This window comes from Neodiprion pinetum, chromosome 4 (genome assembly GCF_021155775.2).
Source record: "Neodiprion pinetum isolate iyNeoPine1 chromosome 4, iyNeoPine1.2, whole genome shotgun sequence".
NCBI lineage: Eukaryota > Metazoa > Arthropoda > Insecta > Hymenoptera > Diprionidae > Neodiprion > Neodiprion pinetum.
In genome coordinates, this window is record NC_060235.2 from 3,389,762 (window position 1) to 3,502,009 (window position 112,248).

General features: G+C 38.8%; 3 protein-coding genes and 1 long non-coding RNA gene across 5 annotated transcripts in view; all 4 read right to left on the bottom strand.

The window, feature by feature from the left end:
- Nucleotides 1-10,133, bottom strand: part of LOC124216703 (uncharacterized) — a 15,781-nt gene extending 5,648 nt beyond the window's left edge. Inside the window, exons 1-6 of the mRNA XM_069135009.1 lie at nucleotides 10,129-10,133; nucleotides 9,294-9,594; nucleotides 8,656-8,750; nucleotides 765-871; nucleotides 261-550; nucleotides 1-163 (exon numbers count right to left, since the gene is read on the bottom strand). The exon at nucleotides 1-163 is cut by the window's left edge and continues 15 nt beyond it. Of these exons, the coding sequence (XP_068991110.1) occupies nucleotides 1-163; nucleotides 261-550; nucleotides 765-871; nucleotides 8,656-8,750; nucleotides 9,294-9,594; nucleotides 10,129-10,133 (961 nt within the window). The remainder of the gene's footprint in view (nucleotides 164-260; nucleotides 551-764; nucleotides 872-8,655; nucleotides 8,751-9,293; nucleotides 9,595-10,128) is intronic.
- Nucleotides 10,134-39,093: 28,960 nt separating this feature from the next.
- On the bottom strand, nucleotides 39,094-41,548 carry TTLL12 (Tubulin tyrosine ligase-like 12). The gene has a single exon (XM_046620607.2). It carries the CDS (start codon nucleotides 41,211-41,213, stop codon nucleotides 39,363-39,365), a length of 1,851 nt encoding a protein of 616 aa, XP_046476563.1. The 5' UTR covers nucleotides 41,214-41,548; the 3' UTR covers nucleotides 39,094-39,362.
- Nucleotides 41,549-41,580: 32 nt separating this feature from the next.
- LOC124216280 (serine-rich adhesin for platelets) lies at nucleotides 41,581-49,294 on the bottom strand. Of its 2 annotated transcripts, XM_046620606.2 has the most exons (8): nucleotides 49,123-49,294; nucleotides 48,720-48,916; nucleotides 48,461-48,652; nucleotides 48,114-48,374; nucleotides 47,836-47,889; nucleotides 42,227-47,751; nucleotides 42,012-42,134; nucleotides 41,581-41,931 (listed from the first exon to the last, which is right to left on the bottom strand). In XM_046620606.2, the coding sequence occupies exons 1-8, from the start codon at nucleotides 49,140-49,142 to the stop codon at nucleotides 41,866-41,868; spliced, it is 6,438 nt and encodes a 2,145-aa protein (XP_046476562.1). In that variant the 5' UTR covers nucleotides 49,143-49,294; the 3' UTR covers nucleotides 41,581-41,865. The 2 variants fall into 2 exon arrangements, with proteins under 2 accessions (XP_046476562.1, XP_068991287.1); XM_069135186.1 differs by lacking the exons at nucleotides 48,114-48,374; nucleotides 48,461-48,652; nucleotides 48,720-48,916; nucleotides 49,123-49,294 and having other exon boundaries at nucleotides 42,227-47,748; nucleotides 47,832-47,866.
- An 8,190-nt stretch (nucleotides 49,295-57,484) lies between these two features.
- Nucleotides 57,485-105,383, bottom strand: LOC124216528 (uncharacterized). Its single transcript, XR_006882625.1, has 2 exons — nucleotides 104,514-105,383; nucleotides 57,485-58,511 (listed from the first exon to the last, which is right to left on the bottom strand). It is a non-coding gene; the product is annotated as an uncharacterized lncRNA (long non-coding RNA).
- Between the last annotated feature and the right edge of the window lie 6,865 nt (nucleotides 105,384-112,248).

The window sequence follows — 112,248 nt, forward strand, 5'->3', positions numbered from 1 at the left end:
TCGTAGCATTGCCACCGAGAGCATCCTTGAGGAGCCAGGTAAGCGCGGAGTCCCTGTAGGGTATGAACCTCCGTCCAGGACCACTTCTGGTGGCGCCCCTCTCCGCGAGTGCTGATATCACATTCCCCAAGGCCACGAGACTCTTGTTGATATTCGCACCCTCCTGAAATGCGGATCTCTTTTATTTTCGTGGAAATTTACTCGCGCTTGGACGGGTAAACGGGGCAATTGGACGCCTTTATACTAGTTTATGGACTAGCCTTGAGCCGATGGAGACCGTAATTACTATTTCCGGCCCTCTCACTACCGGCCAGATCCACCAAGTGAAGTCGAGCCCCTCGACCGCTGTGCTGCCTCTTTTCTAGGCCACTGCTGGTTCCCGCAGTAGAGTTGCTATTCTCGGACCTAGACGTCAAAGACACCGTCAGTAACGCGTGGCTTCTGCTGCTCGTCGCGTTCTGTGTCGTTGACGCAGTCTTTCTCGCTCTTGTGCCCTCCTCTACCCATGACATCAACGAACCCAGCGTTGACACCGTCTGACGAGTTAGTCCTGCGAAAACCACCCGCATCCTTCACCCTGTTCCAACTACTTCGTCAATCTAACACTAATACCTTATGACGAATTTCCGAATTGACCACTTAAATTGTTCTACAGTATTTTATCTCATCGCCACCATATTTTAAAGTGTACAGGCTGCTTCAGCTGCAAAAGCACTCACCGCGACGAGGGGAAACAAATCGTGGAAAGTATGGACTATTGTTACCTTGAACGTAGGGTCCCAGCCTAGGGTGTTCGCGAACTCTGAGCCCACTGGAGTTCGTTGATGGTTTCAACAGATCCCTCACCCTCTCGTTGTAGATCTCGAGATAGCTGCAGGCGGAAGGTTATACAAGTAATTATTAACCACCTACTGTGACTTCAATCACCTTATCGAGCTAAATTATAATCTACAGTATCTCCGCACGTCTTGCGTCTAGTGATGAGAAATTAATAACAAATGTCGCGTCCTCGACTCCCAAATTATAAGCCAACGTTCGAGGAACGGTTGCATTGTTTCCAGTCGATTCACCGTTACAAATTGTTTTGGCCCCAGGAATAGATTAATTAAAGAATACCAGATACGTGCATCGTCGAGGAGGCACAACCGCAAAAAACAGTTTCAGCATCTGAATCGATGAATGACAGTCAGAAACTCTTTGACACCCGGTAACCACGAGGAAGCATCCGAGAAATTGCTACGATGAGCGAATTCCTTCGGCAGTACTTCCTTCCGTCAATCGATCGCCATTCGCAAGTTTAACCCTTCTTTAACACATTTACTTCTGGCCAAGATTTTGACACCCCAGGTCAATTTAACCCGGATGGTGTTTCATCTACCTGCCATTAACAACCCTTTGGTCGAATATGAATTTAAAAATTCAGGTATATATTCTAAACATTCCTTAATACATCTGCAGAAATTGAAGTTTTGAATATATAAAAGTAATTGTTTAAAAAAATTATTGAAAATCTTCAATTATGGAAAAGTGAGCATTCAATGAAAAATTCGCCCAGATCAAAATGACCCGGGGTGTCAACGAAGGGTTAATCGGAACGACAATTAACGATTATATTTGCTCCTGCAAATCGAGCGGTAATCACGCGAATCAAAAGAACGCACTCGCATCGATTCACGCGACTGAGAACCTGGTGAAAATGAGATTTGATGCACCAAGGGTCGGAGTCAGGGGAGGAAGAACTCTGGAGATCAGCTTCGTGCCACGTGGTACTTTCCCACGCGGCCCTGATACAACGCGTTAACGTAGCTCGACCCGTGTTCCTAACATTTCACAGGATTCTAAGCCGGCGCTTACGACGACGTGCTTTAGAACGCTCGCGTGATGCACCGCGTACCTGCGACTTACACTTTCCATATATTTCCACCAGCAACTCTACGCGTGTAATGCGCCACTTTGCCAGAAAATTGGATAACGTGGTAGCCAAGGTCACCAGCTCCCATTCCCGACAGTGTGAAAATTTCAGACCAGACACAATTTGGAGTAGTAAATATTTCACGAAGAGACTCGATTTTTCAGGCCAGAAAAAAATACGCCCAGGGCTCTGACCTTCTGATACACAAATGATCGGTTCCTTGATGAACAAGTTCACATTGTTCAATCGCTTAGCAATATGCTTTGTACACCAGTATCAATATTCATTCCTTTGGATTCTTTGTATAGGTATACGAGACCAACCCTGAAATTGATTCTTGAACGGTTTCATTCGAGAATCAGTTAATACTTCCAAAATACTTAGCTGACAGTGAGTAAACAAACGAGAAATCATACATTCAGCTCCCAGGTAACTTTTTCACATCGGGTAACATAACTATGTGTATATTTAGGGTGGTCCTTATTTATGTTGTTGATGAATTTTTGCCGCCCCACCCCCTAAATCAACAATGCGGACCGTCTTAGAGTTGAGGTAAGAATCTTAAAACATTGGGTAATTATTTCTGAATTATTTGAAGTTGATTCGGGGGGTGGGACGGCAAAAATTTGATAACACTCTAAATAAGGATCACCCTAACGTATATATAAATCCCTACCAAGTATTAACGATCATGTATTTTGTGGAAGAGTAGAGAGAAGAGGGGGGAAGGTGGGGGGGCGGGACGCTCTCTGAAAAGCTGATCGGTGAAACTTTTCAAGTGGCTTTCGACCGTCTCTGTTCAACGATATCGATGCTTGAAAATCGGGAAGTCGAAAGCCCGGCTTCAACTCGGAGGGTGGTGGGTCTTCACCCTTATTCGCCGGCTCCCAGGTGAGGCATAACGCCAGACGACTGACACCCCGGGGCTTCGTGTCTGTCGGGTATTACGCCGGTCTCGGGAATAAGAATCGATCCCACGGCGGTGGGAGCTGGATGGAGATTTTTCAACACGGGAGGCAGAAACTGCATCGTACCAGGGATTATAAAACTACTTGCCAATGCCGCCGAGGCGCATGCACGGCACGGCGCAAAAGACGAGGGGGGGAAGGGGGGCGGAAAAAAAAAGAAGAAAAACAAGAAAATAAAAGAGAAACAAACTTTCGACCGAAGTTAAACTCGGTACGGAAACTTCTATACATAGCCCTCTAGCCCGCCGGGTTAACTGACCCACCCCAACTAATTCTGACCGACTACCCTGAGGTCTTACACCTTCTGATTGCACGGCCCGCTGGTTGAAGAGCATCAAGAGGATAGTCGACGATGATGTTCAGAATTCAGCAGAATATATACCTACAATTTTTGCATCAAGGCATTGCGCTTATACGCTTAACGTGAGGCGAGTGAATACGCTGAGAAACGAATTTATTTACTTTCAATTGACCAAATAAATGTTTCGTTATTAATATGAAACTTTAGTCGAGCCAAATGATGATTTTTTTTAACTATTAACAAATTTCTATCGATCATTATTTAGCTCAATTAAAATTTAAATATAATAACAAAACATTTATTTTGTTAGGTTTTGTTAACGGTAAATAAACTTTCTGCTCAGTGTATTGAACGTCGTTTTGAACCATTGATGAAATGCGATCTTGACTATGAACCCGGCCGCATTACTTATGGTTGATTGATCGATAGAGCTGCTATAGGTTTAATTTTACCTTAATGCACAGTTTCGATCGATCAATCCACCGGCCGATTCTCTGTAATCGCTGAATTACACCGAATTACAAAACGGATTAAATTCACTCTGGAATTATACGTTTGCAATCGCCCCACGGATTATAAATGAGGTTGCAAAATTTTGCAAACCTAATTTCAAGGCGTTATTATTTATCCACAAATCTCGGATTTCCTGCTACCGGCTCATTTTCACATAGTTAACGAATCCTCGGTACACAGAAGCGTTATTGTATATACCTCACGCAGCCTCATTCGTTTATATTCAGACTTCCTGCCAGCTGAAACACGCTTCGCCCCAACAACCGCGTTGCATATGCACAGGTGGTTTTCACTGCAGAATGAGATGCCGTTCACTGGGTCATTAGAAAAGCTCAAAAAAATACCAGGTATCACTTTCACGATATAAAAATTCAACATGCATACAAATCATTTATACCACAAAGAACCATGGTTCTAGTTTGTGTTAGACAGTGGTACTTGCTTTCGAATCAGGATTCCGAGGAGTGAAAACCGAATACCGCAATATGTAAGCCCTATACGTACACTTGGCGTCAGTGGTTATGAAAGGGCTAATTTTTTCGACCAGTCGGTTACGTTGGCAATGCAGAATCAGCTAGCAGCGCCACCATCGGTCTGTCGCGAAACAGGCCCAATCTGTGTATACGTAACATAACCCATGACCGTCGAATTTTGTGTTTTTGGGGTTAGATTTGACGGTCACGAGTTATGTTATGTTTACAAAGATCATCACCGTAGAATTTTGTAATTTTAGGTTAGATTTGATAGTCACGAGTTACGTAATGCTCACAAATATTCAGACCGTCGAAGTTCGTATTTTTAGGTTATCTTTGACAGTGATGGGTTGCGTTACGTTTATAAAAGATGGCAGTGGCGCTGCGATCGGATGCTCCATTGCCAACATAACTAACGGGTCCAAAAATGACCCGTCTCAGAATCACTGAAGCCAAGTGTACGTTATATAAGGGAGCCGCGGGAGTGGATTGCAAACATGAATTTATCGGACGGCGTTATTTCTGCGGTTGTCAGTCGATCCGTTCGAAATCGATGATTTAAAACTGAAATGTCGCGTCATTGAGATTACAGCTTCATATCTCTCGCGCTCCCGGCGATCCGATTGGTGTAATGCAATTTGACATACCCGGCAGTCCGCGGTTCGAAACCCCCTTTGTTTGACCGTCTATCGTTGCCGTCGGGATTGTTTGTCGATATTTCGAATGGAGCGCGGTATTTCGCATTGTGTATAGGCCGGTACACGTCCGCAGTATCCGGCCGTTCAACCAAATGTTTAATAATACTATTTCATTCCATCCATCCACAATATTGCCCGGATAAATATATTACAATCCATCAGAGTGCCGCACGCGTCGCTGGCTCCGATTTCTGCAGTGCACGGTCGAATGAATGTCCGCCGCACGCCTCCCTTTCCCAAATCCAAAGCCACGACGTGAGGGAGTGCGGTACGATATTCGTTCATTCGGTATTAATAGACTGTGATAAAAGCCTGATTAACACTATCCATTAGCATTTATAAATTCTCGTCCAAATGCGCACCCTCGTCATCGGCGAGGGGGAAATTGGTGGAACGATATCGAACCTCCTCTACTGCACCGAGACAAATCAACCCCACCTCAACTATTGGCCAGGTATGTATATTCACTGTTCAATGGTACCGCAATTTTGCGGTAGATACTATCTGCAGTGCAATCATTCTCAGAATTCCAATTATTATTTAGAGTTGCATTCCTCCACGAACCGTTATTCCGCACATGCATCCAGAAAATAAGTTTGAATACAAAGTTATATTGAAAACTTTTTTTTTTTTTCATCAAAACGAAAATCAATTCAACTGTAGTAATATTTTTTTTGGGCCAAGGCCATGCGTAAGGTACCAAAATTATATATTTATATTCAAATAAAATATATTCGCATCAAACAAATCCATGAAACAAAAATTTTCAAGGTGCGTTTCAACCGAACTAAAAATCCGTGATATTCAAATTGACAACAAATTAATTTAGAATTGGGGGTGCATAATTACGTGTGAAATAATTTCGCTTCGGACTAATATTCACCTGTGAAATAAACGAGGCACCGTTTTTTCGCGGATATTTTATTACTTGTACAGCCACCTCACCCCCAATAAGGGTATGCGTCCGTCTAGGATTGCGAGCCGCGAGGTACTAAGCCTTTAGAAACATTCTCGGTCTCCAATTCCCCGCCACCTTGCCGCTCCTTTCACCGAGTTCACGCCTCGCCCCGGTATCTTTACAGCCCGAGGATCATTGCTCGCATTATGTGGTCTTTAAGGAAAATCACCAATATCCAGGCACGAAACTCCGCCGAATCGGATCTAACTCTCGTTAGAATATCTCTCTATATCTGTACTCGCATGCACGGTCGCAAAATGCTCTGCAAAAATTGTCGGAATTACGTACAGAATGGTGAATTTTCAGAGTGATTGAAGAGGAAAAAAAATTGGAGTCTTCTTCGGAATACGAGTAAACGTTTTTGAAAAACTATTATTATTTCGCCTTGGATACATTAGTTGAATTTTTCATTTATTGATTTCGATAAGTGCAAGTACCCGTGCAATAAAATTGATCGGAGGGGGGGGATTCCGATACGCTCTACTGGGTAGGGGTAAAAAAACTAGATTTACAGACTCATAGGAGAACCAGAATATCAAATTTAGATAGACGCGAAAATTTCAATCGTAGAATATAAAAATGAGAAAGGATCAAGTACAGAAAATAGAAACCATAGTCAGTAGAAATACAGAATGGCAAAGTATAGAAAGGTCGAATCATGGAACATGAAAATCCAGAATCTGTATTCGATTCTATATTATCATTGTATGTTCTGACTCTCATAATCTTTTACTTCTCCACACTTCGACTTTCAACATTTTTAAATTCTATATATAAGGTTTTCGCTTTTTTAAAAATTCGATATCGTGGCCCTCTGATTTTTTTCATCTTTCTATATTTGTTCCCTCAGCCGCTTTACGTGAACTTGGACACAATCGTTGGAAGCGTCCTGAGCTTTTGAGTAGCACTGACGATAATAGGACGAATTAATTGCAATCGTGACAGCTCGACGCGGGGACCTTGACCGAAAGCGTAAAGCTGGGAAGCGGCAAAACGAGGTTGGAATTACAGAGCTGCACGTCTATTACGCGACGAAGGCTGTTTCGCATCGTTCGCAACTGCAGGTAACCCGAGAAGTTGCAGAGGAACGTAGCGTGAGCCCTGAAAGCGTCGAGCTTTATTATCGGGAATCTCCGATATTCCGCGTCGTAATTTACGCAGCAGACGGGATTTGCGTGTGCTGCACACGTGTCTGAACTTCGCTCATTTTTGCACGCTTCATTATCACGAGTTGGAAATTTTAATGAGCGAGGGAGCACGTATTTTTCAGTGTGATAACACAGGTCTGGAACGGAATCCTGTTTCGAAAAATAAAACCAAATTATATCACACGTACGAAGGTTTCAATATACCGAATCTACATCTGCTCTCCATTTTTTTCTGTCACGTATATATTACATGATATGATTTTTTCTTCTTCTTTTATTGTTAAAAATTCTGAATTTGTTTTGTTTTTGTATTTACACTACTTCAATCTATTTAATTACTAAATCCAGGATATATTGGACATAAAGAAATGATAAAGCGGAAAATGGTCAGAAGGAATGCTTCCAGATTTTTGTTGGTCGATTCGCAGCGAAACTCCAATCTATGATATGAAAAAAAAAAGAAAACTACAAAACAACTAGAATTATCCTAGTAGATGGATTTTCTGACGATTTTGATGCCTAAACTTTTTAACTTTATAACTTTTTTTCTATAAATATTGTTGCTATGATTAATGTCTAATTATAATTTATAAGTAAAGATAACATTTTATTTAAAAAAACAAAAAAACATTAAATGACAAGTATACGTGGTATATATTTTTTAAAATTATATTTCGAATCAAGAGCATCAAATCTATCATAATTACACATAATAATAAGAAAAAAAAAAAGTTTTTTTTTGCAATATTGGCGATACGGAATCGTGACTGACGTTTTATAACAACCGAGTCGACAACTTGAACTGAAAGTTTGGGAGCCTGGAATGCATTTCTTCACTTATTAATGCAGTAAATTTCTCGGAACGAGATAACATCAAGTGCACGTTGCAACCGATTTCCACTCGCTTTGCTCTCCCGAGTCCCTGTATTATTGCGAAAGTTTGACGGGTGTACCAAAGTTCGACACGTTCGAGCTGCGTGGTTAGAGTTACACCTACACACGTGCATCCACACTGCATCGTAAATGACAAATTTTGCGTTCAACTTTTCTGCAAAGTGGTATATTCGGATTAATTGTACCATTAATCCGGTAAGCGAGATAATATCGGGAACACGTTTCAACGAATCCTGATTTTCACGCGATAGGTGTTACACGTTACACACTGAGTTTCTCGAATTTCGTTGCTCTGGAGTAAAGTTAGCCTCCATAGAGAACAAACTTTTCCGTACGATGAAAATTTATATTAATTTTAATACTGGTTTATTAATTCTCTAGATAGCGAAATTCCACTCTCAGCGTAGCGGTGTTTGCCCGGTTATTTTTCCTAGTTAACTTTCTGCAACAACCTCCCTAATTTTTTAATTTTATCTCATTCGACTACCTTTCAGCCACATTAATTACAAGATCTGTGTATAACGTAAAGCCAAGAAAAGTAAACCCTCGTGATTCACGTCTCTTTGACGGTAATCAAATTTGCAGAAATTGAACGGTAAGCCTGAACTGAAAAGTTTCTCCTCAATATCTCCGAGTTCTCTCTGAATCTACGAGTCGGAGAAACTCGCGAGCTTAAAACTAGTTTAAAAATAGGGGAGCCGACGGTGCAGGTTGATTGACGACCTGGAACCCTTCCGAATCGTCGTAATGACGGAGGAAAAAGTTCTAAAAAGTTGTACAGCCGACTCACCTGACCGCGGTATCGTAGTAATTTCCCTTCTGCTGCTCCTCGAATATCCGGAAAAAAAGGCCCTCACAGAGCCTGGGCGTGAGACCAGGGTCGTTCTGTTGAAAATAATTCGACAAGCCGTTATTTATGCATTTTTCCATCAGCGCCCTACGCTCGGCGTGCGAGCCAGCTAATTCAACTTTTAATCAACCGACCGCGTCGTTTACTCCGCGCTCCATCGATCCGCTGATCGTACCAATTATCCTTTTTATCACATTTCGAATTAAACGGGTAAATCATACAACGCTTTTGCAGCTTGTGCAAACTGGGCGACGGTATGACCATCATTTTATAAGGGGGGAGACCTGTGTGATTCGCTAAAATGAAGGTGATTTTTAGGATTTTCTTTTTTTTAAAGGAACCATTCAATCGATCATTTCCAAATTTTCAGGGTTATCTTATTTGCAAGTTTAAGCGAAGAAGCTCAAATTTTCTTTTGTATCAGAGAAAGGTTATCACAGTAATTATAGATTGATTAATTTGGGGCGATGATTTGGCGTGCACGATAACTTGAAAACTACTAATCTTATTGACTTTTCCTTTTCCACGTGCCCCCCCCCCCCCCCCCCCCCCGATAGCGATCCGCCAAATTCGCTCACCTTGGGACCCATCATTGTGTACGTTTTGCCAGACGCGCTTTGTCCGTAGGCGACCAGACAGGCGTTGAACCCGGAAAATAGCGCGTCCAGAGCCGAAGTGCCGAGGCTCTCGTAGACCTTCTCCTGGGTCGCGTGTCCTTCGGAGTCCAGGGTGGCGGAGTTGAAGCAGTAGTCAAAACCGTAGCGTCTCGTCCGCTTTCGACTGTCGCCAGCCTTGCTCGCCGAGACTTTCAGGTTCGTCAGTGATACCTCGTTCCCGTCGGTGTGAACCACTATCTCTGATCCGGTTAGGCTCATCTCCCTATGGATTGGAGAATGCACACTTTTTAAGATTTCGGAATATAGAGATAATGGAGCGGATTTTTTTTTATGATAGGCTTTATGTTGCAGGTAGGAACGGGAATCCCGGTGGGAAAGAAGATCGACATTTCACCTTTGGATCCGAGAAATTATCGAAATTCCGGGCTACTTGAGTACCATGGAATCTGTGGCAATCTCGATTTGTGAACAAGTTTCTAAAGAGGTATAATTTATTGTGAGAAGTAATTGCGATAGCGAATAGAGTCAGTGTCGTGGGATAAAGAAGAGAGTGTTGAGTGTAATCACAAGTGAGAATGTTCTTTAGGGAATGTTCTTGGGGGCCAAAACTTGGATGGATCAATATTTGGAATGACCGATATATCGATATTTCAAACATGCGAAAGTAAAATAATGGAAGATGAATTGTTCGAAGTCTTGATTTTCGAAAATATCACTGATTAGAAACATTCTAATACAAAGTCTTTCGAAATATGTTTATGGAATGTAAATGGTTAAACTCAATAAAAAGATATACCTCATGACCGTCTGCAATTTATTCATCCTATCTCCAATTTTAATGAAGCATAGTTAAGGAATCATCTGCAAATAATATATTAGTAGTTTTTTCTTATGAACATGCCAATTTTTACTCAATTACAGATAATTTATGACAAACATTGACTCTCAGATTAGGGTTTGTATGTCTTTTTCTACTTATGAGATCCTCAGGAATTTGCGAAACAACGTCGAAAATATCATCATCTGGTGAAGAGCTGGGAGAATACGACAAAAGTTTTCCAATTTTCGATCTTCCTGGCTTTACCAAATACTATGTATGCTACGTAGAAAGTAGAAATGGCTAATATTGCCTGAAATTAAATTTCCTTTCTAGGCGCACGTTAAGGCGCCTGCATATGCAGATTGGGAGCAGACAGAACAGTTGCCAGTGATAAGGCGAAATAATTTACATTTCGTTGCCTACGATAAGGCGCTTGTATTATAAAATTACATAAATTTATTCGCGATGAGGCGTTTGAATTGTACACTGTGACGAAAAATGCACATTTGAGTAGAAAATTGTGAGATAAGTTGTTGAATATGGAGAAATGTGTCAAATTTATACGTCTCCTCGACCGCGATTGTACAACAGAATCAGACGATGTCGAATTCCAGATTTACGCTGCAAACTCGTTTGAACGTCACCCGAGATATTTGCTTACATAAATCATACTTTGGATTGGAATGATAGCACCGATTTACAGTACGATGTGCGTAAGATTATTTGGATATTGTATCGTTATGACAGAAATAGTAACTAGGCGGACAAGGACTATTTTGAATTGTTACGTCCTCCGCAATTACGTTGGTATGACATATATACGTCAGACGATTGAACTTAGCCTGGAGCATGCAAGATGTAATGAATTTTTGTTGCAAGAACGATAACGGAGTGGGCGGACGTAGTTCCTTTTTTCGGATTCCAAGGCTCGGAAACTCATTTTTCTGGGAATCAATAGGGAAAACACATATATCAATCACTAAAGCCTCGTCGATTAAATGAGATATTCAGAACGTCGTGGATTTTGCGGCTGTAAAGATACCTTCAGATTAATTTGAGATTGAGCTTAAGGTCTGCAGATGTGGGATAGGACGACTACAGACTATGCACGATCGGTATATGTAGCAAAATGTTATCGATTAAGAGTCGAGTGGAAATATGACTTTATGCTTCACGATTCTACTGAATATTAGTCACACAATATTAAAAAAGGTTGACTTGCATATTGATTACATGAGGATACGTTCAGTTTTTTGGCTGTAACTCTTCATACGTTGATCGCAGCGTATTGGGACTGCGCCCAATCGATTTCTCTCGTAAAATTACGTCGGAATAGTGCCACAATTAATTTATTCCAGCACTTTTGAAAATCGCGGAAATTTTCGCCAAAAATACAAAGGGGTTAACCTTCCTTTGTTTTGACCAAAAAATTTTTCGTCTCAGAATTGATTCGTATGACTCTTTCCCGACCAATTGGACCCCAAGGAACTCAGAAAACGCAGCAGAAGGAGCGTGGGATCAACGGGAGAGAAGATACGAGGAAAAAAGCACCTGCTGAAAAATGTCGAAAATTCAGGTTCTCGTTTTTTGGCTGTAACTTTCGATGCGTTGATCGCAGCGTATTGGGACTGCGCCCTATCGATTTCTCTCGCAAAATTACGTCGGAATAGTGCCACAAGTAATTTATTCCAGCACTTTTGAAAATCGCGAAAATTTTCGCCAAAAATACAAAGGGGTTAACCTTCCTTTTTTTTTGACCAAAAAATTTTTCGTCTCAGAATTGATTCGTATGACTCTTTCCCGACCAATTGGACCCCAAGGAACTCAGAAAACGCAGCAAAAGGAGCGTGGGATCAACGGGAGAGCAGATACGAGGAAAAGAGCACCTGCTGAAAAATGTCGAAAATTCAGGTTTTCGTTTTTTGGCTGTAACTTTCGATGCGTTGATCGCAGCGTATTGGGACTGCGCCCAATCGATTTCTCTCGCAAAATTACGTCGGAATGGTGCCACAATTAATTTATTCCAGCACTTTTGAAAATCGCGGAAATTTTCGCCAAAAATACAAAGGGGTTAACCTTCCTTTGTTTTGACCAAAAAATTTTTCGTCTCAGAATTGATTCGTATGACTCTTTCCCGACCAATTGGACCCCAAGGAACTCAGAAAACGCAGCAAAAGGAGCGTGGGATCAACGGGAGAGCAGATACGAGGAAAAAAGCACCTGCTGAAAAATGTCGAAAATTCAGGTTTTCGTTTTTTGGCTGTAACTTTCAATGCGTTGATCGCAGCGTATTGGGACTGCGCCCAATCGATTTCTCTCGCAAAATTACGTCGGAATAGTGCCACAATTGATTTATTCCAGCACTTTTGAAAATCGCGAAAATTTTCGCCAAAAATACAAAGGGGTTAACCTTCCTTTTTTTTTGACCAAAAAATTTTTCGTCTCAGAATTGATTCGTATGACTCTTTCCCGACCAATTGGACCCCCAGGAACTCAGAAAACGCAGCAAAAGGAGCGTGGGATCAACGGGAGAGAAGATACGAGGAAAAGAGCACCTGCTGAAAAATGTCGAAAATTCAGGTTCTCGTTTTTTGGCTGTAACTTTCGATGCGTTGATCGCAGCGTATTGGGACTGCGCCCAATCGATTTCTCTCGCAAAATTACGTCGGAATAGTGCCACATTTAATTTATTCCAGCACTTTTGAAAATCGCGAAAATTTTCGCCAGAAATACAAAGGGGTTAACCTTCCTTTTTCTTTGACCAAAAAATTTTTCGTCTCAGAATTGATTTGTATGACTCTTTCCCGACCGATTGGACCCCCAGGAACTCAGAAAACGCAGCAAAAGGAGCGCGGGATCAACGGGAGAGAAGATACGAGGAAAAGAGCTCCTGCTGAAAAATGTCGAAAATTCAGGTTTTCGTTTTTTGGCTGTAACTTTCAATGCGTTGATCGCAGCGTATTGGGACTGCGCCCAATCGATTTCTCTCGCAAAATTACGTCGGAATAGTGCCACAATTGATTTATTCCAGCACTTTTGAAAATCGCGAAAATTTTCGCCAAAAATACAAAGGGGTTAACCTTCCTTTTTTTTTGACCAAAAAATTTTTCGTCTCAGAATTGATTCGTATGACTCTTTCCCGACCAATTGGACCCCAAGGAACTCAGAAAATGCAGCAGAAGGAGCGTGGGATCAACGGGAGAGAAGATACGAGGAAAAGAGCACCTGCTGAAAAATGTCGAAAATTCAGGTTTTCGTTTTTTGGCTGTAACTTTCGATGCGTTGATCGCAGCGTATTGGGACTGCGCCCAATCGATTTCTCTCGCAAAATTACGTCGGAATAGTGCCACAATTAATTTATTCCAGCACTTTCAAAAATCGCGAAAATTTTCGCCAAAAATACAAAGGGGTTAACCTTTCTTTTTTTTTGACCAAAAAATTTTTCGTCTCAGAATTGATTCGTATGACTCTTTCCCGACCAATTGGACCCCACGGAACTCAGAAAACGCAGCAAAAGGAGCGTGGGATCAACGGGAGAGAAGATACGAGAAAAAGAGCACCTGCTGAAAAATGTCGAAAATTCAGGTTCTCGTTTTTTGGCTGTAACTTTCGATGCGTTGATCGCAGCGTATTGGGACTGCGCCCAATCGATTTCTCTCGCAAAATTACGTCGGAATAGTGCCACAATTAATTTATTCCAGCACTTTTGAAAATCGCGAAAATTTTCGCCAAAAATACAAAGGGGTTAACCTTCCTTTTTTTTTGACCAAAAAATTTTTCGTCTCAGAATTGATTTGTATGACTCTTTCCCGACCAATTGGACCCCCGGGAACTCAGAAAACGCAGCAAAAGGAGCGCGGGATCAACGGGAGAGAAGATACGAGGAAAAAAGCACCTGCTGAAAAATGTCGGAAATTCAGGTTTTCGTTTTTTGGCTGTAACTTTCGATGCGTTGATCGCAGCGTATTGGGACTGCGCCCAATCGATTTCTCTCGCAAAATTACGTCGGAATAGTGCCACATTTAATTTATTCCAGCACTATTGAAAATCGCGAAAATTTTCGCCAAAAATACAAAGGGATTAACCTTCCTTTTTTTTTGACCAAAAAATTTTTCGTCTCGGAATTGATTCGTATGACTCTTTCCGGACCAATTGGACCCCCAGGAACTCAGAGAACGCAGCACAAGGAGCGTGGTATCAACGGGAGAGAAGATACGAGGAAAAAAGCACCTGCTGAAAAATGTCGAAAATTCAGGTTTCCGTTTTTTGGCTGTAACTTTCGATTTGTTGATCGCAGCGTATCGGGACTGCGCCCAATCGATTTCTCTCCCAAAATTACGTCGGAATAGTGCCACAATTAATTTATTCCAGCACTTTTGGAAATCGCGAAAATTTTCGCCAAAAATACAAAGGGGTTAACCTTCCTTTTTTTTTGACCAAAAAATTTTTCGTCTTAGAATTGATTCGTATGACTCTTTCCCGACCAATTAGACCCCCAGGAACTCAGAAAACGCAGCAGAAGGAGCGTGGGATCAACGGGAGAGAAGATACGAGGAAAAGAGCACCTGCTGAAAAATGTCGAAAATTCAAGTTTTCGTTTTTTGTCTGTAACTTTCGATGCGTTGATCGCAGCGTATTGAGACTGCGCCCAATCGATTTCTCTCGCAAAATTACGTCGAAATAGTGCCACATTTAATTTATTCCAGCACTTTTGAAAATCGCGAAAATTTTCGCCAAAAATACAAAGGGGTTAACCTTCCTTTTTTTTTGACCAAAAAATTTTTCGTCTCAGAATTGATTCGTATGTCTCTTTCCCGACCAATTGGACCATAAGGAACTAAGAAAATGCAGCGAAAGGAGCGTGGGATCAACGGGAGAGAAGATACGAGGAAAAAAGCACCTGCTGAAAAATGTCGAAAATTCAGGTTTTCGTTTTTTGGCAGTAACTTTCGATGCGTTGATCGCGGCGTATTGGGACTGCGCCCAATCGATTTCTCTCGCAAAATTACGTCGGAATAGTGCCACAATTAATTTATTCCAGCACTTTTGAAAATCGCGAAAATTTTCGCCAAAAATACAAAGGGGTTAACCTTCCTTTTTTTTTGACCAAAAAATTTTTCGTTTCAGAATTGATTCGTATGACTCTTTTCCGACCAATTGGACCCCAAGGAACTCAGAAAACGCAGCAAAAGGAGCGTGGGATCAACGGGAGAGAAGATACGAGGAAAAAAGCACCTGCTGAAAAATGTCGAAAATTCAGGTTTTCGTTTTTTGGCTGTAACTTTCGATGCGTTGATCGCAGCGTATTGGGACTGCGCCAAATCGATTTCTCTCGCAAAATTACGTCCGAATAGTGCCACAATTAATTTATTCCAGCACTTTTGAAAATCGCGAAAATTTTCGCCAAAAATACAAAGGGGTTAACCTTCCTTTTTTTTTGACCAAAAAATTTTTCGTCTCAGAATTGATTCGTATGTCTCTTTCCCGACCAATTGGACCATAAGGAACTAAGAAAATGCAGCGAAAGGAGCGTGGGATCAACGGGAGAGAAGATACGAGGAAAAAAGCACCTGCTGAAAAATGTCGAAAATTCAGGTTTTCGTTTTTTGGCAGTAACTTTCGATGCGTTGATCGCAGCGTATTGGGACTGCGCCCAATCGATTTCTCTCGCAAAATTACGTCGGAATAGTGCCACAATTAATTTATTCCAGCACTTTTGAAAATCGCGAAAATTTCCGCCAAAAATACAAAGGGGTTAACCTTCCTTTTTTTTTGACCAAAAAATTTTTAGTCTCAGAATTGATTCGTATGACTTTTTCGCGACCAATTGGACCCCAAGGAACTCAGAAAACGCAGCAAAAGGAGCGTGGTATCAACGGGAGAGAAGATACGAGGAAAAAAGCACCTGCTGAGAAATGTCGAAAATTCAGGTTTTCGTTTTTCGGCTGTAACATCCGATGCGTTGATCGCAGCGTATTGGGACTGCGCCCAATCGATTTCTCTCGCAAAATTACGTCCGAATAGTGCCACAATTAATTTATTCCAGCACTTTTGAAAATCGCGAAAATTTTCGCCAAAAATACAAAGGGGTTACCCTTCCTTTTTTTTTGACCAAAAAATTTTTCGTCTCAGAATTGATTCGTATGACTCTTTCCCGACCAATTGGACCCCAAGGAACTCAGAAAACGCAGCAAAAGGAGCGTGGTATCAACGGGAGAGAAGATACGAGGAAAAAAGCACCTGCTGAAAAATGTCGAAAATTCAGGTTTTCGTTTCTTGGCTTCAACTTTCGATGCGTTGATCGCAGCGTATTGGGACTGCGCCCAATCGATTCCTCTCGCAAAATTGCGTCGGAATAGTGCCACAATTAATTTATTTCAGCACTTTTGAACATCGCGAAAATTTTCGCCAAAAATACAAAGGGGTTAACCTTCCTTTTTTTTTGACCAAAAAATTTTTAGTCTCAGAATTGATTCGTATGACTTTTTCGCGACCAATTGGACCCCAAGGAACTCAGAAAACTCAGCAAAAGGAGCGTGGGATCAACGGGAGAGAAGATACGAGGAAAAAAGGACCTGCTGAAAAATGTCGAAAATTCAGGTTTTCGTTTTTTGGCTGTAACTTTCGATGCGTTGATCGCAGCGTATTGGGACTGCGCCCAATCGATTTCTCTCGCAAAATTACGTCGGAATAGTGCCACAATTAATTTATTCCAGCACTTTTGAAAATCGCGAAAATTTTCGCCAAAAATACAAAGGGGTTAACCTTCCTTTTTTTTTGACCAAAAAATTTTTAGTCTCAGAATTGATTCGTATGACTCTTTCCCGACCAATTGGACCCCCAGGAACTCAGAAAACGCGGCAAAAGGAGCGCGGGATCAACGGGAGAGAAGATACGAGGAAAAGAGCACCTGCTGAAAAATGTCGAAAATTCAGGTTTTCGTTTTTTGGCTGTAACTTTCGATGCGTTGATCGCAGCGTATTGGGACTGCGCCCAATCGATTTCTCTCGCAAAATCACGTCGGAATAGTGCCACAATTAATTTATTCCAGCACTTTTGAAAATCGCGAAAATTTTCGCCAAAAATACAAAGGGGTTAACCTTCCTTTTTTTTTGACCAAAAAATTTTTAGTCTCAGAATTGATTCGTATGACTCTTTCCCGACCAATTGGACCCCCAGGAACTCAGAAAATGCAGCAAAAGGAGCGTGGTATCAACGGGAGAGAAGATACGAGGAAAAAAGCACCTGCTGAAAAATGTCGAAAATTCAGGTTTTCGTTTTTTGGCTTTAACTTTCGATGCGTTGATCGCAGCGTATTGGGACTGCACCCAATCGATTTCTCTCGCAAAATTACGTCGGAATAGTGCCACAATTAATTTATTCCAGCACTTTTGAAAATCGCGAAAATTTTCGCCAAAAATACAAAGGGATTAACCTTCCTTTTTTTTTGACCAAAAAATTTTTCGTCTCGGAATTGATTCGTATGACTCTTTCCGGACCAATTGGACCCCCAGGAACTCAGAGAACGCAGCACAAGGAGCGTGGTATCAACGGGAGAGAAGATACGAGGAAAAAAGCACCTGCTGAAAAATGTCGAAAATTCAGGTTTCCGTTTTTTGGCTGTAACTTTCGATTTGTTGATCGCAGCGTATCGGGACTGCGCCCAATCGATTTCTCTCCCAAAATTACGTCGGAATAGTGCCACAATTAATTTATTCCAGCACTTTTGGAAATCGCGAAAATTTTCGCCAAAAATACAAAGGGGTTAACCTTCCTTTTTTTTTGACCAAAAAATTTTTCGTCTTAGAATTGATTCGTATGACTCTTTCCCGACCAATTAGACCCCCAGGAACTCAGAAAACGCAGCAGAAGGAGCGTGGGATCAACGGGAGAGAAGATACGAGGAAAAGAGCACCTGCTGAAAAATGTCGAAAATTCAAGTTTTCGTTTTTTGTCTGTAACTTTCGATGCGTTGATCGCAGCGTATTGAGACTGCGCCCAATCGATTTCTCTCGCAAAATTACGTCGAAATAGTGCCACATTTAATTTATTCCAGCACTTTTGAAAATCGCGAAAATTTTCGCCAAAAATACAAAGGGGTTAACCTTCCTTTTTTTTTGACCAAAAAATTTTTCGTCTCAGAATTGATTCGTATGTCTCTTTCCCGACCAATTGGACCATAAGGAACTAAGAAAATGCAGCGAAAGGAGCGTGGGATCAACGGGAGAGAAGATACGAGGAAAAAAGCACCTGCTGAAAAATGTCGAAAATTCAGGTTTTCGTTTTTTGGCAGTAACTTTCGATGCGTTGATCGCAGCGTATTGGGACTGCGCCCAATCGATTTCTCTCGCAAAATTACGTCGGAATAGTGCCACAATTAATTTATTCCAGCACTTTTGAAAATCGCGAAAATTTTCGCCAAAAATACAAAGGGGTTAACCTTCCTTTTTTTTTGACCAAAAAATTTTTCGTTTCAGAATTGATTCGTATGACTCTTTTCCGACCAATTGGACCCCAAGGAACTCAGAAAACGCAGCAAAAGGAGCGTGGGATCAACGGGAGAGAAGATACGAGGAAAAAAGCACCTGCTGAAAAATGTCGAAAATTCAGGTTTTCGTTTTTTGGCTGTAACTTTCGATGCGTTGATCGCAGCGTATTGGGACTGCGCCCAATCGATTTCTCTCGCAAAATTACGTCCGAATAGTGCCACAATTAATTTATTCCAGCACTTTCGAAAATCGCGAAAATTTTCGCCAAAAAAACAAAGGGGTTAACCTTCCTTTTTTTTTGACCATAAAATTTTTCGTCTCAGAATTGATTCGTATGTCTCTTTCCCGACCAATTGGACCATAAGGAACTAAGAAAATGCAGCGAAAGGAGCGTGGGATCAACGGGAGAGAAGATACGAGGAAAAAAGCACCTGCTGAAAAATGTCGAAAATTCAGGTTTTCGTTTTTTGGCAGTAACTTTCGATGCGTTGATCGCAGCGTATTGGGACTGCGCCCAATCGATTTCTCTCGCAAAATTACGTCGGAATAGTGCCACAATTAATTTATTCCAGCACTTTTGAAAATCGCGAAAATTTCCGCCAAAAATACAAAGGGGTTAACCTTCCTTTTTTTTTGACCAAAAAATTTTTAGTCTCAGAATTGATTCGTATGACTTTTTCGCGACCAATTGGACCCCAAGGAACTCAGAAAACGCAGCAAAAGGAGCGTGGTATCAACGGGAGAGAAGATACGAGGAAAAAAGCACCTGCTGAGAAATGTCGAAAATTCAGGTTTTCGTTTTTCGGCTGTAACATCCGATGCGTTGATCGCAGCGTATTGGGACTGCGCCCAATCGATTTCTCTCGCAAAATTACGTCCGAATAGTGCCACAATTAATTTATTCCAGCACTTTTGAAAATCGCGAAAATTTTCGCCAAAAATACAAAGGGGTTACCCTTCCTTTTTTTTTGACCAAAAAATTTTTCGTCTCAGAATTGATTCGTATGACTCTTTCCCGACCAATTGGACCCCAAGGAACTCAGAAAACGCAGCAGAAGGAGCGTGGGATCAACGGTAGAGAAGATACGAGGAAAAAAGCACCTGCTGAAAAATGTCGAAAATTCAGGTTTTCGTTTTTTGGCTGTAACTTTCGATGCGTTGATCGCAGCGTATTGGGACTGCGCCCAATCGATTTCTCTCGCAAAATTACGTCGGAATAGTGCCACAATTAATTTATTCCAGCACTTTTGAACATCGCGAAAATTTTCGCCAAAAATACAAAGGGGTTAACCTTCCTTTTTTTTTGACCAAAAAATTTTTAGTCTCAGAATTGATTTGTATGACTTTTTCGCGACCAATTGGACCCCAAGGAACTCAGAAAACGCAGCAAAAGGAGCGTGGGATCAACGGGAGAGAAGATACGAGGAAAAAAGGACCTGCTGAAAAATGTCGAAAATTCAGGTTTTCGTTTTTTGGCTGTAACTTCCGATGCGTTGATCGCAGCGTATTGGGACTGCGCCCAATCGATTTCTCTCGCAAAATTACGTCGGAATAGTGCCACAATTAATTTATTCCAGCACTTTTGAAAATCGCGAAAATTTTCGCCAAAAATACAAAGGGGTTAACCTTCCTTTTTTTTTGACCAAAAAATTTTTCGTTTCAGAGTGGATTCGTATGACTCTTTCCCGACCAATTGGACCCCAAGGAACTCAGAAAACGCAGCAAAAGGAGCGTGGGATCAACGGGAGAGAAGATACGAGGAAAAAAGCACCTGCTGAAAAATGTCGAAAATTCAGGTTTTCGTTTTTCGGCTGTAACTTTCGATGCGTTGATCGCAGCGCATTGGGACTGCGCCCAATCGATTTCTCTCGCAAAATTACGTCGGAATAGTGCCACAATCAATTTATTCCGGCACTTTTGAAAATCGCGAAAATTTTCGCCAAAAATACAAAGGGGTTGACCTTCCTTTTTTTTTGACCAAAAAATTTTTAGTCTCAGAATTGATTCGTATGACTCTTTCCCGACCAATTGGACCCCCAGGAACTCAGAAAACGCAGCAAAAGGAGCGTGGTATCAACGGGAGAGAAGATACGAGGAAAAAAGCACCTGCTGAAAAATGTCGAAAATTCAGGTTTTCGTTTCTTGGCTTCAACTTTCGATGCGTTGATCGCAGCGTATTGGGACTGCGCCCAATCGATTCCTCTCGCAAAATTGCGTCGGAATAGTGCCACAATTAATTTATTTCAGCACTTTTGAAAATCGCGAAAATTTTCGCCAAAAATACAAAGGGGTTAACCTTCCTTTTTTTTTGACCAAAAAATTTTTCGTCTCAGAATTGATTCGTATGACTCTTTCCCGACCAATTGGACCCGTAGGAACTCAGAAAACGTAGCAAAAGGAGCGTGGGATCAACGGGAGAGAAGATACGAGGAAAAAAGGACCTGCTGAAAAATGTCGAAAATTCAGGTTTTCGTTTTCTGGCTGTAACTTCCGATGCGTTGATCGCAGCGTATTGGGACTGCGCCCAATCGATTTCTCTCGCAAAATTACGTCGGAATAGTGCCACAATTAATTTATTCCAGCACTTTTGAGAATCGCGAAAATTTTCGCCAAAAATACAAAGGGGTTAACCTTCCTTTTTTTTTGACCAAAAAATTTTTAGTCTCAGAATTGATTCGTATGACTTTTTCGCGACCAATTGGACCCCAAGGAACTCAGAAAACGCAGCAAAAGGAGCGTGGGATTAACGGGAGAGAAGATACAAGGAAAAAAGCACCTGCTGAAAAATGTCGAAAATTCAGGTTTTCGTTTTTTGGCTGTAACTTTCGATGCGTTGATCGCAGCGTATTGGGACTGCGCCCAATCGATTTCTCTCGCAAAATTACGTCGGAATAGTGCCACAATTAATTTATTCCAGCACTTTTGAACATCGCGAAAATTTTCGCCAAAAATACAAAGGGGTTAACCTTCCTTTTTTTTTGACCAAAAAATTTTTAGTCTCAGAATTGATTCGTATGACTTTTTCGCGACCAATTGGACCCCAAGGAACTCAGAAAACTCAGCAAAAGGAGCGTGGGATCAACGGGAGAGAAGATACGAGGAAAAAAGGACCTGCTGAAAAATGTCGAAAATTCAGGTTTTCGTTTTTTGGCTGTAACTTTCGATGCGTTGATCGCAGCGTATTGGGACTGCGCCCAATCGATTTCACTCGCAAAATTACGTCGGAATAGTGCCACAATTAATCTATTCCAGCACTTTTGAACATCGCGAAAATTTTCGCCAAAAATACAAAGGGGTTAACCTTCCTTTTTTTTTGACCAAAAAATTTTTAGTCTCAGAATTGATTCGTATGACTTTTTCGCGACCAATTGGACCCCAAGGAACTCAGAAAACTCAGCAAAAGGAGCGTGGGATCAGCGGGAGAGAAGATACGAGGAAAAAAGGACCTGCTGAAAAATGTCGAAAATTCAGGTTTTCGTTTTTTGGCTGTAACTTTCGATGCGTTGATCGCAGCGTATTGGGACTGCGCCCAATCGATTTCTCTCGCAAAATTACGTCGGAATAGTGCCACAATTAATTTATTCCAGCACTTTTGAACATCGCGAAAATTTTCGCCAAAAATACAAAGGGGTTAACCTTCCTTTTTTTTTGACCAAAAAATTTTTAGTCTCAGAATTGATTCGTATGACTTTTTCGCGACCAATTGGACCCCAAGGAACTCAGAAAACTCAGCAAAAGGAGCGTGGGATCAGCGGGAGAGAAGATACGAGGAAAAAAGGACCTGCTGAAAAATGTCGAAAATTCAGGTTTTCGTTTTTTGGCTGTAACTTCCGATGCGTTGATCGCAGCGTATTGGGACTGCGCCCAATCGATTTCTCTCGCAAAATTACGTCGGAATAGTGCCACAATTAATTTATTCCAGCACTTTTGAAAATCGCGAAAATTTTCGCCAAAAATACAAAGGGGTTAACCTTCCTTTTTTTTTGACCAAAAAATTTTTCGTCTCAGAATTGATTCGTATGACTCTTTCCCGACCAATTGGACCCTAAGGAACTCAGAAGACGCAGCAGAAGGAGCGTGGGATCAACGGGAGAGAAGATACGAGGAAAAAAGCACCTGCTGAAAAATGTCGAAAATTCAGGTTTTCGTTTTTCGGCTGTAACTTTCGATGCGTTGATCGCAGCGTATTGGGACTGCGCCCAATCGATTTCTCTCGCAAAATTACGTCGGAATAGTGCCACAATTAATTTATTCCAGCACTTTTGAAAATCGCGAAAATTTTCGCCAAAAATACAAAGGGGTTAACCTTCCTTTTTTTTTGACCAAAAAATTTTTAGTCTCAGAATTGATTCGTATGACTCTTTCCCGACCAATTGGACCCCCAGGAATTCAGAAAACGCAGCAAAAGGAGCGTGGTATCAACGGGAGAGAAGATACGAGGAACAAAGCACCTGCTGAAAAATGTCGAAAATTCAGGTTTTCGTTTTTTAGCTTTAACTTTCGATGCGTTGATCGCAGCGTATTGGGACTGCGCCTAATCGATTTCTCTCGCAAAATTACGTCGGAATAGTGCCACAATTAATTTATTTCAGCACTTTTGAAAATCGCGAAAATTTTTGCCAAAAATACAAAGGGGTTAACCTTCCTTTTTTTTTGACCAAAAAATTTTTTGTCTCAGAATTGATTCGTATGACTCTTTCCCGACCAATTGGACCCGTAGGAACTCAGAAAACGTAGCAAAAGGAGCGTGGGATCAACGGGAGAGAAGATACGAGGAAAAAAGGACCTGCTGAAAAATGTCGAAAATTCAGGTTTTCGTTTTCTGGCTGTAACTTCCGATGCGTTGATCGCAGCGTATTGGGACTGCGCCCAATCGATTTCTCTCGCAAAATTACGTCGGAATAGTGCCACAATTCATTTATTCCAGCACTTTTGAAAATCGCGAAAATTTTCGCCAAAAATACAAAGGGGTTAACCTTCCTTTTTTTTTGACCAAAAAATTTTTAGTCTCAGAATTGATTCGTATGACTTTTTCGCGACCAATTGGACCCCAAGGAACTCAGAAAACGCAGCAAAAGGAGCGTGGGATCAACGGGAGAGAAGATACAAGGAAAAAAGCACCTGCTGAAAAATGTCGAAAATTCAGGTTTTCGTTTTCTGGCTGTAACTTCCGATGCGTTGATCGCAGCGTATTGGGACTGCGCCCAATCGATTTCTCTCACAAAATTACGTCGGAATAGTGCCACAATTAATTTATTCCAGCACTTTTGAAAATCGCGAAAATTTTCGCCAAAAATACAAAGGGGTTAACCTTCCTTTTTTTTTGACCAAAAAATTTTTCGTCTCAGAATTGATTTGTATGACTCTTTCCCGACCAATTGGACCCTAAGGAACTCAGAAGACGCAGCAAAAGGAGCGTGGGATCAACGGGAGAGAAGATACGAGGAAAAAAGCACCTGCTGAAAAATGTCGAAAATTCAGGTTTTCGTTTTTCGGCTGTAACTTTCGATGCGTTGATCGCAGCGTATTGGGACTGCGCCCAATCGATTTCTTTCACAAAATTACGTCGGAATAGTGCCACAATTAATTTATTCCAGCACTTTTGAAAATCGCGAAAATTTTCGCCAAAAATACAAAGGGGTTAACCTTCCTTTTTTTTTGACCAAAAAATTTTTAGTCTCAGAATTGATTCGTATGACTTTTTCGCGACCAATTGGACCCCAAGGAACTCAGAAAACGCAGCAAAAGGAGCGTGGGATCAACGGGAGAGAAGATACAAGGAAAAAAGCACCTGCTGAAAAATGTCGAAAATTCAGGTTTTCGTTTTCTGGCTGTAACTTCCGATGCGTTGATCGCAGCGTATTGGGACTGCGCCCAATCGATTTCTCTCGCAAAATTACGTCCGAATAGTGCCACAATTAATTTATTCCAGCACTTTTGAAAATCGCGAAAATTTTCGCCAAAAATACAAAGGGGTTGACCTTCCTTTTTTTTTGACCAAAAAATTTTTAGTCTCAGAATTGATTCGTATGACTCTTTCCCGACCAATTGGACCCCCAGGAACTCAGAAAACGCAGCAAAAGGAGCGTGGTATCAACGGGAGAGAAGATACGAGGAAAAAAGCACCTGCTGAAAAATGTCGAAAATTCAGGTTTTCGTTTCTTGGCTTCAACTTTCGATGCGTTGATCGCAGCGTATTGGGACTGCGCCCAATCGATTTCTCTCGCAAAATTACGTCGGAATAGTGCCACAATTAATTTATTCCAGCACTTTTGAAAATCGCGAAAATTTTCGCCAAAAATACAAAGGGGTTAACCTTCCTTTTTTTTTGACCAAAAAATTTTTAGTCTCAGAATTGATTCGTATGACTCTTTCCCGACCAATTGGACCCCCAGGAACTCAGAAAACGCGGCAAAAGGAGCGCGGGATCAACGGGAGAGAAGATACGAGGAAAAGAGCACCTGCTGAAAAATGTCGAAAATTCAGGTTTTCGTTTTTTGGCTGTAACTTTCGATGCGTTGATCGCAGCGTATTGGGACTGCGCCCAATCGATTTCTCTCGCAAAATCACGTCGGAATAGTGCCACAATTAATTTATTCCAGCACTTTTGAAAATCGCGAAAATTTTCGCCAAAAATACAAAGGGGTTAACCTTCCTTTTTTTTTGACCAAAAAATTTTTAGTCTCAGAATTGATTCGTATGACTCTTTCCCGACCAATTGGACCCCCAGGAACTCAGAAAATGCAGCAAAAGGAGCGTGGTATCAACGGGAGAGAAGATACGAGGAAAAAAGCACCTGCTGAAAAATGTCGAAAATTCAGGTTTTCGTTTTTTGGCTTTAACTTTCGATGCGTTGATCGCAGCGTATTGGGACTGCACCCAATCGATTTCTCTCGCAAAATTACGTCGGAATAGTGCCACAATTAATTTATTCCAGCACTTTTGAAAATCGCGAAAATTTTCGCCAAAAATACAAAGGGATTAACCTTCCTTTTTTTTTGACCAAAAAATTTTTCGTCTCGGAATTGATTCGTATGACTCTTTCCGGACCAATTGGACCCCCAGGAACTCAGAGAACGCAGCACAAGGAGCGTGGTATCAACGGGAGAGAAGATACGAGGAAAAAAGCACCTGCTGAAAAATGTCGAAAATTCAGGTTTCCGTTTTTTGGCTGTAACTTTCGATTTGTTGATCGCAGCGTATCGGGACTGCGCCCAATCGATTTCTCTCCCAAAATTACGTCGGAATAGTGCCACAATTAATTTATTCCAGCACTTTTGGAAATCGCGAAAATTTTCGCCAAAAATACAAAGGGGTTAACCTTCCTTTTTTTTTGACCAAAAAATTTTTCGTCTTAGAATTGATTCGTATGACTCTTTCCCGACCAATTAGACCCCCAGGAACTCAGAAAACGCAGCAGAAGGAGCGTGGGATCAACGGGAGAGAAGATACGAGGAAAAGAGCACCTGCTGAAAAATGTCGAAAATTCAAGTTTTCGTTTTTTGTCTGTAACTTTCGATGCGTTGATCGCAGCGTATTGAGACTGCGCCCAATCGATTTCTCTCGCAAAATTACGTCGAAATAGTGCCACATTTAATTTATTCCAGCACTTTTGAAAATCGCGAAAATTTTCGCCAAAAATACAAAGGGGTTAACCTTCCTTTTTTTTTGACCAAAAAATTTTTCGTCTCAGAATTGATTCGTATGTCTCTTTCCCGACCAATTGGACCATAAGGAACTAAGAAAATGCAGCGAAAGGAGCGTGGGATCAACGGGAGAGAAGATACGAGGAAAAAAGCACCTGCTGAAAAATGTCGAAAATTCAGGTTTTCGTTTTTTGGCAGTAACTTTCGATGCGTTGATCGCAGCGTATTGGGACTGCGCCCAATCGATTTCTCTCGCAAAATTACGTCGGAATAGTGCCACAATTAATTTATTCCAGCACTTTTGAAAATCGCGAAAATTTTCGCCAAAAATACAAAGGGGTTAACCTTCCTTTTTTTTTGACCAAAAAATTTTTCGTTTCAGAATTGATTCGTATGACTCTTTTCCGACCAATTGGACCCCAAGGAACTCAGAAAACGCAGCAAAAGGAGCGTGGGATCAACGGGAGAGAAGATACGAGGAAAAAAGCACCTGCTGAAAAATGTCGAAAATTCAGGTTTTCGTTTTTTGGCTGTAACTTTCGATGCGTTGATCGCAGCGTATTGGGACTGCGCCCAATCGATTTCTCTCGCAAAATTACGTCCGAATAGTGCCACAATTAATTTATTCCAGCACTTTTGAAAATCGCGAAAATTTTCGCCAAAAAAACAAAGGGGTTAACCTTCCTTTTTTTTTGACCATAAAATTTTTCGTCTCAGAATTGATTCGTATGTCTCTTTCCCGACCAATTGGACCATAAGGAACTAAGAAAATGCAGCGAAAGGAGCGTGGGATCAACGGGAGAGAAGATACGAGGAAAAAAGCACCTGCTGAAAAATGTCGAAAATTCAGGTTTTCGTTTTTTGGCAGTAACTTTCGATGCGTTGATCGCAGCGTATTGGGACTGCGCCCAATCGATTTCTCTCGCAAAATTACGTCGGAATAGTGCCACAATTAATTTATTCCAGCACTTTTGAAAATCGCGAAAATTTCCGCCAAAAATACAAAGGGGTTAACCTTCCTTTTTTTTTGACCAAAAAATTTTTAGTCTCAGAATTGATTCGTATGACTTTTTCGCGACCAATTGGACCCCAAGGAACTCAGAAAACGCAGCAAAAGGAGCGTGGTATCAACGGGAGAGAAGATACGAGGAAAAAAGCACCTGCTGAGAAATGTCGAAAATTCAGGTTTTCGTTTTTCGGCTGTAACATCCGATGCGTTGATCGCAGCGTATTGGGACTGCGCCCAATCGATTTCTCTCGCAAAATTACGTCCGAATAGTGCCACAATTAATTTATTCCAGCACTTTTGAAAATCGCGAAAATTTTCGCCAAAAATACAAAGGGGTTACCCTTCCTTTTTTTTTGACCAAAAAATTTTTCGTCTCAGAATTGATTCGTATGACTCTTTCCCGACCAATTGGACCCCAAGGAACTCAGAAAACGCAGCAGAAGGAGCGTGGGATCAACGGTAGAGAAGATACGAGGAAAAAAGCACCTGCTGAAAAATGTCGAAAATTCAGGTTTTCGTTTTTTGGCTGTAACTTTCGATGCGTTGATCGCAGCGCATTGGGACTGCGCCCAATCGATTTCTCTCGCAAAATTACGTCGGAATAGTGCCACAATTAATTTATTCCAGCACTTTTGAACATCGCGAAAATTTTCGCCAAAAATACAAAGGGGTTGACCTTCCTTTTTTTTTGACCAAAAAATTTTTAGTCTCAGAATTGATTCGTATGACTCTTTCCCGACCAATTGGACCCCCAGGAACTCAGAAAACGCAGCAAAAGGAGCGTGGTATCAACGGGAGAGAAGATACGAGGAAAAAAGCACCTGCTGAAAAATGTCGAAAATTCAGGTTTTCGTTTCTTGGCTTCAACTTTCGATGCGTTGATCGCAGCGTATTGGGACTGCGCCCAATCGATTCCTCTCGCAAAATTGCGTCGGAATAGTGCCACAATTAATTTATTTCAGCACTTTTGAAAATCGCGAAAATTTTCGCCAAAAATACAAAGGGGTTAACCTTCCTTTTTTTTTGACCAAAAAATTTTTCGTCTCAGAATTGATTCGTATGACTCTTTCCCGACCAATTGGACCCGTAGGAACTCAGAAAACGTAGCAAAAGGAGCGTGGGATCAACGGGAGAGAAGATACGAGGAAAAAAGGACCTGCTGAAAAATGTCGAAAATTCAGGTTTTCGTTTTCTGGCTGTAACTTCCGATGCGTTGATCGCAGCGTATTGGGACTGCGCCCAATCGATTTCTCTCGCAAAATTACGTCGGAATAGTGCCACAATTAATTTATTCCAGCACTTTTGAGAATCGCGAAAATTTTCGCCAAAAATACAAAGGGGTTAACCTTCCTTTTTTTTTGACCAAAAAATTTTTAGTCTCAGAATTGATTCGTATGACTTTTTCGCGACCAATTGGACCCCAAGGAACTCAGAAAACGCAGCAAAAGGAGCGTGGGATTAACGGGAGAGAAGATACAAGGAAAAAAGCACCTGCTGAAAAATGTCGAAAATTCAGGTTTTCGTTTTTTGGCTGTAACTTTCGATGCGTTGATCGCAGCGTATTGGGACTGCGCCCAATCGATTTCTCTCGCAAAATTACGTCGGAATAGTGCCACAATTAATTTATTCCAGCACTTTTGAACATCGCGAAAATTTTCGCCAAAAATACAAAGGGGTTAACCTTCCTTTTTTTTTGACCAAAAAATTTTTAGTCTCAGAATTGATTCGTATGACTTTTTCGCGACCAATTGGACCCCAAGGAACTCAGAAAACTCAGCAAAAGGAGCGTGGGATCAACGGGAGAGAAGATACGAGGAAAAAAGGACCTGCTGAAAAATGTCGAAAATTCAGGTTTTCGTTTTTTGGCTGTAACTTTCGATGCGTTGATCGCAGCGTATTGGGACTGCGCCCAATCGATTTCACTCGCAAAATTACGTCGGAATAGTGCCACAATTAATCTATTCCAGCACTTTTGAACATCGCGAAAATTTTCGCCAAAAATACAAAGGGGTTAACCTTCCTTTTTTTTTGACCAAAAAATTTTTAGTCTCAGAATTGATTCGTATGACTTTTTCGCGACCAATTGGACCCCAAGGAACTCAGAAAACTCAGCAAAAGGAGCGTGGGATCAGCGGGAGAGAAGATACGAGGAAAAAAGGACCTGCTGAAAAATGTCGAAAATTCAGGTTTTCGTTTTTTGGCTGTAACTTTCGATGCGTTGATCGCAGCGTATTGGGACTGCGCCCAATCGATTTCTCTCGCAAAATTACGTCGGAATAGTGCCACAATTAATTTATTCCAGCACTTTTGAACATCGCGAAAATTTTCGCCAAAAATACAAAGGGGTTAACCTTCCTTTTTTTTTGACCAAAAAATTTTTAGTCTCAGAATTGATTCGTATGACTTTTTCGCGACCAATTGGACCCCAAGGAACTCAGAAAACTCAGCAAAAGGAGCGTGGGATCAGCGGGAGAGAAGATACGAGGAAAAAAGGACCTGCTGAAAAATGTCGAAAATTCAGGTTTTCGTTTTTTGGCTGTAACTTCCGATGCGTTGATCGCAGCGTATTGGGACTGCGCCCAATCGATTTCTCTCGCAAAATTACGTCGGAATAGTGCCACAATTAATTTATTCCAGCACTTTTGAAAATCGCGAAAATTTTCGCCAAAAATACAAAGGGGTTAACCTTCCTTTTTTTTTGACCAAAAAATTTTTCGTCTCAGAATTGATTCGTATGACTCTTTCCCGACCAATTGGACCCTAAGGAACTCAGAAGACGCAGCAGAAGGAGCGTGGGATCAACGGGAGAGAAGATACGAGGAAAAAAGCACCTGCTGAAAAATGTCGAAAATTCAGGTTTTCGTTTTTCGGCTGTAACTTTCGATGCGTTGATCGCAGCGTATTGGGACTGCGCCCAATCGATTTCTCTCGCAAAATTACGTCGGAATAGTGCCACAATTAATTTATTCCAGCACTTTTGAAAATCGCGAAAATTTTCGCCAAAAATACAAAGGGGTTAACCTTCCTTTTTTTTTGACCAAAAAATTTTTAGTCTCAGAATTGATTCGTATGACTCTTTCCCGACCAATTGGACCCCCAGGAATTCAGAAAACGCAGCAAAAGGAGCGTGGTATCAACGGGAGAGAAGATACGAGGAACAAAGCACCTGCTGAAAAATGTCGAAAATTCAGGTTTTCGTTTTTTAGCTTTAACTTTCGATGCGTTGATCGCAGCGTATTGGGACTGCGCCTAATCGATTTCTCTCGCAAAATTACGTCGGAATAGTGCCACAATTAATTTATTTCAGCACTTTTGAAAATCGCGAAAATTTTTGCCAAAAATACAAAGGGGTTAACCTTCCTTTTTTTTTGACCAAAAAATTTTTTGTCTCAGAATTGATTCGTATGACTCTTTCCCGACCAATTGGACCCGTAGGAACTCAGAAAACGTAGCAAAAGGAGCGTGGGATCAACGGGAGAGAAGATACGAGGAAAAAAGGACCTGCTGAAAAATGTCGAAAATTCAGGTTTTCGTTTTCTGGCTGTAACTTCCGATGCGTTGATCGCAGCGTATTGGGACTGCGCCCAATCGATTTCTCTCGCAAAATTACGTCGGAATAGTGCCACAATTCATTTATTCCAGCACTTTTGAAAATCGCGAAAATTTTCGCCAAAAATACAAAGGGGTTAACCTTCCTTTTTTTTTGACCAAAAAATTTTTAGTCTCAGAATTGATTCGTATGACTTTTTCGCGACCAATTGGACCCCAAGGAACTCAGAAAACGCAGCAAAAGGAGCGTGGTATCAACGGGAGAGAAGATACGAGGAAAAAAGCACCTGCTGAAAAATGTCGAAAATTCAGGTTTTCGTTTTTTGGCTGTAACTTTCGATGCGTTGATCGCAGCGTATTGGGACTGCGCCCAATCGATTTCTCTCGCAAAATTACGTCGGAATAGTGCCACAATTAATTTATTCCAGCACTTTTGAAAATCGCGAAAATTTTCGCCAAAAATACAAAGGGGTTAACCTTCCTTTTTTTTTGACCAAAAAATTTTTCGTCTCAGAATTGATTCGTATGACTCTTTCCCGACCAATTGGACTTGTAGGAACTCAGAAAACGTAGCAAAAGGAGCGTGGGATCAACGGGAGAGAAGATACGAGGAAAAAAGGACCTGCTGAAAAATGTCGAAAATTCAGGTTTTCGTTTTCTGGCTGTAACTTCCGATGCGTTGATCGCAGCGTATTGGGACTGCGCCCAATCGATTTCTTTCACAAAATTACGTCGGAATAGTGCCACAATTAATTTATTCCAGCACTTTTGAAAATCGCGAAAATTTTCGCCAAAAATACAAAGGGGTTAACCTTCCTTTTTTTTTGACCAAAAAATTTTTAGTCTCAGAATTGATTCGTATGACTTTTTCGCGACCAATTGGACCCCAAGGAACTCAGAAAACGCAGCAAAAGGAGCGTGGGATCAACGGGAGAGAAGATACAAGGAAAAAAGCACCTGCTGAAAAATGTCGAAAATTCAGGTTTTCGTTTTCTGGCTGTAACTTCCGATGCGTTGATCGCAGCGTATTGGGACTGCGCCCAATCGATTTCTTTCACAAAATTACGTCGGAATAGTGCCACAATTAATTTATTCCAGCACTTTTGAAAATCGCGAAAATTTTCGCCAAAAATACAAAGGGGTTAACCTTCCTTTTTTTTTGACCAAAAAATTTTTAGTCTCAGAATTGATTCGTATGACTTTTTCGCGACCAATTGGACCCCAAGGAACTCAGAAAACGCAGCAAAAGGAGCGTGGGATCAACGGGAGAGAAGATACAAGGAAAAAAGCACCTGCTGAAAAATGTCGAAAATTCAGGTTTTCGTTTTCTGGCTGTAACTTCCGATGCGTTGATCGCAGCGTATTGGGACTGCGCCCAATCGATTTCTCTCACAAAATTACGTCGGAATAGTGCCACAATTAATTTATTCCAGCACTTTTGAAAATCGCGAAAATTTTCGCCAAAAATACAAAGGGGTTAACCTTCCTTTTTTTTTGACCAAAAAATTTTTCGTCTCAGAATTGATTTGTATGACTCTTTCCCGACCAATTGGACCCTAAGGAACTCAGAAGACGCAGCAAAAGGAGCGTGGGATCAACGGGAGAGAAGATACGAGGAAAAAAGCACCTGCTGAAAAATGTCGAAAATTCAGGTTTTCGTTTTTCGGCTGTAACTTTCGATGCGTTGATCGCAGCGTATTGGGACTGCGCCCAATCGATTTCTCTCGCAAAATTACGTCGGAATAGTGCCACAATTAATTTATTCCAGCACTTTTGAAAATCGCGAAAATTTTCGCCAAAAATACAAAGGGGTTAACCTTCCTTTTTTTTTGACCAAAAAATTTTTAGTCTCAGAATTGATTCGTATGACTCTTTCCCGACCAATTGGACCCCCAGGAACTCAGAAAACGCAGCAAAAGGAGCGTGGTATCAACGGGAGAGAAGATACGAGGAAAAAAGCACCTGCTGAAAAATGTCGAAAATTCAGGTTTTTGTTTTTTGGCTTTAACTTTCGATGCGTTGATCGCAGCGTATTGGGACTGCGCCCAATCGATTTTTCTCGCAAAATTACGTCGGAATAGTGCCACAATTAATTTATTCCAGCACTTTTGAAAATCGCGAAAATTTTCGCCAAAAATACAAAGGGGTTAACCTTCCTTTTTTTTTGACCAAAAAATTTTTCGTCTCAGAATTGATTCGTATGACTCTTTCCCGACCAATTGGACTTGTAGGAACTCAGAAAACGTAGCAAAAGGAGCGTGGGATCAACGGGAGAGAAGATACGAGGAAAAAAGGACCTGCTGAAAAATGTCGAAAATTCAGGTTTTCGTTTTCTGGCTGTAACTTCCGATGCGTTGATCGCAGCGTATTGGGACTGCGCCCAATCGATTTCTCTCACAAAATTACGTCGGAATAGTGCCACAATTAATTTATTCCAGCACTTTTGAAAATCGCGAAAATTTTCGCCAAAAATACAAAGGGGTTAACCTTCCTTTTTTTTTGACCAAAAAATTTTTAGTCTCAGAATTGATTCGTATGACTTTTTCGCGACCAATTGGACCCCAAGGAACTCAGAAAACGCAGCAAAAGGAGCGTGGGATTAACGGGAGAGAAGATACAAGGAAAAAAGCACCTGCTGAAAAATGTCGAAAATTCAGGTTTTCGTTTCTTGGCTGTAACTTTCGATGCGTTGATCGCAGCGTATTGGGACTGCGCCCAATCGATTTCTCTCGGAAAATTACGTCCGAATGGTGCATGAAACAATTTATTCCGGCACTTTTCGAAATCGCCCAATTTTTCGCAAAAAATGCAAAGGGGTAAGCCTCACGGATTATTTGAGCGAAAAACTTTTAGTCTCCGATTCGCTTTTCATAGCCACTTGCTGACTAATTGGACCCCCAGGAACTCAGAAAACGCAGCAAAAATAGCGTAGGACTAACAGCAGAGAAAGTACGATGGAAAAAGCACCAGCTGAAAAATGTCGAAAACTCAGGTTCTCGTTTTTCGGCTACAACTCTTCATACGTTGCTCGCAGCGTATTGGAACTGCGCTTAATCGTTCTTTTCCGCAAAATTACGTCGGAATAGTGCACGAAAGAATTTATTCCAGCACTTTTCAAAATCGCGAAAATTTCCGCCAAAAATGCAAAGGGGTTGCCTTACTTTTTCGCCAAATTTTTTACCGGAAATTTTTCGTCTCAGATTCGATTAGCATGACAATATTTTGACTTATCGCACCCCCAGGAACTCAGAAAACCCATCAAACTGCGTAGTTAACCAAGACTTCATACCAGGTGCAGTCAAAATCGTCAAAATTCGTGTTCAAATTTTGAAGGGTTTGAAACCTGAGTGTCTGCTGGTTCAGATCTTTAGGCTCTTCGGAGACGGAGGATTACAAGAACGACATGTAGTAGATTGCACGATCATCAGTTGAACAATCACGAAAGAAATTCAGAGATATTCAATAATTTTTTTATTCATTTATTGATTTCAGATGTCGTTACATAAAATAGTACAGGAGTCAATGCTATACATATCGCATATCGCAGAGCTGCATTGCACCTGTTTGCAGGTCGGAACTGAATCTTTACTCACAAACTACAATAATATCTACCTTATTTAAAATGTCGTATGTTTTATTTGAGTCAACGTATATTGCACTTCCCTATGTGGTACAATTGTCAGATATGCCATGTACTGTTGAATTATCTCTCCGCACTGCTAATCGTTTTCTAGTTAAATACTATCTTTCAACTTATGAAATTACTGTACACTGACATTTGAACAGTTGTATTGGAATTAAGGACTATTAAATAATCTAAAACTGTTCACTCGTAGCCAAAGTTTTGATTCTCCTCTCCCAGATCCACAAAAATCTGGTACGTATTTAATTCCTGTTGGTCGTTTCTTCTGTTTTGTTGACTGCAGTGAGGCGAGAGTTCCATTCTGTGCCTCCGGTTCCGCAATTCGCATTGCATACCATTTTCTTGTACCTTCAAATGTACTTTCACATCTCGCAATCACCTTACCCTAAAATTCATTTTACGTAAATCACTGAGCGAGTGTTCAGCCTTATCTTTATTCATACATTTCTTCCTAATCCAATCTTGCTGCATTCCCACATTACGCATGTTCAACCATTTATATACAAGAATTGTACATCAGCCGACGCGGTTACTTCAGGCTGTTGTCTTCATTACGAATAATACGTTTCGGAAAAACTCCAGCTCCATAAATTTAGTATCTTTGTCTACCACAGCGGGTTAGTCATTCCGTGATTACAACCGTCAGATATTGTTTCGTCACGTGAAATTAAGATTTTCTCAACCAGTAAAGCCTGCTTACCATAACACCATTATAAACTGCCTCACTTTGAACCCCGAGGTTAGAAGCGCCAGCGGTACAGTTATTTCGAGTACACGACACTTTCTGACTTTTCGTTTTATTCACGACAAAGCCAAGGTTTACGACTGTGGAAGTAATTCGCATGGTGTACTCAACTTTATATCTTCGGTCATACGTTTAACACAATTTTGGAAGTATAATTCGAATAACAATTACATTTCGTTGTTTTTATTTTCTGTAGACTGTGAGATTACGTCTTATCGTGAGAGTCAATGGACAAAGACTTTTTCTTTAATTAGATTAATTGATGCAGCTAGAACTATTATTTCCAATCAGGAATAATTACGAAATTGAGCATTCCTTGTTATGAACGGTATTGTTCCGCGCATTGTCGATGCCTCAGATTCCAATGTTTCACATAAAATTGCAACGATCAGCCAAGAATATAAATATTACGGTTACGAAACCGTATTTATAAAATATTCACTTCGAACACAGTCGCATAATCAAGATGGCCGCTTTCGCACTTTGCACCTGCGCCTGCAATTTTTTTTTAATTACAGTACAGCTTGCAGTATTTGCCTTTCAACGAGCATGATTACAAAATCAAGAAAATGATGGCAAGAATAGTTAAGCAATACTTTGCCTCCGATGAAAATTCGAAAAGCTAAAAATTTGGCGTGCAAAGTGTAACTCACGTGGTTGTAAATGTGTTGCCTATGATCAGGTACTTAAAGTTCCCTAAATTATACAATTCGGGACATTAATGAGTGGAATAAAGTTGAATGAGAGCCTTAAGCGCCACGATCAGCGTGTGCTGGATATATACTCACCCATGTATATTACAGGGCTTTGACTATAGGTTACGGGCGCTGTGGAGATTTGTATATTTGGACTTGGTCGTTTGTGTCTAGTCGGTGTCACGGTGACAGTCGCGTCGCTGAACTCTTAGGGACTAGGGCTGTTTTTCTAGAACGGATGTCGCTTGTCGTTCGTGTTGGAGTCGTTAAGCTGTCGAGTCGTGTGTCATCGCGGCTTCGCTATATGCCCTGGTCCCTTAAGGTACTCGCTGTGTACAAGACATTGCGCCACGCTAAGAAGCGTGACTTTTTCTCACCCAGTAAGTTTGCCTCCAACCCCTGGGACTTTCTACACGAGGAGAGAATTTATTCGATTACAAAGTATATAATCCTTTCAAACAAGAAATAGCGCGTCTTATTGTTACCTGGAAAGTAATTACTGGTAAAACTAAGGAAAACAACATTTCTATCGCTTTACACTAATTGTCAATTATAGTTAGTCTAAATCTCTCTCTCTCTCCAAATTACTACGCATGTTAATTATCATGCAACTGTTAATAACTCGCACAAAACAGTTCAACAATATATTCAACGATTATAATCACAGTTAGTATTCTCATGGATGTATTGCAATTTTTACGTAAAATTTTTAAGATTTCAAATCACAACTAACGATTACGTTAAATGATATGGAAGAAAAACTCCATCTGTGCCCAATATTCTTCATGGCTATTTGAATTTATTTCAATTCGAAACCTTCGAAAGATATTCAGATCAGTAGATGATGTCGTTTCTATTCATTCTAAAATTTGTTTCCATTACCTTTAACAGGTATGATAATTTCAATTCGAAAATACGAATTCTATCGCAGCTAGGAGAGTTAATTAATGTAATAAACGAAAACCTCTAAAGAGTACTGAAGAAAAACATGCGGGGGTTCCCCGCTACTCGACTAACTCCCGTTCCACGGCTGGAAAAACTCTTTCTTTTCTACCGGAGGTACTTCCGGTCCCCGTACTTCTTCCACGACCTCAACGCGGCTCTCGGCGCCAGGCGCATTTACCACATAGCAGCCGTTGCCTATATATAGGAACTGATCCGCGGCGTTCCTTCGGGGTTATACAGTCCGTCAACCTTGCGCAAATTGACCGAAAATAAGCCATAAGCTCCGCTGGTACGAACCAATAAAAAATCTAACGCTTTAACCAATAAACTCGGAAAAAGGAACGGAACCTACCTCTCGGAGATGGGCCGGATCCGAACGGCGACCTTGATGTTGGCCATGGTGATCGAGGGCTAGCGATCAACCTTGAAGTCGGACCAATGAGCCCTGAAGAATCTGAGACTTCGTCTCAGAGGCGGGAAGCCCGATGGAAGCAATTGCACCACGAGTAGTCATGTCACTTTAATTTCATCGGGAGGGGAAAAAACAGTTCGGAGAAAAACACGTAGCGCGATACCAGCATAAAGAAAGCAGCGAAACGACACTGGGACCAGAAAATTACGTCTGCGTCGACCGGGTACACGTGCGGCACTAAGGCGATGAAAATACTCACAACCCGTCTCCAGACCAGAACCAACCCAGGCTTGGCTTTCAGGCGAGATGCAGACGCTGATGCTGCACCACCCGGACCGGTAGAACGGATGCAAGAACCGCCAGTCACTCAGTTTGCAGGAATTAAGCTTATGCAAAGACGTGGTAAAAAAGTTACAACTAATTAGACCGACGCTGAACTCACGCATTTACCTGCGGCTCTCTGACCGAAATCTGGTCGGAAATATTTCCTAGGACCGTGTAGTTTGAACAATTTATAGTTCTTAGAGATGCTGAGAGAACACAAAACCAATGTTTGATTATAATCAGACTGCGGAAAAGTGCAATTTTTCGGTTCAATGATCGTGAATAAGTTGCATCGATGAAGATTCAAAGCTTCTGCAAGCTCGCTTTTAGTAATTCATGATATAGTTGAAGATTACAGAACTAGACGAATCGCAATTTTTCAGCAAAGAATTTTTACGAAAATTGGAACATTTCGTATTACTTCATCCAAAATTGTAGTTTTACATGCGTAGTTTTTCGCAAAGAATTGTCAATTTTTGTTAAAAATTCTAGTAGCTTGTAGATTATTTACTGAAAACATACAAATTTTCACGAGCAACTATGCGTATTTACAATTTTACGAAATGACCCAATTTCCCTAAACATACGTAGAAAATTGTATAAATCACATTCGCCAGGCAAGCTTAGTTAATTCTAATGAATTTCAATTAAGTAATCAAGATGTAACGCTACGTGGAAAGTAATCAGCACACGGAGCATGGGCTTGAAATGATAATAATTGATAAGAATAGGAGCGGCTGTCCGTACACGTGAACATTAACACGAGTCATAATGATGCTGGATAAACGCTGGCCACCCTGAAATCACAGTGAGCAGCTCAACTCCGTGCTTCTAATTGGGCCCCGTTACATTAGACAGCATAGAGCTTACCCGCGGTCCTTTGAAGTGCTTAGTTATTTTTAGTCTTTGGGGAGAGGTGCTTTATTCTTCGGTCCTTTTGTCCTTCGGATTACCGAGGGCAAGTGCACCGCGTACAGAAGGGTTCCCTGATTTATGCTTTTTTGTTGCGCTTAAAACCCTCAGGCCGGGTGCTCCGTGTGAATAAAAGCTTTAAAGAATCAAGAATATTAAGATGTGATTGAGATTTTTTGAAAAAAGAACTCTAGGCACTGTAAAAGTAGATAATACGTAATCATGATTGATCAAGAAGATATGAGAGCGAAATGAAACGCGATGCTGTGATCCAGCTGTCGATCCTTTGATCCGACCGAATGAACGAGTCGCTCGTATCTCTGCAGATATATCTTGATATTTCTCCGGATAACTGATACTGACAAGAGTGATAAATTTAAAATGATGGTGAAATTGAGCAGACAGCTACTGTTGAAAGCGTCGTATCTTTGTCTCTGTATCCCTTCCTGCCGGATTGTGGTTTACACAGGGATACGTTAGTGCATCTTAAAATTATTAATTGCAGGATAAAGTAGCATATTTTGATACAGGAGTTAAACTACACGTCTTCCATATCCATACGATTTATTAACGTAGGTACAGTTGTTATACTCGTGTACAAAATATAAATACACGTTTGATCGTTAGGCACGAAATGAATTAAAGCGTTAAAAAGTCATTCTTACAACATTTCTCAATTAATCCAAAACTGACAATTAATTATGACAAAAATGTCGCAAGGCAATTATATACAAAGTAAATTAATGACTGGAAAAATAGTAACGATATTAAATTTTCAGTACATTTGAACACTGAAGGTATCGAATATTGGTAATGAAAATAAGCGATACGACAATCAGGTTTACAGCTTGTGGAAAACAGTCGGGTTTTCAACGTCCAAGAATAGAAGTTTGAATATATCGTTGTAGAAATTTGGATAATAATCGCAAGCCCTTTTACAATCTGGCGTAAAATTAACTTCTAATAATACTGGGTTGATCTCTTTGTCCCTCCATTCCAACATTATGTCAGCAGCGTAAAGTGCCCTACTTTGCAAATTGTGGGCAATTCCGCGAGGTGGTTTTTCCGCAACCGCAGCCTGAAAGACCTTTTTCAACATTGAGAGGATCTTTTTCTCCACGTCGTTTCGCCAAGAAAATTTGGGATACTGTTTTTCCCATTCGTGAATAAAATCAGCACACTTTACATGATGCAGAGACGTATTGTCGTTGACGTAGTTCATTACTGTGAAGTGCTGCTCGTACTGATCAAAATTATTGAGGGCGAATTCTTTGTTCGCAAATCTGAGGAAGAAATTTGAATAAACGTACACGGTCAATGGTTGGACGTACTTCAATAATACTACGTATCTGACGTCGAATTTAACTCTTCCTATTTCAGGTCGGGAGTATAAAACTGGATCCGATATATACTTTTGGGCTATTTTTGGACCGGTGCTGGGAAGCCTCAATATCTGATACAAGTTATTCGTTATATGAGTGTCCAGACCCCTGGCCAAATTCCAAGGCTTACAGATCCAGTGATTGTCCAGTCCCTTGGCTTGCCTCCTTTCGAAGTAAGAAACGAACTTGACTAATTCAGTTCTCAAGTTATAAGTAGTCGGCAACCATAACGGATAAGTTTCAAGCGTATCAAAGTCGCACTTCTTGGCGTCTGCCTGTCTTCTGCAGACAACGCACAGCAGGTCCTTGATAGTAATAACATTTTCGAACGGAAATTGGTTAACAAATACATTAGGAGCATCGGTGCTAAGCTCGTTGTACTCTTTGAAGTGAGAAGTGAGCCATAAAATATTGGCGTCTTGCTCACTGTCCACTATCTCGAACAAAGGATTGGTCAGAAACTCTTTGACAAGATTGTACTGTGAAAAGACCCTGATTCTTTCTCCTGGGTTTAGCTGAGGCGCAGTATTGACCTCCGCCAGAGTCTCCCTGACATGTCCTTCGAGGAAATAATCATCGCCAGGTTCTATATGAGTGAAATCCTCGTCAACGAAGCTATCGTCCTTCCGCCACGGTAGAAGCAGGGCACGTTTAGCGATCGAATCGTTAGTCTGTCCCTCGACGAAGTCTCTGGTGACCTCTTCATCCGGTTCCACATCCCTAAGCGGATATAAAAGCGTGTAAGTAACACCTTCTGGAACGTGGAGAAATGGAACAGTGCGAAAATTGGGTTGATCAGAATGGTTGATGGCAGATCCAACCTCGTCCATGATGTACCAAACGGGTATGCGGTCTTCGACACTGGCTGCGTCTCGCAGAGCATAGGTTTGATTGTATCGCCACATCTCACGCAGGACGTATTCCGTCTTTTCTTCGTTATTGACAGACTCGTCTGCATCCAGGCCCATCAGAGTACACATTCGATCCAGCAAACCAGGAACTTGAAGCAAATTCTGTCTGGCTGAGTCGATACTATAAGTCCACGCATGATCGATCAGGTAAATGTTCTCCGGATTATTAGCCGAAACGGTGGTCTCCGAGGACACAAACAACTTCCAGACCGGCTCTGTCGGAGGTCGCTCAATTTCCTCGTAGTCGATTCTCGCCAGCTGAAATATCATCCCGGAGTCGAAGACCTGGCCTTTCAGCTTCTTGAACAATATTTCCCAGAATACTTCCGGTACTCCTGAAGATTGTAGCTGGGGTCGGTGGATCTGTAGAAATGTGTGATACAGACCAATGCCATCCATGACTTGGCTTTACCTTATTTTCTTTCCTTGATTAGGTTCTTTTTATTTTTAACGAAGTATGGATGGTGGTGGAACTCAGTGGTTAGGGTGTGTCTTCATTTAAGACTGTTTACACTCTTTACCCGGTTTGAAAAACACCTTAACTAGTTTCTATTTCTGCTGTATTTTTACCGGCCTCAAGCGCGCTAGGTAATGTAATGATAACACCCAGCTGCCGGCTGAAAATATCACGTGACTTCGCGTCGTCTGTTAAGCTCACGTGCTTTTAGATATACGAATAACACATACTAACAGTGGAGTAGAATCGTCCGTTTGCGAGACGCGCGCAATTTGAAAATGGATTTCCGTTGGTGAATTCAAACGTCGATTTATGGAACAGGAGAATTTAATTTTGAATTTGAAAACACGTTTTAAGCCTCAGGAGTATTTTTGTTATTGGTATAAAATAATAGACGTATTTTCGTTGTTGTTTAACACCGTTCGGGGTTCCGCTTTAACTCTTCTTTTCCAAATTATTATTCTTATATTCTAAGTTTATATAACATATAGATATATACATTTGTACAAAAGTAACAGGATTATTGCTTCTGTTAAAAATTAGTCCGCGTATTCACATTCCCAAGATCCATACGCACAATCAATTAATTACGTATCAATTTTTGTAGTGCACACTCGACGAGGGTGTCATGTTGTTGGGGAACTGAGCTGATTCAGAAACCTGGAAATAAAAGAGTCGGTATTAGAACCAAGAGGGTAAACGAAGAGCCAAGAGATATGTGTCAAAAAGTAATCTTATACCTGGGGAACATGGCCCAGTGAATTAGAGTAGTTTGATCTTTGAGTATAATTTGACGTGTGGCCAGTTGGCTGCGTTAAACCAGGCAGCATACTATTTGGCGGTTTATATCCTGCAACCTGAACCTAAAAAACAGGGAAAATGTAACGCTGAACGAGTAAAACTGAGCAAATATAAATAAGCAAGTGAATGAGGAATCTCTCTATTGATTGCATACCTTGTCATTGATCTCCGGAAAGATTGTGCTCAAGTTGAAATTGGTAAGGCTAGTGCCAGAAGGATGTGCCATAACCATGGGACTGTTGGAGGTGGTTCCTCTTGCGGTATTCGAATTCATTGGTAATTCACCAGAGCCAATAGCGTTCTGGTTCCCGGGCATTGGCAATCCAGGCAAATTAGTATTCACAGCTTTTGGGTATATATTTGCTTGGGTTGGATTTTGGTACAAGTTAGCATGCGACAAGAATGAGGGGTGATAATCCTCCAGCGGTGAATTAATTCCAGGCATTGGAAACTCTATATTCTGTGCTATTTCCGGTTTTCGTTTGCTTCTTTTGGGAGTAGAATACGACCGTTTATCGCAGTTCTGATGCTTGCTTATATAGTGTTGGGACTTTAGGGTGTTAGAAGCGGAGGCATTTGGCAGTAGGAATGAATTTGGTTCCAAGTAGTCCGAATTCTCGTGCAGAGGCATCATGTAGCTTGACGGCGTATTTGATATACTAGTTATGAAATTAGTTGTTGGATAAATGTTTGCGTTCGAAGAATAAGCATACGAGTTGAAGTTCTGATTAGTTTGACCATAATTACTGCCATCATCGGCATTTGAGAAGTAATTAATCGGCATCATAGTGTCAGTGGGTAATGCGCCTGAGAATTTATTTTGAGCATAGTTCGGAGTGAACTTTATAGACGCGTGTTTATCCTGCTGATTATCGTCCGGCACGTTCGTGTTGGTCCCGATTAATGCCTCAGCTGTATAATTACTCTTACAATTTCGATTCCTCCAGTGAGCATCGTTCTGATGATACTTTTGCTGATAATTTTGCTCGGAGAAAGTTTGAACGCTAGATTTTGCATCTTCGTGATGCAGTTGATCGCTCGGTCCTTGCTTTCTAATGTCCAATTGGCGTTTACCGTTACCGCGAGGACTCGTGCTCTTTCTTTGATGTTTTCTAGCTTGCTGAGATTTCTCAGCCTTCTCGTGCTCTACCAGCTGACTCACGGACAAAAAGGTTCCCTGTGGCACCTGCTGCCCGTTTTGAGGATTCAATATAGTATGGAATTCACGAGTAGCATTCGACTCCTTCTCTTTCAGCAGATCTTTATTGTGTTCGGTTGGAAGCCTGGCTGGCATCTGCCCAAAAAGGAAATTTTGCTTCTCAGGTATATTTGTACCCAACGCTAAATCACCTACCAAAGTTGGCAGCGTAGATGGTACGATATGCTGATCGATAGGTTTAACGGTCTGGGTCTGCTCTGGAACGTGCGTATTTTTATTAGGTGACCATGAGAAGGGTTGATCTTCCGAATAAAAAGTGTCAACCTTCCTTGGTTCGTTTTGCAAGACGGGTATGTTAGGAAAGCTGTGAGTTACGTCGTAGTTGTTGTAAAACTGATTGGTAGCACCTTGATTGTAGCTCGTATTTTGGGCAAACAAATTGTTCTGGCAATATTCAAGCTCTTTTCCTATTGGTGGCAAAATTATATCCGATATATTGGTGTTGTGTTTTATTTCTGGTGTCATCATCCAATTAACTGGAGGCCGGATTTGCTGTGCTTTCGACTTATTACCATTCTGACTCTGCTTGTAAACTGAATTTGTTTGTTCCAATGGGGCAGGAACAGCATGGCTCTGACCAGCTGGCTGATATTTTTGATTCTGCTGGGGTTTTTCTGTGTACTTAAAGTTGGCCCCAGTGTAGTTTTCGGTAGAGTACTTCACTTGAGGCATGGTGTCTGGAACATTAAATAATACTTGCGGATTATAACTAGGCATCGGATAGTTTGACTTCTCCTGTTTGTTAGGTATCGTTTGATGTTTCGCCTGCTGTTCCATGTTAGCATAAATGGACTGCATAGAATTATTTTCGATCGTGTACTTAGCTTTTGTTTTATTCTCGTTACTAAATTTGTAATCCGCAGACGGATTTTGATTCTGCTTCTGCAGTGCCAATGTTGTTTGAATGTTCTGAGACTTTGGTTGATCGATGAATGGCTGTTTTTGCGCCTGAACCATCGGCTTGTTTCCCAATTTGTTCACGTTCAATCCAGCGTCATTTGAAAACTCAGGCAGCATGTTAGTAAAGCCAACATTCTCCTTATGCAGTGGAACGTAGCCAAAATTTTCGCATATCGTTTTATTCTCTGTAGTATCAGCTGGTACTTGACCCTGTTCATAATGCATTGTATTATTATTCCCTCCGGCAGGAGAAAACGTTGTCCATGACAATATACTAAAGTTTGATGAATTGTGCGCAACCGTTGTCGTTGATTTCATATTATTATCCGTAACAGTGCTTTGCTCGTAGTTCGACGCTACAACCATAGAATTTTGTGGGTAATGAACCGTATTTTCCAAAATTAGTTTCCCACTAGACACAGTCGGAACCATACTGCCAGTAATTTTCTTCGAATCCTTACTGTAAGGCATGTAAGTCTGAGTAGTTGAGTGTTTATCTTGGAACATCACTGCATTCGAATTACCCTGAACTGTTTGATTTTGCGGATTGACCACGTTGTTATCTTTGGTGAATGAAAAATTTTGTCCAAAGTTTTCTGTCTCAACTTTTTTTGTGTGATAGGTCTCGTGTCTGTGATCTTGATTTTGTTGTTTCGATCGTAGAGAGTCGCTCAAGTTTTGAGTTTGATCTGTGCTCGTAGCAACATGCGATTCTTTGTTATGAACAGGGTAATTTATGTGCAGATTTTGAGAGGACGTATGATTTTTAGGCATAACGTGACACTGCGTCAACGTTTGCGAGACATTTGTAATTCCGCACACATTACCCAGCGAATTCTGGGGTGTTTTATGAACGGAACTGGTAAACGTTGGCGGAGTATATTGGGGTAGTTCCATATTCCTACTCAGATTGGTATAATTTGGTATGAAATTTTGCGTCGCCGTATATTGCGGACGTAAATCGTATTTTGACCGAGAAACAGGAATCGAGGTATGAGATTCCGCAGGCATTTGAAATCTCGAATTAATTCCTTCTGCCAAATTAGTCGAAGAATCTGACACAGAACTAGCGCTAGCTACAACAGGTACAATGATATTTTGTGTATTCTTTGTCACAGATCTATTATGGTGAACGACAGGCGAAGATTGAATTTGAGCAGGTGCGCAAGTTGTTATCGCCGATGCAGCACTGTAGGAAACTGTCGTTGAAGTCGGGGATGTATATGCAAAGGTGTTATTCATCTCGACAGGAGTTGTTAAAGATAACGGTATCGATGTCTGGACGATTTTATACTGCTCCTTAACATTCTCGGTGCGTATAATTTTCGGCATTGACTTTGTGAGCTCAGCTTCCATCGATTGAGGCGTTCTCTTATCATGCGTCTCCAAATTTCCGCCAAGATTCTGACTCTCTTTAACTTCAGGTTGTTCATTAGTAATTTTTGATGAATTCCCCACCTCCTTGTTATTCTCAGTCATCGACTTTTGCATGCTGCTTGTTGCCTGCTGAGATACGACATGCGAACTCACAATTTTCTTCTCACCCTCTATGACTTCATGTTGTGCATTAGTTGCGCCTTCTTTCGACGCAATAGCCGCGCTCGTCTTGAGCTTGAAGCTATTAGGCTCCATGGCACCGATTTGCAAAAGCATCGGTGGTGTCTGACTACGATCTTTAAAGTCTTCTTTCATTTCTTCTTCCAGCACTTCAGTCTTTCCGTTTAGACTCGAAACGAGAGGAAAAGCCATCAGAAATGCCGCAGTTGGAGATATAGATTCTGGATGATGAGAACTCGATGGAACTTGCAATGACGCGAATATATCGTTAGACAAGTCCGAGTGCAGCGCTTCCGTTCTACTGATTGGAATGAAACTATTGTCAGCACTGTATGACAGGGATTTTAGTCCCTCGTCTTTAGCAAAACTACCAATTTTATTTGCTTGCAAGTTGTCATCCTCGTTTAACAGAGCTGCGTTGATGGACTTGGGAATTAAATTTGCTTCTGGTTTCAAGGTCGTCGTAGTGTTGGTATCAAGATTCAATATAATTTTGCTAGCTTCTAGAGTCGGGATGCTTTCAACCATATCTGGTCTCTTAACATTCGCTTGAAGTAGACTATCGAATCTGGTACCAAGATTGCAGACAGACTTCACATTTTCAGAAACTGTTTCTTCTTTTTCAGCTCCTTTCCTTTCACTCCCTTCGCATCCAGCTGATGATATCGCGACAGCGGATCCAGACGCCCCTACATTTGTTGGCGATACTTCGAGCTTTTCATTCCTCGTCGCAGAAGAATCTGTAGATACCGTCATTCCTTCAGAGAATCTGGTCGCCGCTATAACATCGTTCAAACTGGGCATCGGGCAATTCCGGGTTGAAATTTGCGCTTCTCCTAAGCTTGCAGCATTCAATGAATCTGTTGATTTTATGATTGCACCATCAGCTTCTTTCAAAGCGGTTAACGAGCCTGAATTTGAGCAGGCTGATAAAACGCTGGGTTCAGCTGTTTCTAAAGTACTGGAATTTTCATTGGTGGAAGACAATGGGAGATATTCATGTTTACTAGAATTATTCGGTGATTCGCTATTTGTATTTAAATTAGATTTATTAGTGTGGATTTGAAATGTAGCCGTGTCATCTTTTGCAAGTCCATCGGTCATTTCAGTGCCTATTTTTTGTACAACATGTTGAAGACTCTCAATAGATTCACAAGTAGAAACTGAGTTGTTCACTTGTGAATTCTTAGCTTGCATGTTATTTTCGTCTTGGCTCATATCGTCGGAACCATCTACGCTTTTTAATTTCTTACTATCAGGCTCATCTTGGTTCGTAGATTTCGTATTCAAAATACGTTTCAACGGAATTGATCCAGACAATTCTTTGTTGGTGTTAGTAGAATTGTGATTTTTCGTATTCGCCTTCGAAGTTTCCTCAACGTTAACGGATTTACTAGAACTTTGCTGGTTTTTAGCACCCTTGGCAGCATTTTTGATCTTCGTTTTCGCTTCTGCATCTTTCCGATTTACGACATCCTTAGATCTGTCTGATTTCTCTTTGTGAACGGCTGGAATAGGAACCTTATAAGTCATCGTTGTTTTCGTAATTTCTTTGCCCTTGGGTAAAATGCTTTTTCTTCCACTGATTTTCGTTGCATGGATTATGCTCTTAACGTTCGAAACCCAATCTTGGGAACTAACGATGATGTTAGTTTGAATGCTGGGAACAGGATTCAACGTAACTTTTTGAACGGCATTGATAAGAGTCTGATTACACACAGGAATGACTGAATTATGAGCAGGATTTGGTAGATGTTGCATAACGATCATTTGATTTGGTTGCGCATTGCTCAAAATAATCGGATTCGTCGATTGCGATTGACCGTTGACAATTATGTTTGATGGCAGTGGAGTTATGGGTGTTACAACCGGCATTATTTTTCCGCGAGACAGTATGAGCGTTCCAGAAGTTATGTTCGCTACAGGTTGATTGATAATTTTGTTCTGCTGGTTCGTCTTGGTTTTTCTTTTCACCGTTTTGTGTGAACCTACTTTTTTTGCTCCTGTAACAGATAAAAACTACTACTACACCATATACAAAATTTTGTCCCTAATATGAAAGCATGATTTAAACAAACTATACTTACCAGAATCATTGTTACGACGCTTCGGAGGAGTATTATTAGCCTCTGTACTCTGACCTAATGAGAGACGAATAGAGTAAAAAAGAATGATTGGGCAAGTCTGAAAATTATTCAATGTAATGTTCTTTTTAATAATCTTAAAAGTTCATTTTTTTTTATAATCCGCCTTTACATCCGTCCCGTGAATCACAGTCTGACCAAGCGATAATATATCAGGTGATTGGACATTGATATGTAGAATCAACTCCCGTAAATCTCTCATCATCATCATACCTACTCACTTGAACTGGTGGTGGCAGGAACGTTCGTTTTTGGTCCCCCATCTGGAGCGTCACTGTCCACCTCATCATCAGCCCGTTTACTATCCTTGTTAGAGGTATTCAAACGATTCTCTTGATCCTCAATTTTATGATCAGTATTTTTTGATGCCGCATTATCGTTCGATGCAATTTTCGACTTTGACTGGGATGAAACGATAGATTTCCGTGTAGAAGGCACTTTGTTTCTGGCAATTTTTTCTTTCTTTTTCTTAGAGCGTTTTTCTGTAAGAAAAATGTCAAACAGAGATCAAAAATATCTTCAATTTTCATTCTGAAATTCACGACAAATGTAGTAAAAGATTACTCACTTTCTTCTACCCTTGGAAAAAGTTTCTCAATGTTCTCGGCACCAATTCTGTTCACCCATTTCAACGCTGATACCTTTTCGATGGCCGGCTCAGCTGGAATAGATATCCCAGCCTCTTTCAGCAGCGTGGAAAGCAGTTGGGTGCGTGAAAATAGTTGAGTGACAAGTTTTTTCAGACGCACGAGCTCCTCTTCTACGAGAAAGTAAACAAGAACAAATTAAAGAGATGAGAAGACCCAAAGCTATAACCGTCGACTCACTGTGCACGTCCGAGGCATGAGCGTGAAACAATTCCTCCATCCGCCCGTGAAGTTCTTTTATATATTTTGCCGCGTGAGTTAGAATGTCGACTTTGTTTCGTTTCCTGCCATCCTGATGAGGCGGCAAAAGATCGCCAAGTGTTTTGAAGTAAGTGTTCATACGCTCTCTCCTGTCCCTCTCCCATGTTCTCGCCTTGCTGATTTTGCCGATGATGCGTATGAAAAAAAATGACACCAATAATGCTTGATTACCGTTTGTGAATCGAGCGAATGATACCGTTGAAAATTTGTGGTGGGCGAATTTTTAACGAAAGTTTCCAACTTGCATAAAATTCGTAATTATCCAGCCGAAGAATTGATGCCAAAGTGTTTTGAGGTTAGGCGAATAGTAAATACAACTTACGTGTTCTCCTTTCTTGGCATAATTCAACTACCTCGCTATCATTATATCTACCAATCAACCTTCACCGTTTAAAATATCATTTCTATCGATTATTTTTTGGCGAGACATTGTTCCGGGGCTGGTTTGGGTTGATCATGTCGCATGTATTGACATTTTCTTCCGATTCTTTTCTGCTCCTCTCGATATGCCGGGATCTACCTTACCGATTTTATTCTCGGATTGCATTAATCGAGGTGTCGAGCAATGGCGCTGAAACTGTTGATTCAAATTTCAGCTTGACTGGTGCTGCTCCTTAACAATGAATGACGAACTAACATCCTTTTTAAATTAAACCTGCGATATTCGAGTTATATAACGCGTTGGACATTGTCCGGTGAGACTAAAAGAACGTGATTCGAGTCTTTACGCGAATCGTTGAACCTTGCAACATATTCATAACAACGTTTAGTGAAAATTGAGCAATTCAAATTAGAATTCAAACGAGTACAATATTACTATACTACGATAATTATTTATTCCTACTCTTCGTTGAATCAAATTTTCTTCCCAAACTCCGTGTCAACGGATCAATTTTCGAATGGAAAATTCAACGGCCTTAACAAACCGTGTTCATCAATTTACCGAGAATCACTGTTGAATTGGATAAATGCAAGCATCCAATTATACAGATTGGTTGAGATAAATTCTTCCTCGTTCAATTATAGTACATGGCATGTGCTACAATGTTGCACATCGACGACTTCGCTTTCTGCACACAGTCAACGGCAAATTATTCCATTTCTCTCTCTCTCTCTCTCGCTCTCTCTCTCTCTCTCTCTCTCTCTCTTTTTACATCTCATGCGATAAACAACATGCGGAAGTTTGCGAATGCAGCTGTATTAAAAACAAAGCGATTAATCGTGTATGCGAAACGCATATAATCGAGATGGTGAATCACAAATACATTTGCAATTACATGCGTTGTACAAGTACAAAGAAGCTGATACTTTGCAAGTCCGAATGAGAAAACATAAAAATAAAAAAACGGCGGCATAAATATTCATCAACAAATATTACGCGCAAAATACAGAAATATTATACGTGCCTAAAACTGTTAATACATTGAATATACACAATCTCGTAGCCGTATACCGATATTGCAAAATGAAAAACAAATTCCATTGTCAGCGTTCCACAAGCAGTAATAATAAACTTCTTCGATACGATACTAACGCGGTTTATCCATTTTTAATTTTTATTTTTTTGCTCTCTCTTTAGTAATTCTCGTTCTTGTTTCAGCTTTTTTCGCACATCGCGCACCGCATGCGATAAATTCGTCCGACGGAGGGAATAACGGGAATGCGAATATCATATATACGGCTTATATATATATATATATAAGATATAATGTACGTATTCGTGTATAAAAGCTAAGAGCGATTAATCAAACGTTGTGAAATTGCAGGCACAACGTGCGCATACATATTCTACATTATTGTTGTACAGTTATGCATAATTGTGACAAAAACATAGTCGTGTGTGTTATAATAAATTAATTTAGACGAGGAACGCGTTTCAGAATTTGCTAAAAAATCAATTCCGCGTCGTTGTTCGTTGGTCAATTCGCGTGTTTTTTTCTCCAATTGAGAAATCTCCGTAAACTTTTTACTTTCGCAAGTGTGACGACCGTTCGAATCCGCACACACACACACACACACCGATACGTACAGGATTATAACATTGTGTGTTGTGTAGGTATAATATGCACGAATGTACATTAAACTGGAGGCTCGGCATTCTCAAGGCTTCCATCGGCAGCCTTTTTGTCATGCTAAACGCATATTCCATTTATTCTTTGCGAGTAGGAGTTAATTTTATTGTAAACACTCTGACAGTGAAATATGCGCCCCGCAGCGTTGCCAAATCTATACTTACATGCAACTTTCGTATATGTTGCATATACATACACCTGCTTATGGTTCTCACCACACGAACGAATTCGTCGAGGAGAAAGGAGAGAAGAAGAAGTAGAAAAAGAAAAAGAAGACGAAGAAGAAGAAGAAGAAGAAGAAGATACGATCTTTTATTTTATTTCCTCGAACCAGCTTGCGAGAATTTTATTACTCGGTAGCTGTATTATATACCTGTATATATTTTTATATATATATATATATGTATTATACGCAGCTCTCCGTCCTCCGATCAAGCTATTAATCAAGATGCAAATTAACTTCGACGCGAATATAATCACACCCGATCGATGCTGGAACGGAATTCTGAGAGAAGGATGATAGAGAAGGTTTAAACTTGTGATCGAGATCGAGCGATCATCGGTTGCCACTGTAATCGTCGTATTTTTCACGCACATGCAATTATTATCCATGTTCCAGTGTCGTCGGGGCAGCGTTTTTGCGAAATGAAACTGCGTTATTGATAAACGAATTATCACGTCGTTCGACTCGTTTAATTAACCCAAAGTCGTACAAAGTTTCTGTCATACGCAGTGGAAACGTATGGCTGATGCGTGTCGTGTATCACGTATCACACGATTATCTTTGTTCGGATCAATGAATCGTCTCCCGTTTATAGAGAGAGTCTCGCTTTTCCATCGCGGACTCTGTTTGAAATAAAAATAGCCAACTGCACACTGCGGGCTGTTGACGAACACGCTGGCTGTATCGGGCAAAGTGCGGAGGCAGCGCAGGCTACAAAGTACGACTTTTGTATATACGTAAAAAACGAGATATTTCAACGTGTTATTCATTATTATTTTCTTTTTCTTTCTTCGTCAATCTTTTCACGTTGAATCGGTGTCGGCCGATTTATTCGTACCGTTTGCGTTTCGGATCGTCGCGTATGTACCTACACGCTGATCAATTATAGAATATCGAATCGAATCGAATCGTCTGTAAGGTGGAAAATCTTTGACGTACGTGTATTAAATTTTAATTAATATATTTTTTATATTCTTAATATTGAAACACAAAATTTCTACCTCGATCGCGTATTCATATCCCAAGGAATTATAATGAAAATACTTGCATGAATTTTTTATCACCAAAGACGTTAATTTTATAAAACTGAACGTACTCGACTTTGTAAAACGAAGAAAGAAATCACCTGCGGCTATTAATACGCGCGTGTCGTGCAGGTGCAAATATAACTCGGTGGGAAATCGATGAAAAATATTCAGTATTTTCGTACGTAGTACAGGTATAGTAAATTGACGTGTTCTCGATATGTTGTAAAATAATAATCACTGGATTTCAGTTTTTTTGTTTCCTTTTTTTTTCGTTCTTTCTTTTTCACGTAGCTACACATTGACCGTTCGTTCCCAATATTTTATTGCTCGATTTGGAAAATGAGAGATAACGAAAATAGTTTACGTGTGCACAGAAAGAGGGAAAAGAATAGAAGTAAAAAACAAAAAAAAAAAAAAAATACACAACGTTAACGCTACGATGTCATGCCACACAACCAGATAGCAATTAATCTTCGCAGGTAGTTACGTTATACCTATAAATGCAGAGAACGCATTACCGTAGGGTTGACTAATTAGCTGATAATTAAACGGCGTCTATTAATCATAGAGATGTATTCAAGCGTAGGAATGGAAATTCATTAGAAAATACGCGAGTGCCGGAGACAATGTTTTCCAAAGAAGAACAACTTTTTATTTGTTTATTTTCATCTATTTGTTTGTTTTTTTTTTTCGTTGATTTTTGTTTTATTCTCAAATCGCACTTAAAGCCCTTTCTTGTAACTTCCCTCTTTAATTCTACGCGTCCCGGGAGAGCTGGTGGAAAATATTCAGGGGCGTAGCTTGTACGTATTCATTATATTATTTGAGATTGCGCTTCCGGCGACGGAAACACGCGCACGCGTTCTTATCTCGCATAGCACAGACGCTCCGTCGACACACTGCACACCTCAACGTACGTCTGAGAACATCCGAAGTATGCCTATAATGTTATGTATATGGACGTAATAATATCCGTCTGTGTGTTTTTCAACGTGGTTTTACAGTTGGCGTTTCTAATCTTGTACAATGAAACAACGATACAAAAATTGTTGCAATACTCGTGTCGTACGTAGGCGTTCATAGAGTCATTTGATACATCACTCGTGGAGCTGTATCTGTATGACCAAAAGTAGATTTTCAATTTTTTTTTTTTTTTTTTTTTTGAGGATACACACCAATGTTTTTCCTTTTCAAATACCGAAATCGAATCAAATAATTGTTTCGAGATTGGATGAATTCTAGTAAGATTATCACAGACGCAACGAATCGAATAAACCTGTAATTAATAATCATGGAATCATTGCGCGGTATTTAAAAAATTTCGCGACTGCAGAGAATGGAATTTTCGTTTTACGAAAAAGGGACTGAACTGTATTTTCGTTTGACTAGTATTGTGAGATTCGATCGATTAATCGATGAATCGAGTTTTTCCAATTAGTCGATGAATCGACAGTTTCGATCCACGTACCGATTGACCTGCAGAATTATTATGATGCAACTTCGATTGATCTATTAATCGAAAGAATGATAAATCTAAACCGTCGATTGATCGAGTAATTGGAAAAACGATCAGTTAAAGCTGCATAGAAATTATTTTCACCAGGTTTGCCAATGCAATGTTGCGCAGGTTTTCGTTTTTTTTTTTTTTTTTTTTTTTACTGGCACTCGTACTTTTCGAAATTGTAATTTTGACAGAAACTTGTAGTTTGCTAAAAATTTCAACGCTATTCTACGAGCAAAAAAAAAAAAAAATTCATCATACTTGGACCTGAATTAAAATGATCTTTTATAAAAAGTCGTAGATATTAACAATTTTCCGTTAATTCCGGTAGTTTTCTACCAAATTCAACGGAAGAACCAAAAAAAATTCAATCCACTTCGCAATATGTCATTTTTATGATACTTCGTAGCAAGTCGTAGATTTTTATAATTTTTCACGATTCTTTCCAATCTTTGACGCTTTTATTTAAGATTTTCTGCTATTTTCCACATTTTTCTACGACCTGCAATTTTTCTCATTAGTTTGACGTAGACATTATTTTCACCAGTGGTTTAGTCGACTGGATAATAGGTAATTGGTTTCCTGTCTGACTAACGACCTGATAATTACCAACGTCCCAAGCAATGCGTTCTCCGAATTGTATCTCACTACAGTCCGAAGTCGGTAAACCGAACTTTTAAGCCGATTTCAACGAGCTTTGGATACTCGGGTGACGGTTAATAATGACTAAAAATAATCGAATTTCAATTAAATCGATTATTTTTTCCCAATCAATCGAGTATAATCGATAATTTTTCAAACTCGATCAATCGACCGACTCGATCATTTTTCCTCACAATCGAAATTGAAAAAAAATTTTAAACGAAACTGCAAGTGATGAAAAAACTGTTTTGGTTTCAAATTCACCGTTTCACAAAAATACGAAATGACCGATTAATCGATTGGTTTTTACCGATTCTATCAAGTCATGTTCGATTATTTTTTTTTTTTCTGCATCGATTATTCTTAGCCAAGTGGCTATCGCTAACTGTGACAAAGTCACTGGAGGGTTTCCCCGAGGAGTAAACGGGCATTACGAATCGGAAACGAACCGGCAATACGGATCAGAAACGGCGATAACATTTTTATTTTATTTTTTTTTCCAAAGGGGTTACAACTCCTCTAACGAATGGTATTAGCCGGCTGTAGGTTCGGAGCTGATTCGGGGCGAGACTCGCGGAGCCTTGGAACGGTGGCTGAGGTATTGATCCTGAAACGGTCCGAAGGAAGCGAAGCCGCGCCCTGCGACAGCCTCGTCCTCGTCTAGTCGCAACCGACGTCGACGCTCCTTATTCGATTCGTTAACGAGTCAAAACGACTCCCTCGTTTCTTCCAATTGCAGTGGCGTATCGTTCGATCCTTATCGCCTCTTTCCTGTCCAATGTTTGCCGCCTAAAACCACAATTCCGATCTCAATTTCCCTCTGGAATCGTTAATTTTCTCGTAAAAGATCGGTTTAGATTCTAAATATCTTGGCATGTGGTCGTTCAGGGGATAGGAAGTGGACTCTGGTCAGCTATGAACGATAAATTGACGCATACGGCGGTAATCGAGTTGTTTGAAACACATAATCTCAAACCCCACCTCGCGGAGAAATATGTAGATTAAAACTCTGTGCGATATTCGTTTGGCCACAGATGAGCGAAATCCACTTTCTAACGACGGCACGATCGTATCGTTATTTCTTAAAGTATTTCAAATAGATTCGAAGGTTTGAAAAAGGAAAAAATAACAAACAATCAAAACGATTCTCGTGCTTAAAGCGCTTGAGTCAAAGATTAATAATGTGTTATTACGAATGCATAAAAATTAATTAACGACTTTTCAACCAGTACTACACAAATGTGAAGATATTCGAATAGCATAAGCCGAGAAACTCACAGTTTGTAAAAATGTTTTATGCAATTAGAAAGTTCAAAACGATTAAACTAAGACTTTCCGTTTAACCCCGTTTCAATATTTCCAGACTCAGATCTTCAAAAATTCTTTCAAAAGTCATTGAAAATATCTTACATCCGTTACACAGTATTATACAGTTGTAATGCGAAACTGTGATTTTTAAATAAAACTACTGGAGATTTTCCAAACAGATTTTCATCTCTTTTCCTAACTCTTCAGTCAGACGATTGAAACAAATAATTATAATCCTTAACAGAATAAAAGAGCGAAACTATTGCAACACCACATTTATTACGCCCCTGATATAACCATCCAATAATTTGAACGTTTATGTAGGCGTTGTGTGGTTTCCCGATGGTCTAAATGAGATCGCGTGATATCGTGTGTGTTATACACACATATACACATTCTCGTGCCTGGGGAAATTCGACGACTAAATAACTGCCTTCGGATTCATGGGTAAAAGATAAGAAACATCGGGGATGCAGGTATACAATGGTTTTTCACGGTAGCCACTAAATCTCCACCACAAAATTCCGTGACTTTTCCAAGTTTTCCATAAAAAAATCTCGTCATTTTCCCTCACCAATTCGGATGAATTGGTAATAGAAAATTGAAAAAAAAAAGTACGAAGTAAGGTAATATTTAGGAATATTCAAAGTTTGAAGACAACCTTCCGGCGATGGTAAAAAATTTGTATCCGATTTAATGTACCTAAAACTTGAGGAAAAAAAAAAAAAAAAAATTGTGGGACATGTTTGTATGAGAAAAATATATAGTATACGATTTTCTAACTTTCCGCATAAATCCCTGACATTTTTCTGACTATTCCAGAATTTGCGACCATTTTTTGTACCATGACAATTCCAGGTTTTCCAGAATTCTCTGAACAGTTGTTGCTCTGAATTTTTTTTTTTTTTTTCTTCCCAACGTGGCAGAGAATTCTCCAAAATTGCATCGAAATTTCACTCCGACCGAATCTCGCCATTTTTTTTGCTCTCCATTTCGTCCTTACAATTTCCCGTACGCATGTGCCGTATACAGTGATTGTACTGGAATTGAGAAGGACGAAGCAGGGACTCCATATTCTGATCCCCTCGCAGCTCTCCAATCAAAGAGAAGGCGGGGAGGATCGCACAGCATCCCTATGGACCAACCCTCCGGATCCCGGAAGATGGCGGAAATTCGCATCATGGAGTTGAAGCTGAATATAACCCGTTACCCTGTACCAGGGATGATAGAAAAAAAAATATTATATAATTAAGTTTACTTCTAGAACAATGAAATGTTTTTTCAATCGATAAATTACACCTGTCAAGATATACTGAAATAAATATTACATCTTGGATAATAATAATGCATTTTCGATATCAGATATCAGTATATTCCGTTCGGCAATTTTCGTTCCATAAAAATAGGAGAGATTCAAGTTTCTATAACTCGAGAAACGAAATTCCGTTTTATCCGCGAATACTGCGCAATATTTCGATACGGTGCCGTTTATCAGCGTGATTGGGATTGCCGTAGGTTGAAATTTGCAAGCCCCTTCTTCTTCATCGCGCTTTTCTCGTGCCTTAATTCTTTTCACGTATGTAAAGAAAAGATGGATTTGAAAAAAAAAACATTTAAAGTAAAAAAGAAAAAAAAAAGAAAAAATTATTCAACCAGTTGTCCGAGACGCAGCGTGAATGAAAATGCAACTACCTTAGGCACACCTCCTTATAGCTATACGTGTGTGCCCACGTGTGTACAATATGTTTTTTCTCCGCAGGGATCAACGTCCCAACGAGACGTTATCCTGGCCTCCGTATCCTTATTGCCAACTTGGCAGAGCATGAGCCAATGATTAACTCTGCGGGAGAAGAAATTATTCATCGGCTTAATAGAGATGGATAACGAAAGAATTGAAAATAACCGATTGCTTCGGTTTTTCTTCAAATTTATTAACATTTTATTCCCTCGTACTTGTAACTTGAGGTTCTAGGTTATTTATAAATAAATTATTACAACAGTGTCATCCGTGAATGGAAACGGTCTGAATCAATTTTGAATAAAAAATAGTGAAAATATTATATGTACAATGTATAAACATTTTCCCAGTCACGTATTGTGATTGTTTTCCGAAATATTGATAATCGAATTTTCGGACTCAAGATATCAGGCTTCAAATTTTATTACAGTTCTTGAGACTATGCAAGAAAAAAACGGAGCTCATTACACATTCTACCTCCTACGAGAAGAAGTATAAAATGTAATATTAATGAACAATTGCCAGCCAAAGGTGTTTCAATTATATTCAAAAAAAAAAAAAAAAAAATGAGTCTGAGAAAAGTGATAATTCCAATTCCGGCTGAACAATACCGCACTAGTAATCAATTATACTGTAACAACGGTTGAACTAGTAAGACTCGAAAACCATGTAACGAAAAATGATCGGGGAAATTGTTTGTTGAAGAAAGAAAAAGATAATTGTTAAGATAAAAAATGTCGTAGGCATCTTTCGATCGTGTAACTTTTCACGACTCAGGTTGCGATGTCTAGCAACAAATCCGAAATCGAGCAATTATTACGTAAAAGTAAAAATAAAATTGACGTTAAAGAGCAAGCAGGCGATGCCGCGCGATGGTTCCGATCTTTTTGAACAGTTATCCGGCAGACGGTGAAGGAGGAGCTGGTTCGAAACCGGGGATCGTCAGACCGGTTGACCGGTTTGCCATATTAGTCCCGAGACCGGGCGGCCACCGTGACGTCACATCTTAGCTGCTCAGCTGCACCAGCATCTCCTCGGAGAGAAGAGAGTCGTTGCGCCGGCTGCATCCAAGCTGCAACCACCCGTCGAAATGTCCGGATGATCTGGCAGGTGCTCCGCACCGGCTTCATCCGGAATTACCGCCGCTGTTTTATCCCCGGCGTCGCGTTCCCCCTCGGCTTTTCACGCTCTTCGAAAAGCTGTTGATTTAAAAAAAAAAAAAATTTGTCTTGTTAAAAAATCGTTACCTTTTTTTTCCTTCAACGAAAAGTTCCTTGCGTAAAACGTCGAATAAGTTGTACGTATATCTGTATTGTTCGATGATTGTGTGATAAACTTGTTGCTAAACCGTTCAATTTAATATGAAAATACTGACTCGGGATTCCTTTGTTTGAGTAAAGAAATACTTTTTGCACGATTATTGAGATGTTTTGGACATGTCTTATAAATTGAGTTTTTCTTTTTCGAAATCTGCGCTTCTCTCCCATTGTGAGAACAATTCTGCGAAATAAATAGTGGCACTTGATTTGTTAGACAATTTTACCCCTGTTTGATGCGTGCGGTATTTCTCGCGAAAATTGTAAGCAACGAAAATCGAGATCGTAGACTGTAGTGTACAATAAAGCGAATGGGTTAATTGTAACCTATGAACGAGGTATTATATGCAGAGTACGTCGTCTGCGACAACGTATTGCGCATACGCGAACCGTTAAATTTAAAATTTTTGAGGTTATGTTCACGATGGTTGGTCACCCTGGCAAACAACTGCTCTTGGATCTTGGCGCATGCGCATTACATTGTAACAGACGGCGGACCAATCAGCCGTTAGATAATCATTCTGTATATATACAGGGCGTTCTTTTAACGCGATTAAATTTGTCTTCATAGTTGAATCATTTTCGATCAATACTGCGTAATGAATTTTGAATTCAATGATTTATCGACCGTCTATAGGATGGCGACTGATCATTATTTTTAAAATTCCACTAAAACGGGCATCGTAACAATAACGGCTTAAATATTGTTGGAATTTGGAGAAAATATAGTTAGGTGTACATACTGGTGATTAATTTTCACCCTGTATCTAAAACTGTATTTTTGAGTTGGAGTACAAAAAAAAAAAACATAATAAACCACTGTAACCACTGTAATTAAAATTATCTTTCCAATTAATCTTTTTCAATTTATACATTTTACGGAATTTATTTAATGCCATTTCTATCCTTAATTCTCTCTCTCTTTCTCTCTAGCTCTATTTTGAGTTTTGCCTTGATTTTTCCTCTACAGCACCTCATCATCTTCAACGAATAATAATCGGTGAGTTTCGTTATTATTCATAATGAAAGTTGAAGCACGGGATAAGATTCAAGATTGAAATGCCTAGAGAAAGAAGAACAGCCGTGCATCTCAATAATAATTGGCTCCGAGTACATAAATTCGAATTAATATCCATGCGATCCACATCTAGTCTCACGTATAATCGTACGCATAAACACGTTATAATTACACGTATAGATCAAAAATTTTTAATTGGTCCGAGAGATGACAGCTTACATAAACTATATAATATACGTATAAAATAAGAGTTGTTATCCGAGTGGTTATAATAATGAGATAGGCTGTTTACTCGCTGGCTTCCAAAGACCCGCGTCGCCCTTTCGTATCACCCGATAACCCTTGCCAACTTACGGAGATTACAGGGGATCTAGAAGCTCGCGCATGCGGCATCACGGATACTCGTAAATAGCGCAAAATCTCTTGCATCTCGTTCTGCGTCTCGAAAAACTTTCATTTCAACATATTTCATTTGAAAATCGATCTCATTTATTACAGTATCGCAATTTCTACACGTCGGTGGATCATTGCAATCGTTATCCAAAGGATAAATCCACGAGTAGTAGATATGTTAATGCCGATTCTGCGTACAGATTCCGATACCGACATTTTACCGATGATCGATAAGGTTGAACAGTGCGAGGATAAGGTGCGTTTGAAAAAAGGGTTTGTGTTTGAGCTGTAAAGCGGCTAAAAATGTCGGTAAGATGTCGGTATCGGAATCTGTACGCAGAATCGGAATTATATATCTACTGCCACGATTTGGACTCGGCTTAATATTTATTTAAGGCTTACCAGAATTTCTATCGTCTCCATCAAGAATCGTATCGATCAACTCATCAACGGTATGATTGGTGCATGAAATCGAGAAAGAAGAAATTTCGTTAGTTTGAGAATAAAAATTTATCAACTGGCTAAATACCACATAACAGAAATTGCATGCTCCTCGTAATTCGTAAGAACTAATTATGAATTATTCACGTAACCTACATCTGAGGATTTTTTTTTTCCCAAAGCATATTAAATCATGACGAGAGCAAGAAATCTTGAAAGATTATTATTTCCAACGAATAGGAGTGAAGAAATTGCGCCATCGACTCGCGGATATCAATCTCGTGGTATTACAGCATATTTCTTACGTATTACGTTACACATATTAAATGTATTACAAGCAGCATAGCTTGCAGACTTGACCCAACCTTATCTCGAAATTCTGATGGAAAAAATGAAATAAAATAAGAGGAAACAAAATGAAATAAAATAAATACCCTATTTGTATGCACAATATACGAATACGCGATTACGTATACTTTTCGCAAAACGTTAAAAATAACTCCATCTACTGGAGTGAAGAGTTATCGTTTATGAGAAATACCGGCTTCTTTTGATTGGCACACATTATTAATTCGAGTGTCGCCACTCATGTGACGTAAAGAAAATAGAGGATAAAGCGTTCGTTCTTCGTTACATAATAATTAGCCACGAGTCAAAAAAATCGGTGACTGAATATTTAAATACGTATAAGAAACTACTGTAGAAATTGTAGTTCATATTTCTAATTTTATTACTAGTGTTTAATCATTGTTCTTTTCTTTTTCTTTTTTTTCTTTACGGTATCGTGAAAATCGTGTCGGCAGAGGGTTGGAATCAGTATTTCTTTTAAATTCTTTTTAGCCATTTTCTAACATGCAGAAACTCAATCGCTCAACGCATTGCCATCGACCAATTGTATCGTTACTCGTGGCACGGTTCTAGATATTGTACGAAACAGAGTAAGAAACAAATAAAGCAATAAAATGTGCCATCGACCAAAATATATTTATCTCGTGGCATTCACACGTGTAAAACAAACAATTAAAATGCCATCGGCCATAAAATTCTCTCGTGACACGAATATACGTACAAGTGTAGGTAATTGAAACTATATTGCGCAGATAATTAATTAACTTTTCGATGATTTAGGGCTAATGATTTTTTATTTTCCTAGTATCATCAAGTTCGTTACTGATTTATATACATTTCCTACTTTTATTTTTCAACTTTTTCCAACTCTATCCGACAATCGTTTCGACTTCTAATCCTATAATTTATATCCGTTTTATTTCTTATAACGGACTTTCAAACGGTTATACATTTTTTTTCCTGTTTCTTCTCTTCTCGTCAATTTTATTTCATCATTGATCGAACACTTGGTTCAACGATATCACAAGTTTTGAAAATTATCACCGTATCGTATGTTATAAAATAGTAATTAACTCACCGTATTCGGTGTATGTATAACTGAACGTAGATCTTCTTATCTTGTTTAAGACCGTAATCAGGCTGCGTAATACCAGTCTTAATTAAAATATATCATAACATGGTTCGTGAAATAAAGAAACTCCGGAAAGTTTCTCATAAGCGATATATATGCATGGTTAAAATTTTATACGCAAATTACTTCTGCATAAATGAGGCTACTTTTACACATACGTGTGAAACATATATAATCGTCGAAACGTTCAACCGTAGAAATAAAAAAAAAAAAAAAATAAGAACGATAGAATTTAATATCCTATCAAAACTTCTTCTGATTTCTTTCACGTAATTATAGAAAAAAAACGAATGCAATGAAAATTAATATCATCAGTAAAATTTTTGTATACCTTAAATTCCGTGTCAATTGAAGTCTTATTGTTAATTTATTGACAGTATTTATCTGGCCTTGTACGGCGCTTGGTATAATTTTTTACTTCAATTTTCCGTAATATCTGAGATTACGACTTTCTTTTTGCGGCCTGCAGAGGGAAGAGAAAATAAAAATTGTCGTTTAAGTAAACGAGAGGATAAAAAAGACTGAAAGAAAGTAAAAAGAATATAATAACAGTGATAATAATACACGTATACAAAAGCAGCTACAGCTTGCTTTTGACACGTTCTCACAGAAGAGTGAATAAAGGTAAAGAACGACGATCGAGATGAAAGAAAATAGATACAGAGAAAAAAATATATATATCGCAAGTGTCCCTGAGTGTTTGATAAATGAGAAGAATATAAGAAGAAAAGAATTAACCGGGTGCCCAACAGAGGTGATTACAAAAGGGTAAGAAATGGTGTTTCTTATAACAAATTGAACATCATCCGGTACTCGAATTCCCGTGCAAATAGAATATTGTATAGTTACCGACGCGACGGGCCAAAAAGCAGTCAGAAGTCAAGTCTCGTAGCGTGAACAGTGAATATATAAACTGAATTGAATGAATTAAATTCTCATTCATTTCACCGTAACGGTGAAGAAATTTTTCATTCGTTTATTTATCATTTCTTTAAACGAAAACGAAATTTATACTTTTATAATATACGACATATGTATAGAGGTTGAATTATCCGAACCTTTTTACCTAGCTCTGATGTTAGTTCGTATTTTTGTTCGACATTGTTGTTCAACTTTGAATGCTTGTCTACTACTTTACTTACTAGAAAAGGACCTGACGCATTCGACAAGCTACGAAAAACGAGCGTTAATTTCGTCGAAGAAGAGGAAGAGAAAGCCAATGAAGAAGCGAGGATAAACTCGCCGCGTAAATACTATTGAAAAAAAATAAATAAAATAAAAAATTGTTCACAATATGGAATAACGTATAGTTTAAGCTCAATATTTTTTTTTTCTTTTACTTTCGTTTTTTTTTTTTTTTTTGGAAGACGAAATCCGATGAATTTAAACCGTGCAAGTTTGTTGTTTGTGTGAAATTATAATTGGCAGAATTTCTTATATTAACATAATAAAATCACATAGAACAATTCGCAACAAAGTGTTAAGATCCGTTCACGCAAGATAAGAAAAGAATTCACCATAATTCCGCATATAGCAAAATACAATCGGCAACAAAACTATCGAACAAATCCGGTACAAAAAGTCTTCCGCCAATGAAAAATTAAAAAAAAATATACATATGTATTCACGATCATAGATTAATGATTGCTGAACAAGTGTGAAATTCTACAAAAAAAAAAAGTAAGTAATAAATAAATAAAATAAGTAGAAAAAATTTCAACTTACGTGATCAGAGCGTAACTCATTCAAATCAGATTATTATAATACTTATATAATACGCGCATTATATTTGTCTTCCGCGTCGATATTTATGTAAAATATCATCTCCTCTCCGATTCCGGATATATGTAGTTGCGGGATCCCTCCTCTTTGTTAACAAATATATGCTTACAGTATATCGTTAAACAACAACGTGATCTAACGTAAGTGAAACTGAGGATACCGAGTGTGCGATGAGAAGATTATAAAAAAAAGAGAGAGAGAGAGAGAGAGAGAGAATAAAAAAAACAAAAACAAAACAATTTATAAAAATAGTTGGAGCAAATTTTTTTTTTTTTTTTTTTTATGCAAACGACAAACGGAACGGATAGGAAACGCGTCCGTCCGGATCCGTTGCAACGAGCGACTAGCCAACGCGGTGCAATTTCAACTGCACGGGCAAAAAGGGCTGCCTGCAGCCTTACTCGCTCGCACACACACACATGTATATATATGTATGTATAATTTTATATATATTATATATATTTAGACACGTGTTGTACGCTATGTTTCGCATGGTAAAAGCGAAAAGGAAGTAGGTATACATGTATAACAGAGTGAGGGGAAAGAGGAATTAAAATGAAAGGGCAAAAAATAGCAGGGTTCGAGTCGCCCCTTCGGCCATGAGCTGCATTACTTGTATGCACCTTGCGGAATTGCGTGTTGGTATACCGTACGTACAAGGCGTGCACAATTCGAGGGTTCGCGTGCAGGCGGCGGATTATTGCGGATGTGCATTATGGCGGGAGGAATCGCGAGTGGCGCATTGCGCCCCCAATTCCCCTTTCCTTTCCTTTCCCTGCCGCTCGAACGACCCGTCGCAAAACCCGTTACCCCCGGCAACGAGGGCGGACCTGAGGAATTTTCGCAACGCCATTTTTAATTCGCGGTTGAAACCATTTTATCACTAGAATAATAACTATGGCTATCGTCGTGAGACGTCTTTTTTTTTTCTTTTTTTTTTTTCGACGTCGCGTTCTTGCCAATCCCTCGATCTTGGATCGATAATCCCTCCGAAGGAACCTGATGAAAGATTTGAAAAAAATCAAAATCAAAATAAAATGAATAAAAAATTTCTGTAGGCATTGTTTAAGGGTCGCAGAGAAAGCTCTCTCAGCTTTCCAGACTAAAATTGATTGTTCAAATGTTTTAGAACATCGGCAAAGTTAGGGTAAATACTGGCGATTTTTGTCGCTAAAAATTTTTCTCTACCTTACCCCGTAAAAGTACCGGCATGATCAACTATAGCCGAGTCACCAGCTGGGCCATCGGATCATCGCGTTTCCGCGTTGAAAAATGAATATTTACAAGGTGCCCTCGCGACTCTTACGCTATTCTGCATACTCACAATGACAGTCGGTGCCTGATTAACCTTTGCTTCCTTTGGTTGAAAAAACCTACGGAGGAAACGCCGCGCGCGTTACCCCGAATATTTTATGGTTTATACGTTATACCGGCTGCAACGCGAGTCGAAACTTTTCAATATCCTGCAGGTATTAACCTGCAGCAAGGATTATTCTTATTTTTATACATTTTTCTTTTTATTTCAATAAATTACAAGTCCGAGGTCGGTGATTACGAATCTGATATCGAATTTGAAAAAATCAAAATTTCGATCTCGATCGAATCCGTAGAAAAAACTCTGTCCAGGAGTTTTTGGGGTCGCTGATTACGAATCTGAGATCAGATTTTGAAAATATCGTACGGCCAATCCAATCAACGAGCCCGAAAACCCCTGCAGAAAGTTTTTTGACCGGATACAATCAAAGTTCGAATTTTCGTTCAATTTATCGAATCAGCCACCTTGAATTATCGAAATCTGATTTCGGATTCGTAATCAGCGAACCCACAAACCGCAGAATATAATAATACTAGCATCAATTATTATTATTACTATGTTTATATATCGACACGTCTCTAAGAATTCACTGTAGCATTTTATAATTTCTCACAATCCTTACACCCTTCGCTCAATTTTCTTTACTTTCAAATTTCATTTCGTTATCAACGTTACACAGTAGGTATATAATATATATATGTATAATATATTGTATCATTGTCGATTGACCTGCAGAAATTTCATAACTGAAGCATGGAAACACGTCAGCATATACAATATATATATATTTATTTCATAATAATATTCATTCATGTTGGTACAAGTTGATACCCTTCATTATGCGAAGAGTGAAATTGGGATGGCAGCCTGTTGGTTAGCATTCTGAGCCTTAGGCCTGCAGCGGGAAAGTAAAATTGTCTGTATGCATGTAATACACGAGAAACATCGGCCTCGTACGTATCTGCGCACATGTATACCTATATCACGCGTGTAGGTTATATCGCGTGGTTGGTAACAGCTGCAAAAAGTCGATACAATGTACGGAATTAAGTTATTCGCTGAACCGCGGATGTTAATTAAATTAATTGAACATTTTACCGGCAAAAAAGAAGGGCTTAGAAAACCATAAAAACAACATACATAAATACCGACCCAACTGTAATCCGAAATTTACTGCCTTTTGGGCACATAATAAAAACCCGGATGCGTAATGTTGATTTTTATCTTAGATACTTTTTCGTCTCACTCAAAGTGCAAATTATTATTATTATTATTGTTATTATTATTGAATATATCAGGGCGGTTCGGAAAAGTGCTTTTTGTACACACATCTTGCTCTTTTTCAAGACACTTGTACTTTGTCACTGCAAAAAAATTTTTTACAACTGGCTCGAAGACGTCAAAATTTCGAAAATCGTATGTTACAGGAATAATTGCACAAGTCGCATGGTCGAAAATTATTCTCACTTTCGAATCAGATCTTCTAGAGACGCTAGACGAGATAAATGGGTACCGGTATTGGATTCAGTGCCAGAATAACGATGGTTTTTCGATAATGGGATATTTTTTTCGGCTGGTCAAAGCCGCCCGCCTTCAACTACCAGATAATGGAATACCTCGGTTTACCGTTAATACTTTAATGGATTTGTTGTTTACAGAACGGCGATCGGCGAGGGAATCGGGCAGATTCTATAACATGGGTGCAACCTATCGCACACTTCACAATGTTGACAGCCAATCCCATGTAATCGCGTTGTATACGGTTACAATTTTACATAATATATGTATGCACAGGGACCCATTACTCCGATGGTTTCACAATCGTGTTTTTATTAACATGTGTGCACGGAATATAATCAATCACTCCTTATATGTATATGCAACGCGCTGTCAGACTCCGAATTAAATCGAGCCTTCACCCTACTTTCGGGATAAGAAAAAAAAAAAGAAAAAAAGAAAAAAAAACGCACGTTTGTATCGGCTAGTTTAATGCCCACGCTTCGATATGTTCAATTTCAGAAGCTCTGGAAAATAATTGCCGTCTTCTCGAAGCCGGATTTAAGAAGATTGGTCAGAAAAAAAATTTATTTACTTTTTTTCTTCACAATTTTATCACCTGCGGATAATCCCGCATCGAGAATTTATCAAATTACTTTGTTCGTAAGCTACGTAAATTTGATATCTTTAGAAAATACGAAAACAAAGAGTACTGAAATTGTAAACAAAAATTCATCGATATCGATGCTTCGCTTATATTCGATTTAAAATTGCTAAAATTCTGGTGGATTTTATCCCGAAGACGCACATTTTCCACAAACTCACTGAAACAGATTTTCTTTCTTCTCGAGAGTAAATTCCGCGTTATTGCTATTTTCTGACCGCCAACGATATCGATGCAATTCGGCAAGTTGTATCAAACACTTCATATTTCTTGTTACAAAATTACGAAAAACCATCGAATTATTTTCAAACAATCTGCCAGATATAACGGTGTGAACGATATTTAACATACCTACGACATTTGTATTACATATAAAACCAGCGGCCTTTGACTGGCCATGAGCAAGTCCTAGAACTTTCCGTTCTCACACTGCGAATTTCAAGTACATAGAGAAGAAGAAAGAAAAAAAAAAATTATATCCAATTCGAGTTTCGAACTATATATTCAGATTCGTGGTTAACGATTTCAAAGTCCTTGGATCAAATCTGACCTTAGATTCGTGATTATCGACCAAAAAAACATCGCGGTACAAATTTTCATTCAAATCCATTCATCGATTTTCAAAATTTCATCATTTGTATTGGATTTTTTTGGAATTTTGATATTTAAATAATTAAAAAAGTACCGAACCGACCAAAGCCAAAATCTAATCAGTTTTAAGTTTAAAAAAACCGCGTCGATTCAGATAACAATTATGTCAAACAAGTTATCGTCGGTCAAAAAAATTTATCACAAACATACACGCGCATACACACAGACAGAGACGTCCGTCTGAAAACGATTGGATATGATTCTCCAAACTTCAAAACGTTCAGATCTAGCGAAAACTCAACTTTTCAGTTTCGGGGTGATTGCCATTAAAACGGTGAAACGGGACGTTGGAAATTAGCGAAAAAATATATATCTCAGAGATTTCTTCGCGTTATGGTGGTACAAAAGAAAAAAAAAGCAATAACTACCGATAACTCTCGGTATACAAAAACGGGGGGGGGGGGGGATGAAATAAATAAAAAAAATAAACGTCGGGACGGTGATTAGTGAGAAATCTAGGGGGGGGGGGGGGGGGGGGCGAGTCGCTGCCCTGATAAGAGGTGGACGACGGGTTGCGTGCGTCCCACTTTGGCCATCGCTGACCGTTCCGTTCCCTTCCCTTCCGTTCCTTGGCCTTCGGCCCAAAGGCTGAGGGCTCGAAAGGCTCGCGAACCTGTTCCGTATGTGGCGAATAAGTATCGACCAGGCGTAGCCGGGCCAGGAATAATGCGCCGGTATAACTTCATTTGCATTTTACCGAGGCCCTTGGGCGACCCGAACCGACTTCACCTTCGACCTCTTACCTTTGACGACCCTCGATGCGTATCGCTTCGACTGGATATCATTAATTCCCACCCTTTCCAATATTCATCAACCCTCTGCAGCGATCGGGCCGCGAGATTTTCTATCGAACGGAAAATTTTACAGGTGTTCAAGATAATGTAATGGGAAAATCCGAGTTGTTTTTATTTTCACTGCGTATGTTAGGGTAGTTTTTGCTTTCAATTTTTTTTTTGCTAAAAAAAAAAAAAAAAAAAAAAAAAAAAATACAACAATATAAGGACCTAACAAACAATCATACATACGTACGTAATTACGATGTAAAAGTTGTCCCCAAATTTAATCCGTCGTACGCCATTTTTTCTTCACTATTTTATTCATTTTTATGCGATTTTTTTTCGACGTGAAACGTTAGTTCTTGTGTACATCTCGTCGTATGTCGAATTTGTATGGAAAATTCTTACAATTGCGAGTGGAAAGCATTGTTGTTATCATAATATGTGTATACGTATATACCTATACACCCGTAAATGATATTCAAGAGCCGAAACATTGCCAATTTTAAGCCCATTTAAAGCTCTGTAATAACTGCTTATGACATGTTATTATTATTATTATTATTATTATTACACGTACGTGATTTTCACCTAAATAAAAATATCTTGCAAAAAAATATCCATCGAGTATAATATAATATATAATTTCTTGTATGCAGATGTGCAGAAATCTTGATGAACTTGATCTTAATTGACGATGCCTCAAATAACGCCGAGTATAACCGATTTCTAACATTCACTATCTTAACAACGACAGGAATTCCGAAAATAAGCCCACAAGAAAAAACAATTAACTCCAAAAATAGGAAGAAAAAAAAAAAAACACCGTTACAGGATTACGAGTGTCAAATTCGGTCTATGAAAACGTACAGCTTGGTTAGTAATTAGGTAATTCCGTTAAATTTCTTGCTGCATAAACCGCCAAAGAACGGTAAATTCGAAAACTCAAGGTACCAACTTTGGACCAATAACAGATACCGAGATATTTCCATTAAAATCAAAATTAAATGTAATGAGGATGCCTAATGCTGATCGTGATAATGGCGCTAAGCCCGAGGCTGAATTCGCCGAGGTTTCACATGAGACGGATATGCGATGCCGTTCAGTTATATAATTACCGGTTATTTATAATTTTAATTAACATAATTTATCGAGTTTTCCAACCTCCTCGCGGCATCGCCGAGCCGCAAATATTACGTTATACCTATTCGCGTTGAACGTGCATAGATTTCTGCGTTACGTACGCGGCGTATTGCAAAATGAAAAATACGCGCAAACTTGTTTAGAGCGAAGTTGCTCGTCTGCGGCGTAAACGCGTTGCCGCCCTTCGATCTTCGCAGGTGGATATTAAACTCGACTCGATTCTCACCCAGAGGCAGGAGAGGAGAGGAAAAAGAGGAAGAGTAAGAAAAATCATCATCGTCATCATCATCATCATCATCGTCGTCGTCGTCGTCGTCGTCGTCGTCGTCGTTCTTATCGTCGTGACTCGCTTGTTACGATTAATCTGCACGCCGTATTAAGTTGCTTCAAGTTTTTGCTATACCGTGTCAGATTCAATTTTGTAATCTCCTTACATAACGATTATATATTATCAATGTACGTACTTGTTGCATGACGATTTGTGCGCAATAATTTTCAATATCGTCGTCATCATCACATGGCTTTGATGAGGTCAAGATCCGAGAATGAACAAAGGTATTGGGAAAAAGAAATTAAGAAAGAAGAGAAATCGAGAAATCGGTAAGTAGTAAATTTTTTTTTCTACCTGCACAGGAAATTTCAGAAGTTTTTCTAAAACTTGTTTTTTTTTTTTTTTTGTTTTTTTTTTTACCTCAATCGGTATCTGAAGGTTGCCGATTTCGATTTATATACCTATTTTCGATCGATTTACAGACACGGAAATATACTGACAAACTTGAGTTCAGATATACCTAACGATCTAGAAATAATCGTTAATCGGTATCAAGAACTATGGTGGAAGATTGAAAGTTTTTTTCAATCCTGCAGCGGAGGCTGAATCTTCTACACATGACTATTTGCAGCCACCGATCGAAGGCTCGAAGTGGGAAATTAAAAACTGATCGGTTCTGCGGAAATCGGTGAGCTTTTTTTGAAAAACTTTTCATCAGTCGAGCACGATGTGGCGCCAAATTAATAATCCTCGAATGAGGATGGTGTATGGGGACGTTTACCCTGGGTGTGGGGTCAGTGTCACGTGAAGCTGGAGAGTTCGTTGACTGAGTAAACCAGCCATGGACCGCGATCGCGAGACCGGTTGGTCAGCCCTTCGACTCTCGGTCGGCCGTCTCTCGTACTCAAGACACTCTCCTCTCCTCTCCTCTCATCATGCATTCGCCTCTCCCCGATCCCTGGCGAACCTCCATCCCATCCGAATACTCACCCGCGTTGTACACATGTATGGACGACGATAATCATACCGGCGTATCATAACGCCGATCGGCAACCCAAGAACCGAGGTAACACCTCCCCGCCTTATATCCATCCGACATCGCCACCCTGCACACACTTCGGAACCGATCCTCACACGCGCGTAATGCTATACTTTTTCCCCTCTTCCATCCAATCTCGATCTACGATTCGAGTCGCCCGATTATCGCGATCATATTTGTCTCCATTTTCATGCACGACGATTAGGTAAAGAGAATTAGCGGTGAAAATCGGTAGTGAAAATCGGTATCTAAAATTTACCGATTTCGATTATTATACCGATCTTTGATCGATGTACAGACTTAAAAAACATGCCGATAAATTTAAGTTCAGATACGACTAACGATCTAGAAATAATCGTTAATCGTTATCAAGAAATGTGAGCGAAAATCGGGCGTGAATTGGACGAGGCTCGAAGAATGTGCTGGGGATGGAATAAAGGAGCTTTTTAGTCATACCGATCTATTTATAGACCTCAAATCCTACCGAAAAATTTAAATTCAGATACAACCAACAAGCCAGAAATAATCGTAAATCGCTATCAAGAAATCTGTCCGCAAATCGGGCATGAATTGCAATCGAGGTTCGAGGAATGTGTTGGGGATGGAATAAAAGAGTGTTCCAGTCATACCGGAAACGCGTTAACCAGCCGATCCGGGAGTTCGGAACTTCGGAGGTGCAGAATCGGAAGAATTCGGTCGAAAGGTCGGTGAACTCTGGGTATAGGGATACCAATCGCGAGCAAAGTAACAACTTGAAACCGGTTCGCAGTCGTCCGTCCCCATACATGCATACAATGTCTGCAGCGCCGAAATGTAAAAACGTTAAGAGATCTCTCACTTTTCCAGCGCCTCAGCGTTACATGTAAATTATTCTTGATCCGATCTGTAGTGAAAAATCCAACCGCAAAATGATCTATTCGCATTACGAATCGGCAAAAATGAGGCAGATTCTAAGACTCGTTTATCATCGCAAGAAAAAAAGAAGCAAAAAATTACGTAACACGCAAGGAGCAGGAAAGAATGATCGGATCGTTTAAAAAAAAAGTGTCTTTTTTTAACGAGAATCAGTTTCTCGAGAGGAATACTTCTGGCTCTCTAGGACTAGGAGGTGACAGTGACTCGCGGGTAAAATTGGCTCCGTGGCAGATTATAAATAATCACTAAATTGAAGAGAACGCGGGCAGGCATTGAACTGATTGGATAAAGACCGACACTCTGTTCAATCGGGCTTTCGAGGCTGTATCGTCGTAACATTCGCCAACGCGTGCGTGCACTATCCTTTGCAATGCACGATCGTCCGACCACGAGATCGTCAAACGAGATGAAAACTATACGACAGGGTTCTTTTTTTTTTTTACAAAATTTCAACACAAGAAACCGCTTAAAATTTACCAAAAATTATATCCAATTATTCATTTATCTATTCCCAATAATCTAAGCAACGTTTCGCGAAGATATTATTATTATTATTATTATTATCATCATAAAGGGTAGGAACTTTCATCCACAACTATTGAAACACCTTAAATAAAATATCGTCCGTTAATTTTTAACCCGGATTACAGAAATCCGACGAAACGCGTTTCGCAGGAATATTATCGTTTCCTCTCTCATCTCCATCCTATTTTTGTTTTACACGGATTGGTATAGGTATGTCGATTAGTCACGTACATGTACGCTGTTATATAATGTATACGGTACGCATGTGTTTAGTTATTACACTAGTCCGAGGACCGACTGACGAAAATTACAAAACGCTATATTTACTCGATTGAACAAAGATGGCGCTGTTTCTGGACTCTCTGAAGTTACGTGTTTGACAAGTAAGGAAAAGTGCAATATAGAAAAAAATCGAGAAGGATCTCCGGGATTGAAAACATTTAGAATAAAAAGAAACGATCGGAAAAAAACGCACTTTTGTACACGGTTCGTTTAAACTTTCAACAACTTTGTTCAATTATTATTATTATTGGGGATGTTAAACGTACTTCTTCCGACCTCTCGACTGTAAATATGCAAACGAATTTCAACGAGTCACGTAAGGTGGGGGAAAATAAAATGAGAACAAAGGTAAGTTATTAAAAATAGGTAAAAAAAAAAACAAAAAAAAACGTACGAAATGCTTATTCTATATGGCGAAACAATTTCCATCCTATACATATTTCGAACCGCATGCTGCAGCTGCTGCAGCTCGGTTTACTGCAGACGTGCATCGTGAATTATAAAATACTTCAAGAATAATAACGCACGCGATACATTATTCAATTGTCAGCCCTTCGCGGTCACTTCGGTTTCAATTTATTACACATCGTATATCAAATCGATACGTATAACACCACTATTCCTATTAACCTTACAGATGTCACAAATTGTATATTGACAAATGAGAGAGAAATATGAATCCCCTCGAGTGTATTACAATTGTAATAATTTCTCAGCTGCACTGTGTATTGAATGAAAAAAATTCATCGAGAGTGATTCTTTGATTTTACGAAATTGTTTCAATTTTATATTTATTTTTTATTTTTTTATTTTTTTTTTTTTCAAGAGTAAAAGAGGAAAAGTACTTTGCACAGATCAAAAAAAAAAAACTTCTCGTTACTTCTACAAAGGGGTAAACAATTTTTTCCGATTCTCATTGATTTTACATTGTGAAATTATTGACTGTGCGACAGTAAAAACGTCTTCGCGTCGAGTGAAAACGGATATTTATTCGTATACGAATCGATATGGAAAATAAAATTTATATTACCTATATATATAAACTAATTTTAATACTGGACTAATTTTTCCGGTGTCAAACGGATAACGAGACGAACGGATCTGAGAACATTACAGATACGGTGAATAAGCCTAAGAAGTGGACAATAAAAAATTGAAAAAAAAAAAAAAAACCATACAAACCTGAAAATTCAAAAAGCAAAATATACATCCGGCGATAAATCTGATCGCATCTGTAATAAATCTTGAGGCAACAGAACCCGAGTTTACGGACACTGTGTATAGCTGCTTTACAATATGTAAGTAATGGTTGGTATAAATATATACATATATATGTGTGTGTGTGTGTGTATGTATACCCCACATATGGTTGATATTGGTGGAGGTTGATTTTCCATAAATGCAATGCTAATTAGACGACATCTTACACGTCGGGACTCGGTCTGTACGCGTTCGAATACGTATATCGTGAAATCGAGTCGAGTCGAGTCGAGTCGCTCGTATCCAAGTTTGAGAAGGCAAAGTCGACGAGAGAATTCCTCGAGTGAGCAGCAGCCGCCATGGCTATGGGTAAACCTGATTTTTATCTCCATGGAATGTTAATTTATTTTTATTTTGACTTGCATGAATCGGACCTTCCCCTATGGCGCTTCCCATTGGTTAACCGCTGCCCAGTGCCGGTTTAGGCGTTTGAAACACCGACGAACCATGCGGAAGATCACCGTCTGTTCCAAAAAGTCAAAAAGTATGATATTCGGTAAGAGGGGGGAGGGGGGGGGTTGAAATTCCGAATTACAAAACTTTTCAAATTCGAAACTTCGACCCCGCCTCCGTTCGGCAAAATGATGAAAAAAATTAATTACAAAAAAACGAACATTTTTTGCCTGCAGCTCGGAACCGAGGCCTAAAAAACGACTTCTGTGTCTGCGTGCATCTCGTAAAGACTCCGAGCAGGCCGATTCGATGAAAGACGAGAGCCTCGGTCCTCGGGCAAAAAGTTGGGAGTGTGTGCCGTGTGTTAAACTCTGGTGCAAGTAACGCGACGGCTTCTCTCGAGAGTTGCAGATGAGGCTTAATACTGCAGCTCTTTCTTCCAATTTCTTTATACCCTCTTTTTGTCCGTCAGTCCGTTATACGTACATGTGTACGACATCGCTGAGAATCTTGTGCACTGACAATGAGTCGACTCATTCATGCATCCGCGTGCGTTTAACCGCAACACATGTAAAATAATAATTGTATCATCGTTGAGAGATAATTCTTTTTTTACTTCTTTACAATTATTTTTTTTCTAATTTTTCTACGAAAAGCTTTTCACTTCACTGCAAAGTATGATCGGTTTGAGAATTTTCAAGATCATCGCGCGCAAGTTTGTCGGACAGACCGACAGATTCTTACGTTTTTTTTTTTTTCTTTTTTTTTTTATGACGATGAATAGTATCGCCCCATTTTTCGTTCACTCAAACTACGCAATTTTCACACGTATTATAAATATATCACGATTATCTCTATTAATAAACACGGAAATTTAAAACACGATTGCAAACAAAAAAAAAAAAACAATATCAACCATAATAATGGCCCAACATTTATTAGTGATTTTTTCTCACATCATCGGTAAAAACTTTCCCACGTATAACGTGTGTACAAAAAATGGATTTTTCATCCTATGCAGTGACGTATGCAGTTTTCAGTGCATAATCAATAAGCGGAATAAAATGACGATGGAGATTTTCGTACAGAATCGGGGGCGCCGATCGAGATGCGTGGGTATGGGAGTAAAGCGCGTTCATGACTCCTGGAAGCACTCGAGTGACAAATTCGATCAGACGTAAGGCTGTAGGTATCTCTTCACATGTGAGGGACAGGATCCAGACGAGATCTATCGATCACCGAGATCGAGATAGGTCGGATAAATATACCGTATATACAATGAACAACACATTCATTCCGATGTATTTTTGTGACATACATATATTGTAATGCGGTGGTTTATTTTTTTTTTTTTTCTTTCCTTTTCTTTTTTTCTCAGACGTACCCACCCTATATCTGATGTCACATAACGGAATACGTAACACGTAACGTGTGATAATATGATGTTACATATGTATACACATAGATACGTACAGTGCGAGTACATGATGCGGAAAAAAATTAATTTCAGATGTGCGGGAAAAAAAAAAAAGAAAAAAGAAAGAGAAAAGAGTAAAGAATCTTCTTTCCCGTAATAAAATCTTTCTCGATATCAATCGGGATTCTGATGAAAATTTTACCATTATTCAGTTCCTGATTTGCAATGGAATAAGAGCAAAAAAATTCATTCCGGATATACTGCACTAGACTATTGAATAAATTAAGGTATTTATAAGTTACAAGGATTTGTTTTTTTTTTTTTATAACGAAGATTAAAAAGTATTCAAATATTCGACATCAATTTTTCATTTCAAATCGATTGAAAATGGTGAAGAACTTTGTACATTTTTTTCGATATTAAGAAAAAGAAAATTTCTTAAAAAAGAACCATACCCACTTCATCCGTATTCGGTGAAATTTGATGTAGTTATTTTTTCATCAACATCAATAAAGTGTTGTTTTTTTTTAAATACATTTTACGGTAGATATGTATAAGAATTGTTTTTATGACGAAACAGAATCAATAATCTCGGAGCGAAACCGAACGAATTATATGCTCGATTTTTTTCTTTTTTTTATATCACTACGATTATTTAATATCGAAAATCAATTTACAACTTCCCAACTTTAGCGCGGTGAAATTTGCGTTCAGGGTAAGAAATCAAAAAACAAAATAAAATACGAATGTGAGAGAAGGTGGGTATAAATTTCAATTCCGAAACAATAATAATTGAAACAAAAAAAAAAAAAGACATAAAAAAAAAGAAACGAATTGAATAAAAGTAAATTTGTTGCCTCAAAAAATCACTTCTTACAACTATGACATGAAACTGATATTTCTAGTTTTTTCCACGACCCGTTCTGAATACCCCGACGTTTCCAGGTTCTCCAGATTTTACGGATGTGTGACCGGCCCGGTAGAAACCCTGCAAAAAAAAAAAAACAAAAATAAAAAAGAAAAGAAAGAAAAGAGGAAAAAAAAATGGCTCGTCGCAAGTGCGCCGTGTGCTGTCGACTGTCCGCAAAAGCCGGTAGGTGTAACACGGTTGCAAAAACGAAGGTGGCCGGAGGATCTCGTTCGATTTCACATCTCATTCTCAGGTTCGTTAGTCCGAAGCCCGCAGCGAGTATGCGGTAGACGCGCGGTCAGTCAGACGTCATTGGAGCGGATGGTTGGATACATAAGGTAGGTAGGTAGGTAGGTAGGTAGGTAGGTAAGTGTATACGCAAGATAAGAGAGCCTGACGGGTGATCCGCAAACCGCATACCAACCTAACATGTATTTAAATAGGCATGGGACGTATCTAATCTGTTAAAAGACTCTGACAAACAACCGCAGTGCGCCTCTTGTCCATGTGCAGTGCGTGCAGGTATGCTCATCTCTCTCTCCCTTGGCTTGGGTCATTTCCTTTATCTCTGCCGGATCGTTCGCTATCTCCTGCGGAATGGTTAGTTCAGGATCTGCTTCGACGGCCACGTTACGTGTCTCTTCTTCTCGGAGTATTCGGACTCGGAAACTTACCCACTTTTCTTCTTCTTCTTCTTCTTCTTCTTCATGCGTCTGGCACACTGTCGCATCGATTACAGACGTGGATGTTATCGTATCTCATACGATTGGTTATCGGTTATGCGATATATATATATATGTGTGTGTGTGTGTGTGGAATGCTGCATCCGGACGTCGTAAATCCGACGACTCGACTATCCAAGGGCGCGATTTACACGTTTCTCTTGAATTCATCGGCGACATGGGAAGTGGACGTTGTCGGTCTTATCCTCGATTTGTGTCCGCAGCGAGAGAAGTCGGATCTTCGGAGAAACACTCGCGTCATCATTTTCCGATCAGCTTCCAATCTGACTTACGAATGTGAAGTTGGTAACGTTACTCCAGCGATGCATATTTACAAAAAATCGTTACTTCGCATCTTTACGATCGTCTGAAAAGCCATCTCCTTGAAAGTCATTCGGAAATTGTACACTCACCATTTTTCTCCCGACGTTACCAACTTCAGCCTCTCCCAAACTTGACCCCCTCGCATATCGACTACCTGGAGAACAATTCCGTGTCTTTGATTTGAACCGTGACTGATCTCCGAAGACTCCTTTAATCGAGTCATTCGCAAGGTCCGCACTTCTTCCATCGTCGAAGGAAGTCAAGGTAGGTGATTAGGACTGGTTGTAAGATGATCGATCATCGATACCACGCAATCTTACCACCCGATACATGATTGCGAGTTGAAAAGGAACGGAATAATCGTTTCAAAAGTGCCGCTGGTACTCGGTCCCGGCCATTTGTTTCGACCATATAATTTATTGAAGTCAAGTCAGGGGCGCCCCAAGGGTCAGCCTTAAGTCGTATGGAGATTTCCGGTAGCGTTGTTATTCTTTTCCGCCCGAAGACGATTGCCTGCCGGTCGTATAATATATAACAGTGTATAAATCTCCATTTTACACCGCACCACGTGCGGCAGACGATCAAGCTGCAACCGCGTCCGCACTTCAAGTATCATCGACGTCAGTGGCAGCGACTGTAAAATCATTTTATCGTGATCTCGTAGCCTCGGCCGTCCAACGAGCAGATAATTATCCGTCAGACCCTCTTTTCTGCCGTTTTTACATAAATTATATTGAGTAATCTATACCATTTACGATCTGAATATTGTGTTGTACATTTGAAAAGAAAATTAGATAATCTAGGAGCTATTCTTCTAGCCTGCACAGGTCATGTTTCTTCACCGTTTCATCCAATCTTTGATGCAGTCTGTCCACGGCCGAGGAGCAAAGTCTCGGGTCAAAGGTCAATCTTCCGTTGGCACACGGAACTTGTCACGCGTATGTATACGTAGGTATATAAATATGTATAATATGTATATACCTGCGTTACTGTATATTGTTCCAGATCATATTGTTGCAAGTCATGATCCAGGTATGTATGCACGCATGTACGTATCACTCAATGTTCATGAATTATAGACAACAAATACGTAAGATTGCCGATGCGTTTAAATTCCAAGTGTTTTTACGGTACCTAGGCTAATTTTGTGAAAAATTTTTATTTTTCCTACGTTGGGACGAGAAAATGTGTATATCGTAAAAATTGAGGATTGAAAACATGTCAAGTACTATTTTCAACACCTATTTTCGTCACTCTTACGTGTAGCATAGATGACAACGTTATCGAAATAAATTTAAGTCTTCCAAGTTCCCTGATTCTTGCGATATATTGTAAGAACATATTTCTTTAATCCGATTTGCAGAGAAAAACGGTATTTTTTAATTTCACGAGGATCTGAAGCAAAAAAGAAGATCATGGAAATCTAACGTTCTAAAAACTTGACACCTTCAGAGTTATTCTCAAGTTGCTAATTAGTGATTTTTTGCTCGATGCTCCGTTACGTTGACGTTACTAACTTCAACTTCCCGTTTCTATACGGTATAGCCGTATTATATATTTATGAAACACGCACAAAAAACTATGTATGGGGGAATTCCACGCGAACACGACCAACGTCTGACCCTAAACATTTCTAATTCTGTTTAAAAGATTTTCTGCAATTGTCCCAACTCACATTTTTTATTCGATTGCTCAATTATTTATAAATATTGAAATTGACTTTGAAATGGACATTTTTTTAAATTCTTTTTGAACAGTCTCAAAATTCCCGTAAAAATTCTCAAACCTTCTATTCTTCCCTTGGCACATTTCTAGACCGGTACCATCGTGGACCGATTTTAGTTTATTTTTTTTTTTTGTACGTTTAACTTTTTTTTTATCAACTTCATAATGGAACAGGTGTAGTAATGTTTTAAGTAAAAATAGAAGTCGTAAGAATTTTTTGAGAATTATCAAACCGTTTAAACAATGTTTCAGTTTGTCAAAAAAATTACAAGCTCTGAAAATAGAATGGAAAGAAAAATCGGCCTATCTCGAAACAGGTCTTAAAATGTTTTGAATAGACGATCTAGTTTCTGAGAATTTTAAGAAAGGTCCTTTTCAAAATCAGTAACACATTTTACAAATAATAAACCTGTCGAATAAAGAAGCTCAAAAAAAAAAAAATCAGGGTACTGTTTCAGAGCTGAGAGAATTGCTGAATAAATGTTGAAAAAAATCCAAAAATGACGAGGATCGGACGTTGGTTGTGTTCGCATGGAATTTTCTTTCGGTAAAAGGCATCGAGTATGAAAAAAAACAAACAATTTTCTTTTCGCTCATTCAACAGACTTCCGGCCAAAGTGATTGAATTTCGCTCTCAAGAGAGGAGCGTAAAGTGCGAAGAGTTTCATTATCAGTCAAGCGTACCTGGGAAATATCGCAAACATAATCGAACAGCGTCTCTCGAAATTCGGACAAGCCTCGCTCTTCGAAGGGTAACTAATCAAGGAGTCATCATATATACCTTCGGCCAGCAGACTCGTTATATTTAGTTACGGGCATCGGATGGCCTCTATCTGAGATCTCGAAGGCAGTACCTTGACTCAGCTCGCCCGGGGTGCCATGCCGCTGGCCAGGGGGTTGTTTAATGCTGCGCTATCACACCATGTAGCGTGACTGCCCAACCAGCCCGACCCGAGGTGCGCAAGTTAGAGCTGAAGCTGTACAGGTGGAGGTGGAGGAGAGAGAGAAAAAGGAAGAAAGGTCTAGTGAGAGAGAGAGAGAGAGAGAGGGAGGGAGGGAGAAGGGTGACTTGTGCAGTGTGCAGATAAAGCCACACACCTACACTCCAATCCTCTCTTCACGAGGTGCGAGTGCGCAACTTTTACAGCCAATGGCATAGCTGTGGCGTTATAAATCGCACTGATATAATATCCATAACCGTACAGACAGGCCGGGTATTTGTATGAGTATTTTTACGCGTACATACCTCTGCGTTTTATACGTAGAATGTGAAAAATTGACCAATAGTTACCGGTCTGGACTGAGGTAAGGTCTACCGGTTACCGACACGTTCGTACCCAATTATATTGAACCTTTTTATTTTCAAATATTATAAATTCAAGGCAAGAGCCGCGAATTTCTCGATTAATAAAACCAATTGCTCGAGAGTTAGACACTGCAAATTTAGTTTTTCGGTCATTTTAGAACTAAGGATCAAACAGATGCAACCAAAAAAGGTCGACAATTGATACAGTCTCAATAACTGGTACACTTTACTTAGGTACTGTAGAAAATTTTTTTGTGAATGGTGTTGGATTGACGTAAAAAAAAATATTCCATACCAGTCCATACCGTAAATTTATTAATTTTTTTCTGTTTCAACAGTGTACAAGTGGGTACGTTGTTATTACTGACAGTAAATTGAATAAAAAAACAAAAAAGCTCGTCATTGGGAGATTTTTGAGAAAAATATTTTCGGGTTAAAATTTCGTCTCGTCGTCAGTTTCCAGGTTAGTTTTTGGCGGTGTGACGAACGTCGGCAGCAGCAAAGAACCGATCAGTCTACAACACTGTGGTAAAATATACCGGCTAAGGGTGTTTCCCAACATTTTATACGGGCTTTTGCCCTCGAGGCTCGCTCGTGAACGCGAGCTAACACCCTACAGGGTGCGGCCTCAATCAATTACCAACAGTCTAGTACAGGGCGCGGTCGCTCGCCTCGTGTCCTGCACGATAGGTCCTCGACACGAGCGAGTCCTCGCATGGCAACCGCTCCCTCGAGGCCCCGCAGGACTAACAGCTCGCCATCCTGCGAGTCGGTTGGGGTCAAAACCCCGAAAGACCAACAAGTCGATTTTTAAAATAAGGAATGCCGAGTTTGCCGAAATTTGGATTGCCGGTAGAATAATTACCGACGTGAAAGCTCATTTAACAGTGAAAAAGTGTTTTAAGCACAGTCCGCATTCCGTTTGGAAAAAAGCGCAGATTGTGAAGATATAGAGAAACGAAAGTTGCGTAATTCGAAATAGAGAGCGACTGATACTTTGAACGGGTGAAAAATCAAAGAAATTATTTGTCGAACATCAAGGTTCAGAAAAGGTGAAATCTGGATTCGCAAAATGCGGAAGGGCCAGAATACCGAAAGGACGAAATACCGAGGCTCCGGAAAATTTGGAATTTGTGAAATTCGTCAACTCGATGCTTCTTTTATTTGAGATTATTTCGTTGTACAAGACAATCGTCTATGTTTCATCAAATAAAAAAAAAAAAAAAGTGGACAAAGGAACAGGCAATATATTTTTAATTACACTTAAACGGTAAATCTTTTTTCTCTTTCGCTCCCGTGTCACTTCACAAACGTAATGCCAGCTGTTAGATGCATTTTTTCAATTTTGCTTAGTTGGGGTTTCGGGATTTCCTAAATTTTTGGAAAAAAACACGAATACGACATTTGAAAAGTCGACTATGAGACTGTTCAGCAGTTCCGGAATTCGATATCTTTACCTATTACCGAGTATGTAAAATACCATGCATCATATACATTCAATCTCTTGAAACTTGAAAATCAACCGCGCATGCGCGAGTTTTATCGGCTCTTCGCGCAGGCTTGCCATCCCGAGTTTTCGGCTGCCAAACTGTTTCTGCCTTCGATGTGGTTGATACGAATTTTCGAGGTTAGAATCTCAAATAATCGAGGCAGCGACTCGAAAAGGTTTGGGAAGCGTTTTATTGTCGGGTCGGAAAGTCGATTCTTCAAAGAACGGTCGGAATTTAACGCTTACGCTCTTTGAAAATTCAAACGTACACATTTTGCTTAGGTTGGCGCGCCGGCATCGCGGACAAGAATATCGCTGCGGTAAGATTTCGCCGACCAATGAGATTGAACTATTTGGCGCATGCGCGGACGATTTTCAAGTTTTAATATATTGTCCCGTTACAATATGTCCAGCAGATATTTTCCTAAATCGAGTTATTACGTATTCGAATGCAGTATTCGGTAGATACGACATTACAATTTCAGGTACGAACGTCACAGACTCGACGCTATTTGCGTAACCGAAGAATGCTGTTATCCACTTGTCTTTTCCATCCATCCCGTTTACATTTTCCTATTTTTTAACAGTTGGCCAAAAGTTAGGCACGATCCGTGCGAGGCGTAATATCTACGTATGTGTGTAAGTACATAAAGAACATGCATGCACGAGGCATAACGGTTAAGTGGAAAAGTGAGCGAGTGACTCTAGTCGGCGTCGCCACCGAGGTTCAAACCAAAGTTTCACACGTATAAATTCCCTTACGAATACACGCGTGCACTTTGCCTTCGGATAAACTACGTGTGTATATTACACTGCAGGACTTGGTTGAGAGTCAAGTCAAGAATGCGACTGGCGTGGACGACGAGCCGCTTATAGGTATTCCGATTATTCTTAGGACACGAGAAAAAGCTGGTGAGGTAAAATAATGCATGGGAGATATGAAAATAACGGTAGAAAATTCATCACGGTGATATAAAAGTACGATCTAATTTTTTAGAGCGAAAAACCGATCCTCCCCCAAGCCGTTCAACATCTCAATTTCATCCATGGACTGGACAGTCTGTTTTTCGAATTCACGGTGTTCATTTGGTCCTGAAAATGTCCTAAGATTTTTCTCGTCCTTCAAAAGTCTCGGAAACTATCCTTCAATTTTTCTTGCGCCCTGGAAATGTTTTGGAAATTTACTTGAATTTGTTACGGATTTTTTACCGGACACAATAACTTTATTCCAACTATCCGGTTCATATTTCTTGATTTGATCCGTACAAACATGCAACTGCTTTGCTTAGAATTGTGATTGATCTTCGTCGAGGAACAATTATTTTCACCACATCTCCTCATTCTCTCTCTCTGGCTTTATTTCCTTATACATTTTTCCTGGCTTTCTTTCTTTCTTCCTTTCTCTCCACGTGACACGTGGCTCCAAGGACGCAGAATATTGTGACCAAACACTTGTTTGATCGATTCGTTCGTCGTCTGACACATTCGAACCTTTTAGACCGTTGGCTACGTTTTCGTTTCTTCCTTTTTCTCTCACTCTCTCCTTATTCGTCCGTTCAAACAATTGCCGATCGTTGAAATTGGCGATTGATTTTATAAGCGTACAAGCATCAAAGAGAATTTCAAATGTTTGATCAATTTTTACGATAGCGCGATAACGCGAGACGCTGTTCGAATTGGAAAAAAGTAGCTTATCGTCAGAAACAATTCGAAAGAGAAAAAAAAGAAAAAATGTTTCACTTCGCGTACAGTTGTTAAATACATAATACCGTATTCTTTTAAAAACTGTCTCGTTCTCTTCTTCCTTCCTTCCTTCTTTCTTTTTCATTTTTTTCTTTCATATTTTGTGTTCCTTTCTTTCTCTGTCCGTACAAAATCCTTGGTCGAAAAAAGGCGTAAAACGCGATTTCATTCCCGTTCAACGCGTCCTTTGTCCTCCTTTATTTTCTTCATTCGACTGAATTTTTTCCTCTCTTCGACTTTGGCCGACTTGATTTACTCGAAACAAGTGTCATCTATATTTAGACGGCGCGCTATTCGGTCCAGCCAACGTTTCGCCTCCTCCTCGATCGCGACGGTAGCGCAGCAGCGGCAGCTCCAAAGTGTAAAAAGACACGCTTTGAAAAGACAAAAGGGGTAAAAAAAAAAAAAAAAAAACCGAAAGATACGTGGAAAAAGTGAGCGACAAGTTGTACATATTTATGATTCGAGAAAAGATTCAGATATGAGGTACCTTGATGCTAGCAATTGCCACTAATAATAATCCATGCATCGATTAATCGAGCCCAAAAACATTGATCGATTATTTCGTCTTTTTTTTTTTGATTTTTTTTTTTTTTTTTGAAACGGTGCACGTGAAACCAGACTCGGTTTTATTTCGCGGTTAAAAACATGCCGCATAACGATAAGCCGCAGATGCTGCGACATCTGTTAATCAAATACAAGTGTCATTCGGTTTTCACTCACTCGGTTACTTACTTGCTTACTTACTTACTTATTGTTAGTTAGGTTGTACTTTATGACGCAAAGTTCTCGATCAACGCGACAAGTTGGACAAATCCTGCTGCCTTTGTCATTTCGGTTCATCATCGACGTATCTTTTTATGTTCAAACAGTGCACGATAAAGGAACGTCGATGGAAATTCGGTAAAAATACCGACATTTTATTGTATTGGAAAATTAACCGGAATATTGAAAGCCTCGATTCTTATCTTATGGCCGGTGTTGAGCACCACTGAATATTTTCTGTAATTAATCACAGTCTAATTACAAATTAATAAAGGATTTTGTGGTTTATAAAATTAGTAAAATTATTAAAGTAAAAAGAAAATTAGAAAGTTTCTAAAGTGATTTGTAACTCAGCGAAGTTCTTCTTCTGATTACAAATTACAATTGTAGTTGGAAAAAAACGATTCTGCTTACTTTTGTAATTCATGATTGGGCAGAAAAAAAAAAACGATTTTCATTACTTTTGTAATTTCTAATTAGGCGAAATAAACGATTCTAATTACTTCTTTAATTTGTAATTCGGTAAAAATAAAGGTATCAACTACAATCTTAATTTGTAAATAGGAGAAGACAAAATATTTGAATTTGTATTTAGTACCGTTTTTTTCACTCAATTGCGAATTGCAAAAACAATCAATATCATTTTGTTCATCCAGGTGAAAATTACAAAAGTAACAGTATCGTTTTCTTGCCCAATTACAAATTACAATTCAAATTGGTATTTTTTTTTCTTTGAATTGCGAACGAAAATTGTAATTCGTATCGTGTTTTTTTAACAAATTTTTTGCCCAAGTAAAAATTGCAAAAGTAATTATTGCAGCCCAAGTTATCACGGCATTGTTAATAATTCGATGTAATATTTCCCGTTACGCCTCGTCTAATATTATCAATATACTTTTTCATTTCTAAGGTTAGGCAATAAATACTTCCAGGTATAAATAGTTTTAATTATCGGAATGAATTTTGAAGGAGAATATTCGGTATTATTCGATTCGGCTCTCTTAATAGCTGCAGCACATGCCGTCCTGCGGACTGTGGACGGGGTTCTTTATAACGTCGGAAGGAGGAGAGGAGAGGAGAGGATATATATTTGAGAGGAATCGTTGAGCAGCTGGTCAAACAACTCCACAGACTGTATATAAAATACTTAGGGCAACATTGTACGAAACCGGCACCTTCTCTGCCCGGCGTCGGACCGAGGAAGACCTCGATCCTTTTCTCATATTAGAAACTACTAATTACTCTCCTTCTCTCTCTCTCTCTCTTCTATTTCGAGTCTTTCCGAGCACTTCGTTAAATACGAATTCCTCAGTTGAAATCTTCGCCACGGTATGCACATAAATTCAATTTCCATCCAAAGTCTAAATTCTAGACAATTTTCCCCGAGACTTTTGTTTTTTTTTTTTTTCATTCGTCACCTTTATAAATTTTTCTTTTTTTCTTATCTTCTTTATCCTTCCGTTATTATTCTCTTCAAAATCGACAACATTACACAAGACTAAAAATCCTATCCGGAATTATTTAATGTCACGGATATCTAGATGAAAGAAAAAAAAAAAAAAAAAAAGGATAAAAAGCAGAAACAACTGTAAAGTTTGAGGTGAAACGGTCAAAGTTTCCCGAAATTCGTCTCGATTTAATCTGGCGTTGAATGGTGGCGAATTCGAGGCGTGAGATTAACTACCAACGTAAATTTGAATTCCGGTCCCTGCGTATCGGCGTTTTTGTTTCTTCTTTTTCATTTATTTGTTTATTTTCTTTTTCCCCCCAATTATTTCTTACACAGCAGTTTCGGCTTATAACCAACCTACGTATAATAATCGCGCTGTGAAATTTCGCGATCATCTCACGTGATGTACAGCGACGAGTTTCGTGGATTCTCATTAATTCGTCGATTATGCAGATCGTGATTCAAATGTGTGTAAAATTGATGGCTGCACACATCGCATATCACAAAATGAATACACGGTGAAAAAGATGGCGTTCGTCGCGGGACGATATTTATTTATTTTCTGACATTGCTTAGCTTTGGTAAACTGTATTTCAAAAAAATAAAATGTATTTCTTGCCTATAATGTGTGCATACATATATATATATATATATATATATATATATATATATATATAAATAAGAAGCTAGCAGACGCGTGACTTCTGGCATTATAAAAGATCTCTGACGAGAATATATATACATGTATTAATATGATCATGTATGTACGTACATACATGTAATACGTATGCAATTAATAAATTTTTTAAACTTACGTTACGACCACCTTACTCGACAGAGCGTAAAAATAAAAAATTCATCGAATTCGCGGCAATAATAATTGTTTGCCAAATCAGGCTCTCGAATAATATAGAATTTTTTTTTTTTTTTTTTATGCAATTAGCGTTTCTCACAGTTATGGTATAACCCCGAATTTCTATATTAATTATTAATTTTCATATCTAGATTAATTTTATATACTTGTTACGTACCGTATAATTTGTACATCATATTATCTGTGAATTAAATACGGATAATTGAAAAGAAATCTACGAGTGCCGTTTTTTATACATGTCAAGGCGATTGTTTTCCGAGGAATTTTTTTTTTTTTTTTTTGACCAAATTGAAGTCGGTAACGTTAACGTAACGAAATAATGAAACTTGAATCATTGTTCTGAAAATTGATAACGGCTTTTGATGATAGTTTAATTTCCAAAATCTGAATAGACTTTTGCTGTTTGAAAATAGATTACTCGATTTTTCAGACGATCCTAACAATTGCGAAACAATGACTTTTCCTAAAAATAAATCGTTACGTTAACGTTGCGAACTTCGATCTATTATTTTTCCTCGTTGCATTTGTTTCTTCAATTTTTTTAAGAGAACGATGACAAAAAATCCTTTTTTTTATGGTTTTTGCAACAATTTATGTCCCCCCCCCCACCAACGTCTTGCACAACTTTTACAGACATTTTTTGATATTAAAAATAACCACAGAGGCTGCGGAGGGTTGCCGATTCAACAATAAGACCGCGTAAAAATAGCAACGATTCCTGGTCTGCCCGGCTGGCTGCGTCCACGGTTGCTTTCCTCTTCCGCGACTCGTAAAATGTCGCGACGTCGACGTCTCGACGCGAAGAAGGCGGAGGAGGTCCCACATTATACACACCCACGGCTAAATACACGCGTATTGTAAAAGCACACGTGTATAATCTGTGTACGACGTCGGGAAAGGAGACTCGACGAGTAAATTACCCGAGAGAAAAATGCCAGGCACACGATCCGAGCTTATTTCGATCGATTCGCGAGATACGTCGAGTGTTTTTTATTTATTTATTCGTTTGCATTTATTTTTTCTTCACCCACGGACGTGCGCTGCAAAATTAATATATAAAAATATAATATATAAAAATAATTAATTAGAAACGGAGGCGATGAATTTTTTTCGTCTTCCTCTCTCTCTCTCTTCACAAAGTTAATCAACAATCAAGAACAGTTTTCTATACGAAATTTAAATCGATTTCAATGAATATAAAATAATTATGCTTGAACTTTTGCACATTCGATTGTGTTTGTATAATTATGTAGTAGAGAATTTCTGAAAATCGTCTTGTAAATACGGAAAATATTTAAATTTTTATTTGAATTTGTTCGTACAAAATTATTATTCGTCAAAAAACAAAAAAAAAGTGCGAAATGTTTATTTCTTTTCTTTCTTTCGCAGGAGTTAACTTTGCTTTGTTTTTTTTTCGATCTGTACGACGGCGGCGCTTCTCATATTCCGAATGAATTTGAAAACTAATCAACGAACTAGGAATAACAAAGTACAATTTTCACATTTGAATGTGTACAGATTTCTCAATTATCTTCGTTCACGATTATGATCGATTTCCTGTCCTACATCATCCGATAAACTGAAACGAGTTTTGGAAAGCCTGAAAGGCAGCAAACTTTCGTTCGTGTTAACGAATAATTGATATTCTTCGACATATCGTTCTAAAAGATAGAAAAAAAAAAAAAAAAAAATTTACTTTGTTCGATAAATAATACGCTGTATAAAACATCGACGAGACTCAATTTCAGGTATTATTCAACCTCGCGATTTCATTCGTGTTGAATTTACGCAACGTAACGTTATTGGAACGATTCGTGTTCAGGAAGAAAAAAGTATTATGTCCCGACTTAAAAATTGTCTCAAATTTAGTAAACCGTGTAATATGAAACAAACGACGAGGGTGAAATGAGTAGGATTATCGCAATGATTAAAATTTCGTCAAAATCGTAACTTCCCAATTTTCGCAATATATCTGAAACGCGTAAACCGCAAGAAAGTAAAAAAATACCGACAACAGTGTTGAAACTCGACTAGCCAATTCCGTCGGCATAAAATTTGAATTTCAGTACAAAACGCCCGTCAAGGATATTGTAACAGGACGAAGGAAGAATATGCTGGTTTCTTAGCAGCGGGGGGTGGGCAGACCCCCGGAGCTTGCAAGCATGTGGCTTCCACATGTTTCCCTAGGGAATAGAGCGAAAGAAGTAGGGAAAAAGGGAGAGAGAGGATCGGGCAGCGGGAATGGAATAAGAAAAACTGAGCGCATACGCCACCCTCTCAAACACGCATCTTTCTCTTTCTGGATTCCATCCCTTCCTCCCTCTCTCTCTCTCTCTCTCTCTCTCTCTCTCTTATTCCTTCTCAAACACGTGCAAGCAGAGCGCTAAGCGTATTATGAGTACATTATACGCGTACGTGTGTGAAATATTAGCAAAAAGAATTGCAGCTAAAATCGTTTTTCTTTGCGCTTATCCTTCTCTTATCTTCTCTCTTCAAATTCACCGTTTTTTTTTTTTTACATACATACACGTGTATATTATGGTGTTTCGGAAAAGAAATAAATTGCGATTTTTCACCGTGTCAACCCTTAGGAAGTTTCTTTAGGGGTTAAAGGAAAGATTCTGTCTTAAAGATAAGCGTTTTAAATTATGTGAAAGATCGCGCTCGGTTGACTTTTCACTTTTTTTTTTTTTTTTCCAAGACATTTTTTTCAATTTCTCTTATATCTGTCTTATAGCGGTGAAAAGCAATTCAACCACTTGTGTATAGTTACGATCTTCTCTTTCTCTCTCTCTCTTTCTGTGTATATATATATATATACTCATATGTGCCTATAATTCGCGAAAGTTGTTACTTTCACAACTGCATCTGCAGACGTCAGGTTCGGTTACTTCGTAATGAATAATCGTCATCATTATCGTCATAACCATAATCACCATCATCATCATCATCTTCACCGTTTGATCTCCGCGTTTCAACGTAAATCGCAGACCGTGCATTTATCGATTCACAAGCTTTTCAGTGATAATAAAATTTGAAAACAATTACGCTAGTGACGAAATTTTCTAAATAACCGCACCGCGTTGTATTGTATAAATTATTTTTTATAGTAAAAAATTATTCAGGAAGATTGAGGATCTTCGACGGCAGCAAAATTCTTTATAATACTTTATACGTCTGGGTACGTACATTATAGGGTATATTTTGCAATCGAAGAACAAACTGCCGCTGCTGCTGCTGCTGCCGAGCGCCGAGAGATCGAATGAATTTCGCAATCGTTATTGAAAAATTTTTCAAACCAGTATACGTACACATACACACACATATATGTGTGTATATATTAAAGCCTATAGGTATAATAACTGCGGTAAAACGCAGCTACGTCAATATTTGACATTTAATGTATTCCCGCCCAACTTGTGCCTGTTTAGCAGATATACGTATAAGAATTCAAATTCTACGTCTACGTTATATAACATCGTATGAATTTATACGTATATATGAATTATAAACACATCATGCATAATATACACCCGCTTTCACTAGTTTCTATTTCCTCTCTCTCTCTCTCTCTCTCTCTCTACCTGTGTCTCTATTTTGCGTATTTGCATGCGTTAATTACTGTCAACGAAATTTCTACAGTCGATTAGTTTTCTCTCCGAATATCGGAATATCAGCTGGGAGAGAAAATTTCTGACGGACGATTTTTTTTTTTTTTTTGTCAAGCGAAAAGAAAATCAAACCCCCGAGCGGGATTCGATGGTGAAAATTATAAAAAAAAAAAAAAAAATGCGATTGAAATGATCGCGGTTTTTGGATCTAAGAAAAACAAAGACTGTAAAAAAAAAATCGCACGTTGATACATAAACGTAAACGAACGTTACATAGTCGAGAGCAAGAATTTGCAGGACGAATTATGTAAAAAGTTGCAATTAGTTGGTCAGAGACTGCGAGTGAATTAAAATGCGTTCGTGATGATGATGTAGTAATTTAGTCTTAATTAGACCGCCAGTGCGAGATAGTTGGCTATCAGCGTCAAAGCACTTGAAAAGAGAGGGCGCAAAAATTCATTAATAGAATCGTCGGTGGCTCCGGTATAAAAAATAGACGAGATGTAGAAAAATTAATGAATGTGAAGAATGAAAAAAAAAAAAAAATTGATCATCGTTACTGTCGTTGTTGTTGTTGTTGTTGTTGTTGTTATTAGGATTATGATTATTGCGGAGTGATGAAATAAAAAAACAAGTATTCACATCCCACGTAATATTGAAATTGATATTCACCGAGATATTAAAAATGCACTTTCCGTAATGATAATAAGCTTGGTCGAATATTACCGTTAATTTTTTTTTTTTTTTTTTGTTCTCTACGATCCTGCAGAAATTTTATAATTAACATTACTTCAGAACAGTGCGAGGGAATAAAATTTGACAAAGTTTCTTTTTACCCACTTTTATTATTACGGAGAGAATTTTTGTAAGCGATCGTTTATCTCTGCGAGATGGTTGAAATTTGATTCAATGAAATCTGGTATAAATTGGAAAAGTGTACGTGGTGAAAAAAAAAAAAAAAAAACAAAAAAGATTTTTTGCGTGCTGTAACTAATTCTAAACTAAACGTCGTCGACGAGAAGAAAGAACCATTGAAAAAAATTTGCTACAATTTTTCTCACCCCCCCCCCCCCCCCCCACAATTTCCAGTGTTTACATTTAAATATTTATCTACAATCACTAGTTGTTGTTTACGGTGATTTTAACAATATTCAGTGCTACGTAAGTAAAAGAGAGAAGAAAAAAAAGCTTGAACAGAAGTCTCTTTGATTTATCTAATCTCTTTTCAGTATTGTTTAAAACTAATTCTATTTCATTTTAATAACTAAAAATTTGTTCAGAAAATCTGTGTAAACATTCGTATCTTCGACAAAAACTAAATCTCGACGTAGTGTCGAGAAAAAAAACAAAAAAATAAATATAATAAAATGAAAAAAATAAAAGAACGAAGCATTATTACTTTAAGGTCAACTTAAAAATTACATCTCGCAGGCCTGCGTCGTGGGTATATTATAATGTGATGCACCGGACGAATGATTCCGACGTTTCGAGGCTATTCTCACGTCAATTAATTGTCCTACCAGAGCAGTCAGCTCGACTCCGGAAGTACGTACACGTTGCACGTACTCCGGATCTCGACTGTAGTGGACCTCGGTCGTTTATACCCGCACCATTATGACGGAGTATAATATAAGAGACGGAGTCAATTAAAATCTTCGTGCACGGAGATAAAAAGTGTAACGTTGAGGAAGAAACGAGATTAATTCTTACGAGTGGAAAAATATTTCAAAGCTTTCCGAATTAATTTTTCTATTATGTATATTTGCGCGTGTGTGTGTGTGTGTAAATATAAGAGCTAAAATGTTATTTTTGTAAAATTATGCGACGACAGAAATCGGAGTACAAAATTTTTCCGAGATATTTAAATAATAAAATTTTCGTTCTATACATCGAACGATAACTAAAATATTCATTTGTTACTTGTAAAGTTTGCTTTTGTATTTATCAATGTAAAAAAAAAAATAAACTATATAAATAAAAGCAAACTTTGTGAGTAACGAATGATGATTTTGATTATTATTCGATGTGTAGAATCAAAATTTATTTATTTATTTAAATATAAACTGGAGAGAATTTTTTTTTAATTGTTCACCCGTGATTAATTATCATTTTTGGTAATAAAAGTGAAGTTTGTTTAATTGTTATTTACAGTAAATGTACAATATATCGTTCTGGTTCCTACGAAAACAAACTTCATCTTATAAAACTGAGGTTTCTTTTATTACTCACGCGGAAGAAATGAAAATTTGACATGACATGAAAAAAAAAAAAAAACCACAACTTACGATTAATTAACCTGCATTAGGCAACGAACTCGACTATACGCGTAATATTATGCGATTTTCGCGGTTTATAAAACTTGTATTTTTAGAAACAGCAATCGACATTTGCAGAAAACAGGTATGGCAGGTATTAATGTTTAAAATAATAAGGTGTTGGTATCATCTGCGTCGCAAGTTCTTTAGCAGCTGTCGCTGGCGGTTGAAACCGAACAAACAATAGAAAATTTCAAACTAGATCTATTTTTGTACATAAATTATACATCGACAAACCTGCCACTTGAACTTGAGAATTTTTACCGCGTTACATTCGTACCTTATACGCATCACGTATTATTACATTATCGTACATTTACGCATGGCAGGTATAAACAAATGTGTATACATTTATTTATTTATTCACTCGTTAATTTTTGTATGTTTTTTTTTTTATTTTTCTCGATGTGAGACGGAAGAGGAAGAAAAAATGATAAAAATTCGTTGGCGAAAAAAACCAGAGTTTAAAAGATTCAGCGTTAGATTTACATTTCTACGAATGGATGAAGAACTGTAATTAATGTATGAATGAATGATGAAGTTTAAGAACATAGAAAGCATGGAAATAGGTGTATATATATATTTTATATATATATATATATAAAATTCAAAATATCAAATGGTAAAATTCCAGATATAGGATAAGCGGAAATACAGAATCGTCGTAGGATAAAAGTGGAAGTACCTATTTGTTTTATTCCAAGTTTCGCCAGCATTAGACTCGTAACTTTTTAAATTCGGAATTTCAACTCCGTGCTCGAACTGACAAAAATTTAATTTCTTACAGTAACTAGAAAAATTGAGTAAAACAGGTATCGTTAAAAAAAACTGTTTCAATATTGTTGGAATTTGGAAAAACGAGCTACGCCTAACAATTTTGCGCCATCGTCGATCCTTTTTTGGTAATTGCAACGCAAAATCAGTTTCCGAGGTTTACTCTACTTTTTTTAACTAAACAAGGCTTTAACGTCAATTTATCGTTGCACAAGCATTAAATTTTCGCAACAGTTGCAAGAAAATCTATTAACAATCATCGTAATGAGAAAGAATAACGGATTCTAGACTTTCCGTTAACAGCTAGAAAACTAATTTTCATTTTCTACCTAAAACAATATTTTGTCGATTGTGGTAAAAAATGAAAATAGTCAAGGTCCGAGCGGTAACCGGTACTAAAAATTTCTCTCAGTACAAGACAGACAGAAAAAAATTATAATTTTCATAATCGTATAATTACATGCAATTAATTATACACACAAAATATTAATCAAAGCGTGAAACTAGCATTACCATAATTCTGCGACGACAAGTTACGCTATGTTCGTAGAAAAAAAAGAAAAAAAAAAAAGAAAAAAAATCACATCACAATCGTGCACAGCGTATTTCAAAAATTATCTGCACCATGTGTACACAATATACAACACAACATTATAACACATACATCTAATCGCATTCGAGCAGAAAGAAGTGAGAAGAGATAATATTCGGTCCAGACGTCGCGGCATATATATATATATATATATAATAATATATATGTATAATACACATGTACATATATGAATGTATGTATATATATATGCGTGTTGTCAGCCATCTTGATCGCGACGCTAGCAGAGAGTCGGTAGCGATCCTCGTCATCGTCGTCGTCGTCCGGGCGACGAATGTTAAGTACGTGTGGTAGTGCAGGGTATATACATACACTAAATGTATATAATACGTATGTATAAATATATATATATATACACATATACAGCTAACGGTAGAAAAAGTTTTAAATTAAACAGAGCGCTTCGTTTCTGTTCGTTCCCTTGCTCTCCACGTTCGTTCGTTCGTTAACGGTGGAGGAAAATAAGGAAAAGAAAGAAAAGAAAGAAAAGATGAAGGAGGAGGAAAAAGAGGAAAAAGAGGAAAAGTAGGAAGAGGCAGCTGCCGTCTGTTTGTTGTCGGCGTGGCAGATATCCTCCTCAGACCTAGCGCGAAGCAAGCGGCAGTCAGTCAACTTTCGAGTTTTCAATTCCTTGTTGTGTGTGATTTTTTTTTTTTTTTTTTTCATCCTTTTCTTTTTAAAAATATCTTCTTCACGGTTTTCAAATCAATAACGCCACATTGTTTTCTTTTCTAATCGAAGCGCTGTTCTGTCAGATAAAAAAATTACCTTCTTCGCGGTTTTCAATTTTTTCCCCATTTTTTTCTTTCGTTTCGTCCGTTCGTTTTTTCTTTTCATTTTTTTTCTTTCTCTTTTCTCAACCAATTTTATTCAAATTATACGGGGAAAAAAAAAAAAAAAAAAAAAAAATTCTCCCTCTACAAAATGACAAAAATTGAGTCAATGTACAAACTGACGAAAAACTGGATCATAATTTACCATAACTTTAACAACAGCATTGGCTCTGATTCGACTGATCGACTCGGGGTCTTAAAGAATAGCGTTATTAATAAGAAGAGGTAACGCGTGGTAAAAAAATTTTTGTAAAAATTAAAAAAAAAAAAAAATTCCGAGACAATTTTTCTCAATCAATCCCTGCTTCGGATCGATCGGATAGGATCGATACAAGATCGGAATCGACGGCGCGGGACTGATTGTGAAAACGCTGATCATGTTTCGCCACTGGATCACCAACGCGGTGTTCTGTAATCTATATACGTACACGGATATACATGTTCAATGCGTCTCTATATATATATGTATATATATAAAGACATGTATATATAGCGGTAAGGTGGCAGCGCGTATTATAATTCTATTATTGGCTCGATTTGACGGTCGCTGCACGGCCGACGACGATTGAATAAGCGGCTAATTGACCAATTTTCTATTCTTATTTTTCTCCCCTTCGTTTTCTTTCGTTGTTATTATTATTATTATTATTATTATTATTATTATTTCAATAATCGAATTAGACTCGACAGATATTTATTACGTCAACTATAGTTATACACAGAGTCAAGATTATTCCGTATTTTAACAGGATTCGTACGCTTTTTGGAAGCCGACTATTCCAGGTTTTCAGCAACCATCCAAGACATATGCCGCTGATTATAAATTATTGACAATTTTTTTGCACATTAATACTAATATATTAAATATTACCTGGTAATTAATTTACCGTCCGACTATTAATTTACAAACAACAGCCAGCGATTTTCGGTAAGAAAAAAAAACGAAAGGAGGTTTCGTATCAATTACGGTACGTATAAGAACGAGTTTATTTCATCAAGAAATTCGAAATTCCACTCTCATTTTCGAAATTTCCCCGACTTTTCCCTGCTGTAAGAAATTCCCCGAGTTTTCCCGGTTTTCCCGGTAAATAACAAAACACAAACGACCCGGCGATTTTCGAATTATTTACCGCACGTTCCGTGATGATAAATGACTAGCAGAAAAAAAACCTTTTAATTCTATCGTCAAGACTCCGTGATTGTTTGGTATAATTTCACAATGCTTGAGACTGATAACGAGGTGTTTTTATGACGATAATAATAACAATTTTATACGCCTACTTATCGCTAATGCTGCTTTCTTCAATTACATAATAAACGTACAGGTATGTCATGTTGTATACAATAAAGCTGCCTTCTTACTTATCAATTCTTCACTACATAATAATATAACGCGTGTACACAGATGGAAATTTTCAATTATTTTCATTATTTACCACAATCGAAAATTATAGTTCCAGGTAGAAAATGAAAATTAGTTTTCCAGCTGTTACCGGAAAGTCTGGTATCCGTTACTATTCTTTCTCATTACGATTATTGTTACTATATTTTCTTGCAACTGTTGCGAAAATTTAACGCTCGTGCAACGATAAATCGACGTTAAAGCCTTGCTTAACTAAAAAAGTATAGTAAACCTCAGAAACTGATTTTGCGTTGCAATAACCAAAAAAGGATCGACGATAGATCAAAATGTTTAGGCGTACCCCGTTTTTCGTAATTCGAAATTTTTTTTTAACCATACCTGTTTTACTCAATTTTTATAGTTACTGTAACAAATAAAAGTTTTCTCAGTGCAGGTAATAACTGTAAAGCACAAAACTTACGAAACTCGTTACAAACGCAGACTCGACATATTATATATTATTAATTTTTACGCACTCCTTTAGTTGAACTAAATATTCTGTGTAGAGAGTTTCCGTCTCGTTTCTATAAAAAAATATAAAAATAAAAAACAAAAAGCATCGTCTTAGATGTTAGCCGTTAGGTAAGACCAACGCGACGCTTCACGCGAGATAAGTATAATATAATTCACATTCCTTTGGGCGTAATACGGCAGCTGAGATCTCGCCTTATTATACGAGCGTCGAGATTAATTATCTTTTCTAGATATTTATACTCATCGTTCAAATTGAGATTTAACAAAGTCAAACTACAAGGTCTTCCTTTTACCATGTAGGCTGTGTATAATAATTATAACAAAACGATCCCAAAGCTAAAGACCGAAAAAACAAAGTTGAGAAAATTAAAAAGCGGTCTTTTTCTTTTTCATACGTCACTCGGATCGCTGATCAAAACAGCATTTATAACATACGTTGTATATAATGTTGATAGAAATTAAGGGAAACGGTAATCCGATCGGTACGAAATTTCAAACATTATAAAATATACCAAGAGATGAAGAAAAATATGAAACAACAACTTTATTGGTATGTGACACGTATCAATTAGTTGCCTGCGTTCGGGTGATCGATAAAAAACGTCAATGATAAAAATCAACGATAAAGAAAGAAAGAAAAAAAGTTGAGCATTTTCACCGTTGCAATTTTTTATTTTCCCGGCAATTCTTCGATCGGATATATATTATAACAATTGTGTAAAAACAATTCTGCGTAGTGTTTATTATTATTATTATTATTTTTGTTGTTGTTGTTTTTTTATGTTTCACCCCCTCTCCTCCTTATTTTTTTTACAACAAATTAGACAGTCGAATATTTGTCGCCCTGTTTTTCGAATGTAATAAACCGCGATTTTAATTAATTATTTCAGTAGAATCAACGACGCATATACAAGTATCATAGATTCTTCTTCCAACGACGATAAACATCACATTTTATATCAGCACGGATTTTTATACATACAGATCTATAAATATGATACACGCACAAAAATTTACCATTATTTGTTCGCCTGTTTTTCACTCCAAATAATTGGCGACACGTCGCTAAGAATAAATTGCGCCCATTTTCGATTCGTGAATACATGTGTTTGCACATATATTTTCTGTTTACGGATGTCAATGATTCGGTTAAATGTTATCACAAATTCTTTACGCACGTTTCATGCAAAAACTTTCGTTATTTCAAAAGAGAAATTCCATACATCCACAGGCTTCTAGCATTTCTCTTTACGCGGTAGAGAAACGAGTTTTCATAAATCATCATCATCATCATCATCATCATCATCATCATCATCATCATCATCATCATCATCATCGGCGATATATTTTCTCGTTGCACTTACGTGTGTTCACCGTGAAATGTTATACTGCATATTTAAGGCAGGTGTATTACAACGTAATCGATGATATAATTAATTATCGAGACGACAGCGTTGAAATCGGATTTCTGACGACATCTTTACCTGACAGTATTAGAAAATCAAACCTTAATCTAATGCTGCCCGGTAAGATGTGAACAGACAGTCCTGCATCCCCTTTATCCATTTTATCTCCGAACTGCACCGCACGAAACGACTTCGTAATCCAAACTTCTGCTGCTGCTGCTGCTGTTTAATTACATGCCACATTATTTTATTTTATCGCTGCAATTATTATAAACGAACGCGGTCTCTTTATTATTTATTTATTTATTTATTTATGTATATATATATATATATACACACACACACACACACGCGCGATATTTTGTAAGCGTGGAGGATTTTTATGCGCCTTCTCTCTCTCTCTTTCCCTCATACATGACGACACCTGCATGTAAACTACGGCATTATAGGTATACATAACCAACTATTTGAATACTTAAGAGAGAAGATATATGCCGGTGGGGTTATAAGGTAGAAACTTATGGTACGTGTGCAGCGGCATACGGGCAGAGAGAATGAGAGGAGGAGAGAAGGAGGAGGAGGAGAGAAGGAGAGGAGAGACCGGCGTGCCAACGTTTCGGAATCCCGGTTAGTACCCACCCATTTCCTCTCCTCTCCGCGATGCGCGACGTTCCTTCTTATTTATTGCCCGGTATTAATACCGCGATAGAGGAGGAAGAGAGGAGGAGGAGGAAGAGGAGATTCAGCCCGGCGCGGTGATTATATAAAAGCACATTTTTCTATCCTCTCATTTCTTTTTCTTCTTCTTCTTCTTCTTCTTCTGCTGCCTTCTCGTTTGCAGGAATTATAAGAGAAAACTAACGTCGATGTTCAGAGATATGTGTGTGTATATACATGTATAAAAATTGTTAAGGAAATGTTATGTACGGACGTGAAAGAAAAACGAAAAATTACCACGCGACGACGAGAAATCTACAGACAAAGAAAAGAAACGGAAAAAAAGAATTCTGCCAAAGAGGAGAGATCAAGTCGGACAATTCAGAATCGGTGTATAATATAAAATCCATTATAACTTTGCCATTATGAAGAAAATGTAAGAGTTTATGTTTAGGTACTTGCGTACAAAATGTGATTTAAATATTTCGAATTCTACATTATAATAACCTGAGAGTGATCGTTAATATCGATTTAAACTGCGGAATGGAAATAAGTACACACACACACATGTATATATATGAGAATGAAGTTAGTAACGTTGCCGTAAACATGCGTGTTTAGAAAAAAAATCGTTGCTTGGCATCTTTTAAGATCAGCTATATATCTTGTAGAGCATGATAAACAAAGCCTTCTCTCATTTGAAAAACGTCACCTTTTTCAGAGTAATTTTAAATTGCGAAATAATGATTTTTCCCCTGATGTTAATATATATATATGTGCATGAGATTATTTAGGACATAATTAGAAACGAGATAATGCAACGATAATTACATTGTATATGACTGGAACGAAAAATGGAAGTATTTGAAATCGTCGTATTAGATAATTTTATAAATAGTTCGCAAATCACGATTTTCGAACGCCTACGTAAAAATAACAATAAATAATATAGTTCTACAGTAGAAAGCAGAACGCAAGGTAAAAGTAAAAAAATTAAAATAAAATTGACAATCTCTCTCTCTCTCTCTCTCTGTTGGCGAGGACCATGATTTAAGTAAAACAAGGTGTGTCATTACCGGAGTGGTATACCACTTGGGATGTTGATAAAAAAAAAAAAATTGTTAATAATTATTCAAACATTACGAGAGACCAGAACTCCATTTCAAACTCACGAAGGAATACCAGAATTATATGACGTATTATTATATATAGGACTGCATTTCACGGTCATCCGTTGCTTTACCGCACAATCTATTCGCAAACTTGAAAATTTTTACTTTTCTTTTTTATAACTATCTAGAAAAGGCTGAAGTTCGAAACTCTCCTCACCCTTTCTGCAGCACTGACAAAAATTTCATTTGTTATAGTAACTAGCAAATTTCAGCAAAACAGGTATCGTTAAAAAACAAAAAAGAAACTGTTGGAATATTGTTGGAATTACGAAAAACGAGCTACGCCTAACCACTTTGCGCTATCGTCGATCCTTTTTTTTGGTTATTGCAACGCAAAATCAGTTTCTGAGGTTGACTATACTTTTTTAATTAAACAAAGCTTTAACGTCAATTTATCGTTGCACGAGCGTTAAATTATCGCAACAGTTGCAAGAAAATCTAGTAACAGCGATGGTAATGAGAAAGAATAGTAACGGATACCAGACTTTCCGGTAACAGCTAGAAAACGAATTTTCATTTTCTACCCAGAACTATATTTTGTCCATTGTGGTAAAAAATGAAAATAGTTAAAAATACTAAAAATTTCTCTCAGTGAGGAGAACTATTATTTAAATTGTCATATAAAATCTCCATAAAGTGCAGAACGCTCATTTATGCATCAGCATCTCACGATTATCTAGATTTATTGTTTCAAAATTGTTTACAAATATTTATACATTGATTTATGGGACTGCAATGGTCTCAACTATTGTCGTAATCGTGAATACGAGCTGCTTCCTTTTTTTTTTTTTTTAACAAAATATCAGGTACCGTAGAACTATATTGGATGCCGTAAGAATTACTGCGGTTATATTATAAGCTGCCAAGTTCACACGCGTAATTTCTGTGCAAATGTGAAGAAGATTTCTTTTACCGTGTTCAAAAATTTTGCTTTATATCGCGTTTATAGTAGCGATGTAATAAGTAAATATAAAAAAACCGCGATGGCGACAGGTCGCGACGTTTTATTTATTAAATTTCCTCCTTTTTTTGTCTTCTTCTTCTTCTTCTTCTTCAAAATTTCCATTTTTTCCCCATCATTCTGTCTTCCAAGCTACTTCATCGACGTAACACGATAATACAACGATTTTGGTCGAAATCAAAATTCCTCGCATCTACAGGTGTCAAAATTATAACATACGTACGCGTAATAATAAATATACGCAAAAGAAAGGAAGAAAACTTTTCGTATGATATAAAAATATATATATATATATATATATAATTATTGAACAACCTCACTGTATAGCTACCGCAATAATTATCAGCGTTTATAATATAGGCATATATATATATGCACGATTCCAAAGAGCTCCCGGAATATTTTAAATACATATACAATAAAACGCCTCGGTATATACACGCGTGTGTATGTATATATGTGTGTGTGTGCGTGCGTGCGTGTGTAACGGTGCGACATTAAATTAACACACTAATTAGTTAAATCGCTGGGACTTTCGAAACGACGAAGAAACTTTAATAAACGTACGTACGTGGCGCACACACATGCCGTTACGTGTGTGTATAATTTCTCTGTCCTCGCATGGCGCCACATTAATCAACCTGCAGCAGCACGTGAAAATAATATACCCGGTCTCCTCGAGTCGTCATAACGACGTTGCCACACACGCGCACACCCGCATACATGTGTAAGACACACATGTGCCCATTTTTAGCATAACGCTGCAATATACGTGAATTAATTACATTGCAAACAGACATCGTGTCGCGTGTTAAATAAACTCCGAATGATCGACAGTATATTATTATCCGTACGATAAATATACTGTAATAGATATTTTGCAGCGATCGTATAAAGAGCATGATTATTAATTAGGCGTCGGCGAGAAATGAGAGAAAATTAGTGACGTTGCGGTTGTGAAACAACGGAATACAAAAAAAAATATATATATATATATATATATATATATATAAAAAGGAACGTAAAAATTTTGCGGGTCTAAAAGAGCGACGTGAAGAAAAAAAAATAAAAAAAAAAAATGATCTCACGATAATAATTAATGAGCTGAATGAATAGAAAACGTGTACAACAAGATAGCGAATAAATGCTGGCGAAAAGTTCGACGTTTTGTTTTTGCTTTTTTCTCAACTTCTCTTATCCTGTAAATTTTGCTTCATTTTTTTTTTTAATCGAGTCGATCGGTTCGATTGTTGTAAAAAAAAAAAAATTGCGTCGCAGGGAAAAAGGGAAAAAAGGAAATACCTGCGACTGCCCATTGAAAGACAATAAGGGGTTCCTTTCGACTGCTATACAGTAATACGTTTGTGTGCGTATAACTCGCGACGTTGGACGCGGGGATAATTTAATTAGTCCCTCTGCGACTCGATGGCCAAATGTGATAATAGAATGACCGCAACTCGCGGAGGAGGCTATGCGTGTGTTCTTGTATGCGCGACGAAAGGTCGGCTTTTGTTCGACGTGAGAGAGAAAGAGAGAAAGAGAGAAAGAAGGAGAGAGAGAGAGAGAGTGAGAGAGAGAAGAGAAATATCACGGTGAGAAGAGCGACGGGGAGAAAGTAGAATAAATAATATCCGAGTACCGAGCAGAGAATCAATGAAGGAGGAGAAAGAATTAAATGAGTGGTAAAAAAAATGTTCTTTTTATTTTAGACTTTGTTTTAAAATAAACGTTGTAACGTGACTCGTCAAGCTTTTACTATATATACATGTAAGATATTGTTATATGTACCATTGAAACGTGACGACAGCGGGTAAATTTTACTGCTTCTTTTACAAGAGAAATGAAGCTGGGAAGATGATGTTTTTTTTCTTTTTTTTTTATAAGAATTTTATAAGGTGCTCGAGAGAATTATTTTCAAAGATTCCGAATTAGCCGCATCGACGACGTGATTCAAATTGAAAGTTAAATCGAATGACATCGGAAAAGAAAGGCGAAACGGCGTTACGTGTTGCAGGAAATTGAATTTAGCCAGTCATCATCCTCGTCATCACGTTCCGTATGCGTGTATGCGTGTAAATACGTACGTAAATCGATCAACGTGTCTAATCGCGTTCGTTTACATGATTATAAACAGGTATGTATAATCTTTACGCTATATATATATATATATATATATATATATAATACATACATTTACCTACATTTGTGCAGGTAATAAAGTGTTTCATTCATTACGCTCCGTCCGATCTTCGTGCTCTTTCGATTTTTTATTTCCACTTTTTCTATACCTCGCGATTTCTTACTTCTCCCTGCATCGATTCCTAAGGCCTGATTAGACAGTTATGTATAATGTACTTTCTAAAATCCGCACAGCACACGCACACATGGAGAATCATCATTGACAAACGATGTGACCGAGAAACAACGATCTACTTACGTAATTATGTTTGATTTATCGCGCGCGTCGAACAAACGAACGTCGCTTGACGATAATTGGACGCTAGATTATATTGATATTCTCCCCCCCCCCCCTATACGACGGTTTAACAATAAGAAACGTCTGTTGACATTTATAATTCGATTTCCCGTTTATTATTGGCCAGAGGTATAAACCGCAAAAACTTGATCACCCGATATCGATCTGCTCTGCAGATATTTATATATATATGTATGTGTAAGGTATAGTATTGTAGATAAGTACTCGTGTAGTTACAGTATGTATATATATATATATATATATATATATATATATATATATATATATCACCATGCTGAAGTTGGCAATGTTACCGCAACGACTCATGCCACGAAAATTGCGTTACTTTTCGGTAAGCCGTAATAAAAGCAAAACATGCGTAATCACATTTTCAAACCATCCTTCCTTCGAAGCCATTGTAAAAATATGAAAATAGCGATTTTGTTGTTCACGATGTCTCGTTACGATAAAGTTACCAACTTCAATCGCGTAGTATATCAACCATCGTAGCATTCTCTGCTCGATTAAGGGACGGGTGTAATTGGTTACGGTGTAAATAGAGGAGATTAGTTAAGTGTGAGAAAAAAGAAAACCGATAGGCTCGGTGAAATTCTATACACTCACATTTTCCGTTTTACTCAACTTCCGGTTTCTATGGCAGCACCTTCATCTCGATCCGAGAGGTTTCTTCTTCTTCTTCTTCTTCTCTTCGTGCACCTAAATGACCTTTCAGCATCGTCGAGTCATAACCAATATATAGCTGGTTTCAGGAAGGAATTGTTGACGAAGAAGCGCGCGAGGCTATTTATGCAATTACTTTATTCTATTAGTCTCGTTATTTAGAAAAGGTATTCAAATCGAACACGGTTTTATGGGTTTCATGTATTTATGTGTTCACTGGTGAGCGTAAAACAAGCAGGATTATACTCGCGTGATCTTCGGATGTTTACGATTTTTTTTTGCTCTCCCTGTGTCTCTCTCTCTCTCTCTCTCTCATCACAACGCAAAATATTGAACCCGTTCAACGGATCGTAGTTATTCCCGACAAACAACGATACGTGTCATATCTCGGCACTTTACTGAAAAACAAAACAGTCTGCGATCTTGAGATGGATGAAAAAACCGGTGAAACGATCGACATATTCGAGAACGGATACGAATTCGGGGTGATTTTTTTATCCGGACGTGAAATTTCGATCACGTAGCCTCCGCGGACCGGCGTGAAGTGCGCGGCGAATGATTTCGAAGACGGGTCAGCCAGCCGTTAGGCGTTCGATCGGAAAGCGGCCGTTAAAGCACTGATCAAAAAACGCCAACTTCGCGTGGCTAGTTTTACAATTAGCCGTCGATTTCGTGTATCAGGCAATTTTAATTAAACGCACTTTCATCTTACTTCGCGTTGTACTTCGGATCGTTCCGCACCGAAAAACTGCCAACCGCATGCCGTCAGCGATCGACGCGAACTGAACCTTTTCGCCTACGGCGTGAGACGAGGAGGTGGGCGAAACTGTTGGCGGTCAACGTGGCGCTCAGAGCTGCGCGGCGGCTCCTGGCGAAGCGATGAAGACGGGGCGGGGGGGGGGGATGTACGAAATGGTGGGGAGAAGGCGCCAACCAGAGCTCGGACCGCTGGTTCGAGTGGGACGCCTGAAATTAGGCAAGGTCTGACCGCGGCGGTGATTTCGGTTGCCAATGATCAGGCGTCGCGGACTGCCGTCCCCTTGGTTGCCGGTAATCAGGCGCAGTGGCTAGTTTATCAGGTTTTTTTAACTTGTAGGAAAAATTTGGAAAATCTGGAATTTTCATCAAAGAATTTCAATTTCATATTTTTTAGCATAAAATCTGTCATTACGGTAATTGTGATTTTGAGAAACTACCGCTGTCAGAGAAAAGTAATTATGTTACAACTAGTGTAGATTCAAGTTTGTTTCGTAATTATTTATTCAACGAGTAACACGATTTTGACTGTTTGTTTGTTGATTTTTATTTTGTTTTGCTTTTTCTCCGGTGGACTAGATAGCGGTCGTTGCCACGTTTAGACCGAGAACAATGTATAACTAGAACTTCAATTGGCGTCACGATTTTTCAGGCTGTATTAACATTTTAAGCGTCATAACTTGATTTGATAAATTGATTTCAAGCTATTTCGCTTGTACGAACAAAGTTGACGAAGATTTTTCGAAAATGTAGTATTTCACTTGACTCGGATTAATATCGACGATTCGTGGTGTATTGTACGGTTAGAATTTACAATGTGTTTCTCTCGGTATCGAGATAGGAAATTTCTAACTTTCCTTCGCTGTACTTTTTACTCCCGTCTCATTTTTTATCTCAAACGACTACGTACTCAATTTATCCCGTGTTTTTTCCAGAAGGGAAACAGTTTTGTGGGTTCTTGTGGAGCTCACGGTGCTTGTCATGCGTCGTTAGATTCTTGTAACGGCAACACTTGCGTGTACAAACTATATCTTACGTATTCACGTAACGATGCATTTTTAACTCAAGTCTTAATCTTATCTATAGCTACGCGACCTTTCAACTTTAGATCGTTAATTCGTTGACTAAATGGGATCGCTTATCGCTTTCGGCGTTATTTTGTACATATGTGAACCGGCTACATACGAAATTCGTACATATGTATAACGATAGTTGACGCTGTTACGTTATACACGTTATACATGATGTACACTGGTATTCAACCATTCGGTATGTAATCGACTTTACTCGAAGATCCGTACGGATCAAGATTAATGATCACGCGCGAACGTTCGTTGATGATCTCGATAGATTTCGATTCTTGCATATTTTTTTTACTCTCTCTTTCCGCTACCTTTCTCATTTTTCCCTGCCATACGAATACACCGTGTCCTGTTCACACTTATACTTTCAATTCTATCTATCGATTCACTCGTTGTCAGTTGTGGCATTTCGGCTAATTAAGAACAGTAGAGTAGGCAATGAAAATCGGTAGCATTAAATTCCAAGTCAAATTGCTTACACTATTAAATATCGATCAAACACCAAGGAAATAGATTAAGTCTGTCTTGTTTTTCGAGTTTTCAGTCCCCGCCTAATCACATTTAATCAAAAGTAGCGACCGCACAGTGACCGTGGCGATCTCGTTTCTTTTTTTCTTCGCCGTTGTTTCTTTTTTTTTTTTTTTTTAATCAGACCGGTCACTATCGAAGAAGATAGCCATCGCGCGGTGAGCACATGACGAGTTATTATTACCAACAGCTCGATTCGTTGTTTTTCAAATTTATCTCTACCAATTACACAACTTTATTCGCTCTCCCCGCGCACTCGAATCTCATAACCACCGAACAATTATCGTATTTAAACCATAATTCATATTTTATTTGTGTACGATACTGCTGACGTAACGGCGAGTTTTACATTGCACAGGTTTTATAAGATATCTGCGTATTTCTGATTTGGATGCATTTTTGAAGTTTTTTTAAATTTATTTCTGTAAAAAAAAAAAAAAACACAAGTTCGACGATCCTTTGCCCGCGTCGAGAAAAAGTCGCCCGGAAATGTCTATTGTCGGAATAGAAATACACGAGTGAATAAATAAAAATGAATTGCGTTCCTGCGACGCAACTTTGTCACACGTCTCGAACCTTCAGTCCCGAGACACTGCACATATTTTGGCAAGGAAATTTCTCTGCCGTGCCAATTTCTGTGCGGCGCGTTAATCGATGCCAAAACCGTGTCATCTCCTCACCTTGGCTTATGTCGCGGACATGCCGAGCTCCTAAACGCTGACATTTTCACGTGCGAGTTATCCGATGATCACGTGGGCGCGGGAATGCAAAACAACTTGCTATTTGTTAATGTCTGCACATACGTATTGTACATTATTCTCCGTTGAATGTGGTTGAAATTTAACTCGCTGTTTTAATAATAAATTATAATATACAAACGCGGCACCGCCGCAGCGTCCGGAAACCACCTGCGGAATAATTGTTGTAACGCAGCTACGCAACACCGCAAACGATTATTACGTGCTACTGATTTATGTACAATTATCGGGGATGTAATTCAGAAAGAAGCGAGTCGAAGTAGAAAGTATAACTAGCGGCGGAGAATCCGAAACGAAGAACTGTATTTTATATACGAAATGTATTGGATATAATAAAGCAAATCGACAATGAAGTGTGGAAAATCGTCGAATTACTTCATATTTCGCTATCCGCGAAAAACAATCGATCATGAAATATGTACGCGTAACAATTTTTCGGTTTCTCGAGTTTTTCAGATCGTGTGACAAGACGATCGATTACGGTGTAGGTACTTATTGAGAATTCCTCAACTTTTCGTGATCGCTGAAAGACAATCGGTCACGAAGTATGCGACTACAAGAATACCTCGATACCCGCAAACTTTTCCATATTTCACGAAAAGACAATCGATCACGAAACATACGACTACAAGAATTCCTCGATTCCTGCGAACTTTTCTAGATCGCCTGACAAAGCGAACAGATCACCAAGTATGCGACTACAAGAATTCCTGAAAATTTACAGTTCGCATAAGAGACAATCGGTCACGAAGTATGCAACTATAAGAATACCTCGACACCTGCGAATTGTTCCAGATTTCATGAAAAGACAATAGATCACGAAGTATACGACTACAAGAATTCTTTGGCTCCTGAAAACTTTTCCAGACCGCACGAAAAGAGAAACGATCACGAAGCATGTAACTACAAGATTTCCTCGATTCCTGCACTTTTCCAGCTGGTACGAAAGTCGATCGATCATGAATTACGTAAAATCTGCTGCCGGAGGTCCAACTCGATAAATCGTAGGACTGCGCGGTTCGCGCGAGAATAAATAAATTGTAGCCGAAAAGGGTGACGCTGTGTATAATGAGAAATAAGCGTAATACTCAACGACGCGTAGCCATCCTCTTGGCGCCGCTCGACTCGTGCCAAGACAAAGTGTGTTCCAAGAACGGCGAGCGAAGCGCGCGATAGGCGCGTTACGCGCATTGCGCGGAGCCTCGACACGTCACCGCGTTTTGCTTCTGCTGCTACTTCACTTTTACGCATTGCGCAGGGTTACTACAACTACTTGCCGCTTATGTGCCGCGCGTCTCCGTTAGCGCCTTCTCACGTTCCGCGCCGCTCTTTTTCACCCGTCTCCAGACTTTGTTCTCTCATTTTCTTCCCGTTTTTTTACTATTTTCACCCGTCGAAATAGACTCCTCTTCTGCGATGAGGGTCAAAAGTATAATGCCCACACACTGAAAAAGGATCGCGTAATTAATACGGAATTATTCAAGACGAGAAAATCCGTTTCGTGAACGGTTAAGATTCAAAATTTTCACCATTTTTAGGTACATGTTTAAGCTTGCTATAACGTTATTACGTCCATTTCGCATACAATCTTGGCTAATGTTCGTATTTTATATTACTTTTCTTCACCCGTTGCGATACACGAAAATTCTTTACCTATTGGTGAAAAAAATTCTTTCCACTGTTTAAAAATTCGATATATATTCCTTCTATCGCGCAGCCTGATTCCAACTTTCCATTCCCAATTTCTTCCCCCTCGATTTACCTACGACGCAGACTTTTCGGTTCCGTAAGACTTCCAGACTTGCGAAATTCAGATTTAGGACGCCACGTCGTCGTTTCCGGGCGGAATGAAAGGGCGTTCGAAAAGAAGCGGCGAGGCCAGTAACGAAATATTTATAAAACCGGCGCCTCTGCAGGCTGTGCAGGGTGGTCGTCCCGGTCCTGGTCAGTGACTTCGCGTCCCGACGTTCCCCGCCGTCGAGGCTTCCTTCGGACTGTCCGTCGAAGTGTGATTCCCCATTGTTCTTTCCGGCTGACTCACCGACACAGCCTCTTCTTCCTGCTTCTTTATCCGCGGTCCTCGATACACGGCGTGCGAATAAAAATCACCGAAAATCGCGAAGGGATTGTCAAACCGTCCTCAAATTTCCATCTGCGCCTTGTTCTTCACCAAATTCCAAATTTCGTAATGATCGTGAGTACAAGGCGTATAATTTAGTAATGCCCGCTGAGCTAAAAATAATCGATGCGTCGGTTAATCGAGTCCAAAATAATACTCGAACATGACCATGAACACGAGCACGATTAATCGATTATTTAGTATTTTTTTGAAACGGTACATTTGAAACAAAAATTTCCTCAAATTTCAGTACGCAGTCTTAATGTGCGGAAATGTGTTTTTTATAAATTATAGTTTCATTAAAACTATTCAAAGTTTCATGTAAGAATATTCATTTATCTTCAACTAATCATAGACAACGATAATAATTGATACTATAATCGCATAAATTGATATTCTATTGCGTCGTTCACGTGAGTAATAAAAAAAATATCGATTATTTTCGGTCATTCTTAACTGGTACAGTAATTAGTATCAGGTATGTATTTATACTGAACTAAATGAAGGATGATCAAGCACCGTACAGAATGCGGAGACTTGTAACAACGCGCTGCTGAATCAGCGAAACGCATAGCGTAGGTAAATTCGTTTAGGAAATTCCTCTGCACATATTATCAGGTACACAAACATACGTGTACTTACGTACGTACGTAGATGTAACGTACAGGATAAATACTGCCGCAGAGCCGTACGAGATAACATTAAAAGTCTATTAGGTAGAATTTCGAGGGCTTATTACCACACCGCAATTCCGGGTCTAGAGTGTATATTTGAGTTATGTGCGTCCAAGTTCACCGCATTTTTCCACTGATTTACACGCGGCTGCAGGTTACATCTGTTTATATTACATACGACGTGGCAACGTCCAACAAGTATATGTATAATTATTGTTGACGGTTCGCGTTCTCGGAGTTTTTCACTTTCCTTAATCTAATCACCGATTGTTCTTATCCGGCGGTTTGGAAAAATTTACAAAAATATTTACTCGTTATCGTCCGAACGCGATTTACTTTCAGAGCTATTTAGCCTGCCCATATATTAGGTATTCCAAATCTTTACAGAACTGTTATACATGTATATCAATGTAACAATCTGTAATATTATGTATATATGCGTTAGAGATATAGATTATTGTTAACCGTAAATATTCACGTCGGCGTAATTCATGCCTGCGTGATAAATATCACGTGGAAACTGTAAAACAAAATTTTTCCTAACTTTACTCAAGTATAATCATATGTGTATAATAACGCGTAGTTGCGGAGGAAAAATTTCCATCTTTATATTATAACGATGAAAATGCAGTTAGACGATGTGTAGAGAAAAAAAAAAAAAGCACACACCCACGCACCAAACTAAATACTTTCAAGTTTCTGCTTCTTATCGAATCCGCTATCTTCTTTTTCTTCCACGATTTTAAATTTCGTTATGCTAAACCGCGGACTGATGCAATCTGCTAAGTTCGCTACCAGCTTTTTTATACACCGGTATATGCGAATTTTTTAATTATTTCTTTTTTTTTTTTCTCTCTTCTTTGTGGGCGTTTGGGTGTGTGTATTTTTTTTTATTTTATCTCCATTTCAAGTCCTTCTCTCGTCGAGGAACGATAACGCCCGACGAAATTCAGGACTCGAATCAAAGGGGTGCGCCACGGAATTGAGTGACGCAGCCCGCAGCTGTCGCACGCGATTTGACAAATCCCGAAACAAGGCCGTCGTATATAATATCCAAGTTATCGATACGTACGATCTTTTCTTCTGCCGTATTCAACGACGAAAGAAGAATAATGCAGAAATTTTTTTATTTTTTTATTTTTTTTCTTAAAAAACGTTGCATCGAACAAAATTTGCACACTGCGGATTGTGATAAAAGAAAAAAATAATTCGTAAAAAGAAATTAAAATAACAACTCTACATCAATAATAATTATCGTACTTTATATCAAGGCGAAATAAAAGTTGGTTATCAAAATTTTTGCAGTATACAAAATAAGAAGAACAAAATTGTCGCCTCGTGCTGGTGAAAGGTTTTTATCTTTAATTTTTTCACAAAAATTGCATCTCGGAGTATTAAGCAAAATCGTTTTAGTACATAGCAAAGAAAAAGTTCTATTTATATCTTACTGTTAAGCGTGACAAGATTCCTCAACGGTACTAATTTCCCATGATAAATGAAAAATAGAGTTTTTTTTTATAGAAAATTAATTCAACATCAACACTGCAATAGCCAGAAAATATGTCTGCATAGATGTTGACGACTATACCGACCTACGTATATATAATTACTTGAACGAAATTAATTCTTGTAACTCCAACGGTATATTTTCTAACGACTAAACAAGTAAAAATAAAAATGAAATTTCTCTCAGTCCAGATACCTAATTGTCCTACACCTATAGCTAATAAGGTAGACGGTAAAATGAAACGCAGGACGCGA

Excerpts from the sequence above, each read along its gene's own strand:
- TTLL12 (XM_046620607.2), bottom strand. The coding sequence starts at position 41,213 with ATGGATGGCATTGGTCTGTATCACACATTTCTACAGATCCACCGACCC.
- LOC124216280 (XM_046620606.2), bottom strand. The coding sequence starts at position 49,142 with ATGCCAAGAAAGGAGAACAC. Across the intron at positions 47,890-48,113 it reads TCCTGCCACCACCAGTTCAA|GTCAGAGTACAGAGGCTAAT; the intron begins GTGAGTAGGTAT and ends GTCTCTCATTAG. Across the intron at positions 42,135-42,226 it reads TTCCGGAGATCAATGACAAG|GTTCAGGTTGCAGGATATAA; the intron begins GTATGCAATCAA and ends CCTGTTTTTTAG.